The following is a 136,860-nucleotide window of genomic DNA, read 5'->3' on the forward strand; positions in this document are numbered from 1 at the left end:
GGGAAAGCGGCTGCACCTGCTTTAGAGGAACTATGGTAGGGCGGCCGGCGCCCGCCCCGCGCCACCGCGCCCGCGCCGCCGCCGCGCCGAGCCGGACCTGAGCGCGGCCACGGCCCGGCCGGCCCCGGCTGCCCGCGCCCCCCGCGCCCAGCCCCGCACGGCCCCGCTCCGCAGCGCGGCCCCGCCGCCGCACGGAGCCCACCCCGGCCATGCCGCGCCGCCTCTGAGCTCCGGCCCCGCCGCGCCCGCCCCGTCGAAGTTTGGGGAAGGTGCCGGTGCGGGGAGGGCTGTGCAGGGGTGGGGGGGGAAGGAGCGGCGCGGCTCATGCCCGCCCCGGAGCCCGGCGCTCGGCGCGACCAGGTGGGTGCGAGCGGCGCGGGAGGGTCCCCGCGCGTCCCCCCGCGGGTGTCCCCGGAGGAGGGGGGCGCGGGGCGGGACCCCCCGGCAGGTGCGGGGGGCGCGGGCCGGGTCCCCCGTGTGCTCCCCCTGCCCCCGGCGGGGCCGTGCCCCGCGCTCGGCCGCGCCGCGCTCGGAAGTTTTGTTACGGCTCCCGGACAAAGGGAGCGGGGCCGGCGCTGGGGGAGCCGGGGGTGCGGGCGGGCCGGGGCTCGGCGGGGCGCGGGGGGCACGGAGGGGTCGGGGATCGGGGCGCTCCGGGGTGCGGGGTTCCTCGGGGGGGCGCGGGGGGTCCCCGCTCTCCGTGCGCCCCGAGCAGCGCGGGGGTCCCGGTGCGTGCGGGGTGCGCGGCTCCGGGCGGGCGCGGGGGTCGCCGCCGCCGCCCCTGAGGCGTTTGGGCGGCCGGCGGAGGGGAGGGGGGGTCGCAGCCCCCTCGGCGAGGGGGGGTCGGGCCCCGGGAAAGTTGCGCTGCCGCCGGCACAGCCGCGCTGCCGGTGCCGGATCCGGACCCGCCTCCGCTCCGGCGCTTTGGGGGTCCCGCACCCCCCGAGGGGGCAGCGCACCGGGGGGGGGAGCCCGGCCGCCCCTGCCCTGCAGCCGCCCCAGCGCTCCCTTTGTTGGTGCTTCCCATTTCCTCCCCATCTTTTCCTTTCTCTCCGGCAGTTTTGGTTTAATTCCGGCTGCTGGAGGGCTTGGGTGGGTTTTTTCCCCCCACTTCCCCCCCCCCCCCCCCCATCGCATTTTAACTCAGCCTCGACCCGCCGCTCCTCGGGCCCGGGGTTGTGATTCCCTCCTTGGAGAGAAATCCGTAAGTCTGCCCCAAGTTTTGCAATTCCTGGGAGAAGCAGCCGCCGCCGTCCCCGACAACCTGCAGCCAGCCCGGCCGTCGCTCCCGCAGCGCCCTGGGAAAATCCACCCGCCGTGTCCAAAATCCTAACCCAGACTGCAAGGTGAGGGAGAGGAGGACAAGGCACGGCTTCGGATGGAGCTGGAGAATATTCCCGAGAAACCCCCGCAGGTTTGGATTCCGGAGGGGCTGACGGCAGCCGGCTGCCCCGCGGCTCACCCGTGCCTGGGTTTCACCCGGTTGTAAAGTTTGCGGGGGTTCCGTGCGCCTTTGTTTGGACGGGGAGAGAGGTTGGGGGGGCTTTCCCAAGGATTTGGGGGGGGTCTCTCTAACCCGGTGCCGCGGGAGCTCTCGGCGGGGACGCTGCCGGCAGCGGCTGCTGGTGGTGCCGGCAGTGATAACGTGTTCGGGAAGAGTTTTTATTACGGAGCATCGTCTTCTGGGAGTCCCGAAATTCCCGGGCAAATAGCGCGTGGAGGCTCACCCGGAGCCCTGGATCAGCCTCCGACAACATCCCCTTCCCACCCCGGTGTCCGCCGTCGTTGAGATGCTCTCCTGGCGCTGGCAAAGTTCGGGGATTTCTATTCTTCCCGGCTCCCTCTCCCCGCTCCGTGGGATAAACAAACGCGCCTCTGTCTGCTCTCCCCTCTCCCCCTCTCCGGGAGAAAAGGGCACTTCGGGAAGTGCCGCGGATGGCTCTGGATATTTCTTTGGGTGTAGGAAATCTGGTTTGAGTTGGCGGGCGCGTTCGGAGGTGTGGATGGGCGAGAACAAGTGGAGCGTAATTGGGTTTTCTTTTTCCATCCGGGAGCGATGCTGGTTTCCCTTTGCCCGTTTAAAACACAAACAAGCCAAGGGCCGCGTGTCTCTCCCTCCCTTCCTCCCTCCCTCCCTCCCTCCTGTGCACTTTTTAATACAAATGAAAAATGTGTGGAGGAGAAAGCGGGAATAATTCACAGGCGCTGCAAACCCCACTTCCCCGGGAGTCGTGGTCGGGAAGTGCCCGCTCGGAAAACTTGCACTGAGATTTATTTCTTTTTTATTTTTGCTGCTGCTGCTCTTAATATAGTCCTGGAGGAATTCGTGTCCGAATTCCTGCCTGGGATCGCTCCTCAGCTTCAGGCAGCTCTTCCCTCCCCATCAGTTGATACCCCAAGATTTTCCTTTTCCCACCCTCCACCCCAACTTCCATCGGATTAAGACCTCACTCCTCTGCGAGTGTCGTAAAGCTGTGGGGCAGACAATAAAATTGTTATTAGTTTCTGTATTAAAAGGTTGGGTTGGTTTTTAACCCAAACCAGAAGGAGGATTTACTTTTACAAATTTCTGCTGGTGTGTTAAAAATTTACGCGGGGAATATGTTCCGTGGAGAGCAGGGATTTGACGTTAAATCAACCCAACATGTGTCTCACGCGGGCGGCGTGACCGGGTCCCGGGTGTCGGCGGGGACGTGTTCCCTTTCATGCCTCCCCATATCCTCAATTTAAACACAGCAAAGTCTCAGGGTTTTCCAAAATAAAACTCTAAATTAAGGATTTTCAATTTTTTTTTTTGTTTTTTAATTGCCACCCCACCTTAAAGCCCATCAGAAATAAATGCACCAAGCTGCAGGAGCGGGTGGATGGAGGAAATGATCAGGTTTGGAAAAATTACTCCGTTCTCTCCCTTCTTATTTAATTTTTTTCTCCTTCAGGTTGCTTAAATTGAACTGGGAAAGGGGAAAACGTGGGGGAGAAGGGGCAGAATTCCCTGTGCCAAGCCAGGGAGCTTTGTCAGGGCTGCAGAGCCCTCGGAGGCTCCGGCTTCTCCTGCCCTTTGTGGTGTGGGATTGGGGGCTGTGGAGAAGATCCCGGAGCCCTCCTGCTCCTTCTGCTCCCAAATAATGCTGTGAGCTGCCTCTTTGAGCTGCTCCCCGTTTATTTTGATTCGTAATTTTAATTTATTATTTGTTCAGGGGGGGTTTTTTGTGGGTCTCCCCCATCCCAAAGCCCCTTTTTAATGGGGTTCTCAGTGTGGGCACAGGGGTGCGTCCGTTCCCGGCCGGATCGAGCAGCGCTCCGGGGATAAAATCTAAAATCCAAAGTGGCACCGCTGCGAAGCACGAAGTTGGATTTGATGGGGGGGTTGGAAAAAGTGCAGGAGAACGGGATCGGTGTGGAAAATCCCCCCCCTAAGCCCTGCACCCCAGGATGCGTCGCCCAGCGGGGTCAGGGAAGGAGGAGGCGAGGGGTGGGCGAGGGGGGAAAGGCTGAGCAAACGGAGCGAGGTGGAATAAAACGGATTAAAGTTGCTGCTGGGAGAGGTGGGGAAGGGGCTGGAGAAAAGATAATGTCCAAAATATCTGTAAAAGCCATGTCCAGCCCCGCTGTCCTCCCTGGAAAGCGGGCGGCCGAAGCTTTTACATCCCCTTTGGAAAGGGAAGAGCGGAGAGCGTTCGGAAAACACCACCACCACCACCACCAAAAAACCAGGGCAGTGTATAAAATCAAGTGACACTAAAATATCTCCTCGGGCCCTCGGCCTTTCTCTCCTAATAACCCGGCAGGAATGCGAGTGCACTCAGTTGTGAAGTTGCTGCCCGGAGAGCCCGGCAGCTTTTCTTTTCCGCCGCTGGCTCGGGGGATGCTTTGAGTCTGCTGATGTTTGTGTCTCGCTGTGGGGCTGGGGAGGGGCTCCGGCTTTCAGGGTTTTCTCTCCTTTGATTTTATTTTTTTTTTTTCACCCCCCCCCGCCCCCCAACCCTTTTTCTCTTTTCTTGTCGGTCTGGCGGGGAGCGGGGCTGGAGGGGGGGAGTTGTGGGGCTGGGATCGCCTTTGTGGCAGCAAGGTGGGGGGCAAGGGGAATGGGCTCATTCTTCCCACCGGAGAGAGGCGGGAGGAGAAGCCCGGAGGTCCCCGGGTTTATAACTCATACACATTTATGGCTCCTTGCCTTTCCCGCTCTGTGGTGGGGTTTGGGAGCCTGAAGGTTTTGGGAAAATTCTCTTTATTTCGGCAAGGGGTGGGGGTTTTTTTCCCCCCTTCATCCCTGTGGGCTTGAAGCCCAGCAGAACGCTGGGATGTGGCTGGCAGGTGGTTTTGGGGTCTCCAGGGGATGTTCCCCACTTCTGAATGCAGGGGGGGGGCTCCCACCTCCTCCTCCAGGGCCACCGTGGGTTTATCCTCCGCTCCCGAAGTGAGCCCGCTGCCGCCTCGGCGTCACCTGCCACTTCTGGAAGTGGGGACTTGAAATTTCCTGTCCCTTCCTCTTCGGTTTCCAGCTCCTCCAGCACGGATTCCGCTGGGTGGGGGGCTCGGTGCTGCTCCGTGGGCATCTTCCCACAGAGGGATGAGCTCCGTTAGTGGGAAAGAGAAGGAAAAAGGGAGTAAATAAAACCACTCAGAGCTTGGAATTTCCATGAGTTTGCCTCGGAAGGTATAAAAATCCTCCGTGAGCCACTCCTAGATGCACCTGATTGAAACTCAGGGGGAGCAGCTGGCTCAGAAATAACCCCGGGAGCTGGGACAGGGCCCTGCACGGAGCTGGTGACCCTTGGGGTGGCCCCACTGTCCCCTGAATGGCCGTGGGGCTGTGACCAGCAGCGCTGGCTCCTGGGCCAGCTCAGAGCAAGGACTTGCACCCATTTTATCTCTTCCAAAACCTCCCTGTGCTGCACCTTTTCAAGTCAAACAGAACTTGTAGATCAAGATGGGGCTGGGCAGAGCTTGAAAAACTTCCTAATCTTTTTTTTTTTTCTCCTCCCCCCCCCTCCAAGTGTTTGGTAGATAAAATCCAGCCAAGACGCTGCTTGAGAGGTTTGTTTTGGTTTTTTTAACAAACTTTTCCTAATTTAACCGGCTCTTGGCATGGCCCAGGCGAGGCTCCAGCACGAAACGTGTTGTGGTGATCCAGCTGCCCGTGACAAAAATGGGTTTGGGAGTGGAATGGCATCAGGGAAAACAGAGAGAGGAGAGGCAGGAGAAGCAGAGGAGGAGGCGAGGAGAAGTCCAAAGCCACGATTTATTTCACAGGGATCCTGCTAGAGCAGGGATGAGCCGGAGGGAAGGGGAGGGAAGTCATCAAGGGATTCCTCTGCCGTGGGCACGGGGTTGGCACCGGGATGCACAGGGAAGGGTGCCTGGTATGAGTCGGGATCCTTTCTGCTGGGATTTTTTTTATTTTAAGGAAAAGCCAGGCTGTGCTTGCAGCCTCTTGTGCCGAGTGCTCGCTGGGGTGGAGCGACGCGGTGCCGGCGGTGCCAGCCCCGGGTGACACTTCCCGAGGGCTCCCGTGCCCTGGCAGGTTGGCAGCAGCCGTTGGCAGCGTGTTCCGGCGGAAGCTGTGCCTCCTCCCGGGCTGTGCAGCCAGGCTGGCAGAGAAAACAGGGATTTTTCCAAGGAGAATAGGGAGCGGAGGGTGGATGTGGAGGAAATCTCACCTTGCTCTGCTCAGGGCTCCGCGCTGGGTTTATCGGAGGCAGAAGTCGGGGCAATAAAATGATTTGGTGGAAGATTCCTTTCAAAACTGTGGAAAGGTGCAAAAGGATTTTGGAGATGATAGAGGAGGAGAAAAATCCCACGGCGGGGGATGATTTGGAGGTGAATTGGAAGTGGTTTTTTTCTGCCTCATTGGGAAAACTCCTCCGGTGTGACCGGAGCTGGAATGGGCGGACGGGGCTGGGGAGCACCGGGATGGCCCCAGCAGGAGGAGGAGGAGGAGGAGGAAAAGGAAGAGGAGGAAGCCACGGTGGGATGGGTTTGTGCTCCGGGTGCTGTGCAGGTTGTGTTTGGCAGCTCCGGAGCTCAGGGAGATGCTGCTCCCGTTTCCACAGCCGTGGATCCGTGGCTGGGATGAGCTGCTCGCCCGGAGCAGGTGCTGATGGAACAATCCTTGGAACACCCCTGTGCCAGGTCGCTGCAGAGCTGGGGTTATCCACAGGGATCTCCCTGCTCCGAGGCTGATAAGGGCACAAAAACAGTGCCATTCGAGGTTCCTGGCTGAGCATCCCACTGCCAGCTTCCCTCGGGATCGGTCAGCTCTGATCCCAAACCCTTCCCTTGCTTTCTCCAAGTCCTGGTTTATTCTACAACCTGTAGATTTTGGGTGAGTGATTTTCTTTTTGCTGCTTCTTGTGAGGCTGGGAGCTGGGGGCCAGCTGACACAGGATGGGATGGGGCCACCTGGGGAGAAGCTGTCATGGACTGGGAAAAGATGCCTTGGGAAAGAGGGACAGTGAGGAGGGCTCGAGGCTGGTGGCTTAATGCAGAATGCAAGGCCAGAATTGTGCTGTGGAGCGAGGGATGAGCTGCGATCCCGTGTTCCCAGGAGTTCCCTCCATCTGGAGACCCCTTGGATTCGGATTCCTGCCTCTCCCGGGTGTCTGCCGTGCCCAGGAGTGGGGATGTGACTCCCAGTGCCCTTCTGCCAGTGCTCCGTGGCCCAGGAACAGCTCCTGGAGCTGGCACTGAGCTCACGGCTCCGCTGGTGCCTCCCATCCGTGCTGGGATCTCAGCACATCCCTTGGGATGGGGGTTCCAGCTCGGCGGATCCTGCTTTGCCCACAAGGTCCTGGAGCTGCCAGGAGGATGCTCCCAGAGCAGGAGTGTCCCCACACCGTGCAGGGACCTGGGGCTTCCTCAGCTCCTGGATTCCTCAGCTCCAGCTCCCAGGGGAAGGAAATGCCTGGCAGGGATGGCCGGGAATGGCAGGGGACATCCCAGGATGGGGGAAAGGTGCCCCACTGCAGCCTCGGGAAAAGGCTTTGGGGCTCGGGGTGGTCACGAGGGGCTCGGAGGAGCCACCCGGGGTGAAGGGAGAACTTGTGGCAGGGAATACCTGGCAGAGCTGAAGTTCCTTGTTGAGGATCCGGAGTTTTGGGCTGAACTGGGCCAGGATCTGGGTGGGAATATTCGGTAGAGACCTTGTGCTGGAGAGGGAGAGGAGCTCTCCTGTGTCCTGGGGCCTTGTGTCCCCTCTGGGTGCCGCTTGTCCCAGCGGCGAGGGAGCTGAGGAGGAGCTCTGTGCCCCTAGGAGGGTTCCTGGCACCCAGCAGGCTGGTCCTTCCTCTGGGATGCTGCCAGACCTGGCAGCGGGAGGGAAATTCCCTGGAGCGTGGGGTAGCTTGGATCGGGAAGAGAAACACGGCATCGCCGGGCCTGATAAAAACACGAGAAGAGCAAATAAAGGCATGGGGAGAAGCGTCCCGTAAGTTTTGAGGCAGGAAATGTGGATTTTGGGAATGTGCTGGGCCGGGCAGAGCTGCAAAGCCCCAGAGTTTTGCCGAGATGGATTCAGGTGGGGTTTATGAAGTCTCCAGCTTTGTCTTTCTCTGGGATTGTTTCCCGAGAATTTACGTTTCTCCTTTACACCCCAGCCTGCTTTCCCTGCAGCTTCCTGGATGGACTTTTATCCACAGGGTCCTGCTGGGATGGGGTTGGGTTTGTGGGCAGGGCAGCGCCTCCCCCATCCCATCCCATCCCATCCCATCCCATCCCATCCCATCCCATCCCATCCCATCCCGCCCGAGCAGGGTTTGGGGAGCCAGGCTGCCACAGAGGTTCCCCATTAATAAATTAAACCTCAAAACTGACAGGAATTCCTCATTTGGGAAACAAAAGGGGCCCTTGTCACCTGCTGGGTGGGTAAAGCTGCGGCTGGGGGATGAGGAGGAGAAGGAGGAGGAGGAGGAGGGTGATGCTCCTGCTCATCCCATCACTCCCAGTTTGTCTCAGCCTCTTGGACCCCGGGGTTTGGGGCGCTCATCCTCAATTGTGCCCCTCCAGCGGGATCCATTCCTGTCCCTCTGACCCCAAAGCACTCGGGGTTTGTAGGGTGCTGCTTGCACAGGGGTCTGGGTTTGGCAGCAGAGCCCTTGCTCCCCCATGGAGGTGGAGAGGAAGAACTGGGGAAAATCTCTGTAATTCTGGCTTTTTGTGCTTTTTGGGGACTTTTGTGCTTTTTGAGCCCTCAATGTGCTCCCGAGAGGAACAGGAGAAGGGAAATGTCCAAAAATCCATCCTGTGAGGGGTGGGAGCACGAGCGTGCCAGAGAAACCCTGGCAGGGGGTTTCTGGCTGAGCTCCGCTCCCGTGGTACGGCACAACATTGACTGCATCCCCTTTTCCCACGACAGCAGTGAGATTTGGGCTGCAATTGGGGTTGACTTTCCCCAAGTCAAACCCAAAAGTGCTGGGAGCTGCAGGGTCCAGCCCGGCTCCTTCCCACGGGATGGATCCCAGGGCTGGGCTCTGCATCCTCAGGGATGCTGGGGACCCTCCGGATGCGGCAGCAGGTTGGGATCAGCACGGCCCTGGCTGAGTAATTCCCACTTCTCCTGTAAAGCCAGGTTCGTTTCTCAAAGGATACATGGCAGGGCCTGTTCCCAAATCCCTTGCAGTCTTTCCCTGGATGCCAGTGGGCTCCCACTGAACAAAGGCCGTTTTCCCTGGGAAGTGGAGCCGCTGCTCCGACTCTGGGTCAGACTTTGGAGCTGTCGGAGCAGCCCCGTCCATGGATCAAACCCTGCTCAGCCCTGCATTCACAGGTTTTCCACCAGCACTGCAGGCTGTGTCTGGGAAGGAGGAATGCCGGAGTGATCCCGCTGGGTTATGGGGCTGGGGGGTTTAAAACACTCCCTGCTGAAGAGTCTGCTCCCTTTGGGAGTGCAGTGGGATGGGCTTTGGCAGGTGAGGGGGTCGTTTGGGGGGTGCTGCTGGCTCTGGGGAGGGTCGGTGCCATCGGTCCCTCGTGTCCCCGCCGTGCTGGAGCAGGGGATGCATCAGGAGCGTCGGTGCTGCTGAATTCCCAGCTGTAAATTTGGGATGGAGCTGCAGGAGGAGACAGGGCCGTGCCCGTCCCTCTGGGAAAAGGATGGAGGGACAGCCCCGTGTCCCCTCAGAGGGGACATGTCCTTGCACTGCAGTGCTGGTGCTTCCCAAGCGCTGTTGCAGACACAAACACTCTGGGAATCGCTCTGGGAATGAGCACGAATTGCTGGGCTTGTCTGGGGGTTTAAAATAACAACTGGGGGTTGAAAACTTCTGGCAGCGGGCAGGGCTGTGCTGGGGCTGGAGAGGACGTGGGGGACACATGGGGATGTGGCTCATGTCCCGGAGGGATTTGGTGTCCCCAGCTGTGTCCTCTTCCCATCTTGTCTGATGCTCTGTGCCGGTGCCGTGTCCTTCCCTCACCACGATGTGGGACAGCTGGGTTGGTGCCCTGCCTGGTGTGGCCAGTGCCAGAACCGTGTCCTACAGTGGGTGATCGCCACCCAGGGACAGTCTGGGGACAGGGAGAGGGTTCTGTGTGTTCCCATCTCACAGGAGATGTGGGAAGAGGATGTGACCGGATTGTGGAGGAGCTGGGGGCTGTGTTGTGGCTGCCGTGGGCCAAAGGTGGCACCCAGAGGGTGGGCACCCAGCCTGAGGCGGGCACCCTCACCTGGGACCCCAAGCCAGAGCCCTGGGCTGGGGATTTTGGGGATCTTCCCTAAAAAAGCAGCATCCAGCTGTCCGCTGGTGAGTCCTGCCCGGGCAGGGGACACGTCAGGAGCCAGGTGGGCACCAGGGACCTTGAGCTCCTCCCTGCCCCAGCACCCAGAGGTGCTCACAGGATGCCAGGACTGCAGGGGAGGGTGACAGGAATTGGTGAATCATTAATTAATATTTTAAAGGATGAGGGTTATTTTTAGGAGGTATGGGGGGAGCCCAATTCCTGGGAATAATCCCTGGGATTTGCATGGCGCTGTGTGTCCCGGGGGGCACCTTCCTTCCACCGAGCTGGAGCAGCAGCAGCCACCGGGGTGCTGCTCCTGGGCTCCGGGGCTTCCTGGATTTGGCCTTCAGGATCGTGCTGTTCCCAGGAGGAAGCATTGCCTGGGATGAGCAGGGATTCAGAACATCGACTCAGTTCCCCCTTCCCTAGTTCTGTCCCAATCCACGAAGCAGGGATGTGCTGGGTTTGGGAAGGTGCCGTGTCCCGCTCTCGCTGAGCTGTGGGGATGTCGGAGCCTGGATGGATCAGCAGGACCTGGGAATGCCGAGCGTGACCCCGGGGCGATGCTGCGGGACCAGATCCCTTCCCTGTGTCTCCAGCCTGGCATCCGGAGGGACGCTGAAGCCACGGAAGAGCTTTGCTGCCATCCCTGCGGGATGCATCCGCAGCCGGGGGCGCGCTGGGCCAGGCAGCACCTCCCGCATTCCCCTTGGAAGAGTCCCAGAGGGGGATGGATGTTCCTGGGAAGAGGACGCGGTGCTGGACGAGGCTCATCCAGGTGACACAGAGAAGGAGCACAGGGGACCCCGGTGACCTTTTGGCTTCAGCACAGGCTGGGAAGCACTTCCCGCTTCCGAGGGATGCTCCTGCCTCTCCTGCTCTCTTCCCAAGCACCTCAGATATTAAATGCACCACCCCACTCCCCTCCATGGGCACCCAGCAGCGTTCCCAGGGCAGGATCCCAGCACAGCCCTGCCGAACACGCCGCTTCCCAGCTTTGAGGAAAACGCTGGAGAAATCTCCGGGGTTATTCCCAGCCGAGCTGTCGGGAGCCGTGTTCGTCTGCGGGGCTGCCTTTGCTCCGTGGGGGTGGCAGGTGCCCAGAGAAACCGGGAGATGCCGAGTCTGTCCATGGAGAAGCCAAGCTGTGCAGGAATAAAACCAGGGAAGCTGTTTGGAAGCGCGGAGCCGAGCTCCGGCAGCGCTGCGAGACGGAGCCGGCCTTGGGTCACGCTGCCTCCGATCGGGATGCAAAGAAAAATGGACTTCAGACCGGGAGTTTGAAAATGCCCAAGGATAGTTCTCCCCCCCACTGCCTTTTTTCTTCTCCCTCCTCGTGAGCAGCATAATTTCTGGATGGAAACCAGGCCTCTTCCTGCATGGAAACGGGATTTGCCGTGGATGCGGCGGGGAGCGCATTAACCAGAGTCTGCTCTGGATGAATTTTTGCACAGATGTGACGGAGTCTGGGAAAACTTGTGGCATCCCGAGTCCCTCCCTCCTGCTCCATAGGTACCTTGCCTGTTTTTTCCTCCCCTCTGGATTATTTGAAGGCCAGGAGAGACTTTGAGCAGCTTCCAGTCTGACTTGCCTCGAACTCGGCTGGAAAATTTCGCTCCGGGTGGGACGTGGGAGGCCGAGTCCCAGCCCTGGCATCGCTCCTCATCCCGCTCCAGAGTGTCTCACACCTGCTCCAGGGAATTTTCTTCCTCCCTGGCTCCATCCTTGCCCTTTGCAGCCTCTCCCGAGGGGATGGGGCAGGGGGAGCTCCTGGGGTTTGGGGTTTATTTTGATTTCAGAGCTTCCCTCATTTTCCAGGAGCTTTCGCCCTTCCCAGGGATTGAGTCGGGGCATTTTCCAGTGTCCCTGCTCTTCCTCACTCAGCCAGGGCGGTTTCCTTTGTGCCTCCATCCAAGAGGAAGATCCCTCCTCTTCCTCAGGTGCCCCAGGCAAGTGTGGGACCATCCTGGCTGCGTGCGGGAGGCACGGAGGAGATTTTGACTGGAGCGTTCCGTGAGCTCCGGGTGGGATGAGGGCTCTGGTGCCGGTGGGATGCTCCAGCAGGAATTCCAGGTGGGATTTGCACCAGAGGGATGTGTCCCCACTGCGTGAGTGTCCAAACCAGTGTGAGCCAGGCACTGGGCGTGTGGGAGAGGCTTGAAGGGAGCTGGGATTTATGGGGAGATGCCCGGAAAACCTTTGGAAAGCGCTGCCGGGGTGATGCCCTGTTGGTTGCAGCTGCATTCCGTCCCACACCGGCGATGGGAGCGGCTGGTAATTATTTTAACAGGATTTTGGGGGAATATTGTGCTGAAAACCTCATCCCAAATCCTAAAACCCTCATCCCGTGTGGAAGCGCAGAGCGATGGACGGGAATTGTGCCTGGTGGGAATCTCACCTTATCCCGTGGGGTTTGTATTTTGTTTCCCTGGGAGTTTGGAGGTTTTGGGTTGGTTTTTTTTTAAATTTTGTTCCCTCTGAAATTTTTTTCCCCACCCTCTTCATTATCATTTCTGTTAATTAGATTGTGCTGGGAAATGGTCTCTATTCAAAAGCAAAACGCTCCGAGATGGCTTTTTCCAAGTGCTGCTGCATTCCGGGGCTGGGAGAAGGAGTCGGAGGGAGGGGGGGGGAGAGCGAGGATGCTTGAAAGAAATATAATTTTTTTAAAAAATAATTTCTTCATAAAGCTCTTTAAAAAGAAAACCCCAGGCCCCCTTCCCCCACCACGGCCACCTCCCCTCTTTCCCACCCCCCCTAATTAAACGATTTGAATTTCCACGTTAACCGCTTGGTGCTTCCTCGGCGCCTCAGATGATTAGAAAGGGATATTCATTTATGCCTTTTAAACGCCGCCCCGATTAAAATCAGAGAGATTTTTTCCTTCATCAAAATCTAACATCCTTGAAAAATTAATTTGATGCCTCTTGTTATCAATTAATTGAATCTCGTTGGGAGAGAGGCTCGTGCGGCGGGTGGTTGGAGCCGGCCCTTCTGTTCTTAGTTGCTTTCCCCCCTCTCCGCTCCTTTCCGCTGCTTCCAAACACTGGGACATTGTAAAACTCGGCCTTTTCTTTCTTTTTTTTTTTTTTTTAATTTTAAATATATTATTTTTACTCATCTCATAAAATAAAATAAATGAATAAAACTTGCTCTCTCTCTCTCTCTCCCCGCCCTCCTCCTCCATTCCCCCTGAGTTCCTCTCGGATGAAAGACCCTTTTTTCCCTTCCTTTCTCTCATCCCTCTTTCCTATAACTTCCGAGCAAGGGGGAGAGAAAGAAAAAGTTGGGGCTTTCAGCAATTTCTCGGCGGCCAAGGTCCATCCTTCTTCCTTTCTTTAACGGGGGATATTGGATATTTCATTCGAATCTCCCTTTTTTCAATTAAAAGTGCCCCATTCCTTCTTTTCCAGCCGCTCCATTCTCCTGCTCTGCCTCGGCAGCCGGAGAAGCGATTTTGCTTTCTTTAATATTTCAGCTCTTCCCCTGAGACGGGCTGCCTGCCTTATTTATTTTTTTTTTTTAATAGACTTTTTCTCCCTCTATTAAACTTTTCCAATCTTCGTCCCTTTATTTTTTTTTCCCTTCCCACCTCTTTAAACAAAAAAAAAAAAGAGGAAAAAAGAAAAACAGAGAGGAAAAGTTATGAGATGGGAAGAACTGGGTCATTCAGGAAGTTATTGAAAGAACTTCAAAATTAGGCTTCACTTTCACTCTCCTTGGAGTGATTCTGCCTTTGGATCCAATCTCTTCCCTGGTGGCTCTGTTGTGGATGTCCCGTTGAGAATTTGGGGTTGGAGGTATTGGGGGATAACCCAAGTGAGAGCAGAGAGGTGGTTTTGGTTGTCTTTGAGGGAAGGATCTGGGATGGGGATGTAGGTGGGGGTGTCCCATCCGAGGAATCCTCATGGATGGGGAGGGGATGTGTCCCCCCAGTCCGGTGCCCTGCGGGGTGATTTGGTGTCAGGACCCCGCTGTCACATCCCCCTGTGCCCTGCACTGTCCCCTCACTTCTTGTGCCAAGCTGGATTTGGGATCCTACAGGTGAGAGGCTCTTCCAGCCCTACCCATCCTCACTGAGGCGCCTCTCCTGCTCCTGTGTGGGGTCACCGAGGGTTTTGGGGGCTGGGGAGAGGGTGACCCTGATCCATGTGCACAGAGGGTGTGTTTTGGGACGTTTGGCCTTTAAATTCTCATTTGGATCGTGTTGGGCAGAAGGAAAGCAAGTTTTTAGGGGGATGAGAAATTAGGGGATGCAGGGCTGAACCTGGCACTGCGGTGGCTGGTGTAGCTCCATGGGGGCTTCCTGGATTTTGGGCTGTGCCCCCAGCCTTGCTCCCAGTGGATTTGGGTACCAGGCCTGCATCCCAAACTGGTGGGACAGAGGTGCCAGGCCTGCATCCCAAACTGATGGGACACAGGAACTGGATCTGCATCCCAGCCTGACGGGACATGGGTACCAAACCTGCATCCCAGCCTAAGAGGACAGGGGTGCTGGACCTGCATCCCAGCCTAAGGGATACCAGACCTGCATCCCGACCTGATGGGACACAGGTACCAGACCTGCATCCCGCCCCACCAGGATGCTCCAGCTCCTCAGCACTGATCCCTGGTGGGTGCAGAGCCCACCAGCTCCCACCGAGGGGCTGCCCCGCTCAGGGTGCCCCGGGTCCCCACGTGTGGTGGCTCCGGAGCATCGAGGTGGGAGCCCCGTGCTCGACGTCACTATTTAATTAGACGTCCCTGATTAACAAAACTTGGCGTTCGGCTTCCTCCTGCCCTCATCTTTCCTGGCTCCGAATCAATGGCTTTGATATGCTAATTAGGGAGTAATTTAATTTCAAAAGGCCGCAATTAACAAGGGTGTTGTGGACATGCTGTAGTTAAGCGGCGTAATCTAATTTGCATTAGTAACAAGCAGGGACTAATTAGAAGCTTAATTAGACACTTAGACGGCTCTTGTGTTTACTTTCTTAATGAGATGGAGTGGGGTTCCTTTTTTTTTAATCTTTTCAAGAGCACAGCGAGGGGAAGCCGGGATGGAGCAGGATGGAGCAGCAGCCCCGGTGCCCGGCACGTGCTCCGGGACGGAGCCACAGCCCCGCTGTCCCAGCACCGGCCTGGCCACATCCAGCCAGTCCCACACCCCCTCTGGGAGGGGTTTTGTGTTCCTGAAGCTTGGCAGGGAATGGGAGAGGTGCCAGGCGGGCATTGGTGTCTCTGGGAATGCCCTGTGTGGGCTGGGCATTCCTGGGTGGGATCTGCTGTGGGGTTGGCTGCAGTTGGGGCAGCTCCGCAGAGCAAAGGATGCTCCGAGGGTGAAAGGTTTTGGAGAGGCAGGTGGGGCTCGCCAGGAGCATGGGAACAATCCCAGATTGGAGTCCTTACACTTCCAGGTGCTCTCCAGCTCTTTGAGTGAGCTGATCCAAGGATTCCCAATTTTTTTCGGGAGGAGAACCTCTCTGTGGCCATCCCTGCCTGGTTTCCGTGGAGCAGCAAAGGCTCTCTGCTGCCTGCCAGTCCCTGGTACCCACGAGCATGGCTGGGCTGGGCTGGCACCGAGGCAGGTGAGGAGAGCTGAGGGTGAAGGTGAAGCGCCGGAGGTTGGCTCTTCCCAAAGAAGTTGCTGGGAGCGAGATGAAAGTGGGAGATGAAAGTGCCCAGAGGTGAGATCCCATTAAAGCAGTGCCTGAGCTTAGCCGGTCCCTGGTTCCTTAAATATCTTCTAATTTACGGTAATGCTCCAGATTCGTTTCAGCTCCCCCAGACTTTTATTTTAATCCCCTCTCCACATTTCCATGTGTTTATGTGTTAATTAAAGGGTAAAAAGCCACTCTCAGAGCAATCCCGAGCTGCTGCTTCTCTTCCAGCCGAAGCCTTTTAGGATTAACAGCCACTTCCTAAAGCCTGGCGGTGCTGGAGCAGGACGGGCGGGTTGCTCAACTTTCCGTAGCTGGGAGCAGATCCAGTGCCTGGCATCCAGCTTTCCCGAGTCCTCTTCTCCTTCCAGCTGTGCAGAGGAGCATCCTGCAGATTTCCAAGGGCTTTGAGGGATTTGCCGGGTCCGTGCTCCTGCAGGATCCACTGGTACCCACGGGAGAGGCCGCCTGCTCCCCTCGGCATCCTGGCGAGGCTGGAGCTGGGAGGAAGGCTCTGGAATATTGCTTTGGGACTGGGATGTGGTGGGAAGGGTGGAAACGGCCTCTGGAAAGTCTCAGTGTCAGTTTGTGTGTCAGTGTGTCGTGTCACCTGTGCTGTCCCAGCTCGTGGAGATGTGGCCAGGAGAGTTTTCCCAGCGGTGTTTCCCACTGGTTTTCCTCCTCCCTCCCTCTTGGGTGATAGTTTGGAGCTCTTGGAGTTTGTGGCTGGGGAAACCCGCGGTGGTCGGGGGTGGGGACTCGAGGACAGGGACAGCAGGGTGGAGGTGACACTGGGCCATGAAGGGCAGCCCAAAGTTGCGGAGCTGCCAAGGATTGCGGTGCCGAGGATGATGAGAAATAGGGAAAGCTGCTGAAATCGGTGTGGGGGCAGTGGCTTCTGAGGAGCTCGTGGTGTGGCTGTGGCTGCTCCAGCAGCTCCTGGGGGCTGAGAAGTGCCATTTAATTTCTGTGTCCATGGAATCAGGCGGAGCAGTGGCGTTGCTCCGGATGGGTCCGGATGGCCCAAAATTCCTTGGGAGCTTTTTTTTGGGGCGACATCACTGCTTCATCTGCTATTCCTGCTCCTAAAATCCCACATCCTTTGCTTTGAGTCCATGGGTTTGGTCACCTCCAGGTCCATCCTTCCCTTCCGGAAGGCTCCGTGGCAGTGCCAGGCTCCATGGCACGGCACACACCTGGCGTTCCCACGGGAATCGTGGCGCACACGGTGGGAGCCTCGTCCCGCAGCCCCAGCGCCCGCTCCAGCCCCTCCCTCCCAGGGAAGCTCCGGGCATCCATCAGCCTGTTAATTGCGCTAATTAGAGAGTGCGGAGGTGTTAATTGGAAAACCCTGGGATCGTGCCTGTTTGCGGGAGGGATGGGCGTCAATAAAGCGGGATTGATGACTGGGATGGCGCGTGCTCCGCGCAGGTTAGCGGCGAGTTGGGGGATGTCAAGGAAATGTTACTGCTCAGATGAAGCAATTGTTAATTAAAAGCCACGGTAATTAATACACCCTCGTTGCCATATGGTCCCACCGAAGGCAGGGGGGGATTCGTTGCTCCGTTTGTAATTCTCCGTTTCCTTCCCCTTTGTCCTACGGAAGGTGGTTGGATAAAAGGGGGGAACAAAAAAGGCGGAGTGGTGGTTCAGTGGCGGAGCTCGGGAGTCTGAAATGGTAATTAATGGTAATTAACGATCCATTTGTGCAGCTTCTGTTGCTGTTGCCGTTGGAGGGGGCTCCTCCCTCCCCTTTTAACCAAACCCACCCTTTCCCGCTGCATGTGGGTGTCGTTGGATCTTCCCGCTGACTGACTGGACTCCGTCCCTGCCTCTCTGCCTGGGGGAAGGTCTGATCCTGATGAGCCCCTCTGGATGCGGCATCCGGAGAATCCCTGGAATATTGGCCGTGTTTGAACTGCGGGAGATGAGCAGCAGGAGCCGGCATGCTGCGGATCCCTCCCGGCTGTGTGCAGGGCTGCACGTGTGCTCCGGCATCGCTCAGGCGGGTTCTGCTCTTCCCAGTCATCCCGGATCCGTCCTGGCTGGAAAAGCACTTGTTCCTAATTTAAATCCACTTTATAACCTCGCAGACACCGGCTTCGTTTTTATTTTATTTTTTTTTCCTTTTTTTTTTTCTTTCTTTAAGGTTTTGTAAAACTTTTTATAGGAATGGAAATATTTCCATTATTATGATGATGACTTTCTTTTATGACTTCCCTCGCAGAGTTGTTGGGATCCCAGACACTCCAGCATCCCAGAGGGGTTTGGGAACGGGAAGTCGAGTTTTACAGGACTTGGAGAGGGAACTCAGCTGGCCTGGTGTCCCCAGCTCCGGGAATCACCCGGGCTGCAGGAATCTGCTCCAGCATCCCGCCTCTGGCAGGGGCTGGAACCACCAGAGTGAGCCCACGGCTCCTCCACCAGCAGAGATTTCCTCCTAATTCCCAATAGTTAAACTCCAGTTTATGCCTGAAGCCAGGAAAGTTTTAGATCCTTTCCAAAGCCTTTTTTTTTCTCTTTTCTTTTCTTTTTTTTTTTTTTTTTGCCTTTTTTAATACTTCCCGTTGTAACTCTGGATATTCCTGTTCTCCGTGTAAAAGTCAAATCCCTGCTTGAATCCTGACGAGTTTCTGGCCCTGGTGATGCCGTTCGAATGTCAGACATGGAGCGTTCCCTGTGGGGCCTGGTGGATTTCAGAGGGAAAACGGGAATAGGAACAGCAATAATTTCATATTTCCGAACTCGAAATCCTTGAAATTCAAAGCGGGGAAGGAAAAAATGTAGTTTTAAGGCAAAGGTGAGGGATTTATTCCAGATTTTTGCTCCTAACGCAGCATCCTGTGAGCATCCCATCCTTGGGAAGCTGCTCCAACCACGCCGTGCTCCAACCCAACCCAAATCCCAGTAATCCCCTTAACCTTGAGCTGTCCCACAGCCACCAGTGTGTCACCCCCAGAGCCCTGGGACAGTGGGAGGGAGCCAGGAGCTCCCCTTGGGAATGGATGTCACTCATGTCCCCTGCGGAAATGACTTTTGAAATGCAGATAATCTCCAACATGCAAATGAGCAGCTCGCTGCTCCCTGTTTAATATGAATGATCAGCCCCTGAATAGCGATTATTACACGCCACATTTCAGCAATTATGTTGTTCCTGGTTTGTCTCGCTGGCTTTTGGGGTGTGGAGGGGGGAAATAGGGAAAAAAAGAGGGAGGAAAAAAGAAAAGGGAGGTGGTATTTTTTCATCCCATCCCTCTGTTTTCGTTCCCGTCTTGTCGTGAACTCTGCGAGCGGCGGTGGGTGAGCGCTGAGCCCGTGCTGGTGGGATGGAGGGGTGTGGAATGGGATAAAACTGCTTTCCATGGAGGGAAACGTGTTGGGAAGGAGGGAGAGACCCTCGCTGCAGGTTGGATCCCGCGCTGCCACTGTTCTGTGTCGGGGCTGGATGTGGCAGAGACCAGCGCTGGGTGTGGTGGTGCTGTTCCTCCAATGCCAGCCCAGATCCAGGAGTTTCTCCCAGGAAAAGGGACCTTCAGCTTCACCACCACCAACCTGCCCACTGAGCAAAAACTGGGAGAAAAGGGAGGATTTTCCAACCCGTGTGCGCCGTGCTCTCGTTTCCACATCGCCGCTCTGCCGTAGCTTTGGGTTTCCTCAGCCTGGCACCAAACCTTCTGCCAGCTGGTTTTTCCTGCTGGGAAGTGGTGGTTTGCTGGCAGATGAAGGACATGGAGGAAATGTTTGGACTTTGTTGGGATTTTCAGGGTGGAATCTGTGGTGCAGGTTCTCTGTGCTTGGTGTGCAGCGAGTTTGGCTGTGCTGTCTCCAGCCTCTCACCGTGAAATATTTTGGGATTTGGGGGAAATAAACGGATTCCTGAGGCTCTGCACCTTGCACCATGCTCAGAGAAAGCTGGAATCATGGGTTTTCTAAGGAATGAGTTGCACTCGCTTTGCCCAGCGATGTGCAGTGTGTTTGAAACAGCTTCACTTTTATTTTTGGGGGTAAACTGAACGCAGCTAAAACCAGCCAGGGTTTGACATCCCATCCCCGCGGGATCCCGCCGGGATCAGGCACAGCCAGGGACCTCAGCCCCCGTTCTCAGGCTCTCCTCTCCCCTCTTTAGGTCCTGCTAGCGAGTCATGATGGTTGAATCTGCCTCGGAGACGATCCGCTCCACACCCTCGGCGCAGAACGGGGTGAGCAGCCTCAGCAATCAGCCCGATGGCGGCGGCGGCAGCGGGGGCGGCCCCGGGGGCGGCGGCCGTGACGGAGCCGCCGGAGCCGAGGCCAACGGAGAGATGAGCCCTGTGGAGCTCCTGCACTTCCAGCAGCAGCAGGTAGGATGGACACCCCGCTCCTTCTCACCTGTGTTACACCAGGCAACGGGGTCCTTCGAGGATGTGGTGTGGGGGTGACACCCGGTTTTGCCCCATTTTGTCCTCTGGAGTTGGGTTCCACCAGGTTGAGCCGTGCCTGGTTGAGCTGGGCTGCAGGTGCTGCCCCAAAAACCAGGGCTCTGTCCTTGTCCCACATCCCTTGGGAAGCAGAGCTTCCACCCATCCCTGCAGCTCACGGGCTGCTGCCCTGGAGTTCGCTGGTTTTGGGGGCAGGTCCTGCCTGCTCTGCTCCCCCATCAATCTGAGGGGCTGAGACACCAAAAATCTTGGCTGGAACACCAGGAGCAGGTGCTCCCTGAGAGGATTGGCTTGTCCAGGAGCTGCTTTCCCATTCCTTGAGACTCCTGGAGGTTGAACCTCACACGCATGGCCCAGGACACGTGTGACAGTGACATGTGTGTGCCCCTCAGGGAGCCCCTGCCACACGCGTCCCCTCCCAGCCCTGGGGACGTGCCTGCAGGTTACCTTTCCAAACAAACTTTGGCAAAAAACCATCAATTTCCCTGCTCGGCTACTAAATAAGGCAATGATCCCTCGCCTCGTACGGAGATCGCCTCCCTGAGCCATAAATTCCAGCGTGAAAGCTGTAAAAAATTGCTGTGTCTGATACTTTAGTAGGGAGTGCTGTAAATCCATTACCTGGATCACGGCCGTTCCGCACGCCGCTAAGCCGCTGTTCCCCGGATCCGGAGGGTAATCATGCGTGTAATGCCGCTGCCGGTGCCCCTCCGAGGAGCTGCCTGCTCTCCCTCCTGGAATTCCACTGGATAACAGGAGATCCGTGTTCCCCCCGCCACCAGCCAAATCGTGGCTGTGAAACGGGGGATCTCCTCCAGAAAATCAGGGATAAAGCGGCTTTTCCAGTGTTGGCTCATCCCTGGTGAATCCTGATGTTTCATTTTACCCCTTGGCATTTCTCCTGGTGGGGCTCCCCTGGCGAGCTGGCTGGTACATGGAGTTATTAAAGCAGAGGGTTTGGTGAGCTTCCAAAAAAACTAAGTGACACCTCCAGCGACCTGGGGAAGGGGGAGGATCTATCCCGAGGATTATCCATCTTCCTGCTCCAGGGAGCAGGCTGAGCAGCAGCTGGGGTCAGGAATAAATGTCCCCACAGCGGGAGTTTTGGACAATTAGGTGCTTGATGGAGGCTTTGCTCCATCCCTGGGAGCAGCCAGCGTTGTCCCTGGGTTCTCGGACCGCTGGGCTCTTCCCGTGTGCTCACTCCCTCATCCCGGAATATCAGCACTCAATCCTGATTCTCGTTGAACTTTATGAAATCCCCCCCGGAAAAACTGGGAAGCCTGCAGGGGTGGGAGCCCACGTCTCATCCTGGTGGGCCTAAAGCTCCGTGTCCGTGGGGATTTGCGTGGGAGCTGCAGCTCCCGGGAGTTCGTGCTCCCGTTTTCGGCTGGATTTGACCTTTTCCAGTGCCTGTGACCTTCCAAGGGTGAACCCAGACAGGTCTTTGCAGGGAATTTTTGGGTTATAGCTCCTCTCCGAGGGTGCTTCCCTAAGACACCTGGGATCTTGAGGGGACGGGGGTCCTGTGGGGTGCTCAGGAACCCTCTTTTGGGGTGTCCCTGGAGCAAGGGGATGTGGGTGTGTGGCAGCAGCAGCCTGGATTGCTGAGACAGGATCTCCCAGCTCTGCTCCACTCCAGAGCGTAACATTCCCTCACCAACCTCATCCATCCCAATCCATGCCACTCCCGAGCATCCCGGAAGGGAGAGCCTGGAATGGGAGAGCCTGGAAAGGGGAGAGCCTGGAAAGGGAGAGCCTGGAATGGAGAGCCTGGAAAGGGAGAGCCTGGAAAGGGAGAGCCTGGAAGGGGAGAGCCTGGAAAGGGGAGAGCAGGCAGCCGGTGGGGTGGGGAAAGGGCATCCCCCTCTCCTCCTTCCCTGCCTCCCTCCTTCCCTCCCTCCCTCCCTCTCCCGCAGCCCGGGGGGCTGGCGCTGGCGCTGGGGTTAAATCCCTGGATTTCAATGCTTGGGATGGGGCTGAAAAGCCTCAATAGCGCGCGCCCGCTTTGTGCCGGGGCTGGCGGAGGGGAGAGGTCGCCCGGGGGCACCGGGGGGCAGCCCCCGGCCCGGGACCCCCCCCTCGCCGTTGCTGTGGGAACGTGGAGGGACCTCCGGCACTGCTGGGCTCCAAAGGGATCCGCCAGCCCCCTCCTGCCAGGCTGGATCCTCCCGGAATTCCCAGTGGAGGAAGGAAATGGGGGCAGCGGGGTGATGGGGGTGGCACATCCCTCTGGTTTTTTAGGGGAGTGGGAATCGTGCAGCTGCTCAGCTGGGATTTGGGGTTTTCCAGGGTTTTTTTTTTTGCTGAATTCCTCCAATAAATTCCAGTTCCCAGCCTGGAGCTGGGGTTTAAATCCATGGGGTGCAGAGAGATGGGGTCTTTGGGGTTGCTGCATCTTTGGGAATGGAGGAAAAGAATGGAAAGAGATCCTTGCAAGCATGGCAGGAGTTTCACATGGAGAACCCAAATCCAGGGATGTCCTGGGAGCATCAAGGGGACAACCCCAGAGTCTGGCATGCCACAGTAGCTCCTTCCAACTCTGAATCCATGGAAAATGAACCATCTGGAAAATCCAGCTGCTCTGGCGTTGTTTGGGATTGTTTTATGGTGCAAAAAACACCTAAAAAATCGCAGTGTGCTGCAGACAGACGTCAAAGAAATGGGGAGGAATAAACAAAAACAAGGCTTGGTTTTGAGAAGGAGCAAACAGGACTTTTTTGGGAGTTGGGGAAGGGTGTGGAGGGGGGAGGAGAGGCACTTTGCTGCCCTGGGAGAGATACCATTCCATAAAACATGTGATCACATCTCAAATATATTGTGTAATCCTCTATTATTAGGGTATTTAAGATAAAAACGAGGCCAGAGCACTTAAGTGAAACTCATCTCTCTCTTCACTTCCCTGATTCATATTTAATATTTCACTGAGGACAAATGCAGGAGCCTTTTTTCCTTTTTTTCCCCGCCTTTTTATCCCCCCTTTCTTCCCCCTTTCTTCCCCCTTTCTTCCCCCTTTCTTCCCCCCTTTCTTCCCCCCTTTCTTCCCCCCTTTCTTCCCCCTTTTCCTCCCCCTTTTCCTCCCCCTTTTCCTCCCCCTTTTCCCCCCCTTTTCCCCCTTTTCCTCCCCCTTTTCCTCCCCCTTTTCCTCCCCCTTTTCCCCCCCTTTCCTCCCCCTTTCCTCCCCCTTTCCTCCCCCTTTTCCCCCCTTTCTTCCTCCTTTTTCCCCCCTTTTCCTCCCCCTTTCCTCCCCATTTTCTCCTCATTTCCCCCCCTTCCCCCCCTTTCCCCCCTTTTCCCCCCTTTTCCCTCCTTTTTTCCCCCCCTTTCCTCCCCTTTCCTCCCCTTTCTTCCCCCTTTCCCCCCCTTTTTCCCCCTCTTCCCCCCCCTTCCCCCCCTTTTTCACCCCCCCTTTTTCGCCCCCCCTTTTCCCCCTTTTTCCCCCTTTTCCCCCTTTTTCCCCTCTTTCCATGGCATAGGATTGTCAGGAGCACATTCCTTGTGCCCTTAATTAGTGGGGCTGGGTTGAACCCGGTGAGGATTGAGGAGTCAGGAGCAGAGGAATGAACTCCAGGAGCATTGGAGCAGGGCAGGAACAGCTGGGGCTGGGACACAGACACCGAGCTGGGTGTAAAAAGGCCTTTTTTTTCCATTTTCCTGGGAGGAATTGTGTCATTTTTTTGTTCCTTTTGGACCTCTTGGAGCCATTTGGTTCTGGTTAAGCGAGGCCAGGGCTGGACTGGTGGAAGTGCTCCTCAATATGGCATCATTTACTGTTAATATCCAGCTAAAAATATCCCTGTGTGTTGTTTTAATGGCTCTAATTCTGGAATGTGACGATGTCATTTTTATGAGGTTAGTGTAAAAAATCTTTTTTTTCTTTTTTTTTAACCATTTTTTTTCAGCCCTTCCCAACCTCTTTCCACCCTCCAAAAGGATCGGAAGGAAAAAGGAAGATAAAAATTCCCTTACTCCCTCTTTCCATGCAAAGTTCTTGCTTTCATGTAATTTTGGAGGTGGTTTTTTTACTCTTTTTGGAAGGTAAAACCTCATGCAAAGCTCTGATCCAGGTGGAAAATCCCTCAGCTGATTTTGGGCAGCTCTCCCCAGCTGGAGCATCCAGGCTGGAATTAAAAACTCCATCCTCATAAAGTGAAATACCTGCTAAATGAGGCACTTCCAAATACCCCAGGCAACATCTTCCTTTGCCCTGGGATTATTTTGGGTTGATTTTTGGGGGGGGACGCTGTGGCTTCTGCTTTTAGGATCATGGATGTCTCCAAACTTTTTTTTTATTTATTTGGAGCTTTCTTCCCAATCAGGAGGCCTCGGAGAGGCTCTGCTGGGGCAGGTTTGGAGGAGGAAAAGGCAGGGATGAGGGATTAATCCACATTAATCCAAGGTGTGTCAGCCACCCTGCATGGGGTGGGAGCTGCCCTCTCCTCTCCCTGGGCTCTTCCAGAGCTGGAGCCAGGTGGGATCTGGCGTTCCCTGTGGGAGAAAGGGGAGTTTGTGATGTTTTTCATGGGGAAGGCAGCCAAAATCTGCCTTTTCTGGGGTCTGGAGGAGCCTCCAGCACATCCAGGGATGGATGTGTGGAGCCCCACAGGCCGGAGGGGGAAAAGAATCAGGATAATCCCCAGGCAGGCTGGGTGGAAGCTGGGAAAAGGGGCTGCTCCCCTGCTGGAGGATGAGATGTCTGGAGCTGGGGGTGATCCAGAGAACTGGAGGGATTTGGGATCTGAGGGGAGGGATGAGCATCTCTGGGGGTATCCCAGGAGCAGGGTGCTGTGGGAGCAGGTCCTGGCAGGGTGGGATTCATCCCAGCATGGTTGGGTTGTTCATTGCCCCCTCCCCAGCCCAACAGACCCCTTCCAGCCTCTCCCACCTGTCCCTGCAATCCCAGGTGTGTTCCACGGCCCTGCACATCCCAAGGCACTCCTGGGCCTCCCCCAGCCGTGTCCAGGTCCCGTCCTCTTCCTCTTCCTGGAATTTGCTGCTCCTGGGGAGGGCAGATCTGCACCCCAGCAGCTCTGGCTGTGGCTGCAGACTTTTTCTGGGATCATTTGGTGATCAGAGGGAGCCATCCAGGAGTTTGAATTTGTTCCCGATTCCAGGTGATGTGCTGATGGCTCCTGGATAACACCAGGCAGCAGGATAGGAGTTGATTTTTATTTTTAAATAACTTTTTCTCTGGTTCACAGAGGTAAAAGCCCATCCATTCCCACAGGAAAACTCTTCCTTCTGCTTTCCCACCTCCTCAGCCCCAAGGAGAGGCTGTGAGTGACACTTTCCTATGGAAAAGCTTCATCCCCCTGCCCTGTTTGGGCAACAAATGCAGCTGACGAGCGACTCTACATCCCGAGATTCCATCCTGGCTGCTCCACATGGCCTGCACAGCCCCACAACAGGTTCCTATCCCTGTTTGCAGGCTGAGCCCAGCTCGGGCTGGAGTGGGAATCGCTGCCAGGCACTGGGAAGAGAGGGAGGGAGGGAGGGGACAGTTCCAGGGCGCTGCTGGAGAGGCCCCTGTGTGCAATTGTGAGGCCATGTCGGGTTTTTTTCCTGTAAATCTTTGTAATTTCGTGCTTCAGAGCACACCAAAGTGAGGGAGCCAGCGGGGAGTGAATTAAATTCCCCCCTGAGAGGTGGCGCGGTGGGGCCGAGCCGGGCGGGCGCTGGGGGCTCGCTGGCACCCCGGGCCAGCCAGGCCTTGGCTTTGGGAAGAGAAATTCCAGGAGAAGTCCTGTGCAGCACTTTTTGTGCGCTGGAATTCTGTTCCTGAGGCTTTTCCCCTTGTGTTTTCCATCTCTGCTCTGCTGATTTTTACCGGGCTGGGGCAGGGGCCTGCCCTCGCCAGGTCTCCTCTGCTAGTTGGTCCTTGCAAACACGGCAGGAATTGCACATGGAGAAGCCAAATCCGTGGAAAACTCTGCTAAAAGGCACTTGGAAAAGCAGCTCAAGCTCAGGGATTTGCTGTGTGGATGTGGGATGCAGCCCAGTGCTCCAGTACCCATCCCGGGAGTGCCTCGGGCCTGGTGCTGAGCCGCCACCGAGTGGATTCCTCCAGCTTGGCTTTTAACTGGAATTACTGTTTTCATTTCTAAAAGTAATTAAAATATCAGACCTTGAGCTGTCATAACTGTCACAGGGTTTTTGTGCTCGCATTACCGATGCACATCTATCCCTGGTAATAACAGGGAAATAAAATGCCTGTGGAGAAACGCCGGGGCTGAGGCGGCTCCGGGATCCGGACCACGGGATTGTTCCAGCAGTGATTCCTGGTGGTGAATTGCTGTGTTTGTCCTCAAGGATCTCAGTTTTTAATTGTTTGGATAAATTGTTTGGAGTTTGGGAGTTATTGGTTGGGTGGGTTTGGGGGTGCTCGGTGGCCATGGGGTAGCTCTGGGTGCACAATCCTGGGATGCAGCAGCCTCCCTGTGCTGGGGGCAATCCTGGGATGCAGCTCTGGTAATTCAGCACAGGAATAGGGAATTAGGATCCATTTGCTTATAAAATTCCTCAGGTTTTGATTTTCTTGGGGCTGTCTGGTTCATGTGATGGTGACAAACACAGCCGAGGGTGCCCGGTGCTGTGTCTGGGATGTTGGGTTTGGGCCCTCTGCTATGAATTTACAATTTTTTAATAAAGTAAGGCTGGCTCTGTTAAACCCTTTGCTCTCAGCCTCCAGCTGGAAATCCTCTCCCATTTTCCAAGTGCCCTGGAAGTGCCTGTCCACCTGCACAGAGCAGGTCAGGTGGATTTTCCACCACAACAAAGCTGTGGCACAACCGGGGCATCCTCTGCTTTTCTTGTGCTCTTCCCAAGAATTCCCTGTGCAGAGGAGCACAGAGGAAACCTAAAATAAGATCTAAAATGCAGGGAATGACTTTTCATGGATGCTTGTTTAGAAAAATGCCAGAAAGAAACCCAGAAAGAAGGAAAAGAATCCTTTAAAAGCAGAAATAAGGAGCAAACAGGTCTGGGAGCACTGGGTTGTTTTCCTTAGAGCTTTATTCCTCTCCTGGCTCCCAAGCTCCTTTTCTCAGCTCACACTTGCTCCTCTCTCCTCCTCATCTCTTCACAGGATTTTCCTTAATTCCCCCCGTTTTCTCCAGCTGTCCCCAGTGCTGGGCATGGCTCTCTTGTGCCTGTGTGTTTCACAAGTGCATTTTATCCATTCCTACTTTTTTCGGTGATTCCCAGTGAAACACCTTCATCTCTGTAAAAAACTTGAAGGAACTCATCACTTTTTCTAGGCAAACACCCCTAAAAACAATCGGCTTTCATGGTGGTCGCTTGTGTGAGGTGCTGAGCACCTCCTGGATCACCATCAAATCCATCTGGACACGTTCCTGGATTGATTCCGGGTGGGATCCTGCACTTGGCTCCACCCAAACCTGGCTGGTGACTGGAACTATCTGCTGCTCCAGTGCCACAATCCAATTAATAAAATTAAACACCCACAGTGGCTTTGGGCACAAGGGACAGCAGCAGCAGCAGGAACCTGGTGGTGGCTCTGGAATGAATCAACCAGAAGCCGGAGCTTTGGGTGGCTGTGCCAGGGCTGGGGTTTGGGAATGACCCTTGTGCCACCGGAATCCTGGACCTGGTGGGGATTTTTGGAAGAGGACAGGATTGTCCCCATGGGGGCTGGGAGAGTGGTGGTCACTAATGGGATCTACTGATCAAACTGGTGTGGCAGGGGGAGCATTGGGGAGCACCACCCCCTTTGTGCATCAAACCCATCCTGTGAATGAAATCCATGGAGGAGCTGGAGGAGGAGGAGAAGGAGGAGCAGGAGGAGGAGGAGGAGGGTGGCCTTCCTCATGCCCACCCTGTGTCTCTCTTGCAGGCTCTCCAGGTGGCTCGGCAGTTCCTGCTGCAGCAGGCCACGGGGCTCAGCTCCCCCAGCAGCAACGAGGGCAAGCAGCCAGCGGTGCAGGTGAGCCCCGAGGACGTGCGAGTGTCCCCTGTCACCCCCTCCCCAGGAAGGGCTGGGCCGCAGCTGTGGGACAGTGCAAACCCCTGTCACCTCCATGGTTGGAGCACTCCAGGAGTTAAATGCTTTGGAAAGCTCCAGAGGTTTCTTTCTTGGGAGGATTTTTTTGTGTGTGGGAAAGGGGAAAGGGTTGGGATGGGGAGGTCACTGTGTGTCACCACGTTTTGGGACAGGAAGACACAGAGTTTCCCAAGGTTGGAGCATCCCAGGATGGATGGTGGGTGCTGTGAGGGTGGCACAGGGCTGGAAAAGGGAAAAAATCCTCTGGGACTGGAGTCAAGGCGGGTCCTCCAGAATGGGACAGAGGCCCAGCTGGGATGGGGATTTGTGGCACTGGCATGAGGCCAGGGTTCGGGTGGGCACATCCTGCTCCTGTAGGGAAGGGAACCTCCTCTTTGCACCCCTCCTGTGCCAAAGGAAAGGGGCAGAAAATGGGCAGGAGAGGGGTGAAACCGGGAGAGAGGAGGAGGCAGGGAGAAGTAAAGCCCAGGCAATGGGAAGTGACAATTTAAATAGCTGTGCGGAGGGGCTCTCCCTTCGGGCTAATTAAATTTATCGGAGAACAGCAGGTTACCTTATTAGAGCCACGTGGGTTTAATTAACAAAGGAAAGTAATTAGCACAAGCACTCTCGGAGCTGGAGGTCCTGCCTATGCCAGGCTGAGCCGGGTGGCAGCGGGTGGGCAGCGGGAGCCGGGCTGGGATGGGCAATCCTGGGATCCTCTCCTGGCTTGGAGATCCAGGGCATGGCTGAGCCATCCAACAGCAAATGCCAGGGATCAGGAGAGCCCAGAACCCCCCGGGCTGGGAAGCAGCAGCTGGGAGGGAACAGTGGGAATTAGTCAGGGCTCCTACGGCACAAACAGGCGGCTTTTTCCAGCGGTGCCGGCAGGAAGGAAATGCAGTCACTGCATGGAAAATGTCTGCAGAGGACAAAGGCGGCGAGGGTGAAGTCAGATTCCGGTAACCGGCGCCTCGCTCCCCTCCGTGGGTGTGTGTCCCTGCACTCCTCCTCCTCCTCCTCCTGCTTATCCCTCCTGGCTCTCCCTGGTATTCCCGGCTGGATGCAGCCGAACATCCCGTCCTCCCCTTCCCTGCTGCTCCCCAGCCTCCCCTCCCTGCCTGCCCATCTGGCCAGCGGCTTTTGCCGGAGCAAACTGGATCTCCTTCCTCTCTCTCTCTCTCTCTCTCTCTCTCCCTCCCTCCCCTCCTCCCTTTTTTCTCTCTCCGTGTTGCAAAAAAGACTTGTGAAAGTTGTAGACGTGAGTCAGAAATAGCTCATAACTCAGCAGCGCCCGGCAATTCCTCCCCCCGCGGCCCCGCCGGCAGCTGGAGCGGGATCTGACCGAGGGGAGATAGGGGATTAAGCAGACTCCTTTGAAAGGAAGTTTATCTAAGGCACAGTGGTGTGGATGAGACTGGCCAGGACGGCTGCAGGAGGAGGAGGAGGAGGAAGGCTGAGTCCCAGCGCAGCCCTCCTTGGCTGGGGAGGCAGCAGGAATGGAAATGGTTGGGAATTGGGGTGTCCTTGGGGTGCCAGCCTGGGTCCCTGCCTGTGGATGTGCGGCCCCTCCCAGCTGGGGAATGGATTTCCACATCCATGGGGATTTTGTCTCTGGGAGGCTCCTGGCCCCCAACCCCACAGGAATGAGCAGGAGGGTCCCGGTGTTGGCAGGGAGAAGGAGACCCCCTGTGCTTGCTTACACTGTGCACTGTCCTTGTCACCCCACTGATGGGGACAGGACATTTTTGGGGCACGAAGCCAGCAGGAATATTAATGACATTCCCGACGGCCTGTGCTTCAAGACAACCAGGGAGCTGCTGGGCTCAGCAGCAACTTGGATTGGGGTTTTTTTTGGAGTAGGGATCCTCTTCCCACAGATGCCTGGAGGTGTGTGTGGAGAGTCTCACGTTGTCACTCCAGTTACAGCTGCAGGAAAGGGAAAAACCCAAACCCCCCACTTTCGGGTGTTCTAAAACATTTAAAAATAGGTTTATTTCTTTACAACTTTAAAACTCTGGGAAACTTGGTGGGGCACTGACAAAATGTTGCTTTTGGGGGCTTTTGGTGTTGATGGTTCACAGGGCATTGCCATCCTGGGATGGTGGGAGCAGCAGATCCCACTGGGATCCTGCTGGGATCCAGCAAAGCCCACGGAAGGAGGTGTTGGGAAGGCAGCACCCTGACTTGTCAGTGCTGGCTTGGAGGCACCTGGGAAGGACAGGGTGCCTTCTTTGGGTGCCCTCTTTGGGTGCCCTCTTTGGGTGCCCTCTTTGGGTGCCCTCTTTGGGTGCCTTCTTTGGGTGCCCTTGGATCCCTTGTTGGGATCAACTGGCTGGAAGGGGAGAGGGGCAGGAGGGCGCCCGGGGAAGGGAGGAGAGGAGTTTGGAGCAAACTGCGGGAAATTGCTTTTCTTTTGTCTGCTGCAGCGGGGAGGGCAGCGGAGCGGAAAAGTGTATTTTGTTGATTTGAAACTTGAGTGAAATGGGTAATGAAGACAGATCAATACCAGCCCTTCTGCGTTCCCTCTCTGGGAAAAGAAATCCAGCAGCCCATCCGTCTGGGCTCGCGCCGACGTTTTTCCATCTGAACTTGGAGCATCCCTGTCCATCCCCCTGCTCCTTCCCAAAGCCCCCAGTGCTGGGCATGGCTCTCTTGTGCCTGTGTGTTTCACAAGTGCATTTTATCCATTCCTACTGGGTTTTCCCTCTTTTTCTGTGATTCCCAGTGAAGCACCTTCATCCCCGTAAAAAACTTGAAGGAACTCATCACTTTTTCTAGGCAAACACCCCTAAAAACAATCGGCTTTCATGGTGGTCGCTTGTGTGAGGTGCTGAGCACCTCCTGGATCACCATCAAATCCATCTGGACACGTTCCTGGATTGATTCCGGGTGGGATCCTGCACTTGGCTCCACCCAAACCTGGCTGGTGACTGGAACTATCTGCTGCTCCAGTGCCACAATCCAATTAATAAAATTAAACACCCACGGTGGCTTTGGGCACAAGGGACAGCAGCAGGAACTGCCCTTAAAACAGCTCTGCCAGCCCAGAGGCACTGCCACCGTGCCACTCTGGGATTGGCATTTTGGGTTACAGAGGGGCAAAGTCACTTCAATCCCTGCAGATTCATCGGTGTGAGAGCTGTGCCAGCACCCCATGCCCATGAGGGCACGTGGGCACCCTGCCCGGGTGGTGCTGGGGGACAGGGGCTCTCTGAGGAGGGGTCTCAGCACTGTCACCTCTGCTGCCACTGCCCCCAAGCAGTGACTGGAGCCCAGCCAGGTGTGACTGGGGCCTCCCCAGCGGGAAGGCTGTGCTAATGAGGATGCACTAATGAGGATGCACTAACGAGGGTACACGTTGGGCTGAACATGCTGGGGATTGATTCCTCCTTTTCTTTACGTGAAGCTGAACATCAGGGCCTGGTGTCCTCCATGCTGGTGTCCCCTCACCTGCCCACCCTGCTGCCACCCCACCCAGGGCACTCAAGCTTTTGGTGCTGGGGCTGTTCAGAGTGTTCCTAAAATTGCTCCTAAAAGCACCCACAGCCTCAAAAGCCAGCCTGGCACGTGGGGCTGAGCTTCATTTCTCCTCTGATCCTGAGTAGATTTTAGTGCATTGTCCCATCCCTCCCCGGTGAGGTCCAGAGGGGGCACAGCAGCGTTTGGGTGGCCCTGTGCCACCCCTCGGGGTTTATAAGCCATGGCTGGGGTCACCTCGGTGTCAGTGGCATCACTGCCTGGCACGGGGAGCACTCCCAGGCTGTCTGAGCCAGCTGGATCTTGGAGCTCACCCAGGGATGCTGAGTGCAGGAAGGGAGGCTGGGATGTGCCTGGGGGGCTGGAGTTGCTCTTCTCCTTCGAGGATTGGGTGCTCTGGGGTGGGGTTTGCTCATCCCCTGCCCCTAAAACAGCACAACTGAAGCTGCTCTCGGTGGTTGTTTCCCCCTTTCTATTCCCAGCCTCCTCGGTTTGTTTCTGTTGGGTTTGGATTTGAAAAGAGTGGTTAATTAGGAAAAACAGCACAAACGTGGGTTTTGATGTTTCTAATTGGGAGTTAAACCCCAGGATTGGATCAGAGCACTGATGGGCAGCCCGGAGCACCCTCTGGAGAGAGAGGGGCGCTTCATCCCGCTGATCCCAGAGCCCGCAGAGATGGGGGGATGAGTTCTGGGCTGTGTGGCTGAGGCGTGGACCAGGAGCTGCCCCTTCCCATAGCGGCGGTGACGTGCGGCCCTTGGGGACGCGGTGGCTCCTGCGGTGACCTCCCGGCCTGGGTGACGGCACGGCAGGAGGTGACAGCCGGAGCAGGGATGTTTGGAGGCTGACGGAGGATGTCCCCAGGCCGTGCCAAGCCAGCTGTCCCCGGGGTCAGGAGGGCACCATCCCTCTGACGACAACCCCGCAGCGCTGCGAGCCAAGGCCACCAGGCCGCGGCTTTCCCCGCGCCGCCCCACGCCTGGGAGTTCAATCTGCTTCCCGTAAAAACAACCCCAAAAAAAAAATCCAGGAAAAATTTCTCAAGAGCCTCGCTCTCCATCCTGCCTCGTTCCACACAGCCAAGTCCTGCTTCCCTCAGCCAGCTTTGGCTCAGGGAGGGAATATTCCCTGGAATACCTGCCTGCTTTTCCACCCACCGCCTGCTGCTCCCGCCCCGTCCTTTGGCACGCAGGGATTGCAGCCGGGCCCGACTGGAAAAGCAGCCCCTGGAGATGCCGCTGGCCGGCCAGAGCAGCGCCGGGTGTTTCTGGGAGCAGCCGGAGCTGTTAGTAAGCAGTTTCTGTGGGGTGGCAGCCGGCCAAGGCGTGAGTCAAACCCTTCCTGACTCGGTGTCTTGCAGATGCCAGCTCGTGACGCGTCGGGCTGGTCCCCAGCCGCTGCTGCTGCTGCTGCTGCTGCTCTGGGGCTGCTGCCGGGACCTGCTTCCCGAGGGATGTGCTGGCTGAGAGGACATTTCCCGGCTGCTCCGGTGCCTGGGGTTGGCGGCAGCTGGGTGACACTCACCCCTCACTGCCCCTGTGCTGCTCTGGTGCTATGGGGTGACACTCACCCCTCACTGCCCCTGTGCTGCTCTGTGTGCAGGGGTGACACTCACCCCTCACTGCCCCTGTGCTGCTCTGTGTGTGGGGGTGACACTCACCCCTCACTGCCCCTGTGCTGCTCTGTGTGCAGGGGTGACACTCACCCCTCACAGCCCCTGTGCTGCTCTGTGTGCAGGGGTGACACTCACCCCTCACAGCCCCTGTGCTGCTCTGTGTGCAGGGGTGACACTCACCCCTCACTGCCCCTGTGCTGCTCTGTGTGCAGGGGTGACACTCACCCCTCACAGCCCCTGTGCTGCTCTGTGTGCAGGGGTGACACTCACCCCTCACAGCCCCTGTGCTGCTCTGTGTGTGGGGGTGACACTCACCCCTCACAGCCCCTGTGCTGCTCTGGTGCCATGGGGTGACACTCACCCCTCACAGCCCCTGTGCTGCTCTGCCCAGCACCGTTCAGCTCTCACGTTGTTGACCACTGGCATCCCAGATTTTGAGGCAGTTGCTGCCCGATCCCGCTGTTATCCAGGGATGCCAGGCTGGCCTTGCTCCCTGCACACCGCTGCTCTGGCTGCTGGTGTGGGGTGTCCCAAGGCCTTGCTGTGCTGTCACCCTCCTGGGGTGTGCCCCTGTGGGGCTTTTAGCAGGTCGAGATGGACATTTCCAACCCCATTTCCATCCCCATTTTGTTTTCTCGGAGCAGCAGCTCTCCCTGTCCCCAACAGAGGCAGCTGGCACTGTCACCAGAGCTCGGGACAGAGAACCCCCAGCACTGGGGTTTGCTGGCCCCCACTGGGGTCAAGGCAATGCTGGAACATTCCCGGCACCGGGGTGTGGGATGAACGGGAGCAAAGCCGACTGGAAGTGGGAATTTCCTCTTTTACTGAAAGTTCCTGCTTTCCCTGGAAACCTTAACTGGGAGAGGAGCATTTTCCATGCCGTGGGGAAATTTTTCACGGGAATCAAGGAAGCAGCAGAGCCCGGGTGCCCCTCTCAAGTTCACCCCATTCCCACCTCACCCCCACACAGATCCACCACCATTTCTCCGTGTCAGCTCCACATCCGAGCGCTGGAGGGTGGGGGGGGGAGAAAAAAAAAGCCATTTAATGCAGACAAAGGTTGTATGAAAATATAATTCTGCTTTTGTTAGCAGCCATCAAACTCTAAAAAGCGTCACTTTTGTTTTCTTGTAACATTGTGAAAACCTCGTGTCGGATCGAGAGCTGGGGCCCTCTCGACTAATCGCCTCTCCTTTGTGTTTTTAGATTATAGGGGCAATTAGTGTTGTCAAAACCTCTGGCAATTCTCTTTGCTCTTGACAGGGTGTCAGTCCGCTGGGCGAGAAATGGAAGGTGTTATAACTCTCCGGTAATTAGGATGCCTCCGATTTGAAAATGCCAGCAAACGCGTTCGAGGGGCCGCGGGAGGGGGTGGGGAGCCCGCCCGGGCTATGGGGGATGTGGAGGAGCAATTAATTAGGGGCTCTCATTCCGAGCACGCTGCCGGCTGATGAATTGGCAGAGGGAAATTAGCAGCGCTCCTGGGCGCACACCTCGCTCTCCTCGCCAGCTTCCCCTCCTGCCCAGATGTTCACCCAGGGCTTGGCACAGCTGGCTGCGAGCACCTGGGTGCCCAACCAGCCGCTCCTCCCTGGGTGCTGGTGCCACGGGGGCTCTCTGGTGGGTGCTGGAGCCTTGCAGGGCGCTGGGGCTCATTCCTGAGCTCCAGCCCTTGGGTGGGAACTCGGAGGAATTAATCAATAACTCCGCCACGGAGGTGGCTGGAGGGGGAAACGTCGGTGACAAACAGAGCTGGCCCCGTGTCCGACACCTCCCTGCAGCAGAATGCCTGAGTAAATAGATAAGGCTCTGCAATCTGCCTTGAAGGTCAGCTGGACACGCACCACGGACGGGAGGGACTGCACAGGGCCGCCCTGTGGTCCCGTCCTCACTGGAGCGGCTGGAAGGGGTCCAGACTGGGCAGTCTGAGCATGACTGGGGGCATGGGGGGGCTGGCAGGAACCAGACTCTCAGTGGGACTTTGCTGGGTTTCTCTGCTCTTTGAGTTCCTGAGATCCTGGGATGAGGAGTTGTTTAGTTTGGATCAGAACCGGGTCCTTGGCTTGCAGCTGGAGCCCACCTTGTGCTCTGCCTCATCCCACACGCCAGGGAGCTGTTCCCTCTTCCTGGGATCCCCTGGAAGATTCTGTGGCTGCTGGTGGCTCCTGCCCAGCAATTCTTACTTGCTTTTCCAGGAAAAGGGAGCATCCAGGAGGGTCATTAAATTCCAGCATGGCCCTAACTCTGCCCAGAGCCTCAGGAAGAGCTTTGGGTTGGTGGGATCGGTGAAAAGCTGGCACAAGGCAGCTCTTGATGGCTCCATCCGGGCATTGCTCCACCTGGGCAGGACCCAGCAGGGCTGGGATCCATCACTGACACCTTCCCCGGAGCTGTGCCGGGAGTGTGGATCCATGTTTTGATAACCAAAGGCAGGGGCTGGCAGGTTCCCTCGGCCCTCCCTCCTCTTGGCACGGGAGTGACGGGAGTTACTGGTGTCAGCTGGAGGTAAAGCTTTGATGTGTCTGTGGAGAACCCCGTAACCTCTTCCTCGGTGCTCTGCTCTGCGGAGTTATTTGGGTGATTGGTATCTTCCCACTTCCCTGGTGTTTCCCTCCACCCTTCCCATGCTCCCAGCAGGGGAGGGAGCTGTGGTTTGATGTCCTGTTCCCCCAGTAAGCTGCATTTAAAGGAGAGCCCTCAGCTTGGAGGGGAGCTCATGGTTCAGGAAGCTTCATCCTGGTGCCAGCGGCACCGTGGGGCATCTCCCTGCCATTGCCACGTCCCAGGGAACGGACCTGGGCTTCATCCAAAGGTGACACAGGGATGGGGGATGTGGAGATGCTCTGGGAGAGGCGCTGTTGGTGTTTGGGGCGAGTTCTGCAGGTCGGGGCTGGCAGTGGTGATGTGTCCTTGCTGCCGCAGGTCCCCGTGTCCGTGGCCATGATGTCCCCGCAGATGATCACGCCACAGCAGATGCAGCAGATCCTCTCCCCGCCCCAGCTCCAGGCCCTCCTGCAGCAGCAGCAGGCGATAATGCTGCAACAGGTAACGCTGCACCGGGGCTGGATCCGCCCAGGGAATTCCCGCTGGGGTCTGGGAATGCTGGAATTTGTTGGAGGCAGAAAAATGGGTTCTTTCCTCCTTCTGCTCTCCACATATTTCCTTTGGGATTCCCAGCACGTCCAGGGATGAAAAGAGCTGCAGGTGCTGACAGTGCTGATGCTGCCACCCTGAGCCGGGGTTTTAAAATCCAGAAAATTCCTCCTCAAGGACTGATTTGGGGCTGCCCAGCTCCTGGGAAAAGCCGGTATGGGGATGGATGCTCCTGGCTCGATGTGCCCTGAGCAGAGCCCCCGTGGCCACTGCTGGGCTTTGGGCAGGTGCCTGTGCCCAGCTCCAGAGCTGAGGTTTGTTTCTCATGGCCCTGCTTGGCTTTCCCAGATATTTTAGTCGGATGGGGAGGGAAGAAAAAGGAGAAGGAAAAAAAAAAAGGAGATTTCCACTCCGAAACAAAATAGGTCTGCTTGGGTAAACAGCTTCCACCGGCTGGGAGAGAGGGAGAAACCCCACAAGCATCCTCCACACCCTTCCTCCTGCCTCCAGTACCTGTTTACTCCAAACAGGCTGATAAGGATTCAAGGTTGGCCCCAGGGAAAGAACAAAGGGTAAACACTACCCTGGGTGGGTCCTTCCACAAGCCTCTTTGGAGCCGGATAAAGAAACACGTTTGACTGCAAATTAAACAACCCAGGCCGGAATAGCTCACATTCTCCACCGGCAGCAAACCAAACATCACACCTCTCACCCCTGACCCAATGTTCCTGCTCCCAGCCCGGCCACGCCGCTGCGCCCTGGCTCGGGCTGGCTCGGGGGTAAACACCCAGCCCCTCCAAACCTGTTCTCCGACACAAACAGCGACTCGCTGCTGGCAGCCCCGAGCTGATAAAGGCTTCCCGGCATCCACAGGGACATTCCTGAGCCCCTTCGAGGCTGGGAGGGGGCTGGGGGGTCTCGCTGACCTCCCCGTGCCTTTTCCCCGCTCCCTGCATGCAGCAAATCCATCACCCACAGTTTATTTAGGGGCCAGGGCGAGAGCTGGCGGCGATGCTGGCAGGTCCCAACACTGCTTGTGGACACTGGGACCCTCTCCAGTGGCTCCTCGAGGGTTTATCCCTCTTTTGTGGCCCAGCAAAGGCCTCTGCTTTGATTTGAGGGGCTGTTTTGCCTGCAGGGCTGAACCCCAGCTCTCACAGACCAGCGGTTGTGGCTGCTCCTGGCCCTTCCCAGCTGGGACCTCCCTGGCTCTCACAGTGCTTGCCAGGGGTGTTTTGGGGTCCCACCATGCCAAAACTGGGGTTTCCCCACCCTGAAATGCTCTGGGATGTGCCAGAGCACCCCAGCCTGCTTTTCTCTCAAGGGGCAGCGGGTTGGCATTAAAATAAACAGCAGGGTGGGCATTGGTGGTGTTTGGGGGGTTCAAGGGCCATGGGGATCCAGAGCCCTTGGGAATGGGGTTCCTCTGCTGCTCTGGCTCCTCCGGTGGGTCCTTTCCATCCCATCCTGCACCAGGTGATACAGGGAGCCTGCCCTGGTGACACAGTGCCAGGAGCTGGCATGGCTGTGGCAGAGCCTCGGTGCTGGGCACGGGGTGGTGAGGTGGGATCGAGGTGGTTCCACTGCTGATCCCGTTGCTCTCTCCCCTTCCCAGCTGCAGGAATACTACAAGAAGCAACAGGAGCAGCTTCACCTGCAGCTGTTGACCCAGCAGCAAGCCGGAAAGCAGCAACCCAAAGAGGTGAGCTCACCTGGAGGGCGCCGGGCCAGCAGAGCTGGTAGGAAATTAAAGGGGAACCAGCACCCCAGGGAGCCCACAGGGATGGGACACGGGGACATCCTGCTCTGGGGGTGCCAGGGTGGCCAGTCCAGTCACTGGGAGTTGTTGTTCTTCCTCCTTTTCCTCCTCCTCTTCCTCCTTCTCTGTGATCTGCTGCATCCAGGGGATGTGGTGTGTGGGGTACCAGCACTGGAGGGGCCACCAGACCCTCTCTGGTGACAGGGACAGGTCACAGCCCCCCAGCACAGAGCGAGGGCTCCCCAAATCCCCCCGTGGCGAGATCAGAGGAGGTGCAGCTGAGCCCTTGCCCTGCCAGGCTCTCAGCTTGGGCAGCCCAGTCCTTGCTGTGCCCTGGCGAGTGGGCAGGGCTGGTCAGGTGGCAACCAAAGCCGGGCTTTTCCTGCCAGGAACGGCGGCTCTCCAACACACAGGGAATGTGGGAAACAGCAGTGATCCCAGCACAGGGCTTTTCCAGCACGAGACTCTGAGGTGGGCAGGGCTCTCAGACCCCCAGGACCATGCTGGCAGCACTGGGCCCTGTGCTGGGCAGGTGGGTGCCTGGTGGAGACACATTTTATGCCCTTGTGATGGCACCAATCCTGTATAACCCCCTTTACACCGAGGGTTTGCCCCTGAGGGCACAGTGATGCCCCCCGAGGGGTTGTGGCTGTGTTTTGGGGACGTGCTGCTAACACAGAGGCTGGGGACAGAGCCCAGCCAGCAGAGCACCACTCCCTTCCTTTTCCTTGGATATTTTCACCCCTCTTTTTTCCCCAAATGCTGCACATGGGGTGTTTTTGCAGAATCCACGTCCAGCATCACTGCCCCTCCACTGAGTGGAGGGCTCCCAGTGATGAGGGATGTGCTCCTGGGCCACTCACTCCACATCCCTGGTGCAAGCAGAGGTGCAGGGGCTGTTCATGGCCATCACCCCTCCCAAAATCCAGCGCCCTGATGTACACCCAGCACTTAAAACTCAGCTGTCTGGCAGAGAGGGAAGATTTTAAGCCCAGACTGTGCGTTGGGGTGGCACGGGGGGCACCCGATGGCAAAGCCATGTCTGCATCAGGGGACCAGGGTGGCTGTGGTGGCTCAGGGTCACCTGCTCCAGCCTCAGCCAGGGTCTTGCTGTGGGATGTTGGTGCGTTTACAGGGTCAGGTTTATCGGAGCCATCTCCAGGAGCTGCTGGAGCTCTGGGAAATGGGGGAGGCAGAGATGTGAACTTCCTCAAGGACTTTCCTGCTGGCCCCGGAGATGTTCTCTCGCAGCACCGAGCAGGGATATAATTAAGCTCTAACAAAGCGCTTGCTTAGTGGGCTCCACTTTAAAAAGCTTGTGTTAACTTTTAATTAAATGGTACAGAGGAGACGGGAAATTTATCCAACAAGAAAGAGAAAAGAGGGAAGGGGTGTTGGATGCTGCTGGAGGGGTGTGTGTCCAGCTTTCCAGCTGGGAAAAGCACTGAGGAGGTCCCAGCAAGGGGATGTCAGTGTTTCCCCTCCTCAAATTCCTCAGATGGGCTTTGGTTTCACCTCAAAAATTTGGGTAGCCGGTGTTCCTAAAGTCTGTGTTCGCCTTTGCCTGCTGGGAATGGCGATGCTGTGGCTTCCTTGAAGTTCAGGGAAGAGCTGGAGTGTCTGGGATGCCTCCACAGAGCTGCCCTTCATGGAAACCCATGGCCAGATTTAATTCCAGCCCCGCTGCAGGATTTGTAAACCCAGCACCTTCTGCTTCCCCTCTGCCCAGTTCCGAGGGCTGCTCTCGGTGCTGCTGTGAGTCAGCAGCTCGGAGCAGGACCCACAGGTGGGAACGGCACTGGGAAGGAGCCAGGAGGAGGGGCAGCATCTCCGGGAGGAGCAGCTCCGATCTCCCCCGGAGCAGGGGCAGCATCTCCGGGAGGAGCAGTTCCGATCTCCCTGGGAGCAGGGGCAGCATCTCCGGGAGGAGCAGCTCCGATCCCCCCGGGAAGAGGGGCAGAATCTCTGGGAGGAGCAGCTCCGATCTCTCCGGGAGCAGGGGCAGCATCTCCAGGAGGAGCAGCTCCGATCCCCCTGGGAAAAGGGGCAGAATCTCTGGGAGGAAGGGCTCCCATCTCCCCGGGAGCAGGGGCAGCATCTCCAGGAGGAGCAGCTCCGATCCCCCTGGGAAAAGGGGCAGAATCTCTGGGAGGAAGGGCTGCCATCTCCCCGGGAACAGGGGCAGCATCTCTGGCAGGAAAGGCTCTGATCTGCCCCGGAGCAGGGGCAGCATCTCCGGGAGGAGCAGCTCCGATCTCCCTGGGAGCAGCACAGCTGCTGGAGAAGGGCAGGACAGAAAAGAGGATGGAAATGTGTGGGAAGAGCCCGTCAGCAGCGTCCTGTCCCTAAGGATGTGGGGATGCTCCGTGTCCATGGGTGCTGCACCACGCTGGGGGCATGAGGAAGGGGCAGAGCAAGGCAGCTGATCCATGAATCCATGCATCCCGCCAGGATGGGGCTGAGCTGTGGCACATCCCAGACCATCCTGGAGCGTTTTCCTGTGCTGGGGTGTGAGGGTGAGCCCCCAGCCTCCAGCAGTACCCTGGATGTGAGGGAAACAAGGAGCTGTGGTGCAGCCCGTCGCTGTGGTGTCTCCCATCCCGCTCTTCCCAGGACACTTGGCTCCTCCAAGCCCAGTGCAAGCAGCATCGGGGTGCAGAGACCCCAGTATCCCCTGGGAGGCTCTCTGTGTGTCCCCAAAGCTGCTGAGGGCGGGGGTTGTCCCTCTCCTAAGGCAGACAGGGCGGGGAGGGGGGGGCTGCTGGCGCCTAACCCCGGTGTCAGCTTAATGAAGTGCCGCTGTCAGTCCCGCGTGTCACGGCGCAAACTCCTCCTGATGTGCTCATAAATCAAAGTGACGGCGCCTCTTGCCCCGGTAGCTGCACCCACTCAGCTGCGTCTAATGCACGGCGATGCTGCAGACCCCCAGCCCCACACCGGGAATGGGCTGGGAATGGGCTGGGAATGAGCTGGGAATGAGCTGGGGGAGCCAAGCACAGGATTCGGCCCCAACACAGAGCCAGCTCCTCTGGGAGTGGCTTTTCCAACAGGAACGGGGTTTCTGGGGATCATTGGGGTGTGAGAATTTTGGGAAGGCTGGGGCTGTCATCCAGGCTCTCCCCACCCTGGTTGCTCCAGGGAAACCTTGGCTTGGAGCCCGTGGGCTGGTGGATGGCTCTGCACCTCTTTGCCCATCACTCAGGGGTTTTGAGGTCCGTGGTGCCACAGTTGTTCCCTAGGGATGGCAGATTGGCTCCCCCACAGGATCAGGCCTGGGTTTGGCCTGGGTTTGAGTTCCTGGGGCTGGTTCTCCAGTTCCTGGTCTGGGGAAGCTGGAGGGACATGGATTTGAGGCATGTGGAGGTGCAGGTTTAATCTATCACCAGGTTCAACACCGTCTCTGCCAGAGCCACGTGTGGGTCAGAGCTGCCCGGGGGGCTCTGGGGGTCTGACTCCGGCCAGGCCAGGTCAGGAGAGTCCAGCTGGGCTGTGGAATGCAGGCAACGTGCCCGGGGATCCTCCTGACTTCATCCACTCCCAGTTCCTCAGCCTGGAAGTGATGTGGAGGAGGCTGTGTTGGAGCAGAGCTCGGGCTTGTCCCAGAGCCCTTGGGGAGGGTGGTGGTGGAGCCGGGAAGAGGAGCATCCCATCCCATCCCATTCCATCCCATCCCATCCCATCCCATCCCATCCCATTCCATCCCATCCCATCCCATCCCATCCCATTCCATCCCATCCCATCCCATCCCATCCCATCCCATCCCAACCCATCCCATCCCATTCCATCCCATCCCAACCCATCCCATCCCATCCCATCCCATCCCATCCCATCCCATTCCACCCCATCCCTTCCCATCCCATCCCATCCCTTCCCATCCCAGCTGCTGTTTCTAACCAGGGTGAGGACGGTGTGTCCATCCCACAGGGTGGCAGAGCTTCCCCTCGTGGGAGGGGACACCCTGGGGGACAGAGAAGCTGCTGTTAAAGCCCTCGGGCTGCAGCCTGGTCCTGCCCTTTGCCCTCCATCCTGCTGATCCCACGGCCCGGAGCCCTCGTGGCTCAGGAGTCAGGGTGAGCGCAGGGATTTCTCTTCACTGAGCAGGAATTGCTTTGATTTGTGCCTTGATCTTTAAGCCTCAGAGGTGCAGGGCTAAGACAGAGCCAGGGAGGATCCAGATCTGACTCTAGGGGGGCAATTCCACTGTAGCCAAGAGGCAGAGAGGACAGGGAGAGTCCACACATCCCTGTGAGGCTGAGAAACTGGAATTAAACTCTGTGCCCTAGACAGGACTCATGGTCGTGCCTGATGTTGCAGAGAGGGATTTGGAGCCCATCCTCACCCTCTGATTCACAAAGCCAAGACTGAGCATCAACAGCATCCTCAGGGATCCACCTGCATCCAGTGGGACCCCGAGTGCTGGCCTCAAACTCAGTCATGGACTGGGGTTGCCACAGAGAGTCTGTCTGCTGCTCCCTGTTGATGCAGCCTCGGGGATCGCCAGTTCCCTGGAATTCCCAGTGCCTGGGGGACCTGAATCCCCACGATGCTCACAAAACAAGGACATCCCGATTGCAGAGCTCTTGTGCTCCTCAGCGAGGACACGGCCATGGAAACACTCGTCTGGGGGGCTGCAGAGTGCAGCGAGGGGGGGATGTGCCCCAGCAGGGCCCAGCCCGGCTCCTCGCTCCCCGCCGGCACCGTCTGCCCAAACGGGGGGGTTCGGGGGGGTTCACGGGGTCAGGGAGCCGCCTGCCCCACTAATGAGGCCGGGCAGCCCCGGGGCAGCTCCCCTCTCCCGGCCGGCTCGGATTAGCAGCTGCCTGTCCCCAGCCCTAATTGAATTCTCTCCCCTTCACTTAATTCTCATGGATTTCTCGGCGCCTCCCCAGGGACCCATCCTGCCTAACTAGTTTAGGGCCAGCGATGCTGGTCAGAGCCTGGCCAGCTCCGGGGGGTGGGGGGAGAGTCACCTACTTGGGGGGTGCCTGTGGCCAGGGTGGGGACAGGAGTGCTGGCACTGGGCACCCCCTCCCTGGCACCAGTTTCAGCCCCGCACCAAGAAGAGGCTCATACTGGTCATTTTTGACAAACAGGGATCATTTTCTTCCTTAACAGAGGGTTCTGTGCCTGTTGCCTGCTGGGAACCCCCTTTTTGTACACCGACCCCACAGCTGAGCCTTCCCCGTTGGACCCCCCAGCCGGGCTTTGCAGGTTTCTCCTGGCACAGCTCCGAGCAAGCCCCCAGCTCCTCTCTCTCCCTTTCCTTCCAGCGCTTTATTTTTCCCTTCCCCTTTTCCCTTTCCTTCTCCTCCTCTTCCGATAGATCAAAGCCTCCGTCCGGCTCAGCCGGGAGCCGAGCAGGCCCCGCAGCGGGATGGAGGCACCGCCAGGCGCGGTGTCCCCGCCGCTGCCACCCCTCGCTGCCAGCGCCCCTCGCCGCAGCCTCCAACCCCCGCCTGCCTTGCCAGGCCGGGCATAAAGCTTGGATTTGTCCCTCCTTTTGTCTCGGCAGCCGTTGGGGAACAAGCAGCTGGCCTTCCAGCAGCAGCTCCTGCAGATGCAGCAGCTCCAGCAGCAGCACCTGTTAAACCTGCAGCGCCAGGGCCTGGTGAGCCTCCCGCCGGGGCAGGGCACCGTGCCCCTGCAGACCCTGCCCCAAGGTAAGGGGCCCGGCCTGGGGGGGTTCCTGGGCTGCAGCTTGCCCGGCTCTGGGTGAGGGGGGCTGGGGAGGGGCTGTGGTGTTGGGTTTCGTGATGCCCCCAAAGTTTGGGGGGTGGTGGTGGCAGCGGTTGGAGATGTGCGGGGTTGGGCTCCGGGTTCCTGTGGCACCTGTGGCAGAGGGGTGCAGGGTTGGGGCAGCTCTTCCTCTGGCAGAAGGGTGCCAGGATTTGGGGCACCTCCTCCTCTCTCAGAAGGGTGCCGGGATTTGGGAATCCAGGCTCTCCTCCCTTCTGGGAACAGCTCTGTGAGTGCTGCAGGTGCCTTGTTTTGGGTTTCCCAATGGGGCCGTGCAGCCTCCCCTTGCTGTACCCAGCTCCAGGTGATGCTTTCCCAGTGGTGGGTGAGATTTGGGGAGTCAGGGAGCAGGGAGGGTGCCCTGGGTGCTGCCCCACGTCCCTGCTGATGCTGGTCACTCTCCTGTGCCGCAGCTGTTTGCCCCTCGGACCTCCAGCAGCTCTGGAAGGAGGTCACGGCCGCCCAGCCCGTCGAGGACAGCATTAAGCAGGAAGGTCTTGACCTCACCACCAACACCTCCAACTCTACCTCGTTTTCGGCCGCCAAGGTCTCGCCTCCCATTTCCCATCACCCTCTGCCCAATGGACAGAGCACCATGCACACGCCGAGAAGGGACAGGTAGAGCCGGGTCGGGCCCTGGCACTTTGTGTTTTTATTCCTGGGCAGGTGGAAGGGGCCGGGATCCATCGCCCATAGGGCTGGGAGGGGTGAGGGGTTTCTGCCCACCCCGCAAATGAGGCCTGGCGCTGTTTTGCTGCATCCAGAGGACAGGGAACCATCGCTGTGGGGTCTCCCATGGGTGCCCCAGGGCTGTCCCCATGCCTGGGAATGCTGGAGCATCCCGGCTGCCCCATCTGAAGGCCCCTTTGCCTCCTGTGCAGCTCTTCCCACGAAGAGACCCCCGGCTCCCACCCGCTCTACGGCCACGGAGAGTGCAAGTGGCCTGGCTGCGAAACCCTCTGTGAGGACTTGGGGCAGTTTGTCAAGTAAGTGTCACCTTTCTGGGGGAGCTTTTTCTGTCTCAAGCTGGGACAGAACGGAGCTGGTGGAGGGGAAGATCCTGAGAATTGGTTTGGCCACCCCAAAGTGTCTGACCAGAGTTGGGTGACCCCATGGAGAAGGAGAACACACAGCAGGGGTTGCTGCTGGTGTTGTCCCATCCTTGGAAGCGTCCAAGGCCAGGCTGGCTTGGAGTGCAAGGCGACCCTGCCCACAGCAAAGGTGGAAGGGGGTGAGCTTTCTGAGCATTTCCAAGGCAAACCATGGGATGAGTGGATGATCTGGAGGAGGCCAGAGCCCGGGCAGGCGCTGGCAGCAGGCGAGGGGGGCTGGCAGTGCTGGTGGGGGGCGCGGGGGGAGGCAGCAGATGGCAGATGGCACCGCTGACACCGCTTGTGGGCTCCGGCGCTGACTGATTAACTCTGCTGTCGGAGAGCCCTCTGCTAGCGTCAGGGTCAAACAAATTGTTTTCACGCTTCGTCAGAGGTTTACTTAATTAGTTCATTTGCAATTAGATCTCTTTGTAGCCGGGATTTTTAGCAAAGACATCAGAAGGAGCTGACGGGCTGGCGGGCTTCTTCCCCCGCCTCTCCGGCTGTCTGCTCGGCGAGCGCCGCGCTCCGCGGCGGGCGGGTTTTGGGGTTTTCCAAACTCATCCTCTGTCCTCTGCCACACTCTCAGGGCTGGCTCCAGCGGGAACAGCCCTTGGACTGTGCCAGCTCATTCATTCCCAGGGAAGGAGTTGGGCAGAGGCCTTGCCCGGGAGGATGAGGAGATGCGAAGGCAGCCCAGGGATGAGTGAGAGGATGATTCAGCCTCCTGTGTCCTCCTTGCTCTGCCTCTGAGTCATGGGGTGAACCCAGATAAGGCATCTCCTCCCGCCTGGCAGGGCATGTTGGAGTGGCACAGGGCAGATGAGCCAGCTCCGGGTTGGGAGCTGGAGCTGGAGCTGGCAGGGAATGCCCAGGGCTGGGTCACGGGGCTGGCAGAGCCCTGCTGTGCCAGCCTGCATCCCTGTGTCCCACCTTCCTGCCCCCCTAGGCACAAGGGCAGCCTTCCCCAGGGTTTCTGTCCCCTCCCTGCCCACGTGGGTACGGGTCAGGGTGTGGGACAGACAGACAGAAAACTTCCAGCTGCCAAAGGCCAAGTCCAGCTGGAGCCTAGACCCTGCCTTGAGTCTGGGCACCAGCCTGGAGCCTCCTCTGAGCAGCCCCTCCGAGGAGCAGCTCGGGTGGTCTGTGCTGGGCTGGGAGGGGGCAGCGTGGCCTTGGAGCCGTGGTTGATCAGGATGAGGGTCAGTGGGAAATGGCCTCATTCCCGCTTGGCTCCGGTAGCTGTTTTTCCCTGGAGAAGCAGCCGTGCTCTGGCTGTGCCGTGCAGGGAGAGGAGCAGGGCTGGGGCTCTGGGGCGTTGCTCACGGATGGGTTTGGCAGCTGGGCCCGGTTCCCTGACTTGTCTGTGCAAGCTGGGGCTGGAAGGCTCTTGCAGGCGGCCGGGTGAGACTCCTGCCTTTTCCGCATCCGGAGCCAGCCTGGAGAGCGGCTCCTGAGGCGCCTGCTCCGGGGGTGTCTCTGTCTTAGTCCTGGGGAACACCTGGCACACGGCCCCTGGGACCCCCCAGCGTCACCTTTTGGGGTATTCCAAGGGTGGAACTGCCCAGAATTCCCTCCAACCCATCCTGCTCCTCCAGTGAGACACCCCCCCCGAGTTTGTGCCCACCCCAGCAAGGACATGGCCTGGCCTTGTGACATCCTCGGGGCTGGCTGTGCCCCCAGGCTGCTGCTCTGCTGGCTTTGGGGGCGAGGTGATGCCAGGATGTCCCTGGCTCTGCAGCAAGTGACAACCGTGTCACCAGGAGCCCTTCCCCTCCCTGAGGAGGAGGGAGGGCAGCAAGGACCAAAGGTCCTGGTGCTTCCTAAATATAAACACGAGGCAGGGAGGTGGCAGGATGGGGAACAGCCTGGAAATGCCACCCTCTGCCCTCGGGGCTTTCCTTGGAGGGTGCCAGTCACCCTCCCATAATGCTGCCTTTGTCCTGGAACCTGCTCCTCAGGTCCTCCTGGCACCTCCTGCTCCAGGACAATCCATGGGCTTTCCCTCAGCCAGAGGCTGCTCCTAAACACCCCGGGGCTGCCACGGGTAGGGCTGAGTGTCTCAGCTGCCCTCCAGCCGGGGTTTGGGGTGGTGGCACAGCCTGGTTTGCTCAGTCATCTCCGTGCCTCAGTTTCCCTCTTGCTCCTCCTGCTTTGGGCAGCGGTGCTGCAGCATCCCTGAGCAATTTGCAGGTCAGGGCTGCTCCCAGATGTGGTCCCAGCAGAGGGGCTGAGTGTCTCAGTCACCCTCCAGCTGGGGTTTGGGGTGGTGGCACAGCCCGGTTCGCTCAGTCATCTCCGTGCCTCAGTTTCCCTTGTGCTCACCCCGCTTTGGGCAGCAGGGCCGGAGCATTCCTGAGCAATTTGCAGGTCGGGACTGATCCCAGGTGTGGCCCCAGCGGAGGGGGCCGAGGTTTGGGCATGCCCAGGCCTAACCAAGCCTCCGTGCTCTCCTCCCCAGACACCTCAACACAGAACATGCACTTGATGACCGAAGCACGGCCCAGTGTCGAGTCCAGATGCAAGTGGTACAGCAGCTGGAGATACAGGTGGGTGTGTCACCCCAGCCCCCATGGACACGGGGACAAAAAGCCACCTCGTTGTCACTCTGTGTCTTGGCTGCTCCCCTCAGGAGAGGGCGACAGGGTTGGGGACTGTAACCATCCCCCTGGGGACTCGTTTTGAACACCCTTCCCAATAGGAATCCTGCATCCAGGTGGAAATCAAGCCCTCAAACGAGTTCCCCTTTCATCCCAAAGCGTCCCTGTGGGTGAAAGGAGATGCCACAGATGTGGAAGGCCAGAGCTGCCGGCAGGGTTTGTCCCCACAGGGGGGACATGGGCTGTGCCACCTCGCTGGGAGCCCCAGGGCTGCTTGGAAACCAGGCCACTTATTTTTTGGTGGCTGAGTGTGGTCTTCGGAGCCCAACTTTGGGGCGCTATTTTTGGCAAGGCGGTTCTTTAAATAGTGCTTTTCCCAGCCTTTCCAAGCCCCCAGCGTGCTGTGCAGAATTCAGTTAATGGAGAAGGGAGAGGGAAAAAAGGGGAGGAAATGGGAGGGAGCAGGGGGTCACTCCCTGAGACCCCCGTGGTGTGACAGAGCCTGGGGCTGGCAGGGGCTCAGGGTGGCGTGTGCCCGTGGCTGTGTGTGACACCACAGGGGACACTGGCCCAGGGCGCAGCGGGATGAAGGGTGCAGCACCCTTGGGACCCCCCACTCAGAATTAGGGGGCTCGCAGGGGCCGTGGGATGGGGGGTGACACAGCCAAACCGGGGTGGGTGGCGAGGCTGCATCCTTCCGGGTGATCCATCCCGCTCCCCATCCCTGTCAAAGCCAGAGGTTGAAAGCAATTCCTGGGGCTTAAAGAGGGGAGGGAAAAGAAGAGGGGAGGAGGGAAAAAAATAAAAAAACCCCAAAGCTGAAGGGCGAGAGCAGAGCTGTGTGTGCAGAGAGGAACCTGCCACGGAGCCACCAATTAGAAAGTTTGGAGCGCGGAGCTCCCGCTGTGCCGGCGAGGAGCGTCTGCATCACGAGGGGAGAGCTGTCAGCTCTAATGAGCTCCGCGGCAGCCGGAACTGCTCCAAACTTGCGGCAAACTCCGCTCTGCCTCCTGCTTTTAACCCCTTCCTCGCCCGCCCGGGGAGGGGGCTTGGCTGGTGCGCGGGGACCCCCCGAGTTTGAGGGGTGCGGGTGGAAAGGGAAGGTGACGGGAAGGGAGCGGAGTGTCAGATCCCATCGGCTCCGCCGGGCTCAAAGTCTCTCCTGGTGCCACAGTGAATATTTCACCCTTGCCCGCACTCCCGGGGAGTAAACAGGAGGCAGGGAGCAATTACAGCGATGTGGGAATGCGGGTGGATGGAGGGAGGGATGGACGGGGAGCAGGAGGAGAGTAAAGGGGACAGGGACAGTGACAGCAGGCACTGGGCACGGGGACAGGAGCACCCAGGAGGCAGAGCCAGGGCTGTGGTGGGTGGCCCTGCAGGTGGGTGGCAGCCTGGAGGCTCTGGGAATGGCTCCGTGGATTTTTCCCCTGAGTGCACACACGGAGCTGGAGCGGCCCCTGCGCCCCCCAGGGTGGGTGCAGCACCCCCCACACAGGGGCACTGCCCCGCTGGGGCTCTCGGGAGCCAGCATCGGGCAGGAGGTGGCACCTGAGGGTTGCTGCCTGTCCAGACCAGGGCTGGGGGCTCGTGGCAGCTCCTCCAGGCTGTGGGCACCTCCATGGTGACTTTGGCACGGTCTGACCATCCCCTCCTGCTTCGTGCCTCCCTCAGCTGGCCAAGGAGAGCGAGCGTCTCCAGGCAATGATGGCCCATCTTCACATGAGACCTTCAGAGCCAAAGCCTTTCAGCCAGCCTGTAAGCGTGAGTCCCTTCCTGCCCTCTATGTCCCCTCCCCGCTGGCTGCTGTCCCCTCCCTGCCCTCTGCTCGGTCACCTGGATGGGCTCTGTGGGATGGACATGCCCTGGCCACCCTCTGGCACAGCCTGGTCCCTCGTGCCATGAGCAGGAGGGAAATGCAGCTGCTCCGCCAGCTCCGACATGGAGTGGGTGCATCCCATCCCATGGGTTCATCCCATCCCACTGTTGCGCCCCCATTCCACGGGTACATCCCCCTCCCATGGGTTCATCCCACAGGGGCATCCCCATCCCACACGTTCATCCCCATCCCATGGGTTCATCCCCATCCATGGGTTCATCCCCATCCCACTGTTGCACCCCCATTCTGTGGGTGCATCCCCATCCCATGGGTCCATCCCACGGGTCCATCCCATGGGTTCATCCCCATCCCACACGTTCATCCCCATCCCATGGGTTCATCCCATGGGTCCATCCCATGGGTGCATCCCCATCCAACACGTTCATCTCCATCCCATGGCTTCATCCCCATCCCATACATTCATTCCCATCCCATGGATTCATCCCCATCCCATACATTCATTCCCATCCCATGGATTCATCCCCATCCCATACATTCATCCCCATCCCATGGGTTCATCCCTATCCCACACGTTCATCCCCATCCCAAGGGTTCATCCCATGGGTTCTTCCCACAGGTTCATCCCCATCCCACAGTTACATCCCCACCCCTGGCTGCATCCCACCCTTTCCAAGCCCACCAATTCCCCCCCGCCAGCCCGTCCCCGCCTGCTCCAGGGATGTTCCCAGCACTCTCCCAGCCTTCCCAACCCCTCCCTCCCCGCCTGTCCATGCAGCTGAACCTGGTCTCCAGCGCCACCCTCTCCAAGAGCACTTCCGACACGTTTCCCGACGGTTTACCTCATCCCCCCACCTCGGCCACGGCGCCCATCACCCCCCTGCGGCAGGGCCCCTCCGTCATCAGCTCTTCCACTTTACACAACGTGGGGCCCATCCGCAGGAGGAACTCGGAGAAGTTCTGCACCCCAATCTCTTCAGGTGAGCTCCGGGGTGGGGCTCAGTGCCCTCCACGGGGTGCAGAGTGAGGGGCAGAGCGGGTCCCTTCACTCCAGGGCCTCTCCCCGGTTGTTGTCCCCCTGCAGAGCTTGCACAGAATCACGAGTTTTACAAAAACGCCGACGTCCGGCCGCCCTTCACGTACGCCTCGCTCATCCGGCAGGTGAGGGGCTCCCTGAGCCAGGGGGTGCAGCTCTGCACCCCAAAACCCTCCCTGAGCACCCCCCACCTGCTGAACCCCCATCTCTGCCCCATGGGATGGGTGTCAAACCCCTCCAGTGACGGCCTTGTCCCCTCTCTGCCTGCTCAGGCCATCCTGGAGACCCCCGACAGGCAGCTAACGTTGAATGAAATCTATAACTGGTTCACGCGGATGTTCGCCTACTTCCGGAGGAACACGGCCACCTGGAAGGTGAGAGCAGCCCTGCCTGGCACTCTGGGGTCACCCCATCCCACCCTGGCTCACCCCATCCCACCCTGAGCTCACCCCATCCCACCCTGGCTCACCCCATTCCCCCCAGGCCTCACCTCAACCCACCCTGGGCTCATCCCAACTCACCCTGGGCTCACCCCATCCCACCCTGGCTCACCCCATTCCCCCCAGGCCTCACCTCAACCCACCCTGGGCTCATCCCAACTCACCCTGGGCTCACCCCATCCCACCCTGGCTCACCCCATTCCCCCCAGGCCTCATCCCCAACCCACCCTGGGCTCACCCCATCCCACCTTGGGCTCACCCCATCCCACCCTGGGCTCACCCCATCCCACCCTGGCTCACCCTATTCCCCCCAGGCCTCACCCCAACTCCCCTGGGCTCACCCCATCCCACCCTGAGCTCACCCCAACCCACCCGGGCCCGGCTGCTGCAGGAGATGCTCCTGTACTGAAGGACCATTTCATTGCCCACCTCTAAAATGGTGCAGGAAGTGATTTTCGGACCAAAACCCATTTTTCTGCCCCCCAAAACACCTTGCTGGGCTGTGGGGATGTATCACCCCTGCAGTAGGATACAGCAAAGAGCTGTGTTGTAAAATCCTGGGATTTTCTCTGGAGAAGAAGGGCAGAGGCAGGAGGGAGAGACTGGAAATAGCAAATAACGTTAATGATAACCTGGGGGCAGGCGACGCTGTGGTGGCTGGGTCTCGGTGGTGGCTGGGAATGCAGGTCCTGATCCACAGGGAGGGATGGAGAGGGGGGTGCCAGGGGGATCATCAGCAAGGGGAACCCCTCTGCCAGCCCCCAACAGCTGCCTGTGCCCTTCAGGTCCCTCCACCCATCTCACAGGCAGATTTTGTCACTGAGGAGGTTCTGTCACCAGCCTGGGCTGGTGAATTTTGGAATTCCCCAGAATTTGGAGTGAATTTTGGGGCAGCACATGAGTGCTGGGGGCTGCTCCCCCTTTGATTTTTAGAAATCAGAGCTGGGAAAAAGCCAGCTCAGAGGAGCAGGAGGGGTGTGGAAGGAGCAGTTCTGTGATTCTGAGATTCACTTCTTGCCTCGACCAGGAAAGATTGATTTATTTATTGTTTCCTGCTGCACGTATTTACTGAGAGGGCAGCTCAGCTCCCTCCTGCTCGGGGCAGCCAGGAGTGAAGTGGCACAGGGAGACCTGTTAGTTTAAATAAAAATAATTAAAATCAGCCAGGTGCAAGTGAGATGGAGCTTTTGGAGAGGGTTGAGGAGGAGGAATCTGTTCTCCAGGAGCCCAGAGCCCCCATGTGTCACTGCTGCAGAGCCAGGCTTTGCTTCCACAGGAAACGTTTGGGTTATCCCTAAACTTTTGGGTGGATATCGGGCATTTTGGCTCCCTGGGCAAAGCCCTGGAATGGGGACAGGGTGGCAGCAATGGGGCAGAGCCCACTGTGGCCATCACTGGTCCCCGGGCCCTCATTTCCCCCACTGCAATGAGATCATGGCTGGTGAAAATGCCTTTTTTCTGCCTTTTTATTGCTGAAAGGAATAAATATTTTGGGGTTTTTTTGCAGTTTCCACACACGCCATGTTAGCAAGGGCAGAGTTGGAGAAGGGCATCCCCCAGTTTTCTGCTTCCCTTTTCTTTTATTCTTTATTTTTTCCTGTTCTACCCCAAAAAAGGGATGGCAGGGGATTAAAAAGAGCTGGAGTAGAGGGGGATAATTCCCTTCACAACTTCTGGTGTCCAAAGCCAGGCTTCTTCTTAAAGAGGGGGATACACAGGAGAAAATAACCTATTTCCTCTCCTTGAAAACCACTTTTCTGGGTTTTTTCCCTCAATTCCTGTAGCCTCCCCCCCCCCGGGATGGGACAGGAATGCTGGGGACCAAAGTGGGGAACCCACGGGGAGACCCCAGCAGGACCCAGGGAGTGGGTGGAGGGTGCAGAGCAAACATCATTAGAGGAGAGAGATGAGAAGCAAACAGAGCAGCTGGGCCTGGCTCTGAACAAACACTGGCTGGAAACACAAAAGCCACCTCAGGCTGAGAGGGGGGACGCGTCCCCTACGCCATCAGGGGGTCCCAAATCGGGGGCTGGCCTGGGACCTCCACACCCAGCACAGGGAAGGGGCATCCCAGGCTCCAGGGATGCAGGATCGCATCCTGCCCACTGCCAGGATTTCTTTTGTCCCCACCTGAGCCTTTCCAGGCCCATCCCTGCCGGTGCCTCAGAGCAGGGGGGTGTCACCGGGCGGGGGGGAAGAGGGGGCATGGACGCTGTGGGCAGGGAAGGTTCCGGCTTTGCCACACTCGTGGCTGCAGCCAGGGCTTTGTTTGGACGAAAGGAAGGAGGGAGTGTGGGCAGGAGCCGGCCTGGTGAGGGAGGGACGTGCTGGGTGTGCTCACAGGGGACAGGGGGTCAAGGGCAGTGGCAGCACCCAGCCCTGGGGTGAGGGCAGAGTGGGGGACGAGGCCATGTCATGCTCCCTGGGAGCCTCTTGGAATGCCAGGTCCCTGGAATTCTGTGAGGTGCAGCGTGACCCCGCTCCCTGGGTTTGGGCCCAAGGGGTGCCACGGGCCCTGTGCCAGGGCATGGCCCAAATGGAGCATGTCCCTTTGGGTGACAGTGGCAGTGGCACCAGGCTGGGACCCAGGGCCTGGCTTCAACCACACCAAGTGTCCCCTGAGGAGCTAGGGCAGCTGAATGGGGGTCCTGCTGTGACCCAGGGGTTCCCCCCAAAAAATCCCATCAAGCAGCGCCAACCGGGCCCAAATCTCCCTCCCCAGGGACCCTGGGAGCTGTTTACAGAGTGTCCCCTTAGGGCTGGCTCTGCCAAAGGGTGACGGGAGCCTGTCCCCGCTGCTTGGCACCCTGGCACCCTGGCACCATGGCATGGCTGGAGGAGAGACGGATGGATGGATGGATGGAGGGATGGATGGATGGATGGATGGATGGATGGATGGATGGATGGATGGAAGAATGGATGGATGGATGGATGGATGGAGGAATGGATGGATGGATGGATGGATGGATGGATAGATAGAGGGATGGAGGGATGGATGGATGGATGGATGGAGGGATGGATGGAGGAATGGATGGATGGAGGGATGGATGGATGGAGGGATGGATGGAGGGATGGATGGATGGAGGGATGGATGGAGGGATGGATGGATGGATGGAGGGATGGATGGATGGATGGATGGAGGGATGGATGGATGGATGGATGGATGGATGGATGGATGGATGGATGGAGGGATGGATGGATGGAGGGATGGATGGATGGAGGGATGGATGGAGGGATGGATGGATGGATGGATGGATGGATGGATGGATGGATGGAGGGATGGAGGGATGGATGGAGGGATGGATGGAGGGATGGATGGATGGATGGAGGGATGGATGGAGGGATGGATGGAGGGATGGATGGAGGGATGGATGGATGGAGGGATGGATGGAGGGATGGATGGAGGGATGGATGGATGGAGGGATGGATGGAGGGATGGATGGAGGGATGGATGGATGGAGGGATGGATGGATGGATGGATGGATGGATGGAGGGATGGATGGATGGAGGGATGGATGGAGGGATGGATGGATGGATGGATGGAGGGATGGATGGAGGGATGGATGGATGGATGGATGGATGGATGGATGGATGGATGGATGGAGGGATGGATGGATGGAGGGATGGATGGAGGGATGGATGGGTGGAGGGATGGAGGGATGGATGGAGGGATGGAGGGATGGATGGATGGATGGATGGAGGGATGGAGGGATGGAGGGATGGAGGGCTGATGGATGGATGGATGGAGGGATGACGAGGGAAGAGCCCAGCTTTGTTTGTTTTTCCCCTCAGATCCCAAGCCCGAGGGGCGATGCTGGTGCCATTTGCTGAGATTCTGGCCACTCTGGCACTTGGTGGCGGGGGGGGGGGCTCAGTCCTTGTGTCTCCTTTTGCCCTGTTGTGCTGGCCAGGCTCCTTTGTTTATACAGCCCCCGTTCGACCTTTTAAATTGCTGTTAATGTTTTAGCGTAACGAATTAGTCTCTCATCACGAATCAGGACTTGAAAGAAAAAAAAAGGAGAGAAAAAAAAAACCCTCCGAGGCCAACTTCCTGAAATTGGGGTCATTCTCATTTGCAAGGCAGAGAATCTGAGAACCTTAATGCAAGGAAATTTATTCAAAGGCAGAGCCCCGGCGTGATTAGGCCCTTTGTAATTATAGCTCGGAGAGATTCCACTCCAGCCTCCTGCCTCCCTCATGGATTAGCAAGTGAGTCGGAAAAATACACAGGATTTAATTAGAGGCAAATTAAAATTGGTAATGAAATAGGGGCAGTAGCAAATGGCAGGGAGTTGGAAGGGGAAAAGGGAGCTGGTATCTCTCGGGGCTGCGCTGGCTGCCTACGTGTGCGTCTCTTTATTTTACATTTAGAAATGTAAAGATGGTCGATGTAAAGAAAGGGAGGGAAAGGACCAAAACGGGAGGGGGGAAAAAAGAAAGGGAAAGAGGAGCTGGCTGTGCTGAGCATCAGCAGAGCTGCAGTGGAGCTGGTGTCCCTTGTCCCACCCTGTCCCCACCTTCCTCAGCGTCAGGCCCAGGTCCTCCAAGCGGGGTCGTGTCCCACGTGCAGTTTGGGGTGGTGACCGCTCAACGCCCTCGGTGCCAACGGGGGGAGGGAGCGCTCGGGTGGCTTTGGGGAGCATTTGGGTGGCAGGACACCCCCACAGGAGCTGTGGGGCTGGGCAGGGAGGAGGATGGCGAGGAGGTGGAGGGTCTGGACAGCGGGATAGGGTTCTTGGCACTGAGCCCATGCCCTGTGCGCCCGCAGAACGCCGTCCGCCACAACCTGAGCCTGCACAAGTGCTTCGTGCGTGTGGAGAACGTCAAGGGAGCCGTGTGGACCGTGGATGAGCACGAGTACCAAAAGCGAAGGCCACCAAAGATGACAGGGTGGGTGCTCCTTCCCCATGGGACACAGCCCAGGAGCTGCCACCGCCGCGGTCCCCGGGCCGGGAGTGCTCAGCCCTGCATCCCTCTGCTCTCTCTCTTCCTGCAGGAGTCCGACCTTAGTCAAAAATATGATTTCAGGACTCGGTTACGGAGCACTTAATGCAAGTTACCAGGTAAGGACCAGCCCTGTCCCTGACAGGGACATGGGGACGCTAAACCCTCCACAGTGCCCTTCTCTGCTGCAGTCTTAGATTTCATCAGGAGCTGTAGTGAGGGATGAGGGGGATGGGTTTAAGCTGAAAGAGGGGAAATTGAGGTTTGGTACATGGAAGAGATCATTGCCTGTGAGGGTGGGGAGGCCCTGGCACAGATTTCCCAGAGCAGCTGTGGTTGCTTCATCCCTGCGAGTGTCCGAGGCCAGGCTGGACAGGGCTTAGAGCCACCTGAGATAGTGGAAGGTGTCCCTGGCATGGCAGGAGGGTGGGATGAGATGATGAAATGATCTTTAAGAACCTTCCAACCCAAATTCCGTGACCTTCCGTGCTCCCTACTGCAGGCTGCGCTGGCGGAGAGCAGCTTCCCCCTGCTCAACAGCCCCACCATGATCAACACCAGCTCGGCCAGTGCCATGCTGCACGTGGGCCACGACGACGTCAGCAGCACCGTGGAGCAGGTCAACAGCAACGGCAGCAACAGCCCCCGCCTGTCCCCACAGCAGTACAGGTCAGCCTGGCCTGGGGCAGGGCGAGGGGCAGCGCTGGCAGGGGGCACAGGGGTGCTGGAGGGGTTGGTGTGGAGCGGCACATTGGGCACTGGGAGCTGCTTGTGGGCTCCTGTGCCCAGGGTGAGGCGGGTTTTGGCTCTCATTCCCAGAGTGAGGGGAGGTTCTGGACCAAGAATTTCAGGGAGTGTTGGGTGGTGGGATCAGCTTCCTGAGGCTGAAGGCTCTCCCTCCCCACAGCCACCGGGAGCTGCTTGTGGGCTCTCATCCCCAGGGTGAGGGGGGTTTTGGCTCCTGTCCCCCAGACAAGGGGGGTTCTGGACCAAAAATTTCAGGGAGTTTTGGGTGGTGGGACCCACTCCCCGAGGCTGAAGGCTCCCCCTCCCCACAGCCACCCCGTGCACGTGAAGGAGGAGCCAGCCGAGGCGGAGGACGACAGCAGGCCCGTGTCGCTGATGGCCACCACCAACCAGAATGTGACGATCCCCGACGACAGGGACCTGGAGGAGGAGCTGCCAGTGGAAGACTTGTCCTAAGGACTCCTTCCTCCTCCCCCACCGAGGGGCAAACCCTTCCCACCCTCCCGGATGGAGACCAAGTGACGCTCCCACCTCCCCAAGGTGACCTTGGCGTTAACCCTGTTCTTTCAAGGCACTTCCACAAAGCAAAAGGGTTTCCTTGGGACAACAACGACGACGACAACGACACCGACCTGTTGCTGCTGGCGTGTCCCTCACGCTGCCACTGCCCGGGGACGGAGCGGCCCCGCCACGACACGAGAAGCAAAACCCCACGAGCTGGACTTCTCCTCCCCTCCTGCCCTGGTTAGTGACTGGTGAACGAGGATGGTAGGTTGTTCCTGTCCGAAATGGTCCCTCCTTCCTTCCCGCAGGGAAGGCACCTCCGTCCCCTCTTCCCCCACGGTGCCCGAGCCCCGGCGAGCGCTGGCAGGACCCCGCTGTCACCTCTGCGTGCCCTGGTGGGTTTTGCACTAAGGAGGGATCGTGGACCCTGCCCACGTGCTGCCTCCACCCAGCTTTGGGGGAAGAAACAGCAGAAATGGGGCTGAATCCTCTGCTGGATGTCAGGCTTGTCACGGAGCTGGGGAAGGACACGAAGCAGCGCAGCGGTGGGACGGTGTCCCCTTGTCACCTCTGGCAAGCAGAGCGGCCTCCCAGCTTGCCCAGCCTCCCTGACCCCAGCTGGTGAGGGGCTGCTGGCCCGAGCAATGCTGACCATCCATCCCCAGAGTGCTGACCATCCATCCCCAGCAGCGCTGGCAGTGAGGACGCAGCTCCCTCCTTCCTGCTGGACGTCGGCCGCAGCGGTGCCACCTCCCAGCCAGCCAGGATGGCCACTGGTCCCATTTCACTTCAGGAAAAGGCTCCCTGTGCCTCCCATTCCACCCTAAAAGCCGGGGCAGGGTCTTGGTGGGGCAGAGGGGCAACATTCCCACGGCCAAGCACCTGCAGGGGACCTGGGGGTCATCAAAGCTGGCCCTGGAGGGTCCCCATGGTGGCCAAACCTGGCCGTGCCCCCAGGCCGAGCCTGCTGCTGCTGCTGCTGCTGCTGCTGGTGGTGGTGGGGGAGGAATTCTGCTTTTCATCTTTTCTTTTCCTCATCCTTTTGTTCGCGTCCAGATGGGAAGATACCAAAAGATTTCTAGAGACAGAAGGGCCGTAGTTCAGGTGAACAGATGGTATTCATGCCAAAAAAAAAAGAGAAAAAAAATATTAATAATAACAACGAGAACAACACAACCAAACACCCCTCTTCTCCCTGCTCTTTCTTTCTGGGGTGGTGATGTGGGTACCCAGTGCCAGGCTCCTCCTGGGAGGCAGGGTGGCATTGCCAGTGTCCCATGGTGGCTTTGGGGAATATCACCTTCCCTCTGGAGCATCACCTTCCCTGGGAATTGTCCCCTTCGCCAGGAATCATCCCCTTCCCTGGCACAGCCGGGCTGGCACTGGCTGTCCTGGCACCCAATGGGGTCATGAGGGACCTGGAGCTGCTCTGGTTTTTAAGGCCAGCTCTGGGCTCTCCAAAGTGACCCCGAGGGCTCCTCTGTCCCTCTCTGTCCCCATCATCCCTGGTGAGACATTCCCGGGGGGTTGTGTCACCGCTGGCACCACGGGAGCCGCGTTTTGGGCTGAAAATGCCACACACAGCGGTGGGACAGGGGAAGGTGTTTTTCTGTCCCCATGTGTCACCTCTGTGACCTCCCCGAGGGGCTCCTGGTGCTGTGGGGTGAGCGTGGACTCCCCTCATCCTTTCCCTGTCTGGTGCATCCTCGGTGCCCAGGTGGCTGCAGGGACTGGGGGGGGACCGTACGCCACCCCTGTGCCACCCCTGTGCCAGCCCTGTGCCACCCCTGTGTCACCCCTGTGTCCTTCGGGGCGTCCCCCGGGGGTGACAGATCCCGGTGGGGCCGTGCCCGGGGCTCTCCGGGCTGCAGCGGGGCCTTTCCCGTGCCCGAATCCCGGGATTTTCCCTGCTCCCCCCGACACCCCTCTAGGTGTCACCCGCGCCCGCGGCTCGCGGTGCCGAGCGCCGGGACATTCCCGGCCCCTTCCCGGCCCCTTCCCGGCCCCTTCCCGGCCCCTTCGCGGCTTCTGCCGGGCACCGAAGACCCTGCCCGGGCCGGGGGGCACCAGCCGAGCCCCGCTTTTGCTGTGCGCGTCCCAATCCCCCCCGTCCTGCCAAGGAGCTGGGAGGCGCCGTGGGTTTTCCTCATCTACCTTATTCTTTCCTTTTTCTTTATTTTTCCCTTTTTTCTTTTTTTTTCTTTTTCCTTTCCCCTTTTTTCCCTTTTTTTCCCATTTTTCCCCCTCTTTCCTTTTTTCTTTTTTCTTTTTATCTTCTTCTTTTATCTTTTTTCTTTTTTCTTTCTTCCTTTTTCTTTTTCTTTTTTCTTTTCTTTTTTCCTTTTTCCTTTTTCTTTTTTCCTTTTTCTTTTTTCTTTTTTCTTTTTTCCTTTTCCTTTTTCTTTTTTCTTTTTTCCTTTTTCTTTTTCCCTTTTTCTTTTTCCCTTTTTCTTTTTCTTTTTTCTTTTTTCTTTTTTCCTTTTTATTTTTTTTCTTTTTTCCTTTTCTTTTTTTCCTTTTTTCTTTTCTTTTTTCTTCTTTTTTCTTTTTTCCCCTATTTTTACTTTTTCCCTTTTCCCTCTTTTTCCTATTTCTCCCCAATTTTTCCCTTTTCCCCCCCCTTCTCCCCTTTTCCCTTTTTCTTTATTCCCCTTCCCCCCTCTTTCCTTTTTTCTTTTTTTTTTTATTTTTCCTGGCTTTTTTTTTTCTTTCCCCCAATTTTTTCCATTTTTCCCCCCTTCTTTCCCTTTTTTCACCACTCTTTAATTTAAATCATTTTTGGAACAAGTTTACAGCTGCCATGGGGGCGTTGCTGGGAGTGGCATCACCTCTTGCTGCTTTATTCCCAGGAAGGAGCGGGAAGGGATGCACGGGCTGGACTTTGGGATGCTCGGCCACCCCTCACCCTTCACAGGGAATCTCTGCCTCCATCCAGGCCTTTGGGATTTTGGGAATTTTTTGTCCCTCTTTGCCAGCCCCTCACTGATTTTTGGGAGGGGGGGTTCAGTAGCTGCTCCCCCTTTTTCCCCTTCCTTGTTCTTTCCCCTCACCTTCCTCTTCCCTTTTTTTTCCCACTTCCTTGGGGTGGGAGGATTTTTTTGAAGCTTTCCCAGAGGTACAAGCACCCCCAAAATGCATCCCAGTGCCTCCAGATCCTCATGGATTCAGCCAAAATCCCCCTGCACCACCATCACCCCCAAACCCTCGAGGACCACCCGGCTCCTTCCCTTCCGCTCCGAGAATTCCCGATGGTCCTTGGCCACCATCCCGGCTCCCAGAGCACTCTCTATATATTATATATATAAAAAATAAATATATAAATATAAAGGAGGGAGGGTTTTCCCTTAAAACACAATGCACAGGATTGGAAAAGTCTTTGGAAAAGCCCAATGGCTCCAGGTGATGCCTTTCCCTCCCTTCCCCCGGGAATTCCACGATTCCAAAGGGGAACGTGCCCGGTTTGATACTCAGGGGTAAATTTAATTCCTTCTCTTACCCCCACCCAGCCCAGCCACCTCTGCAGGGTCCCAGCTGAGCCCAGGTACCGCGTGTCCCCCCCTGCCCCCACCCCTCCCACCCCTCCGCTTCATTTTGGCTTGGAATTTTCCGGAATTCTGCGAGTTTTACCTCAAACGCTGCGGGAGGGAGGGCCAAGGACCAAACACGTGGCAGAATTGTGTGTCTGTATATATTGAGATATGGATATTCTGGCTTTCAACCCACCGACACCAACTGTTGTTTTTTGGGGGGTGGGGGGGGTTTATTTTGTATTTTTGTGGTTCATTTCCTGTTTCTCTCCACCCCTGGGGCACTCCTGCGAGGGGGGAGAGCTGTGGGCACCTAAAGGCGTTTCTCTGGTATCTCCCACTGAAGGAATTCCTCATTTTTCCATGGTTTTTTGGTTTTTTTGGGTTTTTTTTAATTCCTCAATGATTTCTTTTCCCCAAACAGGGGGAGGGGGTCAGAACCCAGTGCTGGCAGAGAGGGGCTGCCGCAGAGGGGACGGGAGAGCAGCAGCTGAACCTGCATCAAACCAAAGGGTTTCTTTGCTTTGTTTACACCCCTGGCCAACCTCACGCCCCGCAGGATCTCCCTGGATCTAGGTTTTTGTCCTGGAAGCGTTGGGAAAAGTCGGGACAGGCCAGAGCCGGGGGCTGGCAGGGATGGAGCCGCGACAAATCGGGGAACATCCCCCGCCGGGAAGCGCCAGCTCTGCCACGAGCTTTTCCCGGTTTTGCCGTGGTTTATCCCCATCCTCCGTGGCGCTGGGTGGGAAGGGGATGCTGGGGAGGTGGGGTGAGCTCCGAGAGGGGGCGGAGGGGAGGGCGGATGTGTAAAAAGTGACCCCTTCCCTCCCTCCCTGCCTCCCCGGCTGCCTCCCCGGCTCGTCGTGCTGTATAAAGGAAATCGCCTGGCTGTGTATTTGTACTCCGAGCTCCGTGTGTCTGCGTGGGCAGACGGTAAACCCTTGTACAGTAGGTCTAGCTGCATGTACTCTGTATGGACAATGGCATTATAAAATGCAATAAAAGAAATTACCTATCGTGCTGCCGGCCTGGCTGCTTGCTTAAGGTTCTTGTGGGGGAGGGGGGGGAAATAATAAAAAAAAAAAAAAATCGGTGTTTTTTCCAGAATAATGGAATTATTGAGCTCTGAGATCGGTGAGTGATCCTCACCTTGAAAAACTCCAGGGATGGGGGCTCCACCACCTCCCTGGGCAGCCCTTCCCCAAATCCTGGCCTCTCTGAAAGTGAGGAAATCTCCCTGGAAATCCTGGCAGGAGCAGTGGCCAGCCCGGGAAGGAGAGGAGGGAAAGCGGCTTCATCTGCCCGGTCAGCGGTGGGGGGAGTTGAGGGCTGCAGCAGCTCTGGGGGGTTGGGTTCCCAAATCTCCCCCCACCCAGCTCTGGGGGTTTGGGTTCCCGAATCTCCCCCCACCCAGCTCTGGGGGGTTGGGTTCCCAAATCTCCCCCCACCCGGCTCCTTCCAGCCCTAAAATGTTTACTGGGAGGACTGGTGGGAATTCCTGTTTCTCTGGTGGACTCCTGCAGCTGGGATGGGATGGGATGGGATGGGATGGGATGGGATGGGGGTGGGATGGGATGAGATGGGATGGGGTGGGATGGGGGTGGGATGGGATGGGATGGGATGGGATGGGATGGGATGGGATGGGATGGGGGTGGGATGGGATGGGATGGGATGGGATGGGATGGGATGGGATGGGGGTGGGATGGGATGGGATGGGATGGGGGTGGGATGGGATGGGATGGGATGGGATGGGATGGGGATGGGATGGGATGGGATGGGATGGGATGGGATGGGATGGGGGTGGGATGGGGCAACAGCAGCCCCTGGAAAAGCACAGCAGCAGCTCAGACAGGAGGGCCTCTCCCCTCCCTCACCCAACAGCTCCTGTTTGATCCTTTGGAGATGGAATTCATTCTCCTACCGGCCGGAGCGAAGGTGAGCTGCCGGAGATCCTGCAGCAGGAATTCCTGCCCGTACAAATGAAAAATAACCATTATTAATAATTATTAACATGTTTAACACATCCATGCCCACGTCCTTCAGAGGCCCCTTAACCCAGCAGCAGCAGCAGAATTCCAAGGATCGTTCGGAATCACTCGCTGCTCGTTGGGGCTCCCAAGGCAGGGCCAGGTTTGCAGCCTCTGCTCCTTAAAAACAACAAAAAACAAGGGAGGTTTTGGCATTTCCCTCGGGGAATTGACTTCCCAGGGTATCCAGGCTTCGCCATCAGGGACTTTGGGTCGTTGCCTTGTCCTTTTCCTGAATGTCCTCACTCCAAGCCCTGGCCAGAGCCGCAGCAACAAAGGAGGGACAGGGATGAGATTCCAGATCCCAGCCCCCCGAAACGGCTGCTCCTGCCGGCACAAACAGAGCCTCACATCCCCTCTCCCTCCACTGCTCCACCCCGGCCAAACTCCCTCCATCTTTTTTCCAGTGGCCCTTTTTCCAGAGCTCTGAGCCGTGGTGGCTCCCTGGGGTGCACTGGAGGTGCCTCTGCAGCCCCTCAACGCCCACCTGGGGGGCTGAGCTCACACCCGTGGGTGCCCCAGCGTGGGGGACCAGCTCCCCATCCCTCCCAGTGTCCCAGTTCCCTCCCAGTGTCCCCATCCTCCCCCAGTGTCCCCATCCTCCCCCAGTGTCCCCATCCCCTCCCAGTGTCCCCCCCTCCCTGAGTGTCCCCATCCTCCCCCAGTGCTCTGTCCCCTCCCAGTGTCCCCATCCCCTCCCAGTGTCCCAGTCCCATCCCAGTGTCCCCATCCTCCCCCAGTGTCCCCATCCTCCCCCAGTGTCCCCATCCTCCCCCAGTATCCCCATCCCTTCCCAGTGTCCCTGTCCTCCCCCGGTGTCCCCATCCCTTCCCAGTATCCCCATCCCTTCCCAGTATCCCCATCCCTCCCAGTGTCCCCATCCCCTCCCAGTGTCCCCCCCTCCCTGAGTGTCCCCATCCTCCCCCAGTGCTCTGTCCCATCCCAGTGTCCCCATCCCTTCCCAGTGTCCCCATCCCTTCCCAGTGTCCCCATCCCCTCCCAGTGTCCCCATTCCTTCCCAGTGTCCCCATCCTTCCGCAGCTCCCTGGGGAGGGTGTGGGGGTCGTGACCAGGAGCATCTCTGGCTCTGATGGATTTAACACTTGGAGCTTTTCACTTTTAAACCAGAAACTTCTTTTTCCTTGTTTTTTTCCCTTGTTTTTTTTTCCTTGGCATGGACATGAAAGCTCTCCCAGTCTGATTGCTAAACCAGTCCGTGGATCTGAGGGGACACTGGGACCAATCACCCCCTCCCAGTGCAGAACAAATCCTTGCACCCAACAAATGCTGACAGGAGGCACCGACCCCTCTCCTCCTCTTCCCTCCTGCTGCTCCAGAGCTGTTCCCACATGGATCCCTCCCTTCCCTCCAGCTGGGCCGATGCTTTGCCCCAAATCCAAGGAATTTTTGCTCACCTCCATGCTTTGCCCCAAATCCATGGAATTTTTGTTCACCCTGATGCTTTATCCCAAACCCATGGGATTTTCGCACACCCCTGAAGCACAACTGGGGGAAGTCACTGCCTTGGATAACCCAGAGCCAGCACAGCTTCCAAATAGCTCCAAAGAGCCAAAAAAAAAGGAGGGACAGCTTTGGGTTTTTTGGGTTTGGGGTTTTTTAAATGAGAATTGAGAAATTGGAATATCGGGGTCAGGAAGGGAAGTGGCCAAAGGGCTCTTGCTCTGAGATCTGGGCCCTCCCTGAGTCTCTGGTGTCTTGGGGGGATCCCTGTGGCTGCATCCCCTGGGTCAGTGCTGAGAAGGGACCCCAAAACGCTCTGGCCACTCCCTCCTGGGCCACCAGTGGGGTTGCTGTGAGCCCCCTGCTCTGGGGGCTCAAAAAATGGGGGGGAAGAAGAATTGTGGCTTTAATAAGTGGGAAGGAAAGGACCAGGAATGGTGGGACCAGCCCTGGATGGGTGGGAGCTCCCATTTCTGCCACCCCAACCTCTCCAAAAGCTCATCCTCGTCTGTGCAGAAACCTGGGACATCAACCTGGGACAGGAGGGAGGACAAAGGGGACTTTGTTGCTGAGTGTGGGGCAGGATCCGGCTGCCCGTGGTGCTCCGGGGTGTTGAGAGTCCTGGAGCAGCTCCGACCAGGGGAGCTTTGCTGACCCTGCCCAGGAGAACCCCAAAGCAGCTGAGGGGGCACCTCTCCGTCGCTGGCTGCTCCTCAAGGTGCTTTGTCCAGCTCCAGCCCCTGCGAAGGACGCGCAGTCCCTGCCCCGTGAACCCCCAGCAGCTCCGAACCCCCCAGCTGCGGTGCCCAGCGTGGGTGGCAGTGGTGGGGCTGCCACGATGCCCCTGTGCCTCTGCCCCCAAACCAACCCACAGCCCCCCAGGACGGGGCACAGGGCAGAGGGAACGGGGGAAATCTTGGGGAAGTCTTTAATTTTTCCAGCTTCCCAAGATGAATGTTCACGGGGGCCCCCCTTTTTTTTTTTTATATTAAATGTTCATTTCCTTCTTTTTATTTTACTTTTTGCTGTTTTTTTTTTTTTATTATTATTATTTACAGAAATAGCTCGTGACTCATCAGAAATCTTTCAGCAGCACATGTAGAACAGTGGGGTCATTCACTGCAGCCCCGACGAGGCCGGCAGAGCCTCCTCCCCCCAACAGAAGGCTTTGAGGAGGTTATTTTGTTCCGAGACTGCGTGTGTGCACAGGGACAGGGGAATTCTGCTCCACGGATCAGGGGGTGATGGCTCAGACCCCAAAAAAAACAGGGCTGGGGCTGCACAGCCTCGCTCTGTGCCGGGCCCCGGCCCCATCCACGGCGGGTTAACCACGCTCTGTGGCTCCGGGGTTGTTTCGTTCCTTGTTTTCCAGGATCACACGCATTTTCTCTTATTTATTTATTTTATTTTCAAAGCCCTCGCTGAGGGACGGATGCCGGGAATGTTGCAAAACCCTCTTTGAACCGAAAAGTCGAGGTTTTAGTGCTAAATCCTCGCCGGAGACAGGAAGGTCAAGGAGGTTTAAATCTTCAACGCCTCCAGTCTGGGGGACGGGAGCTATGGGGGATCCACAAACCTGGGGGGTTGGGGTGTAGGTTTGGGGGTTTTGGGGTGTAAATCTGGGAGTTTAGGGATGCAGATCTGGGGGTTTAGGGGTGTAGATCTGGGGGGTTTGGGGTGCAGATCCAGAGGTTTTGAGGTGTAAATATTGGGGAGTTTGGGTGTAGATTTGGGGGTTTTGGGGTGTAAATCTGGGGGTTGTAGGGTGCAGATCTGCAGGTTTTGGGGTGTAAATCTGGGGGTTTTCGGGTGCAGATCCAGAGGTTTTGGGGTGTAAATATTGGGGAGTTTGGGTGTAGATTTGGGGGTTTTGGGGTGTAAATCTGGGGGTTTTGGGGTGCAGACCTGGAGGTTTTGGGGTGTAAATATTGGGGGTTTTGGGTGTAGATTTGGGGGGTTTGGGGTGTAAATCTGGGGCTTGTGGAGTGTAAATCTGGGGGTTTTGGGGTGCAGATCTGGGGGTTTTGGGGTGCAGATCTGGGGGTTTTGGGGTGCAGATCCAAGGGTTTTGGGGTGCAGATCCAGGGGTTATGGGGTGCAGATTCAGAGCAGATGGAGCCCAGCCCCTGCTCCCCCCGAGCAGCAGCCAGGAGCTGGGAGAGCTGGGCTGGGTTTACTTTGGCGGCGGCGGAGCCGGGAGCGGCGCTGGGTGCCAGAGTTTGTGAATGTGGGTCAGCGCAGTCACACACCTACAGGAACGGCCTTGTTTTCCCAAATGCAGCCAGATCCCACAGCCTTCCTCGGAGCGCAGCCGGCCCGGGCGTAGCGCAGGATTAGGCTGGGTGGAATCGCTGCAGGATTTTTTGGACACTGTGGGGTGGCCCCCACCCCTCCCACCCACCCCAACCCCTGCTCAGGCTGCTCCTTTCCATCGTCCTTTCTTTACAGAGGATGATATTTTGGGGGGAAAAGGATCCTTATTTTTATGGGCAACATGCAACCCCCTGGACACACCGAGGGTTTTCCTGCTCCATCCCTGGAGCTTTCCAGTGCCAGGACAGGGCCGGATTTCCCCCCAGACCACCCTGCCCAGGGCCCAGCAGCCCCCAGGGAGGTCGGGCAGTGGTTGCTGGTCCATCACGGTCAGGCAGCAGCAATGCCAAGCAGCAGCACGGGTTTGCTCCAGGGTGTCCCAGTCGGGTGGTCCGTGGCACAGGGATGGCCCGTGGCACAGGGATGGTCCCTGGCACAAAGATGGCCCGTGGCACAGGGATGGCCTGTGGCACAGGGATGGCCCGTGGCACGGGGATGGCCCGTGGCAGTGGGGTGGCCCGTGGCACAGAAACGGCCCATGGCACAGAAACGGCCCATGGCACAGGGATGGTCCCTGGCACAGGGATGGCCCATGGCAGTGGGGTGGCCCATGGCACAGGGATGGCCCATGGCAGTAGGGTGGCCCATGGCACAGGGATGGCCCATGGCACAGGGATGGCCCATGGCACAGGGATGGTCCCTGGCACAGGGATGGCCCATGGCAGTGGGGTGGCCCATGGCACAGGGATGGCCCATGGCACAGGGATGGTCCCTGGCACAGGGATGGCCCATGGCACAGGGATGGCCCGTGGCACAGGGATGGTCCCTGGCACAGGGATGGCCCATGGCACAGTTATGGCCAGTGGCACAGGTGTCACCACGGTCCCTGGGCTGTTGTGGGTAAAGCACTGCTGCTCTCTGGCCCCAAAATCCCTGTAAAAACACTTTCCTGCCTGGCAGAGCTCCCACGGTGCCAGGGGCTGCCATGTTCCCCCTCCAAGTTGGGTTGCACAGATCCCGGACCCCCAAAGCTGTGACTCAGCTTCCCGAATACTCCTCAGGTTTTTTCCGGGTTATCAGGCCGAGGAGTCAGTGCACAGGAAGAGGGATGTTCATCCCCACCCACCCCTGACCCGAGCACCGGCACCCGCACTCCCGGCTCCCTTCTCCCCCCACCAGCAGAGCATCCCCTGCCCGAGGAGGCCGCGCTCCAGCTCCAGGCAATCCCGGGATCCCTGATCTCCCTTTGTCCACATCCCTCGGGGCTGCCCGGCGGCCGAGGGTGCGTCTGCCCGGGCAGGGCCGGGCCCGCCGGTGTCCGGGCAGGCAAAGCGGGCGGAATGTGCGGCGGCAGCGCGTGGGGCTGGCACGGCCCCGCTGCGCTCCCGGCGTGATTCAGCCGCTGCCTCAGCGGTGCCGGCACACCCCGGCTGCATCGCCAGCTCCGTGCCTGGGCGCTGCCCTAAGGAGCCCTGCGGACAGCTGGCAGAGTCCCGCTGGAAGCACGGAGGGAGGGGAGTCATCCAACCGCGGCTGCCGGTGGGGAGGCTTTCCCAAGGATTTGCACCGCGGTGCCGATGCTTTACCGTGACAGCTCTGCCTTCAGGATGGAGCTTCCAGAAAAATCCCGAGCAGTCAGATCCCTCCAGTCCCGCTTCGTGCCCCAGGATGCCTCATTCCCACTTCCCGACCCATTTCCTTTCCATGGGGCGTCTCAGCACCTTCCCCTTGTCCCTCGCCCCGTTGAGCTGCCCTGCTGCCAGCGGAGCGCTGCTGGCGGTGATGGCAGCGGGGCTGTGGCACCACCAGGGCTGTGGCACCACCAGGGCTGTGAGGAGCCACCAGGGCTCTCCCTCGGGTCCAGCCCCGCTCTGGCAACGCGGAGCCGAAGCTCCGGATTGCAAAATCCAGCGGCTGCCCAGACTCCCCCGTGTCTGGGGGCGGTGGCCGAGGGCAGGGCGGGCTGGCCCCGGTGACCCCCGGCCCGGCACAGCGGGGAGGGCAGGGGACAGGGCCACAGGGCGACAATCCCCGCTGCTGCCGGCTGGGCCGGCTCCAGCCTCGTGCTCCGGCCTCTCCCTGCGGTGCTTTGCAGAGCTGGGCTCTTAAACACAGGAAAACACAGGAAAACGCAGCAGTGGGATTAAAAACAACTCTCCGAAACATCCCACCGGGTCCTCGTGACGCTCAGCACGGGGACGAATCCTCGTGGGGCCCTGCGAGGACGCGGCGCCGGAGCAAACCGGGACCTCTGGGTTGGCGCACTCGGGATGTGCTGCTGCTGCTTGAACCTGGATTTCACAGCGCTCTCAGGGCTGCTGGTGGCGGTGACGCCGTCACCTCTGATTCCAGCAGCTCCGGGCATCGCCCCAGGGAGCCGAACCCCATTTTCCAGTTGGGGAAACTGAGGCGGGGAGGGGTGGGGAAGGCGGAGGCGTTCCCTGGACACGCCAGGGAGTCGGGGACTAAAGTTTTGCTTTCCTGCCTGGGAAAGAGGACAGACTGCAGCACCCACCCGAGGGGCACAAACACCCACCCAAGGGGCTCAAACACCCACCCGAGGGGCTCAAACACCCACCCGAGGGGCTCAAACACCACCCGAGGGGCACAAACACCACCCAAGGGGCTCAAACACCCACCCGAGGGGTCCAATCATCACCCGAGGGGCTCAAACACCACCCGAGGGGCACGAACACCACCCGAGGGGCCCGAGCACAGCTCAGCCCCGCTGCTCCCCCCTCGATTTTCCTCAAGGGGACCCAGCCCCGCGCCGAGAGCGCGGCAGAGCTGTGAAATCCCAAATCCGAGGCTGGCCCCGGGAGCCACCTCCGCCTGCCCCGCGCCTCTCCCCTCTCCCGGCGCCGCTCCAGCCTCCAGCAGAAGCTCCCGGAGCGCTGCGGGCGCGGGTGGCCGCGTTTGCTCTCCCAGCCTCTTTTTTTTGTTGTTGTTTAATTTTAATTTTTCTTTTTTTTTTTTTTTTTTTTTTTTTGAATTGAATTGGGAAAGAAAAAAAAAAAAATCCCAAGCCCAGCCCAGAGGCAGCCCCGCGCCCCGGCCGGCCCCCATCGCCGGGGCCGGGGGATGCGGGGCGGGCGCGGGGGCGGGCGCGGCGCCCCGCGGGGCCCCAGGTGAGCGCGGCGGGACGGGCCCCGCTCTGAGCCCGCACCGAGCCCGCACCGAGCCCCGCGCTGAGCCCGAACTGAGCCCTCACCGAGCCCCGCACCGATGTCCCGGCCCGGCAGCCCCCGGCCGAGCCGCCCGGAGCAGCCCCGAGACGAGGCGGTCCCGATGCCAGGTACGGGAGGTTCTGCCCTGAGGGGGACACGGAGGGGGGAGAGGGGTGCGCAGGGTGGGGGACACCGGGGGTGAGTGTGGGGAGCGCGGCTGGAGGGGGGTGAATGTGTGTGTGTGTGCACGGGGGGGTCTGTGCACGGGTGGGGGGCTATGGGATCGCAGGGAAGGCTGTGGGATCTCAGGGGAGGCTGTGGGATCGCAGGGAAGGCTGTGGGATCGCAGGGAAGGCTGTGGGATCGCGGGGAAGGCTGTGGGATCGCAGGGAAGGCTGTGGGATCGCAGGGAAGACTATGGGATCGCAGGGAAGGCTGTGGGATCGCAGGGAAGGCTGTGGGATCGCGGGGAAGGCTGTGGGATCACGGGGAAGGCTGTGGGATGGCAGGGAAGGCTGTGGGATCTCAGGGAAGGCTATGGGATCGCAGAGAAGGCTGTGGGATCGCAGGGAAGGCTGTGGGATCGCGGGGAAGGCTGTGGGATCGCAGGGAAGGCTGTGGGATCACGGGGAAGGCTGTGGGATGGCAGGGAAGGCTGTGGGATCTCAGAGAAGGCTATGGGATCTCAGGGAAGGCTGTGGGATCGCAGGGAAGGCTGTGGGATCACGGGGAAGGCTGTGGGATCACGGGGAAGGCTGAGGGATCACGGGGAAGGCTGAGGGATCGCAGAGAAGGCTGTGGGATCACGGGGAAGGCTGTGGGATCGCAGGGGAGGCTATGGGATCACGGGGAAGGCTGTGGGATCACAGGGAAGGCTGTGGGATCACGGGGAAGGCTGTGGGATCACGGGGAAGGCTGAGGGATCACGGGGAAGGCTGAGGGATCGCAGAGAAGGCTGTGGGATCACGGGGAAGGCTGAGGGATCGCAGGGAAGGCTATGGGATCACGGGGAAGGCTGTGGGATCACAGGGAAGGCTGTGGGATCACGGCTGGGGTGTGTGCGCGAGTGGGGGGTGTGTGCAGGGGGTGTGTAAATAAATGTCTGTGCGTGTGTGCAGGGCTGGGGGGCCGCGGCTGGGGGGTGCATTTATGGGGGATTGGTTCAAAGTTTGGGGGGTGTGGGGTGCCCCATGTGGGAATGCCCTGCCGGACACGCTGAGTGTGCACAGGAAGGGGAAGGAGGAGAGTGAGTGTGAGTGTGTGAGTGTGAGTGCACGGCTGGGGGGCTGTGGGTGGGTAGCAGGGGGGTGTGTGGCTGGGGAGGGGGTGCAAGCAGGTTTGGGGTGGAGGGGAGGAGAGGATGTATGGCTGAGTGTTTGTGGGTGTGTTGGTGCAGGGCTGGGAATCTCTGAGCGTGTGTTGGTGTCCCTGGCAGTGTCTGTGGGTGTGTTTGGGTGTGTTTGTGAGTGTTGGTGCAGGATTGTGAACATCTGAGCGTGTCTTGGTGCCCCTGGCAGTGTTTTCCTGTCTCTGTGTTTGTGTGTGAGCTCAGCAGCTGCCGGGAGCCCGCCGGGATTTTGCATCCCAAACTCTCCAGCAGTTTCTGTCCCGGAGCCAAGCCCAGGGAGCAGCTGGGTGGGGGGGGGGGGTGAATTAAACCCCCCAAAAAATAGGGGTGAGGGGCTGGGGGCTGCTCTGCAGCCCTGGGTGGGTTACAGGGACCAGGCCGCAGAGAAGCGGATGGAAAAGTTTGGGGAATTCTCATTTTTTCCACGGGGCAGAGCTGAGCCCCTCGCAGCCCCTCTGGTGGCTCTGCCTGGGTCGGTGGCCCCTGGTGCTGTCCCTGCCGAGCTTCACGTGCAGAAACTGCATTAAAAATCCCACGGAGAGATTAAAAACCAGCAGAGCAGGAGGCTGGAGGAACACACCGCGGTGTGTCTGTCAGACCAGACACAAAAGGGGCCAAATCCACCCCAAAAGCTCCGAAAGCGGCTGCCGGGCTGAGCGGAGCCGCGGGAGCTCCGGGATCCGGCACAGCTGGACCGGCCCCCTGTTGGCTTTGGCCCGGAGCACGGCCGGGCCCGGGCTTTGGAGAATACATCCTCTTGTTCTCTTCCCCCTGCTCTTCCAGCTGGATGCCGCCGGCTCCGCTTCCCGGCTGAGCTCTGCTCCGAGCTCAGCCACGTCCCGGGGCCCAGGCAGCTGCGGGGGGCTGATTTCCCTGGATTTCCTTCCCTTTCCAGGTGGGAAATGGTGAGCACGGTGCAAAGAGCTTTTGCACGGGGCTTGTCCCCAGCCTGGCTCGGAGGAGGGCTGTGCACGGCTCCTGCACCAGCGGCTGGGGGGGATTTTAAAAAGTAACTTTAAGAGCTGTTCCGTATTTTGGGGGAAACGGCCTTGGAGCTTTTCGACCTTCCCTGTGGCCGCACAGGAGCTGTGGGTGGGTAGAGAGTGGTTCAGCTCCCAGTTGTGCTGGTGGCCTGAGTGGGAGCACTGGGGCCTGGCTGAGGTGCTTGGGGACATCTGTGAGTGCCCAATTTGGTGTGTCCCTGTTGGAGGAGCATCCGTGAGTGCCCAGTTCGGTGTTCCCATCTTGGGCTGGCATCCATCAGTGCCCAGTTCGGTGTTCCCATCTTGGGCTGGCATCCATCAGTGCCCAGTTCGGTGTTCCCATCTTGGAGTGGCACCCATCAGTGCCCAGTTCGGTGTTCCCATCTTGGACTGGCATCCGTGAGTGCCCAGTTCAGTGTTCCCATCTTGGACTGGCATCCATGAGTGCCCAGTTCGGTGTTCCCATCTTGGACTGGCATCCGTGAGTGCCCAGTTCAGTGTTCCCATCTTGGAGTGGCACCCATCAGTGCCCAGTTCGGTGTTCCCAACTTGGACTGGCACCCATCAGTGCCCAGTTCGGTGTTCCCATCTTGGACTGGCACCCATCAGTGCCCAGTTCAGTGTTCCGATCTTGGAGTGGCACCCATCAGTGCCCAGTTCGGTGCTCCCATCTTGAGGGAGTCTCACCTCCATCCCAAACCATCCCAAATCCCCCCTCCTCTTCCTCAGCTCCTCCGGAGGGGTCCCCAAGGTGTGACCCCGAGCAGAGCTGGACCAAATTTGCCTCCTTCAGACTCCTCCTTTGCAGTGTGGGGAGCACAACGGGGTTTCCTTAATTCCCACCTGCCCAGGCTCCAGAGGCCGAATTCCATCCCTGTCCCTCCTCAGGGAGCAGCTCTGTGCTGCCACATCCCAAACCCTCGCTCCCATCTCTCTTTCCTCCCTCTTCGTGGGATTTCGGTGAGGGATGAGCAGCCAGGCCCCTCCGTGTTTGTCCCTGTGACATTCGGCTGCCGAGCCCTGGTGGCTTGGGCAGGGGCCAGCGGCTCTGTCACGCACCGCCGGGCCTGGGAATTTTCTCTCCATTCCCTTTCCCAAGTTTTACAAACCAGAGTGGCTCGTCTGGAGACACCCAGGCTGGGGAATAAACAGGGAAACCGAGGTGCCGGCGTGGTTTGGCCGAGCTCAGCGTGGGGTGGGCAGCTCAGGTGGGGTTTGCAGGGCTCGCTGCTGTTTCCCAGCTGGAGACGGAGCTTTTTTCCCGGAGTTTGTTCCCTGGCACCTCTGGTGATGGGTCGGGTGCCATCACAGCCTCCTCCCACCCAGCAGGGACAGGGACATGGCAAACCAAGGCCCCGAAATAGCCACAGGTAGTTGGCAGAGAGAAGAGGCCGCTGTCTGCCTGGGTAGGGAGGGGAGGAGTGATTATTTTTCGGAGGAATTAGCAGAAAACAGGAGGAAAACAGAGTTTCACTGAGGGACAGCGGGAAGCAGGAGAGGCTCTTTCCTCCTCCTCCTCCTCCTCCATGTGAAGATGATGGAGACAAATCCACCTCCAGCAGCAAAAAAACCTCCTTGGCTTTGGCTCTGCTCATTCCCACCTCCCTTTTCCCTTCCCATTTGCTGTGTAGGGCCACCCTCGTGTCCCCCTCCGTGTCTCCAATCCCTGCCTGTGTCCCAGCTCGGCAGCTCAGAGTTTGGGATGCTCGTGCACATTTGTCCTTAATTCTTTCTGCCTGTTCCCAAGGATTTTGCCCCGAGGTGTGAGAGGAGGCGGAAAAAGCTGTTGCGTGCTCAGCCCCAAGCACGCAGCCTCCAGATCCAAAATGCCACTGGAGGCCTGCACGGGGTGCCCCAAGCAGGGGATTCTCAGCAGGAATCAGTGTCACCCCGCTCAGGAACCCTTTACTGGCACTGTCCTGCTCTGGGATAGGGGTAGGAACAGAAAAAAAACCCATCCAAAATCAAAATAAAAGGGTTTTTTCTTGGTTCAGCACTGATTTAAGAGCAGGATTGCAGAGTTGCACGCAGCCACGCTCAAAGCGCAAAGAACCCCTCCCAAAAAAAAGCTCTGAAAGAAACAAAACCGTATTTTTTTTACCCCCACAGAAAGACATTTTGCACGGAAAGATCGATTTCTGTTTTTCTTTCCAAGTTTTTCCCTGTCAGCTCCTGAAAATGCTTCGCTCGTGTTTGTTCTTTGAACGACAGCAAAACTTGCAGAGGAAAAGAGAAGAAAAGCAAGCAAAAAAAAAAAAAAAAGGCAAGAAAAGCAGATTTCTGGCTTTTTTCAGTGTTTCTGGGTTTGAGCAAAACAAAGCCGGGCCTTGGGGCTGCATCGCCCCTGCTCCCGCTCCAGCTCCTGATTGAATTTCCTTGGAAAGCGCCTGCCTGGGAGCTGCAGAAACCCAAGCTCTCCTCAGGGTATTTGCTGGAGTTCTGGTGATTTTCCCCAGAACTTTTCCATGCCTGGAGTTCCCCCTCCTGTGGGATCAGCACCCCCTGGGATGGCCCCAATATCCCTTCCTACATCCCAGTTTTTGGAATTTTCTTTGGGATCCGTGCGTGGGAGAAACCCCAACCGACAGAGAGTGCGAGCAGCAGCAGCACTGGGAAGTTTTGGGCTCCATCCCCACCGGATGTTCCTTTTGGGAAAATCCCATTTTTGTGTCTCGGTTTCCTCACCAACCAAGGCAGTTTTCCAAGAAAATCCCTGGAGCTCAGGGAAGGTGTGATGGGCCCGGGTTTAAATCAGTGCCAGGCTGATCCTGGGATGAAAGGGGCTGGAGAAATGCAAATGATTCTCCTGCTTAATAACAGTGCCCGGCAGCTCCTGCTGATCTGCTCCTCAATTAACTTTTTTTTAAGGACTTAGGCTGGGAAGACACAAATTTTCCCTGGCAGGACCTGTGCTGGTTTAACCCCCAAGGTTACCCAATTACCGGCCTGGCTCGGGCTTTAATTACTCCCTCCATCATTTCCCCCAGCAGCTCCCTGCTCTGTAATTCCCAGAATCTCCTTGGATCTGATAGGCCTGGCCTTAGCAGCTTTCCAGGCCTCAGGGATAATTGCTTTTCCTTGAGGACACCCGGGATTTCCTCCTGTGTCCTTCCTCCAGGCTGGGCTCCCCTGATTTCCCAGATTTTCCATCCTTTGGGGAGTTATCCTGCCCCAGGTGCTCCTCAGACTCCAACTCAGTCCCAGCCTGGGTCTTTTCCCTGGTGTTTTCCCATCGTTTTTCCCCATTCCGTGTCCCCACAGTGTGTTTGGGGTGGTTTATGTTGGGTTTGGGATGAGGCCTGGCGCTGAGAGATGAAGGAAGAAACCCAGACCTTCCCAGGTTTGTGTGCTGGGAAGTTTTGTTGTCCCTGTTTTTCCAGTCCAGGCTTAAAGATCCCTCCTTCCCTTGCAGCTCCACACGGGGATGGTGCCTTAATATCTATAAAATGTAAATATATTTATGTTAAATCAGTTCTTGCTGCTAAAGGAATAATTCCTCCCAAACTGCTGCGATGTCAGAGGTGTTTCTTGCAGGGAATTTATATTTTCTCTTCCCTGAAATCCCTTGTAGGAGCAAGTCTTCCATGAATTTGGTTTGGCAGGAGCCAGTTGGAGCCATGAGGACCTTGGAGGGATGGGATTTGTAGGGACACCGACCTGGAGTCGGGGTTTGGTCACTGAGGTCAAACTCCAAACAGGGGTGGACTGGATGGACGCTGCTCCTGGCCTGTCTGGCCCCAAAATTCCTCCCTCCCTTCCCACCCAAAATCTATAAATAACAAATAACAACAACTCCCGGCCTGCTGAGCTATTTGGGGGTTTTGTGGGTTTTTTTTTGCTTTGTTTTGCTTTTTTTTTTTTTTTTTTTGCATTTAAGAAGTATCTTCTCATAGAAACCTCTGGTGTTCTGGACTGGATTCCTCATTGTCCCAGAACTGTTTATCCAAAGCTTTGCCCAGGTGAGCAGAGAGACACTGGGCCAAAGGTTTGCTGGGTGGGAAGCAAAGCTGTGCTGGATCTGTCCTGGCCATGCTTTGGGCATCTCTCCTCCCCTTCCCACCCTCCTTTTCCTTTCCCTATCCCAGAATCTGAGGCGGCCTCGGTGCATTCATTTCAGACTGAGTGTAAAGAAGGAGATTGGGATTTTTCCCGGGATTTTGCTTCCCTCTGCTCCCTCCTGGGAAGGATTAGCTTCAGTGCCATCTCTTCTGCACCGGAAACCTGAAATGTCCCTGGAATGGGGCAGGCAGGCACCTGATCAGGCCAGGAAATCCAGGAGAGGTTTCAGACTCGTTTTATCTGCTTGAAAAAAGGATCAGAGAGCTCCCAACCCAAACAGCACCGAGCTGCTGGGTTGTTGTTCATGGCAACTGCATCCAGGATTTCCTGCTCCCTGTCCAGCCATTCCCAAGGGATTAAAGGCAGGGAAAAGGGGGCTCTCCTGAGTGTCTCCACGCTGGCAGGAGTGGCATCCTGTGGTGTTGGGTTTGGATGCTCCCCAAAAGCTCAGATGTGGATCCAGATGTGCTGAGACCCCTTCTCCCTCCTTTTTGGTCAACACCAAACCCCAACCTGCCAAAGGGATGGGATTTGTTCCCACATTCCCAGTCCCAGCCTGCTGAAGGGATGGGATTTGTTCCCACATTCCCAGTTCCAGCCTGATGAAGGGATGGGATTTGTCCCCACATTCCCAGTCCCAGCCTGCTGAAGGGATGGGATTTGTCCCCACATTCCCAGTCCCAGCCTGCTGAAGGGATGGGATTTGTCCCCACATTCCCAGTCCCAGCCTGCTGAAGGGATGGGATTTGTCCCCACATTCCCAGTCCCAGCCTGCTGAAGGGATGGGATTTGTCCCCACATTCCCAGTCCCAGCCTGCTGAAGGGATGGGATTTGTTCCCACATTCCAGTCCCAACCCACCAACGGGATGGGATTTGTTCCCATATTCCCAGTCCAGCCTCTCTTTAGCTCCATGTTGGAGAAGTTTTCCTTCCCGTGCTGTCCCTCCCTGGGACTGGGAATGGGGCCGTGTCCATCCATCTCCCGCCACCAGATTCCTTCCCTCAGAGCCAAAGGCATTCGGGAGGAAGAGGGACAGGGAAATGAGATCCCAGGAGCCGGGCGGATCCTCAGCCACATCCCAGGAATGCTGAGCAGGAGCCACGGGACACCCTGGGTGGGTTTGACTCCAAACCACAGCTCCAGCTTTGCGTCTTCCCACATCCTCTGGGGGTCTGGGCACCACAACCGGCTGGGAGAAGGGAATCCACAGGTTTTTGGGAGCTGGGGGCTGCTGGGGCTCTGCTGCCTGTGGTGTGGCTCGTGGTTGTGCTGCTGGAGAAGCTCATCCCGGGATGCTGACGGGCTGCTCCTGCCTTTTGCTTGTCGGGATCTTTGGGAATGCTTAGCTCAGCCCATCAGGAATTCCGGGTGCTTCCAGCTCGGAGCACAGAGCACTTTTCCCCGTGAGCAGAACCAGCCCCAGGAGCTCTGGCAGACTCAGGGCCTTGCTGCATTCCCAGAGGGATGGGACATTGGACTTTGCAGGAATTTTACAGGATCCTCGGTTGCAGCCATGAAACCTTCCAGCTTCTTTGCACCTTTCCTCTCCCCTCTCCTATTTTCCCACCTCCTTGATGGACTTTGGAGCTCACTGATGTCTCGGGGCTTCCGTGACGGATGGATTTGGACTTTGGGACTGGGGAGAATAATCAGAAAACCGGATCCATGTGCGTGTCCTGGGCTTGGCAAAGGAAAGCAGCTCCACATCTATCACTTGCCCAATCTCTGGTACCTTAGGGCAGTGCTGGGATTTATTGAAGCTGAAATTATTATTTTTAAATGCCTCGTTACCTCTTTTCCCAAAAACCAGGGATCTGAGCTGCTCTCCCTGTGCCACGGCACCTCCACATCCCCCTTGTGCTGCTCCTGGGGGGGGCAGAGACTTGGACTCTCATCCCAGGCTCTGGGGAGGATTTGCCCTGGCCAGGAAGGGTCTGGGGGTGCAGGATCAGGGAAAAAGGGAGAGATGTCCCATCGCAAGGGCTGGCTCTCCTTAGCGTTTTTCCCGGGCTCGTGGTTGGTTTTAAAGCTGATGGATTCAGGTCAAGCCTGGTCTCGTTCTGGGGGCAGCAGGGGAGGGAAGGAGCCAGTCCTGCCCTGCTGGCAGCAGGGAGAGGGGATCCAGAGGGGCCTCAGCTTGGCAGGGCACCCCTGGAGCAGGGGTTGGGGGGATTTAAAGGAGGAGAGGGAGCCAGGAGCTGTGGGATGAGCCTGTGCCAGTGCTGGAAGTGCCTGTTCACCTCTCCCTGTGCCAGCAGAGCTGATGCCTCTTGTTGGGGGGAATTTGGGAGCTGCTGCCCACCCAGAGCCTGAGCACTTCCCGGGGCATTCCCTCTGCACTTCCCTGTGGATCAGGGGTGGGAGCCTGCGGGGTCTGTGCTCAGCCCACACGTGTCCAGCTTCTCCCAGACCTTCCCTGGGGTCAGGCTGTGACCATGAGGGTGGACACGGCCCTTTTCCATCCCATTCCCGGGGGAAATGGTGCTCTTGGGGAGCAGCATCATCCGCACATTCCCTGCGGCCCTGCAGCAGCAGGGATGTGAGGCAGCGCAAGGCAGGGAAGGACCAGCTGACCCAAACTTCATTCCTGCCTATTTTTGTCCCTCTCCTGGCCAGCTTGTTCCCGGGGGAGTTAATTTAATTGCCACCTTCCTCCCTGCGTGGCTGTGGTTGTGTGCGAGCCCTTGTGCAAGGTAATTACAAGTGCGAAGCGGACACGGCAGGAATGAGCCTGGGCTCCTTCCCGGTTGGAGCAGCACCCTGGATATCCCTGTGGATCCACCCAGCCAGGGCTGCTGCTGTCCCACGGAGCTCCAGGCCTCATCAGACTGCCCCTTGTCCCCAGGAGCAGGCACAGAGGAGGCAAGGGATGTGCTGGAGACACGGAGTGGTCGTGGCAGGGATCTGCTGGAGCTCTCCCTGTGCCAGCCCGTCTCCTGCTGCTGCACCTGATTTTCCAGCTCTTTTTCCCAATTGCTGACCCGCAGGGAAGGGGATCTGGCGGTGATGGGGCTGTTCTGGGGAGCCCTGGGGGTTTTTAAGCCCTGAACACACTTTGGGCACCTCACAGCCGAAACCAGAGCAGCTCCCGGGCTCTGCTGGTTCTCAGTGGCTCCAATGCCTTCCCAGGGACTCTGCGGGAGCTTCACCGTCTGTGCCCTGCCCGGGACACCTCTGGCTTCACTCAGAGCTCCTCAACCATTGGGATTTCATGTCTGGCTTTGGATCAGGGCTGACTCCAGGCTGGGACATGACAGAGGCTGTGGGTGCAGCAGCGTGTGGGTGTTACTCACCCCCACACCCGTGGGGAGATGACAGGCTGCTCTCCTCACCTCTCCATTTCGCTCTGGGCTTTCCAGAGGCTTGGGAATGGCTTTTCTTCCATCTGGGGCTCACGTGCTCATGCTCCATTGGGATTCAGAGCCAACGCTGCTGTAGCAAAATTCAGCTGGAGCTGCTGGATTTGCCTTGGTTGAACCCCAAAATCGCCTCACCTGCGAGAGCTGTGAGCAGGGCTCTGTGCTGGGATGAGTTTTCCTTCCCACAAAACCCCCTGTCTCAGGAGCGCCAGCACCCCAGGCTGGACCTGCACCCTGGGGAGGGCAGAGAGGGCGGTCCTGTAGGGAAACTGAGGCACGTGGATGATTTTGGAGCTGGGAGCAGAGCAGCTTCACTCCAGCCCGGCTGCAGCCCCTCTGCAGCATTTCCAGGCTCCAGCAGATCCCGGGGCGCAGCTGGAACCCCTCACTTCCCTCGTTATGCTCCTTTTAATTATCCATAATTGCCCTCCTTCCTCTTCGGCTCTGGTGTGCAGGACCCTGGTTTTATCGAGGATAATGAAGTGTCCCAAGCCCCTTTCCCCCTTCCCTTCCCTTCCCCTCCCCTCCCTGCCGGCATTCAGGACCTCCTGTTACAGCCAGGGCAATTATGGCTCGCTGCTCTCCCTCCCTCTGCCCAGCCTATAATTTAGTTTTATATAAAGCACGCTCCAGCCCCTGTTGTGCAAGACGTTGCTATTCCGGGGGATGGGCAGAGGGATGGGGCGGCCGGGAGGGGGCTCGGGGTGGGTGGGAGAGAGTGGCGTTGCACCGAGCCTCCCCCCCCTCCCCCGACACGCCCTGGGCACCCCACATTCCCCGTGGGATGGAGCAGCCAGCTCCCAGCAGTGCCGAAGGTGGTCCTGCCTTCTCCCGGCTTTCTGCGAGGGGCGGTTTGGCACCGGGATTTCTCCCATGGGGAAGAACTCAGCTCCTTTCAGGTTTTTGCCGCCCCATCGAGGGGTCCTGCAGGGGTTACTCCTGCTCCGGAGTGCGGGAGGATGAGGGAAGGTGGCAGCCAGCTCCCGCAGGGAAGACAGTGGCCCTTTCATGGGAAGGGGGATGAAAAATCCAGCTTGAGCTGCGGAGTGTAACCAGATCCCTTGGCTCTTTTGGAGAAGGAATGTGAGAGCTTGGAAGGGTTTTTGGGATGGTGCTGCCGAGCCGCTGGCGCTGCAGCGGGGTGAGCAGCTGCGGGGTGATGCCGTCCCGAGCAGCCCCAAATCCCGCGTGGTGCTCCAGCTCTTCCCCCTTCCTGTGTGCGGCAGGGATGTGGCTTGGGAATCAGAGCCCAGACGCCCTGACCAGTGCCATGGGCAGTGTCTGGGGCCGGGCTGGGGGTTTGGGTGGCCCCGGGGGGCTCGGCTCTAACCCCGTTTCTCTTGCAGAGGTGGCCGAGCCCTCGCGCCCTCCCCCGAGGCCGATCCCAGCGGTGCCACCGGCGGAGCCCCGGCCTCCCGCCCGCCCCGCGGTGCCGAAGAAGGAGAAACCCCCGGAAGATGACAAGTCCCCAAAAGTGCTGACGAAAAGCCCCCGGGCCGAGCTCTGCGGCGCTCCCGAAGCTGTGACATGTGAGTGTTTCCCTCGGTGGCAGCTCCGGACACCGCCGGGGGCCCGTGCCTTGGGCTGCTGCCACCTCATCAGCAGCGGGGCTCATTAAAAAGCGGGGCAGAGGTGGGAACTGTCTCCTCCTCGCTTTGTTCCTCCCCACATCAAAGCTCAAACCGAGCCTGAGTCACCTGGAGAGGCGAAAGCGAAGGGCGGCACCCGGCATGGCTCTCGCTGCCCTCCGAGGCGGAGCCGGGGCTGCTTTGGGAAGCGTTGGGGTCCTCTGGGATGCCGTGGTGGGAAGAGGGATGAGCCCTCGGGGAAGAAGCTGGGTGGAGCATCCCCCAAAACCCCAGTGGGAGAGAGGAGAGCCCCAGAGACCGTTTTCGAGGGCACAGCCCCGGGATGTCTCCGTGGGCACAGCCCTGGGGTACCTCAGTGGGCACAGCCCCGGGATGTCTCCGTGGGCACAGCCCCGGGATGTCTCCGTGGGCACAGCCCCGGGATGTCTCCATGGCACAGCCCCGGGATGTCTCCATGGCACAGCCCCGGGATGTCTCCGTGGGCACAGCCCCGGGATGTCTCAGTGGGCACAGCCCCGGGATGTCTCCATGGCACAGCCCCGGGATGTCTCCATGGCACAGCCCCGGGATGTCTCCGTGGCACAGCCCCGGGATGTCTCAGTGGGCACAGCCCCGGGATGTCTCCATGGCACAGCCCCGGGATGTCTCCATGGCACAGCCCCGGGATGTCTCCCTGGGCACAGCTCCTGGGGCGGGAGCGCAGCAGGCACTTGCTGGAGCAAAGGGAGACGCTTCGCGCTGGGACAGCTCTTGCCTTGGCGAGTCCGGGGCAAGGGTGAGGCTGGTGCCAAGCCTGGCTGAGCCGGGCTGTCCGCACAGAGGAGTTGGTTTTGCCGCAGGCGGTGGCGGGGCCAGGCAGCACCTCCCAAAATCTGCTGCCGTGAGAAACGCCGGGGTGGGGTAGGCGCAGGGTGCGGGCCGGGGTGCCCTCGCTCCGTTCCCCGTTGCAGGGGTGGGGGAGCGGAGCTGGCAGACGCGGGAGGCTCTCCTGGAGCCGTCCATCCTTTCCCTGGCCCCCAGCCCGGATCCCAGGGTTTCTCTCCCAGGCTGCCATTCCCCTTCTGCTGGATGCTGGCGCGCAGCTTCCCCTTCCAAGGGGCGCGAAGTGGATGGAAGGTTCCCCGCGGGATGAGGGCGGGTGGGAACGGAGCTGCGCGCTCCGGAGGGTGGGCAGGGGAGGGGAGAGGACGGCGAAATGCGGGCGCTGGAGCGGGGAGAGCGCACGTTTCCTGCGGCAGAGCCCGAGACTTGCGCAGCATCTGGGAGCTGGGCCGGCTGCCCAAAGACATTCTGCACGTCTGACTCACACCGCAGCCGCTGCACGGCCCCCTCCCCAGCCCAGCCCAGTCCCCCGGCCGCCCCCCACGGGCCTCGGGGCTGGGAGGGACGTGGGCACCCTCCTGCTGGGTGCTGGATGAAGAGACCTTCCCTTCTCTCCCTGGGAAATGAGGAGCGTCCCCTCTGGTATCCCCCACTCCTCCCAGTGCTGCTCTTGGGGGGGGGTCACCATTGGGTTTTGGGGGTTATTCCTCCTTTGGCAGGACCCGGGGAGCACAGTTAGGCTCTCCCATGGGATGGTGGCATTCCCGTGCCAGTCTGGCTCATGGCAAGCTCAGGAGGGACAGGGCAGAAGGGGCTGTCGGGTGCCGGGTCATGTCTGTGTCCAGCAGTGCCAGGATTGCCCCCCCCCCCCGAAGGCTCAGCTCTGGTGCTTGAATCCATTTTTCCAGCATTCTGGAACACTGGGATTGCGGGTTTGGGATTCTGGGTGTTGAGTTTCAGGTAGGAGCAGCAGACCCAGGTGGCCACTCCAAGCCCTGGCAGTGGCTCGGGGGGGTCACAGCAGGGAGACCCCGGTGATGCTGCCCTGGGACAGCCTGAGGGGATCCAGGAGTATGGCCTCGGTGGGAAACCCAAAGGGAATATCCAGGAGGTTTTTGGTCATTGAAGAGCTGTAGACAGGCAGTTTTCCCCGAAATCCTGGGATTTTAGGGCTGCTCCCCCTACTCCTGCCCGGAGATACTGAGGAGCTGGAGGTGCCTCTTTTAGAAGAGCTTTGGCCTTGTGTCCTAAAGGCTGTCCTAAAAAAATGGGAGCTATTTTCCCTGACTTTGAGCAGGGGGATTCCTGGCTGCCTCTGGCTGCCCCTCACCGGAGCCAGAGCGTGATTTTGATTTACAAACAGTTTAATCTGAGGAATGCGGCGAAATGGGGAGCGCCAAGTGCATCCTGCTGCAATCCCAGAGAATCCAGCTGCCGTCCGAGGCTGCTGAGCTGCTGCTGTGTCCCTCTTGACTCAGCCCCTGTGGGCTCAGCCCCTTCCTGTCACAGCTCTGGGCAGCCCTGGTCACTGTGGGCATCCTCGGTGCCATCTCAGTGCACACATGAGGCTGGAGAGGGCACCGGGCAAGGGTACACAGAAAGCCAACACTCCATGAGGTTTTTTAGGGAGGGGAGACAATTCCTGTTTTATCCAAGACCTGTTTTCTGTTTCCCCAGTCTCCCATCCCTCCTGCCTCCAGCCCACTTTTCCCGCTCAGCTCTGGTTATTTTAAGTTCCCTTCCCAGCGGGTGTCAAAGACCAAGCTCCCAGTTTAACCTCCCTCGGCGGCCCGAGCCGAGCTCAGCCTGGTAAAACCAAGCACTGGGACCATCCACTTGTGTCTTTCACCTTCCACCTATTTTATTTTCGCCTTCCATCTATTTTATTTTCGTGGATTCAAGACAGGGACCGTCTGTGCCCGCTCCACCCCCGTGTCCCCCCATGCCCTGCACAGAAAGTAGCTCCTGTTCCCTGGTGCCTTTGCCCTCGAGCCTCTCTCCTGAATCATCCCTTGTTTACTGCCACGGCAGAGGAAAAGCAAAGTTTGGCCGAAGCACCACCAGACAGGATTTTATTTGTGGCATTGCTGGGGAGGGTGATGGGTGCTGGGACTGGGAACCAGCACAAAAATGGGTGCCCCCATTCCTTGTGCTGGTTCCCAGTCCTCTCCCAGAGCACCACAGCTGGGGACGGCAGGAGCACGGGGCTGAGCCACCCCTCTGGCTCTGGCAGCATCCTGGCAGGACATGGGGCTGCGGCGGGAGAGGCTGCAGGGAGGCACAGACACAGCAGAGTTATTTTCCTCCTCCTGCAGAGAAGTTCAGCCAGAGGTTGTGGAGACCTTAAGGAAGTGGCCGGTTCCCGCAGGGCCGGGGAGAGGAGCAGGCTGGCTCCGCAGCGGTGCCTCATCTCCTCTGGCTTTACAGAGGGCGGTGGGGACATCCAGGAGCTCTGTCTGGCAGCCTCGGTGGGTTCATCCCTGCTGGCTGTGCCGGGAGATCTCCTCCTTCAGGTCCTCTGGTGATTTGCAGCAGTTTCAGCACGTCCTTCACCACAAATCTTCATTTCTTGGGGTTTTTTCATCCCTTCCTCTCACCGGAGCCTTTGCCTCCTTCCCTTCACCATCCCTTTTCCTTCCTTTGTCCTTCCTTCCTCCAGCCACCTTTTCCACATCTCCAGTTCCATCTCCATCCTCTTGGACCATCCATCCATCAGCATCACCTCCCGGTCACCCCGTGTCCAGCTGGGGACCGGATTCCCGTGTTTCTCTGGGGTCTGGGCACGCGTTTCTCCCGGCGGAGAGGGCGGGGGGGTAACGTGCTGCTCTCTCCTCTTCAGGCCAGCCCCAGGTGCGAACACCCCCGCAGCCCCCCGGGCCCTGCACCCACCTGCTGCACAACGGCGCCGGGCGGGGGCCGGAGCCGGGCGGTGCCAACGGGGAGGCGGGGAACGGGATGTGCCGGGCCGTGCCCAGCTCGCAGAAGCCGCACCGAAAGCTGCAGTCGCACCACTCCATCAACAGCCAGAGCAGCAAGAAGAGCAAGGGCAGCTCCAAGTCGGCCTCTTCTCACATCCCCATTGAGGCGCAGGAAGGTACCAGCTGTCCTCTCTCCTGGTCTCCTCGGGCCCCTCATCCCTTGGGATCTCATCCTCCGAGCCCAGCGGGACCCCTGGGCCCTCCTGGCAGCCTCTGCAGGGCGAGTGCTGAGCGGGGCCATCTCCTGTCCTCCAGAATTGGTCTCTCTTGAGGCCTGGGTGTTGAGGGAGACTCCCTGGGGCAGTGCCTGCCTCCCGACCCCTTTTCCCATCCCTTCCGCGAATTCCTGAGGGAGGATTTCCATCCTCGCGGCGCTCCCCCAGCACCCACCTGTGCCGGGCGCTGTCTCACCCCTGCGTTCCTCCCCAGACTGCTGCGTCCACTGCATCCTCTCCTGCCTCTTCTGCGAGTTCCTGACCCTCTGCAACATCGTGCTGGACTGTGCCACCTGCGGCTCCTGCACCTCCGAGGACTCCTGCATCTGCTGCTGCTGCTGCAACTCGGGCGAGTGCGCGGACTGCGACCTGCCCTGCGACATGGACTGCGGCATCATCGACGCCTGCTGCGAGTCCGCCGACTGCCTGGAGATCTGCATGGAGTGCTGCGGGCTCTGCTTCTCCTCCTGAGGGCCCCTCTGGGCCGGGGGACCCGCGCTGGGACCCCCCAGGCTCTCCCGCAGCGGGCGAGGCTCCGGCCGGTCCCGTCGGGAAACGCCAAAACCTCGAGGAGGAGGAGAGCGAATCCCTCGCTGCGAAACCTCGTCCTTGGAGCCGGAGCCGGATCCTGCCTGGGAAAGGGGGAGCCCAGACGGCCGTGGGGGGCTCTGGCAGTGTCCTGTCCCGCTCTACCTCTGCCCGCACCGGGGCACCGCGGGAGCCTCCTGCTGCCTGAGCCGAGAGCAGGAGCGCCCGTCCCGCAGAGCCACCCCGGGGCCCGGCGTTGGGGACAGCCCGTGCCCCTGGCACCGCCCCAGGACAGCGCTCCGGGGGGGTTACAGGGGGTGGCACGGAGCATCCCCCTGCCAGGACACCTCCAGGGACACCTCCAGGGACATCTCCAAGGCCGGGTGACCCCCGCGCACTGGGAGATGCTGGAGCCTCCCGCCCGGCTGTGGAGTCCCGTGCTGGGGGACGCGTCCTGCCAGGCCCCCCTCCCCTCGGTGCTGAGCCCGGCAGCCAAGTGCAATACCCGCAGCCTCCCCCCTCCCGGGAAGAAGCTTTTCCTGCAGCCGGAGCTGCGCCGAACTGCCACCGACCCCCGCGTGTCCCCCGTGTGTCCCAGGCGTGGCGGGGCAGGGTGGCTCGGTTGGTGCCAAATGACCCCCAGCAGTTGTTGGCCCCCGTGCCACCATCCCGGGGACAGGGCTGGTGGCTGGGTGGGGGTGGCAGACACCCCGCTGATGGGCTGGGGAGACGGGGAGGGAAGTGTCACGGTATTTTATAAGTTTTTTGTTCCTTTTTATTGTAAATAAAGGTCTTTCTTCATTTGCGACCCACGGCTGCCGCAGCACGTGCTCTGCCGGGCACTCCCTGGGGACAGAGGCTCCGTGTCCCCTGTCCCTGCAGCCCATCCTGCTCCCAGCTGGCTTTGGGGACATGGGACAGGTCAGTGACAGCCCCAGCGTGCTCCTGTTTGCTCCTTGTGCTGGGAAGGAGAGTACAAGAGGACTCTCTGTCCTTTGCTCCAGGGAACAGGTTGAGGTCCTGGAGTGCCCTGGGACAAACCCTGTCCCCATTGTCCCACCACCCTTGGGGTGTCATCTGCTCCCGGGCTGCTTCACCAACCCCAGGGCACAAATTCCCCACAGGAGAAAATAAATTACATGAATTCCCAGCAGAAGGGCTGCGGCTGCTGAGGTTGCAGCCCCTGGAATTTGGGTGCCTTTGGCCACTCCTGCTGCCACCCACAGCCCCCCAGCCCCGTTTGGGACCCCCAACCGTGCCAGGCCATGCCACGAGGGTCAGGGACCACGGCCCCACAGCGGGGTCCTGCTGCCCCTGGAAAGGCTCAGCTGGCCCAGCTCAGCTGCTGCCTGGGCTGAAGTTGAACGAGGAGGGAAAAACGCTTAAAAACCGAGGCCAAATGGGTCAGTTGGTCACGGCGACAAGGGCTGGTTTGGGATCTGGGCTCGCTGCCCTCCGGCGCTGCCGCTCAGCCGGGAATCCTATTTTTAGTGCTGAGCCAGAGGCGGCCGGAGCCCGGCACGGTGCAAGTGCACGGAGGGACCGAGGATGGTGCGGGCAGCCTTCCTCCACCCCACACACCCCAGGGAGGACTCGGGGCACTGGGTTGGGGTTTTACCCCTTCCTAAAGCAGCGAGAGCCGGGTGTGGGATGCACATCCCTGCCCACCCCGGGACAAACGGGATCGGGGCCCCATCCGGCACTCGCAGGGTCGGTCGGAGCTTTTCCACAGCCTCTGGCTGAGGCTCTGCTCCAAACCTTCGCATCCTTGGCACGGAGGCCCGGAGGCGCTGGCCTTCCCCAGGCTGGCCTCGCTGCTGCTGCTAATTAGGGAGGCTGGAGCTGGCAGGGCTGCTCCCACCAGCCGGAGCTGCTTAATAGGGAACAGATTCCCCCAGTGCGGGAGGACCCTGCGGGCTGGCTGGGCCCTGCGTGGGTGAGTCCGGTGTGGGGTGGGGGTCACACACGCCCCAAGCCCCCTCTCCCGCTCCTCCTCAGTCCTCCAGCCCTTTTAATTCTCACCCCGAGGGAGCAGGTCCCCATCCAGAGCAGGAGGTGGGGAGCAGGGATGGGATCCTCACGTGTTCTCCTCGACGGATGTGATGTTCACGCCAGTGGATGGACTTTAGTGACAGCTGCCTCTGGAAAAATGCAAATAAAAGAGCAATAACCAGCACAGGGCCACCCAAACCTCTACCCTCCGCAATCCCACCCTCACCGAGTGGTTCCCACCCTCAGCACCGGTTCCTCAGGGCTGGAAGGGGCAAAGAGGGATTTATTGCAGCCCTGACCCCAAACTTGAGGCACATCCATTGCCCTGAGCAGTGCTGGCTGCTCTGCTCACACCCCAGGCGTGCCTGAAAATCCCAGGGGTGGCTCTGGGATGTGGGATTGATGGATCAGGGTGGGGAATGACGAACCAGAGCAACTCAAGTCCCTGGAAAGGCTTGAAACCCCAAGTTAAATCCTTCCTCTGGATGCAAGTTGGCGCTGGCCGTCCAGGTTGCAAAATACTGGGCAAGGCAAGAGTTAAACCCTCCTGCCTGGGAATTAATTAACAACAGATGTGCTCGGTTTTAACTAATTACTCTCCTGCCAGCACTTGGTTTTTATGGTTTTCTCAGAGTTGGAGCATCATGCCCCCACAGATGTTGACCCTGCTGGGCTTTCCTGGGCACCCTGGGCTTCCCTGCCCGCCTTCCCCAGCCAGGCTGGCCCTGAGTTTGATGTTTTAAGTGAAGTAATTTGGTGAAATTAGCTAAAATCCATTAAAACTCCTAAATTAGCATTGCTGGGGTTTTGGTGCACGGTGCCCCCAGTGCTCTCCGGGGTGGGCAGTGCCTGATCCCAGCTGGCCGTGGGGGTTTCCTTTTCCTACAATCCCTGCTGGTGACTGAGAATTCCTGGGACATTGGAGGTCTTAATGATGGGAGTTTTCTAATTTGCTGATGGGTTCCAGGGGCTGCTCCCGTGCTGAGCCTGCCGTGGGTGCAGCCAGAGCAGAGCAACACGGACAGCGGGAGGCTTGGAATCTCTGCAGGCAGCTGTGGAACCCCTCGGATCCAGAGCTGGCTCACCCCACTGCCCTGAGCTCTCCGGACACCCCGTTTTTCCATGGATGGAGCAGCTCGGGATAAGCCCCACATTTGGCTGCTCCTGTGGTGGGGGAGGGCTGTCAGCAGCCCGGGCTATTTCTGTCCTCGATCATGATCAATAAAGCGGGAGAGGGTTTTTATTTTCCACTCCAAATACTTTCTCCATCCTGTTTCCTCCCAGTTCACACGGCGGACTGGGGAGCGCTCCAGCAAGGAGGCCCACGGAGCATTTTCCTCCTCCTCCTCCTCCTCCTCCTCATTCCAGCACAACCCCCACTCCTGCTCTGTGCCACCCCAAAACTCCCTCGCAATTCCCTGCAACCCCAGGGGCAGGTTCAGCTGGAAGACGGGAGCAAGGCCTCGCACACGTGCGTGCGCACACACACTCGCACATAAAAGTAAACACTTCCAGAGCCAGAAGGGCAAAAAAAACTTAAAATAAACCCAAATCTTTGGAAGGCAGAGCTGCTCATGTAATCCCAGGTTCTGCCGGGATGGGGGACGGGGCCGAGGCCGAGGGGAGACGACTGCAGTCTATTAAACTTCCTTTGAGAACCTGCCAGACTGACAACAGCTGGAAGGAATTAACATTTCAGGTCCACCAGCTCCTCTCCTCGCTTTCACCCTTCCCCAAAACCCAGCTTGAGGCCAGAGGCCCGGCAGCATCACTTTTTCCCACTCCCTGGTGTCCCACAGTGTCTGGCTGGAGCTGATTCCTTTAATCCCGAACCTGCCAGAAGCGTGAGCATCCGCTGAATGAAAAACCCGGTGCCTGTGCTGGCACCAGCCCCCGCTCTGGGTCCCGTGCGTCCTACGGGGCTGGCACCGAGGTGTGGTGACAGTGGCCCTGCCAGAGGTGGCTTGGGGCCATCTGGCACCTCTCAGCCTCCTGCAAAAGGAGGGACGGCACTGCCAAGGAAGGGAAAACACCCAGGGAGGGCAGGAAAGGGGCAGGGAAGGGGCAGGAAAAGAGCAGGGAAGGGGCAGGGAAGGGGCAGGAAAGGGGCAGGGAAGGGGAAGAAAAGGGGCAGGGAAGGGGCAGGAAAAGAGCAGGGAAGGGGCAGGGAAGGGGCAGGAAAGGGGCAGAGAAGGGGCAAGGAAGTGGCAGGGAAAGGGGCAGGGAAAGGGAAGGAAAGGGGCAGGGAAGGGGCAGGAAAAGGGCAGAGAAGGGGCAGGAAAAGGGCAGGGAAGGGGCAGGGAAGGGGCAGAGAAGGGGCAGGGAAGGGGCAGGGAAGGGGCAGGAAAAGGGCAGAGGGGGCAGGAAAAGGGCAGGGAAGGGGCAGGGAAGGGTCAGGAAAAGGGCAGGGAAAGGGAAGGAAAGGGGCAGGGAAGGGGCAGGAAAAGGGCAGAGAAGGGGCAGGAAAAGGGCAGAGAAGGGGCAGGAAAAGGGCAGGGAAGGGGCAGGGAAGGGGCAGAGAAGGGGCAAGGAAGGGGCAGGGAAGGGGCAAGGAAGGGGCACGGAAGGGGCAGAGAAGGGGCACGGAAGGGGCAGGAAAAGGGCAGGAAAGGGGCAGGAAAGGGGCACGGAAGGAGCAGGAAAGGGGCAAAGAAAGGGCAGGAAAAGGTCAGGAAAGGGTCAGGGAAGGGTTTTTGTCCCTGTTTGCCGTCACTTTCGGGGGACACTTTAGGACCTGTCCCCAACACGGGGGTGCTGTCCCTTGGCTCCGCGTGCCGGGAACTTGGCAGGATTTGGCTGAGGGGAGCAGGGTGGGACGGCTCTGGAGTGTCCCACCAGCAGAGACCCCCCCAAAATTCCCAAATCCCGAGGGGAGGGGGTGCCGGAGCTGTCTGAGCTCAGCCGGAGCTGGCAGATTCCAGAGGGTTCGGCTGCCCAAAGGCGCCGAGCCCGGAGGCTGCAACCCAAAGGAGAGCAGAGATCCCCACGTTCGGCGTTGCTACCAAGCTGGAGGAGGAAAATTCAGGAATTATCCCATTAACCCTCTCCTGGTGCCTGGGAGAAGCCCAGGGAGCCGCTCACCCTCAGGCTGGAGAAGGGTTGGCAATGCCAAGGGGCACAAGGAGGAAAATCGGGATGTGCTGGAGCCACGGAGCCGCGGGGGTGTAAATAAATATTCCTGAGCACAAAAATCCAGGGATTTCATGCCAAAGGGAGGTTGAAACGCACGGATCCCATCCTGCTCCGGCGGGGATTCCCATCATCCAGGAATATCCTGGAGCTCGGCACCAGCCAAGCTGGTGGCAGCAGGGACCAGGTGGGCAATGGATGAGTTTTCCAGAGGTCGGGAAAACCAGAGGGAGAAACGGGAACTCCAGAGGGGTTGGCGGAGGGCTCGCTGTGTGGTCCGGCTGCCCAGGGAATTCCCGGCTTGGGAATTCCAGGTTGTGGCCCAGCAGCACCAGTAACGCCCACTGGGCTCCCAGTTCCAAGCCCCGCTCTGGGTGCTGGGTCCCGCCTGAGCCGGGAATCACCAGTGAGAAAATCCACCAACCCCATTTTTGTGTTTATTAAGGAATTTCTTGATTCATTAAGGAATTTCTCCGTTTATTAAGGAATCTCTTGGTTTATTAAGGAATCTCTCGGTTTATTAAGGAATCTCTCGGTTTATTAAGGAATTTCTCCATTTATTAAGGAATTTCTCGGTTTATTGAGCCATTTTTACACCTTAACACCCCCCTGATTTTATCCTGGGGGTCGATCCGAACCCCCTGAGCTCCAGCACCTCCTTTTTCCCTGCTGGAAAATCCTCCAGCTGCAGCGGGGTGGCTTTGGAGCATCCCCCTGTCCCCACTGACGGCCAGTGCCTTTTCCAGTTTTTTCCAGAGCCTTTCCCAGCTTTTCAGAGCTTTTCCAGCTTTTCAGAGCCTTTTCCAGCTTTTCCAAAGCCTTTTCCAGCTTTCAAGACCCTTTCCAGCTTTTTCAGAGCCTTTTCCAGCTTTTCCAAAGCCTTTTCCAGCTTTTCCGGAGCCTTTTCCACCTTTCCAAAGCCTTTCCCAGCTTTTCCAGAGCTTTTCCCAGCTTTTCCAGAGCCTTTCCCAGCTTTTCTGGAGCCTTTCCCAGCTTTTCAGAGCCTTTCCCAGCTTTTCCAAAGCCTTTTCCCAGCTTTCAGAGCCTTTCCCAGCTTTCCCGGAGCCTTTCCCAGCTTTCCCGAGCCTTTCCCAGCTTTTCAGAGCTTTTCCAGCTTTTCAGAGCCTTTTCCAGCTTTTCCAAAGCCTTTTCCAGCTTTCAAAACCCTTTCCAGCTTTTCCAGAGCCTTTCCCAGCTTTTCCGGAGCTTTTCTCAGCTTTTCCAGAGCCTTTTTCCAGCTTTTCAGAGCCTTTCCCAGCTTTCCAGACCCTTTCCCAGCTTTTCCAAAGCCTTTCCCAGCTTTCCAGAGCCTTTCCCAGCTTTTCCGGAGCCTTTCCCAGCTTTTCCAAAGCCTTTTCCCAGCTTTCCAGAGCCTTTCCCAGCTTTTCCGGAGCCTTTTCCAGGCAGCTCCTCAGGAAGAGGTGCCTCCCAAACCCAAAGAGCGATTTCCTGCCGCGGTTGTTTTCTTTCGGAAACTGGAGCGGGGCTGGAATTCGGGAATATCTGGGAGCCGGGGGTGCCAACATTTGAGAGCCATTACGGGGAATATTCTGGGGGGAGGGAAGGTCGGCCCTGCCTTTAACCCCCCCGCGGGTTCAGTGAGTGACGGGGTGAGGAAGGAAATCTTCTGCTAAAAAGATGGGGCTTCGTTTTAAAAAGGTGATCTTAAAAGGCGGTATTCAAACGTTAAATAAAAATATTAAATCGAAATATGACGGTAAATATTTTCTGTGAAATGTAGTATAGAAAACATACTCTAGGAAATATATTCTAGGAAATATATTCTAGAAAATATATTCCATAAAACGTATTCTAGCAAATATAGGATAGAAAATACATTCCAGCAAAACAAACCTTAGATTAAAAGATATCTTCTAAAAGTTACATCAAATATAATCCGCAATATATAATATAGAATTTCTTTCTAGAAGTCTAATCATATCTATAAAAATATAAAAGATATAAAAATGTGCACAGACACGTGTGTATATACCCACACACCTGCATATATCGGGAGACGTACATATATTTTTCTGCATTTATTATTCTGCATATATATGTATTTATTTATTTATATATGTATATATTTTGCACAAATACAGATTTTTCTATACTCACCCAGTGGTATTTTATATATATATATTTATATATGTATATATTTTTATATATTATATATTTATATATTTATGTATTTATGTATTTATACATTTATATATTTATATATGTATATATTTATATATGTATATATGTATATATTTTTATATATTATATATTTATATATTTATGTATTTATGTATTTATACATTTATATATTTATATATGTATATATATTTTTATATTTATATATTTATGTATTTACGTATTTATATAGATGTGTATGTATATATATATGTATAAAATATGTATATACATATATACATATACATATACATATAAAATATAAAGACAAATATAAATAAAAAATAAAAAAAAAAAAAAAAACTAAAAATAAAAATAAAAAAAAAAAATAAAATAAAAAACAAAAACAAAAACAAAAACAAAAATAAAAACAAAAATAAAAATAAAGATAAAAATAAAAATAAAAATAAAAATAAAAAATAATAATAAAAATAAAAAATAATAATAAAAATAAATGTATATATATATAAAAAATGCCACTGGGTGAGTATAGAAAATTCTATATTCACATGTAGATATAGGGTTGCAATTGATGATTTTCCAGCTCTTTTCCACCTTTAACGATTGGCCAAATTCTAAGATATTTGCCACAAATGAATCCATTCCTCACCCGCCCCAGCGCCGTTTCCTGCGTTCCTGCACTGGGTAGAGATTTGTACACCGAGATTTCCGCAAATCCCCCTCTTCTGTCCAAGTTTGTCTGTATATTCTGTGTATTCTATGTCCCGGTGGCAATATATAAAAATAGGAAGTTTTTTACATCTATAAATATATAGATAAATAAATCTAGAGATGGCTCGATACATCGATATATACAATTATATCGATACATTCACCCGTATTTATGTACGGTTGAACTTGATGATCCTGAAAGTCTTTTCCAACCGTGGTGATTTGATGAATTTAATCATTGCGTGACATTTTGCACAAATTGATTTTATTTTATTTTATTTTATTTTATTTTATTTTGGTTTATTTTATTTTTATTTTATTTTATTTTATTTTATTTTATTTTGGTTTTTTTTATTTTATTTTATTTTGGTTTATTTTATTTTATTTTTATTTTATTTTATTTTATTTTATTTTTATTTTATTTTATTTTATTTTATTTTATTTATTTTATTTTATTTTATTTTATTTATTTTTTTTATTTTATTTTTATTTCATTTTTATTTCATTTTAATTTTATTTTATTCTCGCCCCAGTGCCACTTTATCTATGCTATATATGATAAGTATTATATATTACATATATATGTATATGTATGTATATATATGTATATGCGTATATATATTTCTATATATATAATATCTATTTTATATAATATATATCACATATAAAATAGATATGTATGTGATATACGTTTTATATCTAATATGTATTATATATGTGATATATACGATAAACTCTATATATTTATATATAATTATCTATTAATTTCTACATTATTTATAACGATATTGTTTGAGGTTTTAATATTTTTTCTGTTTTTCTGTTTATATATTTGTATATTTATGTCTTTATATCTTTATATATTTATGTCTTTATATATTTATGTCTTTATATATTTATATGTTTATATATTTATATATTTATATAAAAAATATACTTATACATTTTATTTATTTTCTATTTTTATTTTTTATTTTTATTCTTATTTTTATTCTTATTCTTATTCTTATTTTTATTTTCTATTTATTTTTATTCTTATTTTTATTTTTATTTTCTATTTTTATTTTTATTTTTATTCCTGGTTTTATTCCTATTTTCATTCCTATTTTTATTTTTATTTTTATTCTTATTCTTATTCTTATTTTTATTTTTATTTTTATTTCTTTCGCCCAGCTCCCTGTTTCCCCTCCCTGGCCCTCGGCAGTCCCTGGTTCCCTCCATCCCCTGTGGGATCCCTTTCCCTGTTGATGTGCGGGTTTTCCCTCGGCACTGGAATGCCCGGAAATTTCCATGGAATTTCCCTGCCAGGCTGGGCCTCCTGCCCCATTCCAGGCCGGGCAATCCGGGAGCTGCGCTTTGGGATTTGCTGGGGCGCTCCCGGCCCATTCCCAGCCCAACCCCTCTGATTTGTGCCTGGGCCCATTCCCAAGGAAGGATTTTGAATTTCGGGCTCTCTAAAGAGCCTCATCCCCCCAATGCCACCAATCCCCCCTGTCCCTGCCTGCGCTGCCTTTTCCCACCTTGCTGCTCCCTGATTTGGGGTTTGCCTGAGGATTTGGGAAGGAATTCCCGGGAATTCCCACCGTGCAGCCCCACTTTTATCCCGGCTGCGCTGCTCCAGCCCCTTTTATCCCGCTTGGAGCTTCCCAACCCTTCCAGATTTTGGGAACAAGCGGCTCCCGGAGGAGCCATTCCCCAAATCTCTCCCAAATCCCAAACCAGGGCTTGTCCATGAATCCATGGATCCCAGCCGCGGCATTCCCGGAGCGCAGCCCCGCTGCCTCCAACACCTTCACCCTTCCAGGCGCGAAGTCCTTGGGATGCTCCCACCTGGCTCATCCCAAATTCCTGGGATTCCGGGCAGCTTTATTCCAGGCAGGATGCTGCCCTCTAGTGAAGCCACCCACCACCAGTTCGCCCAGTCCCCACCAGCGCGCTCGGACTGGGCCCAGTTGCCCGAGGGATGCTCGGAAAAATCCAAGGAAAGAATCAAGGAAAAAAAAAAAAATTAAAAAAAAAAAATCAAGGGAAAAAATCAAGGAAAATCAAGGAAAAAATCAAGGAAAATCAAGGAAAAAATCAAGAAAAGTCAAGGAAAAAAATCAAGAAAAGTCAAGGAAAAAATCAAGGAAAAAATCAAGTAAAAAATCAAGAAAAGTCAAGGAAAAAATCAAGGAACGTCAAGGAAAAAATCAAGGAAAAAATCAAGGAAAAAATCAAGAAAAGTCAAGGAAAAAATCAAGGAAAAAATCAAGGAAAAATCAAGGAAAAATTCAAGAAAAGTTAAGGAAAAAATCAAGGAAAAATCAAGGAAAAGCAAGGAAAAATCAAGAAAAGTTAAGGAAAAAATCAAGGAAAAATCAAGGAAAAAATCAAGAAAAATCAAGGAAAAAATTAAGGAAAAATCGAGGAAAATCGAGGAAAAAATCAAGAAAAGTCGAGGAAAAAATCAAGGAAAAATCAAGAAAAATCAAGACACGAGGGTCAGGATTTTATTCCAAAATTCTCAGCGGCTGCACCTCCTCTGGGGATACCCACAGCACGAGCAAAGATTTTACCCTGCTCGATCTGAAGCAGTTTTTAGCCTAAAAAACTCCAAATGAATGATTTTAAGAGAGTTTGAAGAGATGGCAGAGGCTGAAACGGGGGCAGTGAGACCCCAAACTGCGCTTCCCGGGGGTTTCAGGGGGGCTGAGCAGCCTTGCAGCTCTTCTGCAGCTGCAAAACCTTTTCAGCCTTACTTTTAAGTGATTAATTTGTCATTTTTTAAGTGAAAATTTAATTCTCTGGACACTCAGTGCCAGCCGGGGAGGATGGAGGACGTGGGGGGCTGCGCTTGTGGTGCCCACGTTGTTCAGGTGGGCAGGGGACAGAAAAACTCCTCATAAACCTCCAAAAACCCCCCGGAATTCCTAATCCATGGCAGGAAAATAATCGCTGCGCTCGATTTTTGGCGAATTCCTTCTGCTTTTAGCCCAAACGAGGTGCTGGGAGTGGCAGCTTCACCGAGCTGAGCTGGCACCTTCCGTCCACACAAATATTCCAGAAATCCTGAGGCTTTTAGGGAGAGAATAAATAAAAGTTGGCTGTTCATTGGTCCCAGCCTCGAGGACTCCCCGCAGTGTGGAGGAACGAATGAAAGTAGTAAGAAAAATGGGGGGAAAAATTAAAAAACCCCAAAAATCCATCAGGTTCTTCTTTGGCCACCATCCCTGAACATCGAAGAAAAAAACCTTGTCCCTTTGTCCCCTCCCTCAGCCTCTACAGATGCAAAAATCTAATTAAAATTTAGCAGAAGAGAGGGGAGAACAGAAAAAAAAGAAAAAACCAAACCCCACGACACGGGGTTTTTAGCTTTAAAAAAAAAGAAAGGAGATCCCTAACAAAGGCCGTAATATTAGCAGGGCTGATTCGTCAGCTGCTACCTGATAATCTCGAGTTGAGCGAGCTTTATTAACGCTGGAAGCCTCGGCTCTTTGTTAATTACGGGCTTTGCTAATGATTTGGAATATTGGCCGGTTCTGGGGGATGTTGATGAATAGAGACCTCGCCAAGATTTATTCCTAATTATCTCATTTGTCTCCCTCCATTACTTTTTATGGCGGAAATTTATGGAGCTATTACCGGGGACCTCGCCGCGGCTCCGAGATGATTTGGGAGAAGAGAGATGTTTAATAATAATAACAATAATAATAATAATAAAAAGTCAGATTAATAGGAAAGCGATTCCGGGGATGCAGGAGGTGGGGGCTGCTCCTGGGCGACCCCAGGGATGGGTCCTGGGAAGGAGAAATGTCCTTGCTCGGCAGCCCAGGGGTGGCTGGGCGCTGGAAAAGTTGGGAAGTTCCTCCTGGCACCTGTAAGAGTTGGGGAACTCCTTTAGATGGAGAAATCCAGCAGGGTTTTCCCAGCAGTTTTCCCCATCCAGGGCTCCTCCCGAGCCTCCAAATGATGCTCCCGAGCCTCTGGGATGCTCCAGATGGATCCTGATCCACCCCAAAGCTGAAGTTTGGGAACCCAAAAGCGCCCCAGGGACATTCCTTTAACCCAGCGCTGCCATTTCCATGCTCATCCCAATGAAATAATCCAAGGGTGGAGTATCTGACACCTCCGGATGAGCATTCCGGGATTTCCTGTGTCCCCACGAGGGGTCCTGGTGGCCGTGGCAGTGACGAGTCCCATCCGCCACATCCCAAAAATCCAAAGGGTTTCCCAGCAAACCAACCCTTTGCTCCCACCCCATCCCGGGGCTGAGCCCCCCAGCCTTTAATTACCCTGCGAAAAGCAATTATTTTTCTTCTCAGCTGTGCTGGGGACTCCTCCTCTCCCAGAGCCTCCCAGTAAACATCGCCTCAGTCCTATCAAACGTGCCACACAAAGGCGAGCCGGGGCTGCAGCTTATCTCCGTGGAGTGTTATTCCCGCATCTTCCAGCGTCTAAACCCACTCTGGTCCCGATAAGAGGCCTCACACAAAAGATCAAAAGCAGCCAGACTCTCCTGGAGAGGAGGGGTTTGCTTTTTTTTTTTTTATTATCATGATTTATTTTTTTTATTTTCTTATTCTTTCCCATTTTCGTTTTTATTCTAAATTCGCGGATCCAGAAGGAGAAGCTGCGTTCCCACCCAGGAATGCAGATTCAAATAATTACCCGCAGCTGGTTTCATTAGCCGAGAGGGGGAAAATCCAAATCCAAACAAGCATTAGGGATTTGGGGAACCTCAGATTGTGGGGGGGACAGGGACAGGAGTGTCCCAACACATCCCAGGGCTGGGACAAGCGCCAGCACAGGCGGGTGACAGAGAAATCCGAGGAAGCTGAGGGAGCTGCTTCCTCCTCCAGGCTGGTGATGGATATTCCTGGTTGGAAACACCGCCGGGATTGGGATTGGAGTTGGGATTGATGGGGCAGGCATGGCCCTGGGGACATCCAGCTCTGCAGAATCCTGGGAATTTCCACCGAAATCCACTCTCCTGGCACGCTGAGGACACAACAAACCTGGGACCAAGACCAGGCTCAGATCCCCCATCCCCTTTTCCCATCATACCAACAGCACCATTTGAGGATTGAGATGGGGATCAGGATCAGGATCAGGATCAGGACGAGGATCAGGATGAGGATCAGGATCAGGATCAGGCTCAGCACGGGAGTGAAGCACCCCCTTCCCACCCGAGCTGCAGCCCGTCAACACAGATGGCAAAATCCAAATGTTATGATAAGGTATTTCTCCCAAATTTCCATCTTAATAGAATTACGAGCCTGTAATTACCCTACAAGCCTGAAAACCTGCCGGAATCCCAATTAGGAATCTGAGGACGTAATTGGCCCCTAATTAGAAAGATTTGTCAAATGAGCACAATTTTCTCACCTCTTCTTTTCTTTTTTTTTAAATTTTTTTCTTCTCCCCCCTTTTCTTTTCCTCCTCTTTTTCCCCTGCTGAAAATACAGATATTTCCTTTCCCCCTTCACCTCTTTCCCCATAAACACAGGGCTGCAATCCCAGCTGCACATCCCGCTCCTCCAGGCTCTCGGGAAAGACCGGCTCAGCAGCAGGTGTTGGGCCACTGGTTTTTTTTTTTTTTCAATTTCCTGGAAAACGGCGCAATTAAAAAATAATAAAAAATACTTAAAGAAGAAAGAGTAGAGGGAGAAACCTGGAAAACTCCAGCTTTGGGGTTTGGATGTTGCAAGGATGGGCAGCGTGGGCTGGCTGGGGTGGGGAGGGGGATGCTGGAGCAGATTTTGGGGTGGGAGACGTGGAGGAGGTGGACAAACAGCATCACCCCATGGCTGCCATTCCCAGTGGGAACGGAAGGTTTTGGGAAGCAGGGACTGGGATGGAGCATCCCTGGTCCCTCATGGCAGTGGCACAGCTGGAGCTGGGTGATTCTTCTCCCAAAATCCAGGTTTGGAGGTTAAACACGGTGCCAGGCTAATGCTGCCACAGAGCCAGGCTGATCCACAATCCTGGAATCCCGCGGTGCCCACAGAGGGGTGGAATCCACCCCAGCAGCAAAGCCAGGGTGCCCAGGCAGGTGAGAGCACCCAGTCACCCCAGTGTGCCCAGTTTGGGGTGGGATTGACCCTCACCCCCGCAAGGAAGCGGCCAAATGAAAGCCTGAGGAGGTTCTGGGCTCATCCTGAAGGAGCTGGAACGGGGATGACTCCAGAGGAGGATTTTCCTTCGTCAGCAACCCCAAGGAGTGCTCCCACTCCCCCCACAGGTGTGCCTGCCCCCATCCCCATCCCAAATCCCACCTGGAGCCCCACACCATCCTGTGCCATGTGCTGGCAGCACAGCACAACCCCACCCCTCTTCCTCTTCTTCCTCCTCCTCCCACCAGAGCCTCGTCAGTCAAAAGCGACAACAGGAGGGGAGGGATGGGAGGGCTGGGGGGGGGGGGGCATAGGGGGAAGCCTGGTTTTCCTAATTAACAATTAGCACAGAGTGTGCTGCTAATTATGTGGTTCCATGTAATTAAGAAGCTAATTAGTGCAGCGTCAATTAAGATTTAATTAGTACTCTTGTCAAAAATACTTGAAAGCGCCGTTTGTATGCGAGTACTTCAATATTTCAATGGTCACGATCCCGGGGAGCGCCCGCTGCCAGCCCCGCTCCGGAGCCTGGGAACAGCGATCCCGACTTTATTGATATTGTCCCTTAAAACCCTGCCACGTGTGGCCTGGCACAGACACCTGGGTTGGTTCTGCAGGCAGCTGGGGACGGGGTGGGGGCGTTGGTATCCGCAGGGATGCGCCAGGTGGGTGTGGAGCATCCCTTACCTGTGCAAGCAGCACCTGCGGGAGCCCGGTGCTTGGAGCGTGAGGCTGGCAGGGATTTCTGCACCTCTCAGCAGCTCTGGGCAATCCAAGCCCATGCCCAGGGAGATTCCTCGCTTCCCAAAGCCAAGATGTAATGCCCACAACAGGGATGTTTTGGACATCCAGGCGCTGTTGTCCTTAAAATCATTCCTGCTGCTTCCAAAGGTGACAACAGCAAATCAGTCTGGGAAAGAGGGGAGCAGCTGGACCACACTGCCCGTCCCCACAAGGACACCTCAGGAGAGCTCCACGGGGCTGTGCCCAAAGCTGCTGCTCCTCCAAGCTCCAGGCACAAAGGTGGGACCACAAAAGTCCCCAAAAATCCTTGGGAACCAAAGGCAGAGCAAGGAGGAGGCGTGGAAGGAGGATGGGAATAACATCCACCCCAACACCCACAGCAGTGCTGGGAAAAGCCTCTCCCGGTCTCTGCCTGGCCCTGCCCGTGCTCCTCGGGATCACCCAGGAATTCCTCACGTCGGGAGTGGTGTGGAGGAGGCAGGAGGAGGAAAGGAAGAAATACGTGGAGGGCTCTGGAGGCTTCACGAGACACATAAACACAAACTCACCTCCACAGAGGCGCCGCGGGAACCTCGGCAGTTTGTAAATCATTCCCTGCGAGCCCGGAGACGACGGAGCAGAGCCAGAGGTCGGGATTTTTCAGCTGGAAGGCGCGGGGCTGTTCGCAGGGAGAGAGCTTGGATGTGCCATGGGAGAGGCCGGGCTGGGACACGGCTTCCCGAGCTCCACATTCCCTGGGAGTCATTCCATGGTGGCTCCAGGAGCTGCTGTTGTGTTCTTGCCGCCTGTCCTTGCCCCAGGAAGTGATCCAGGTGTAAATCCAGGAACACATTCCTGCAAAGCCAGTGTCGGAAAACCCGCCTGGCTCGCTCAGGGAGCTCTTTGCCACATATTTGGGGTATAAATTCATTTTATTCGGGTTCTTGGCTTGGGTTGGGACCAGGTTGTTGCCCCAAGAAGTCCCAGAGAATATCCAAGCTGGAGCCCTGCCCTTATAGGCATCCAAAATCCCCACAAACATCTTCAGCACTTTCACCAACCATCCCAACCCTTCCCGAGCAAAAACTGACAAGAAATGGACAACTCAAGCATGGACTGGGAGGTCTCTGGCCTCAGGGAAGTTTGGGAAGCTCCATCCCTCAGGGATGCTCCATCCCCCAGGGATTCTGCATCACCCCAGGGTGCTCCACCAGGCTCCAGGCTGGTCCCTTGGCCTGGCACAGAGCTGCTTCCTGGGGATAAGGACAAAGGGGCAGACTTTCCCATCCCAACACGAGGAGCTGCTTGGGAGCTGCCGTTTTTTGGGATCATTTTGCAGCCAAGCTCCCTGAGAGTGCATTTGGGACTCGGCACCACATCCCAAGCGAGGTCCTGCTTACAAACTGCTTTTCTGAAGGTTTTTATCTGCCCCAGGACCACGGACCACGTTCCATGGACCACCTCATTCCCAAACCTCCACGAGGCCAGGAACTTCCCAGCCCATGCTCGAGTTGTTCATTTCTCAGCAGTTCTTGCTCGGGATGTGGTGCCGAGTGGTGCGTGGCAGAGGGGGACCTGTGGGGTCACCAGCTGGCTTTAGAGGGGAGAAAGGAGATGAGGGATGGAGCAGCTCATCCTAAACAGCCCCAGCCATCCCACTGGAACCAAATCCGACAAAGGCACCTCTCTGGAGTCACACGGGAGGGGATGAGGAGCCCGGGAAGCACAGAGGACACCCAGGAGGGGCTGGGATTTTTTATCCCCTTTCCCTTCCCTCCATCCCCTGCCTTGCATGGAGCAGCTCAGCCTCAGCCATCAGCCATCCCACTGGAGCCAAACCCTGCCAAGCCACGGCTTTGGAATTGCACAGGAGGGCACCCAGGAGGGGCACATCCACTCCTTGCATGGAGCAGCTCATCCCGAACAGCCACAACCATCCTGCTGAAACTGAGCCTGGCAAAGGCACCGCTCTGGAGTCACACAGGAGGGGACGGAGACTCCAGGGAGCACAGAGGATGCCCAGGAGGGGCTGAGATTTTTTATCCCCTTTCCCTTCTCTCCATCCCCTGCCTTGCATGGAGCAGCTCAGCCATCAGCCATCCCACTGGAGCCAAATCCAGCAAAGCCACCGCTCTGGAATTGCACAGGAGGGCACAGGGAGTCCGGGGAGCACAGAGGACACCCAGGAGGGGCTGGGATTTTTTTTCCCCCTTTACCTTTTCCCTCCCTGCCTTGGATGGAGCAGCTCAGCCTGAGCAGCCACAACCATCACACCGGGAACCCAGCAAAGGCCCCGCTCTGGAGCCGCACAGGAGGGGGAAGAGGAGTCCGGGGAGCACAGAGGGCGCCCAGGAGGGGCTGGGATTTTTTTTCCCCGTTTTCCCTTCTCCCTCCCCCCCTGCCTTGGCCGCGGCTGAGCCGCTGCTCTCCCACAACGGCTGCCAAAATACAGCGAGACAGGGTATAATTACAGACACTTACTGCGGCCATTACACCACCAGCACGGGCTGCGCAAAGTGACACACGACCCGTCAACTCCTTATTCACGCCATTAAGGGGACTCATTAGCATCTTCGCTCAGAAGCAAAATTACCCTCACTGCTCATTTCAAGATGTCATAAATTTTAATTTAGGACCCAAAGATAGCACAATGGGAGCGGAGCTGGCGCTCTCCCGGCAGCCGCTGGCTGGCTGAGGGAGGTGGAGGTGGTGGGAGGGAGGGAGGGAGGGAAGGAGGGAGGGAGGTGGTGGGGTTGGAGGGGGAGGAAAGAGGAATGAAAGGGTTGGTTTGATAAAAGATGGTGGGGTTTTAAGGAGAGATGGGGAAGGAGGGAAGAGGAGATGTGCCCAAGGGCCTGGGAAGTTCTCCATCCTCTTGGAAGCAGTGGAGGAGGAGGGATGAACGCTGAGGGATGAAGGCTGAGGGATGAACGCTGAGGGATGAACACCTCCAGGGAGCAGCGGGAGAACAGGGGCAGTGCCGAGTTTGGAGCCACCAGCACAGCACCACAACCCGGCCCTTCTAAACCCCCTTCCTCGGGAGGCTGCCCCTGGATCCCTGGCAGTGCCCAAGGCCAGGCTGGACGGGGCTTGGAACAACCTGGGATAGTGGGAGGTGTCCCTGCCCATGGCAGGGGGTGGGATGGGATGAGGTCTCTTCAAACCCAAGCAATCCAATGATTCCATGACCCAGCAGCATCACCCAGGGCTGGATTTTTTGGGAAGATCGAGGAAGTGCATCAGAAGCCCAGGGCTGTGATGATGCTGCAGCAGCAGAGAGCAAACCCCTGCAGGAAGATGCTCTCCGTGCCCGTGACACATTTTGGTTTAGAGCCCATCAACGGGAGGCACAAACCATCCCTGGCAATCCCAGTCCCAGGAATTCCAGCTCGTGGCCCAGCAGCACCAGTTACACCCACTGGGCTCCCAGTTCCCAGCCCCACTCTGCGTGCTGGGTCCTGCCTGAACTGGGAATCACCACTGATAAAATCCATCAACTCAATTTTTGTGTTTATGAAGAAATTTCTTGTTTTTTTGAGGAATTTCTTGGTTTATTGAGAAATTTATCCCATCACACTGCCCTGGATGTTCCCACTCCTCGGTGAGAGCAGCACTGGGAGCCCCAGAGCACTGGGGCACCACCAGGACATCCAGCTTTGGATCTGTCCCCGTTGCTGGACTGGGATCTCTGCAGCCGGGAGCTCAGCAGAGGGGTGGGGATGTGCTGTAATTCCCACCAGGAATAAAGAAAGCTGATTTTATTTTAGCATAAAAGCAGCTCCTGGAACGGCAGAGCAACTCCTGCAAAAGCCTTTTCCAGCCCATCTCTTCTCCAGCCAAGCCCTGAGAACCTCCCTGGTGGGTTTTGGGGGGCCCAGCCCATCCCAGCACACCCCAAGGAAGGAGAGAGGAGCTCCCCCCGATCTCCCCCTTCCCTGCAAACTCTGCCAGCAGCAGAGGCAATTACAAACCTCTTAAACTTTACCAGCTACCAGGGTCGTGATTAATGAGTTCAAATGTCCACGTCTCTAAAAAACAGGGCGGGGGGGAAGGAATTAGAAGCAAAGCAGCTCCAATTACAGGCAGCCGAGGGACTCTGGCCCACTCCCGTGCCATAAGAACATATATCCAGAAAGGTTATGTTAATTTTTAATGTACGAGGCCGTAATTAATTTCTGGGGCTGGCTGGATTAGCAGAGAGTGTAAATTCCAGCCTCGGCTTGGGCTGCAGATAAACCAACACCGCTGAGGGCTGGGGCCTCAAGGCTCTCCCCAGGCTGGAGCAAAGCCAAGGCCACGGCTTTTGGTGGCTCCTGGGGACTCTGTGTCCTCCCAGCCGGCCACGACCCCCTCTGCCAGCCCTGGTGGCAGCAGGGATGGAGTTGCCGCAGAGGTTCCGCCCACCCCCGCACCACGTCCGGCCTCGGGGATGCTGAAGCATCCGGAGCTGCTTTGGAAAGGTGAAAACTCGGAATAATCCCTCCAGAAGGCTTTGGAGAGGCTGGAAGGGAAGGGTCTGGGCCCGGCAGGCAGGGATCATGTGGCCTGGAAGTGCAGTGAGTTTTTAAAGGGAAGAAAAGGCTCCATTATTCTCCCATTAAAGTCTCCCCCTCTCTCCCTTCCCTCTGTCAGTCTCTCCTTCGCTCGCTGACTTCCCCCAGCCTCTCCGAAGACAGATCGTTCCCTTAATCATTCTGGAAAAGAACCCCAAGCTGATATAATATTATAATTAATTAATTCACTAAAAAGGTATTAAATTTCTTTTCCCCCCTGTGGATATTATCTGAATTCATTGACCTTTAGAAAAATCACCCTCTAATTGTAACCAGGTTCAAGTGCATTTCCAGCCTGTCCCTTTTACATTAATAATATCTTCCAGGACTCCACTATGCTGCTTAAATATTGTATAAATTTCACTGCCCCCTCAAAAAAAGGAGTGAGAGAAAGGCATGAAATGAAAACTCGGAGCTGATTAAACCAGCTCCGGAGCGTGGGGGGAAAGAGAAGGGGAAAAGAACTCCGCGGTGGCGTGGGAGATGGACAAACGCACAGCAGGGCCCTGAAGGGGCTCGGGAGGAGGAATCCCGCATTCCCAAGGAGGAAAATCCCGGGATGGGGATGCAGGGTGGCTCCCAGCACAGTGCCAGGCTTCGGGGTGCAGCCTGCTGGGAGAAGGGGTCTCTGCATGTCCATCACAACCTCTTTGGGGTGTCCCTGTGGCACGACGGGCAGGAGAGAAGTGAATTCCCAACGGGATTTCCAAACACCAGGACAATCGAGGCACTGCTCCCCTCAGCCTGGCTCTCCGTGGGTGCCCAGCACCCCAAAGCTGCCCCGCTGTGCCCTGGGGTTCTGCTGCTGCTCCGGCCGCTCCTGCTGCCCGTTGTCCCCTCTCCTGGTGGCAGGGACGGAGCTCTGTGCTCTGATCCCGGCACAGCTGCGCTCAAACGAGCAGCCAGGAGCTGCTCCAGCACCCAGGGCTGTAAATCCAGCGGCAGGCACGGAAAATCCAGATGGGCTGGGAGTCTGTGGGGCCAAGGCTGCCCTGGCAGACATCCCAGCCCTGCCAGGGCCGGTGGAGTGGGGCCGTTTGGCTCCGGAGGTGGCTTGGGGGTGAAAATTCCTGCAGATCTACAGGGGAGGTAGAACCGAGCCTCTCCCAGCACCCCAAAAACCATCTGAGGTGGCTCTGACATGCACAGCCAGCCACGAGGGATTTTTTTTCCCAGGTTTTGCTCCCTGGGGGATATTTGCATCCCATGGAAAAGAGGCTGCACCCCAGGAAAGGGCCGGGTCACATCCCTGCATCACCCTCGGCATCCTCACCTGGACAGTGAGGAAACTGAGGCAGGAACTGTCCACCTGCGCCTCATTTCCCACTCCCAGGGATTTTTTCCAGCACATCCATTGCCCTCTTCCCAACTCCACCATCCTTCATCCCCCAGTTCTGTGGTTTAGAGCGCACAGCCACTTCCAGAAATCCTCAATTAAACCAGGAGCGAGGGCTCCCCAGGCAATCCAAAGGGCTCCCCAATCGCAGAGCCTTAAAAAGCTGCCGATGGAAAAGCAGCAGGCCAAACACATCCAGGGAGAGACCCTTCCCAGCCAGAGACTCACCCAGGGACCCACCGAGCCCCTTCTCTTCGGAATCAATTTCTGGACAGGCATCAGAGGTTTTCCAGCCTCTCCCTCTTTATTACAAAGGTTTCCTCGCAAGGAGCTGCTCTGGTTTCTGGGAGCCAAGGCAGCTGCGTGGCTGCTCCCCCACCTGAAAAAGCCACCCCTTCCTCCTGACCTCATCCCAAGCGTTGCCACAACAACCCTGGGAGAGACGGCGGCGGGGCCGAGGGTTTGGGCTTCAGGTGAGGAAGGAGCAGCAGGAGCAGCTGAAGCGCTCAGATCGCAGAGGGGGCTCGGACAGAGCCAGCAAGGAAATGGAGGGAGATGGGGGGAGAGGGAAAACTCAGCCTGAGGCAGGGAACGGCTTCCAGATCACGGGGCTGGGCTGACCCGTGCCAGGGGTGCCACAGGGCCATGTGGGGATGAGTTCAGGGAGCCCAGGATTTGGGGTGAAACCCCTTGATTTTCCCACTCCTCTTGCTGCTGCTCTCCTGCTCAGATACCCAGGGCTTGGCCCAGCACCTCCGGAGGTGCTGAGGGAGTGAATCCACTTGGCTCGTGCTCATTCCTTCTTCCTTCGGGATCAAGCCCATCCTCTGTTACATTAAAGATTATTTTTCTCTCCCCAAGAAAACTTTCTGCAGAAAACTCTCCGGGATTTTGAGAAACAACTCGAAATGAGGATTTGTGAGGGGGCTGGAGAAACAACTTGCCACGAGCACTTGTGAGGGGGTTGGAGACACATCCAAAGGCCGGTGCAGGGACACCTTCCACTATCCCAGGCTGCTCCAAGCCCTGTCCAGCCTTGGACACTGCCAGGGATCCAGGGGCAGCCACAGCTGCTCTGGGCACCCTGTGTCAGGGTCTCCCCACCCTCACAGACAGCAATTCCTTCCCAATCTCCCATCCAGCCCTGCCCTCTGGCACTGGGAAGCCATTCCCTGTGTCCTGTCCCTCCATCCCTTGTCCCCAGTCCCTCTCCCGCTCTCCTGGAGCCCCTTTAGGCCCTGGAAGGGGCTCTGAGCTCTCCCTGTGTCCTTTTCTTCTCCAGGTGAGCACCCCCAGCTCTCCCAGCCTGGCTCCAGAGGAGCTTCAGCCCTCGGAGCATCCTTGGTGCCTCCTCCGGATTTGCTCCAGCAGCTCCGCATCCTTGTGCTGTCGGACCCAAAGCTGGAGGCAGCTCTGCGGGTGGGGTCCCACCTGAGCGGGGCTGCGGATGGACGGACGGACGGACGGACGGATGGATGGATGGATTTGGGGGCTGAGAGCCCAGATCGCCGTGTCCAGGACCCGGAGCACCGCAGAGCCCCGGGGGAGCTCCCCGCTCCCGTTCCCGTTCCCGGGAGCCGGCGGGGCTCGGGCCGCGCCTCCCGCCCAGCCCCGGCTCCTCCGCAACCTTCGGGCTCTCTCTTGTGGCTGCTCAGCCCCGCTGCAGCCTCGCCGCTCCCGTCCCGACCCTCCCGGAGCCCGCGGCCACCGCGCCCGGCCCCGTGTCCCCCGCTCGCGATGTCCCCATCCTTCCTCTTCCCATGGGATCAGCCCCAGCGCTGGGAAAAGCACCACGGGCGGCGTGGGACCGGCGCTGGGACAGCGGCCGGGACCCTCCCGCTGCGGTGGCTCTCGTGCTGTGCCCATCCCGCGGCTCTGTCCCTCCGTCCCAGTCCGTCCCAGTCCGTCCCAGTCCGTCCCCGCAGGCAGAGCCCGGCACTAACCCATCACCCCCAGCCAGCGCTCCCTCCCTTTTCTCTCCCACTCGCAGCCTTGACACCGTTTTTTTTCCGTGGGTGGCTCCCAGACTGTAATTAAGAGCCTCCTCTCCCGTCTCCACGGCCGCTGTGGAAGCCAAGGAAACCCCCTTTCGTCCTCTCTCTCCTTTATAATTTTATTTTTCCCCCCGCCCTCCCCTCTCCCTCCGGCGCATAAAGCGATGACAGTGCTCCGAGCCGGGGTCTTTTGCATTTCTGAGTTGGTTCTGTTAATTGGAAGGAGGGTTAAGAATCTGCAAGGTCGTTTCAATCTCCATCTGACCTTCAGAGTAATCCTCTATGCCAACACCAGAGCATGTCATTAAAATGAGGCCCCTCTTCCATATCCCGGCATCCCTTTATTCTCTCCTTGTGCACATTAATTGCTCATAAGTTGATTTGATCTCCCTATTCTGCAAGAAGTAAATTGCCCTCTTATTTCGCCATTTTCATCCTGTTTTCTTAATTAGGCCCTTAAAAATCTCTAGGGCCTCAGCCGGGCCGCAGGCCTCATCCTGGGAATAAATTTTGATCTCAGCCTGATAAAGAGTGAGCAAACCCCGAGCTGGAACAATGTCGTGGGCTCCCCTCCCTCCCTGCACGCTATTCTCCTGACATGAAAAGGCTATCAGTTTTTCTCTGTGTTAATATAGGAAATAATTCACACTTCAGGCGTTGTTCTCTATTTAGTGTTCACACTCCCCTGATAAATCAAATCAGGGATTTTTTTTTTTTTTTTTGTCATTTTTTTTCCCCCTCTGAAGTGTCTGGAACCACTCGCTCCTTCTCTCCCCCCCCCCTCCACCACCACCACCTTCGGCCTCTTCTCGCTCTTTTTTCCCCCCTCCTTCTCCTTTTAATAAAGTTTCCAAGATTAGCCCCTGTGATTTTTCCAGCATGGGAAGTCTGTTTTAAGGTGGATTTTCTTGCTTGCTTTCCCCTCCTGGGTGTGTTTAACACCAGCACCGAGGGGAGTGGGAACCTGGCACGTGGCTGAGGGGCTGCAGACGAGGTGTGGGATGAGTTTTGCCAGGCACAGGCTCAGCAGGATACTTTATAAGTAGATTTTTCCTCTTGCAATGGGCAGGAGAGTCCCCAAAACCTGCCTGGACCAGCCCCCAGAGGGGTTTTGCAGCACCCTGAGGTGATGCAGATCCAGTCCTCCACCCAGGACAAAGAAGAAGCTGCCACGCTCCAGGATGTTGTAAATAAATATATTTTTAATGATTCTTCTTCCATCCCAGTTCATTCTTTTTATACATTTATTTATAAAACAGTAGTAAAATTTTTTAATCAGAGCACAGTGCATTAAAAAAAAAACAAAACAAAACAAAAAAACCCAAAAAAAAACAACAAAAAAAAAGAAAAACAAACAAAACTCCCAAAAAGATTTAAAAAAAATAGTAATTATAATCCACAACTGTTTACTCACAGCCAGGGGAGACATCTCGTGCTGAGCAGTGGCCAGGCCTTGCCCACAGGTGCCCAAGGGCATCCTAAAGCCACAATAATCTCAATTTCCTGTGGGATTTCGTGTGCCTGCCCCTTCTGGAGGGCACAGAGCCGTGGCTCTCCCACACCCACAGGTCCCCAGCTCGGCCAGGGCTGACCCTGGCAGGGACAATTCTCTTTCCAGGCACTGATGGCAGCACACAAAGGGTGCCAAGGCCTCCTGTGAACACCCCCAGCCCCTCCAGCTCAGAGCCCAGAGCCCCTCTCTGCTCACCCAGTGTCCCCTCGGGTCCCTTCCCACTCCCTGCCCTGCTCCAGGGCCACTCCAACTCCTCCTCCCTCTTCCTCCCCACCTTCCTCACTTCCCCGCACCCTCACGTCCCACAGACCCCTCTCTAGGGCTGTCCCCCACTTCCAACCCCAAATCCAGCCACCACGGGGCATCTTTGTCCTCTCCAGGTCATCCAGGTCCAGGACAGGGGGCACCCAGTGACCCCCAGCCCCACACGGGCACCCCCAGCCCCACACGGGCACCCCCAGCCCGGGGGGGGGGGACGATGGCCAAGGGGTCTCCTCTCCCCAGCTCCCCTCCTCTCCCTCAATAAATCCATGGAGTGTTTTCCCTGGGAACAGCCCTTCCCTGCCCTTCCCAGCTCGCCCCCAGCCTCCAGCTGGGATGGAGGAGTCGGGACATGAGGCAGAGACCCAAAGCAGCTCCCCAGTACAGACCAGTCCTGGCTGGGGAACGAGCTGGTGACACCGGGAAGAGAAACAAGCCCCGAATTCCAAGCAGGTCAGGTTTGGCAGCTGGCACAAACCATCCTCCGGTCAGAGCCCGGACCTGCACGCCCACACGGGGCAGGACTCTCAAGAAGTACCCCCAAAAAGCCAAGTGTAAAAACCCTTTTATCCTTCCAGGAAGGAGCCGGGGCTCGGTGCCACGGGACAGGGACACTGCGGGGACACCTCGAGGAGGCTCAGGGTCACCTGGCACCTTTGCCCAGAGGTTTTGGGGTGGTGGGTGCTGCCCCACAAGGTGGGGGGTGCAGCAGGGGGTTGGTGGAGCATCAAACCCCCCCCAAACCCAGGTGTTGTGGGTGCCTTCAACACCCACCTGCAGACAGCACCCCCGGTGCCGTATTAACGAACGTGCACCAATTAACGCCTTGTCACCCTTCTGCAACCCTGGAGGCAGCGGGTGCTCCCAGGAAGGAGGAACTGGATGGACTGGGAAGCATCCAGGGGCTGGGGATGACTCCGTGGGGATGAAGGATCCCAGAGCAAGACGCCAAACCAGACACAAAGCTCGCAGCATCGTCCCTCTGCTCCCGGGGGCTCGAGGCTCCGAGGCACCACCCCAGGGGAAGGGGGTGAGGCCAGGAGGGTTCTGCTGAAAGGCGAAGCAGCCGAGATCTCGCTGCCAGGCTGTGGAATCTCGCAGTCAGGCCAACGCCACAGCAAAGCCAGGAAGGTCCATTCCCGCTCCTGGCAAAAAGAAGCTGCGAAAGACACGGCGGCACCTGGCGGGCCCGACCCGAGCCCCCGTTGCATAGAGAAATTACTCCTGGGAAGATTCAAGTGCATGGCAGGACGGGCTCCTGCTGCTGGGAGTGTCCTGGGACTTGCCCACCCAAAGCTGGCGCTGCAGCCCTCGCCCCAGCAGCTCCCCATCACAGCATGTCTGCGTCCTCCATGCTGAAGCTGCTCCGGCGACTGCTGGCCTTGGAGGCCTCCGGGGACATGGCCGAGAACAAGGGGTCAGAGGCCAGGGGCAGCATCGTGTCCTGCATCAGCATCAAGTCCAGCTCCTTCTTGGATAGGGATGGGAAGGAAGCGCTGTGGCCGGGCTCCAGGCTGTCCGGGAAGCCCTGGGAGCCGTCATCGAAGCTCAGGCTGTGGGTAAAGTCCAGCTGGTGATAGGGAGACTGCGGCGGCGCGGGCAGCGCCGGCTGCGGCTGCGATTCGGGGTCTGGGGGTGCCAGCAGTGGCTCCAGGGTGCCCTCGTCCCCGCTGGCTTCTTGCTTGACCACCTGCTGAGCCAGCTCGGCCACGTTGACGCCCGAAGGCGAGGAGGTGGGCAGCCCGTGGACGCGTGCCTGCATCTCCAGCTCCTGCCAAGGGGACACAGCGGGGCTTTGGTGGGGGTGTCACACTCGGGGACACGGCACGGGGACATTTATGGAGGCGGCAGGGACTGAGAAGCTCCCAGGGAAGCAGCCCATGGAAGATGCACGGTGATCCATGCAAAGCTCAGCACGCTCCGACACCAGGTTTGCCTCAAGACTTTGCTCCTGGTCGCTTCCCAGCCAAAAAAGGCAGGAGACCCCCCTGGCCATGCCCTCGGTGGGACAGGAGTGAGGGGCTGGTGGGGCTGGGGTGGAGCAGAGGGAGGGCAGAGCTCAGGGAAGCTCACCTGGATGCGGAGCAGCAGCTGCTTGTTGGTCATCTCCAGGCGCCGCGAGTGATTCTCCAGGTCCCGGGACCTCTGCAGGTCCTTCTGCATCCTCTTGATGTAATCCACAGACGCCTTCAGGATTGTCCCTTTGTTCCAGCGCACATCCCTGTCACCCGGGATGGGAAAAGAGATGGACCTGGATGCCAGCAGCATGGCCCCTCACCCCTGCTCCACCAAAAAGCCCCCAGTGATCCCAGTGATCCCAGCCCAGCAGGAGCCAGGGATACGTACAGGTCGTTCGCCTTGGGGATCAGCATTCCCAGCTCCTTGATGCGGTCGTTGATGTTGAACCTTCGCCGCCTCTCGACTGCGGGTGAGAGGAGAGGGGTGGAAGTGAGGGGGCAGCAGGAGCAGGGGAGGCTGCGTGTCACACGTGTCCCTCATGTCCCACATCCCACTGTCGTGCCCCAGCCAGACCCTGAGGAACTGGGGAGCTCAGGATGAGGAACCTCAGGAGCCACCCCTGCTCCACCCCTGGCCCAGCAGGTCTGAGCTCCCCCCAGGAGGACAGCGAGGTGGCTCCTGTACCCCACTTTGCCAGGAAGGAGGGGCTCAGGGGGTCTTTCCTGAGGGTCAGCTGGGATGAGAAGGGGGACACAGCTCAGAGAAAGCAGGAACGAGGATGAAGAGTGATGGGAAAATGGCTGTGGGGTCAGGAGAGGGGAAGGCAGAGCTGAACTCACTCAGGTTGTGATTGTCTTTCTTCTGGCGCTCTTTGGCCAGGGCTCGGCTCTCGGCATCTGCAAGAGACCCCACGATGTCACCGCGAGGGGACGAGGCTGCACCTCACCCCACGAGCATCCCGGGCTGGCACTGGAACCCCCGTACCCCCGTGGGGACAGGGCAGCCCCAGTTTTGTCACTTGCTGTCACCCCGCCCGCTCTGGGGCCGGGACGCACCTGTGAGTTCTCTCTTCTGGGTGAGGTCGGCGGGACAGGAGCTGCTGGTGACACCAACGAGCGACGCCGTCACCTGGGGGTCCCCACTGTAGACATTCATGTGACTGCTGGACATGGGCAGCTGGAAAGCAGAGGGACAGCTGGGTCAGCTGCAGGCAGGGCTGGGGACCGGGATCCAGCCCAGCTGGGATGGGAGTGCACAGCCTGGGCAGGTGGAATTGTCTTCCCAGCTCCTTAAAGCAGCTTTCATCAAAGAAAACAGGACTTCAAAGGGCACAGCTGATCCCCTCCCATGGCCAACATCTAAAATAGGGCAGATGAATCACATCTGAGAAGGGCTGGGCAGGATGAATCCCACTGGGAGGCCCAAGCTGCCACATGGATCTGACCCGGGACACGGTGCTGCTCTGGGGGAGCTCCTGCCAGAGGGAAACCTCTGCCGGCTCTGCCATCTCCCCACCCCTGGTCCCTCCCTGTGCCTCTCTCCCGCCTCTCCAGCTTTTTAAAAGGGTTCCCAGTTGTCCTCAAGGGGGAAAAACGCTGGAGGATTGATTCTTGTGGGTGTTGCTGCCTCCAGGGACAGGATTGGCTTGGGTGCCACCAAGGGGATGCGGGGGTGTGGCAGAAGGTCCCCTCTGTGCCACCTCCATCCCTGCACGGACAGGGCTGTGGGACCCCCCAGGTCCGGTCCCTTCCTGTCACCCCTCACTCACCGTGTTGGGCATGTGGACTTCGGGGTTCATGTAGCCCAAAACATCATCCAGGCGCATGATGTCATCGATGACCTCATCAAACTGAAAGGGAAAAGGACAATTGGGCTCCTCTGCCCTTCCCAGCACCTGGTGTGTCCCCAGCAGCCCGGTGACACCCCCTCACCTCCCGCTCGGGGTTGGAGCCGATGTTGAGCATGGCCATGGGGCTGTTGGGAGCGCTGTTGCCCGCCGAGGAGGACAGGACGTGGCCGGGCCGGACGCCGGGGGACGCGGCCGGGGGTGGCTTGGGAGAGTGGCTGGCAGGGCTGACGTGGGCAGCGAACTTGTTCCCGTAGGTTTCGGAGAGATAAGCCTGGACCTTCTTGTCCCGAGACTTCTGCAGGTGGTAGGTGGTGGGGTTCTCCAGGTAGGACTGGACCTGCGGGGACAAAACCCATCAGGGACCCCGCGGGCTGTCCCACACCCGGGCAGGGGGGACACCACGGTACCTTGAGGACCTCTCCGGGCACGGGCGGAGGGGACTGGAAGTGGACGGGGGTGTTGATGGCGGGGCTGGAGGCCACAGGCATGCGCTGCTGCTGCATGTAGTTCATCATCATCTGCTGCTGCACCCGCTCCCGCTCCGCTTCCTGCTGCGCCTGCTGCTTCATCAGCTCCATCCGCAGCCCGATGCGCGACGCCATGGTGAGACACCGGGCCAGGAGCCACGAGCCCGCCTGGCACCGAGGGCACCCTGCGAGGAGGACACGGCACGTCACCGACAGCCTTGCCCAGCGGGGAAACTGAGGCACGAGGAAGGAGGAGAAATCCCAGAGCGCCCACGCTGGATGGTGACTGATCCAGGAGGATCATCCCAGCGCTGGCGCTGCTGTCCCAGAGCAGGAGGACCAGGTCCCAGCACCCAGCCTGGCTGTAGGAGCCCCCACCAGCTGCCTCCTTACAGAAAACAGGGATGGGAAAGTCAAAAGCACCCCAGGGAAGCTCCTGAGAAGGGCGACAGCTGAGAATGAGGATGAGGAAGGGTGGCCGGAGCTGAGATTGACAAGGAGAGTGAGGGAAATGAGGGCCTGGCAGGAAGGACGAGCCGGGAACCGCGATGGAGCAGCCAGGACCCCGCACCGTACACTCACCCCGGAGCCACTTCCCAAACACCGCAGCGACGGCAGAACCCACAGCGAGCCCGGCAGCGAAAGGGAAAGAGAAAGCGAGGGAAGAGCAGGAAGAAAAGGCCGGCGGGTGCCAGGAGCCGGGGACAGCTTTAACCCCCAGCCCGGCCGTGCCCGAGCCCGGCTCCGGCGCGGGGCGAACAAGGCGGGCTCTGTGCGGGGCCGGCACGCGAGCGCGGGGACGGGGGGGACCGCAGCGGCCCCCGGCCGGCACAGACCGGCCCTTGTTCCCCCGGACAAAGGGGACGGCGGCCCGCGGAGGGCGGAGGATGCCGGGGCACGGGGAGCCGCCCCAGCCACCGCCGCCAGGGCTTTCCACGGGGCCGCTTTCCCGCGCGGGGCCGGGATGCGGGAGGTGCCTTAAGGGATGCGGGTCTGGAGCGCGGCATCGCAGGGAAGCGGAGCACGAGAGGCAAAGGAAAAGCTGCGAGGGGAAGAGGCAGGAGGGGAAAACCAGGCAGGTTTTGCTGTTTAAATGCGAGGTGGGATCAGAGACGGGTGGCGGCCACGCAGAGCCGGTGCCACGCGCTACCCGGAGGGGAAATTAAATCAAGGCAGCACGGACGGCAACGCGATTACACAGCTCAAGAGCAGCTATTGAGCGGCGAGGGGAAGGGAATTAATTAGCCATGGTGGCCTGTCCGAAGGGGGATGGGAGCCCGGAGCCTGGGCCAGCGATCCACCGGAGCTTCGTTAAGGGGGATGTGCAAACAGCCCGAGAGGAGGGCACGGGGGGTGGTGCCGGGATGAGAAACAGCAGAACTCTGGAAAAGACCCCGGTGAGAGCCCACAGAGGATGGAACAAGGCTGAACTAAGGGGGAAACCCAGAGCTGATGCCCACGGGGGATGTACAACCCCAAACACGAAGGGAAGGGCGAGAGGCTTTTCTCAGGAAGGGCTGGCACTCGTGGGAGCTCGAGGATGTCACGGGAAGGGTGCCGAGGCACAGCCGCCCACAACACAGAACCCACTGAGCCCTGCTGGCCCCGGTGCCACCACCCAGCCTGGCTGCAGGATCTCCCCTTATAGAAACCAGGAGTGGGAGAGCCAAAAGCTCCCCAAGAAGAGCTGCAGAAGATGAGGAGGAAGATGGGGAAGGGTGGCGAGAGCTGGGCTTGGTGAGGAGAGGGGGGAAATTAGGTCAGGTTTAAAATAACCCCTTTGGTTCTGCTTGGCTTCCCCCCCACCCCCCAAAATGCTGAGCAGCTTCTGCTTTCGCTCTGAGTCAGCCCCAGCAGGAGGGCGGCAGCGGGACAGGATGGGGACCCGGGGCCCACGTCCCACCCTGGGGACACATCCCAGCCTCCCCTGGTCCATCTCCAGAAGAGCAATGGAATGGCAGCTCCATCCTGTTATTCCTGTGAGGGCACCCAGAGGTTCTCCCACTGAGCCGGATCCCAGCACCAGTGGGAGCCCCAAACTGGTCCCTACTGGAAGGAGATACTGGCGAGGCTCATCCTGGTGCACAGGGAGGCCCAGCAGTGGTGGGAGGCCCAGGGTGGGAGATGGAGCAGCTGGGAAGGGGATGGAGGGGCTGGAGGGTGGCTGAAAGGGAGGGAAAAGCTGGATGATCCCAGCCCCTCTCCACACTCCAAATCCACTTTTCCTGTCTGGAGAAACGCAGGACACGGGGCTGTCCAGGCTCCAGCCGTGCTCCATCAGCACCCCCCAACCCCACAGCGGGGCCGGAGCCAGGGAATGCATCTCCCTCCCAAATATCTCTGCCGCTACTCAGCACCACGGTTATTTCTGGCCCTTCCTTGCTCTCTCTCTGGGGGTGTTATTTCAGCAAGAACCCAGCGTCCCGGGATGGCACTCGGGGGTGGCTCCAGCTGGAGGATCCCCAGAGCTGCCCCAACCCTCTCTCAGCCCTCTCAGGACTTCGCACAGCCCCGAGCTGACCCTCAGCCCTGCGGTGACAGTGACAGCCGGTGGTGGCATGGGGGCGGCTGCTCAGCAACCGCTGGGACGTGCTGGAGGGACATCGGGTGCTGGAGGGACATCGGGTGCTGGAGGGACATCGGGTGCTGCCCCGCAACGCCGGGGGCCGGGCTGGTGACAGACCCACTGCCCGAGCTGGCAGGGGGCCCCCAGGGCCACCTGAAGGGACACAACACCTGGAGAAGCCACAGCAACGTGCCCAGGCTCAGGTGTGGGTGAGAAATCCAAGCTGCCGGCAGGCGTTTTCCAGATTTAGCCCCGGGGATCGCGTTACCCTCCCAGGGGAGGTGGCACCGTCCTGTCCGCCTGGCACGGCCACAGCACCCCCTGCGAGTGCCACACGCCTCCTTCTGCCACCCCTCTGAGCAGGGGGAGCGATGCCCTGCCGGGCTGAGAACCCCCAAACTCACGGCGCCAGGCAGCGCTGCCCAGCCCCGCTCCCTCCCGTGTTTTATTTGCCGGTCGATCGTGGCCGTTTATGAGCGGAAAAATCAATCAGCAAAAAATCAATCAGCAGCTCCAGGAGGGAGCGGGGACCCCCGGGGGAAGGAGGGGGGACAGGGCAGGCACCATCCACCCACCCAAACCCCGCTCTGGGCTGGCAGCTGAGGGGCAGTGGAAAGGAAAAGGAGAAGAAAGAAGTGAAAACAGCTTCGCTGCTCGCCACGGGCCGGCCCAGCCTTCCCTTCCTTCCTTCCTTCCTCGTTTCTCGTTTTCAAACGCCGGGGGGTGGGGACGGACACGGGGGTGGCAGGGAGGGAGCACAGGGGACCCCAGCCCGGGCAGGCACAGCTGGGTCCAGACAGCCCCGAGCCCAGGGTTTGCTCCAGGAGCACCCGATGTCACCCAGCTGCCACCCCACAAAGCCACCCCACGTGTGTGGGGACAGGGGGACAGTGAGGCAGGGGTTACCTGGGTGCAGAACAGAGGGGCTGGGGAACCCTGCAGGTGCCAGGGCCAGCAGGTCACAGCTCCTCCGTGCTCCGGGCCAGCCCCGTGTTCCTCATTTTCAGTGGCCACGTGGGGAGCGGGGAGGGAGGGAAGTTGCAAAAAAAACCCCCTCCAAACCTGCTTGTTTTTGTCACAGGAGTGAGCAACAGGGCTGAGAAAAAGCGTGGAAAAATTGATGCAGCCACTGCCACCGGGGCACAGGAGCCAGGGCTGGGTCTGTCCCAAGGGCGGGCAAAAGCTGTCCCTTGTCACTCCAGGGGATGTGGCACGCAGGGATCCCTCACCCCCCGTGTGCCCAGAGTGGGTGCAGAGTAAGAACCTGGATTACAGGTGGAAAAGAGGCTGGAAAAGATGAAGTTTAGGGAAGATGTCAAGAAAGATGGAGAGGGCCTGGAGCACCAGCACACAGGGCAGGGAGAGATGGGATATTGGGATAAAATTCCTCTCTGTGAGGGTGGGGAGGGGCTGGCACAGGGTGCACAGAGAAGCTGTGGCTTCCCCTGCATCCCTGGAAGTGTCCAAAGCCAGGCTGGAGCAGCCTGGGACAGTGGAAGGCGTCCCTGCCCATGGAACATGCGGAGCTTTAAGGTCCCCAAGCATTCTGTGATTAATTACACAGCCCAGCAGCACGGGGCAGTCCCTCCAGCACTCCCAGTGGGTCCCCAGCAGGATGGCAGTGCCACAAGAAGGACACGCTGCTGGGCACACCCCAAGGCTGCTCTGCACCAGAGGATCTGCTCTGATCCTCTGCTCCCTCCACGGAGAGGGAGATCCAGGCCAGAACGCAGCTGGACCCACCTGTCCCTGCCCAGCTGGGCCCAGCCTCGTGGCCACCCCTGGGGCACTCACCCAGACTTGGCAAGGCCACCACGGGGGTGACTGATGCCATGACAGGGCACCCGCAGTGCCAGGGCTCAGCGAGAATCCTTCATCTTCCCGGGAAGGATTTGGGGTGGGCAGCCCCAGGAAGGAGCTGCAGGATGGGGGTCTCAGGAAGGATTTGGGGTGGGCAGCGCCAGGAAGGAGATGCAGGATGGGGGTCTCAGGAAGAATTTGGGGTGGGCAGCGCCAGGAAGGAGCTGCAGGATGGGGGTCTCAGGAAGGATTTGGGGTGGGCAGCACCAGGAGGAGCTGTGGGACAGGGGTCTCAGGAAGGATTTGGGGTGGGCAGCCCCAGGAAGGAGCTGCGGGACAGGGGTCTCAGGAAAGGACTCCTCCCCACAAACAGGGACATCAGGCAGTAGGGCCATCCTCAGAAACCCTCATCCAACACCAACGCTGACCATGAGGTCAGACCGGACACTCCAGAGATCCCATCCAGTCTCTGCAATGAGGAAAACAGGAGGAGAACCCCATTTCCAACCCCAGCGAGCAGCAGTGCCCTCCCCACCACCCACCCAGGAGCCGTATGGGGCAGCTGGATGGGACTGAGCTCCTGGGATCGCTGGGAACCATCCCAGCCCCATCCAGAGGCTCCTTCCCTGCGCTCAGAGCACGCAGCCCTGAAAGGGAGAAGGAGCAGGCAAAGGAGGGGCTTGGCAGAGCCACGCCGGGGTCAGTTGACAGCAGCAGCGAGAGCCTGAGTCACCGGGACTGTTTTTAGCCCCGGCATCTCAGCAACGTGGAGCGGGACGTTGTTAACAGGCGCTGGGTCAGAGGCCAAATGTTTTCCCTGCCCTGAGTTAAACACCGCGCCTGGAAAAGGCCGAGGGATCCGGCACGGGAAAAACATTACCGGGGCTGGCCCAAAACACCCAGGTAAGCCTGGCCCGCCCAGAAGGGGTCAGGGAATCGGTGGAGGGAGAAGCATCGGTTCCCGGTGCCACGCAGGGCTGCGTGTCCTTTGTCACGGCGTCGCTGAGTAAATGGGGTGCAGAAAAAGCGCCCTGGTTCTGGGGGTGCCAAGGCAAGGCCAGGAGAACCATTATGGGGTTAATGATACACACACAGCCTTGCTCCGGTGTCTCTCCACCCCAAAAGTTCTCTCTTCCACCCCAAAAAACCCACCCAGCTGAGGGATGGCTGCAGATCACGCTCACAGCTGGAGGTTGGCAACTCCAGGCCAGAGTTTGGGTGCAGGGAGAGGCAGGGAGACCCCCGGGACCCCAAAACAGAGGGGCTGGACCCTCTAAAGCTGAGCAGGAGCTGCAGAGGCCTGATTGAAACATCACTGTCCGACTGACCGCGCTGGGAATTCACAGCCCCTGCCCCCTGCGCGGCCTCCCCCCCCTCCCCCGGCGGCAGCAATTAAAAATAAAAGTGCGAACGGGCAGGAGGATGGGCTGAGCCGCCAGCCCGGGCGCGGTGATTAATCAGCGCCCTATCGCGGGGACACAGGAGGGGACCGCGGTGACCTTGGAGGGGACGGGCAGGCTCCAGGTCCTGCTCCACATCCCGCTCGCTCCCTTCGGGAAAGGAGAGAGCCGGCAGCGCAGCCCCGAAGGAAAAGCCCGGCTCGGGGTCACTTGCGGGAGGTTTGGGTGTCGGCTTTTTTAAATAACCGCGTACACCAGCACCCAGGGGAACCGGCGGGACAGCACATCCCGGCCCCCAGCTGGGATCCACGGAGCTGCGACAGCACCGCCACACACTCCAATATGCTAGAAACCATCCCAAAAAGTGGGGATGCTCGGCAAAACCAGCGCAGGAGCTCCGCGCGCCCCAAGCTCGCGGTGCCACCTGCCACCAGCACCAGGTGCAAGGTGACAGCGGCCACTCCGTGCCCCGGCACTCCCAGCGCCGCCTCCATCCCTCCTCCCTCCCTCCCTGCGAGCTCCATGCTGCTGGAAGGAGGTAATATTTATAAATACGCCGCGTCCAGCCCCCAGCGCCCAGCCCGGAGGCTCGGTGGAGGCAGAGCCCGTGCAACCATCCCAGGGCCGGCAGCCCCAGGAATAAAGAAAGTGGGGACAGCCCATGGGCTCCCAAAGCAGCCCAGCGCTCGCCATCCCCCCCCCCCGGCAGCACCTCTCGTGCCCGGCCAGCGCCGCTTACCCGCTCGGGAGAGATTTGTGCCGTCCCCTCCTTTCTGCCAGGCTCAGCCCGGCACTTTCCTGCTCCGTGAAGGTCAAACTGCTCTCTCGGGAGCCCCCGCTGCCAACCCAGCCCCGGGCCTGGCACGGTGCCGGCGCCACCGGGGCTGGTCCTGGCCACGGGCGCTGCCGCCTCTCCCGGGCACGTTGCGCCGGTTGGACCCGTGGAGGAGCCCAGAGGTTTTTCCCATCAAGCTGGGATTTCTCCTTCGCTTGGCCCAGGACCCGAAATACTCAGCCAAACCCGCTGGCACCTACTCCCTCCTCCCCTAGGAGCAGGAAAACGCTCCCCGTGTGTGCCAAGGTGGCTGCAGCCCCCTCCTCATCTCCTCCAAAAAATCCCCACCCCGTGCGGCTCCTCCAAAATCCCGAGGACTCCGCCTGGGCAGGAGCCAGCGCTGCTGCCCTCGCTTGTCCCCGAGGCTCCAAGAACTCCCCTGGCCGTCCCCACACTGCTGGGAGTTTCAGGTTTATCCGGAATTTGCACCCATTTAAGCAAAGGAGGGGACCGAGGCTCAGCGCAGGGCGTGGGGAGTTTGTTTGGAGCTGAACGCACTCGGAGGAAAGGTGACAAAACCCCGGGGGCGATTCATTAGAAGAGGCTTTAAAGATAAGGTGGCACAACCTGTGGGCACCGGAGATGTGGCACCGGGACACCCTGAGCCCTTCCCAGGTGATCGCACGCAACGCCCGCTGCAAATCATCCCACGGTGCCCATCCCAAAGCTCCTGCTCCAGCTCTGCAGGACTGACCTCCCCAAAACACCCCCCAAAACCTCCCCTGGGTCTCCAGAGGTGGAGCATCCCCCATTCCCGGTTTTCTCAGCCTTCCTGGAAGGCGAGGAGCAGGAGCCAGGGCCTCCCGGATTCCTGGGCTGACCATGTCAGGGGACCCCGTGCACGCAAATCCGCTCGGAAAACCGGCTCCAACCAAAAGCCAGGTGCCAGGAGGAGGGACACGAACTCGGAATGGATTAGGGAAGAGCCATCGGGGCTTTTACTGGGCATGCCAGCGAGAGGAAAAAAATCCCTGAGCACACAATCCCTGTGTGGTCAGGAAGAGATCACCCCCTCTTCTACCCTTCCAAGTGTCACAGCGCCGGTGACAACGACCACGGCTCGTCCTGGGAATCACCGGTGTGATCCCGGCTGCATCCACACCGGGATCACGCAGCTTGGCAAAGCTCATGGAGGTGGTGGCACCACGGGAAGGCCACCGCAGGGCGGTGACAGCACACCTGGCACCTCCGAGCACTCTCTGCTCTTTTATGGGGGAGTCAAACACCCAGCGCTGGCTCCTTGGGATCCTCCTGGGATCCCTGGGAACCTCCCAGAGCAAACAGGGGGTCTGGGAAGTTGTCACGGAACAGCCACCACAAGCACGGTTGCCACGATGCTGCCACAGGGACGTGTGGTGGCACTGCCAGGCCGCAGCCCCACGCCCAGGATGCCGCTGCTTCCCCCTGTCCACTTCCTCTTTGTCCGGGATACGGGATAACCCCACACAGGGCAGTTACAAAACAGCTCCCTTGGGGCGAGTCCAGCTTGAGGTGCCCTCTAAAACCACCCCAAAAACTCCAGCTGTCCCCAGGGGTGGAGCACAGAGGGGACAGGGATGTGGCAGCTCCGTCCCTCCTGTCTGCATCCCAAGAAAGGAGGGAGAAACAGCAATCCAGGGATGAGATCCCATCACATCAGACCCCCAGCTCCCCACTGCGACACAGGAGGATCCATGGCGAGCCAGAGGATGTTTTCACCCTCAGCACGGTGGATGTTTTTGAGGGGAACACCCCCAGCATGGCCTCCCCAGCCCCATTTCCCTGTTTGTTGTGCTGCTCGGGCCACCCCACCCTCGGCCCTGGGAATGTGCCCCCTGCTCCGATGATCCATCACATTATCCCAAGGGGCTCTTCCCGTTCCCCACAGCACTTCCAGGCAAACAGGGAACTGTAAGCGGGGCAGGGCAGGGCAGGGCAGGGCAGACCAGGAACACACACGTGCCGCGAACTGGGAGCCGTGGAGCGTGGAAAAAGCAATAAAAGGCCTGGCTGGAATCACAGCTCCATCCCAAACACCCGGATGCTGGATGGCCCCGCTGCAGCCAGCTCCACCCCGGCGCAGTTTCCGACTGATAAGGGCGGGCAGGCCAGGCCGGCATCCCTCGGAAAACACGCAGGGCCAGCATCCCTCGGGAAGCAAACCCAGAATCCCTCAGGAAGCGAACCCAGCATCCCTGGGAAAACACCGGGCTCCCCTCCACGGGTCACCACATGCTGGCCTGACCCACGGCCACCATCCCCACCCAAATCTGGGTGTGTTCCCAACTCCGGCCACCCCGATCCCCAAATTCCCACCGCTCCCCAGCACGGTTTTCCGCGCTGGATCCTTCCAGCAGCAGGTGAGCGAGCTCAGGCTGGGAGAAACCAGCCCCACTCCCAGCTCCGGCCGGAGCAGCCGTGCATGAAGCCAAGCAAACATGGCAGGGAAGTACAGAGGAAGGGGGGGGGAAAGAAAAAATAACCCCCCCAATCCGTCCCTTCGCTGCCTGCCGGACTCTGTTATATAAAAAACACCAACTCCCCCCGTGCCCCAAGGGCCGGGAACGCGCAGGAGCGCCGGGATTCCTGGAAGCGGGCCCTGCTTTCCCCCGGACTTGCACCGGCTTATTTATTTATCTTAGAGGAGCACAATAACCACCAGATTCTCTTCGTGTTTCTATTTTTTTTTTTTTTTTCGTTTTTTGGGTTTTTTTTTTTTTAAGGAAATTTCCCCCATCATCTGACTCCCCGAAGCTCTGGGGGCTACGTAATCCTTTCCTGCCTCGCAATTAATTCATGAATATAATTAATCGGCCTCTGGAGGCTTGGGGCAGCCCCCTCTATGCCTCCCTAAATTCCCCGGGAGGGAGGGGACACACTGTGTGTCCTCTTGGTGACCCCCGAAAAGCCGTGTGACACGAGGTAGCCCAACTTTTCCCATCCTTTCAGACCCCAAAAGGGGTCCCACTTTGCGTTCCCCAAACCGGGGGGTGCCCGGGACCCCCCGAGCGCACCCCGGCTGTCCTGCAGCATCCGTGCCTCAGTTTCCCCACGCGCGGAGCACCGGGTTCGGGGGGGGTTCCCGATGGGAAAGGCGACCAGGGCAGGTCCCCTCGGGCTGCCGGGGGTCTCGCAGCCCCCAGGACCGCCGGGTTTTGGGAGGGGGCACCGGGATGAGCTGCCGGAGACCCCCAAAACCCCCGCAGTGCCAGGAGCAGCCGGGCTGGAGCTTCCCGGGGGCCGCTGCCGGGGGCGAGGAGAGGCACGGGGAGCGCGGGGGGGGGGGGGGGGGGGGTATTATTTACAGCAAAATAAGGGGGAAAAGAGCAACTACGAGTTCAAAGCGGCCCGGGATGGCGCAGGAGGGGGGGAGAGCACCCCAACACCCCCATAACACCCCCACAAGGTGGGCTCCGAGCTGCACGGCTGCTGAGCCCCCCTCCCCGGGGACCCCCGGGACCCCTTGCCCCTGCACTCACCCGTGGGGAGCGGTGAAGGAAACGAAGTGGTTCGGCTCCGCTCGGCTGCGCTCGGGTCTGCTCGGCCTCGCTCGGCTGCTCTCGGCCCGGCTCGGTTCGGCTCCTCGGCTCCGTTCAGTTCAGTTCGGCCCCGCTCGCGCCGGTTCGGCTGCGCTCGGTTGGGCTCCTCGGCTCAGTTCGGCTCCACTCGGCTCTGCTCGCCCCGGCTCAGTTCGTCTTCTCGGCCCGGTTCGGCGGCGCTCGGGCCGGTTCGGCGGCGCTAGGCGCGGTTCGGTCGGGCTGCTCGGCTCGGCTCGGCTCGGCGCAGTCCGGCCCGGTTCGGCCCGGCTCGGCCCCGTGCCGAGGGAGGGCAGCAGCAGCGCCCGCCCGGCCCGGCGCGGCCCGTTCCGCTGCCCTCGCTCCGCTCCGCCGGCCCCGGGCACGCCGGGAGCTGCAGTCCGCGCCTGCCGGGACTTGTAGTCCCCGCCCGGGCCACCGCGGGAGTTTGGGCTTGGTGCTTTCCTTCCTTGAAATGAGGGGGGTTCCTCCCCAAAATACTTTTTCTTCTCCCCGAAAGTGCGGGTTTCCACCCCAAAAACGGGTCAGGAGAGGAGGGATGGGGTGGGAGGTGAAGGCAGCGCTGTGATCGGGTTGTGCAGTCCCGTGAACCAGGATCCTGCATCCCTTTTCATCAGGAACACACGGGGACCATGAAGCTCCTTGTGCCAGGATCCCGCATCCCTTCGGGCCGGGGTCGTGCATCCCTTGCACCAGGAACACACGGGGATCATGCAGCTCCTCGCTCCAGGATTTTCCCGCTCCTTGCACCAGGATTGTGCAGCTGGTTGTGGCCGTGGAGGACGAGCAGTGACCTGCAAGGAGCTGCTCGAGGCACGGGGGGCTTTGCCCCCTCCCTATGGGACCCTCGGGGTCCGGGGGGTGCCAGGGAAGCTGTGCCAGGAGATTTGGGATGAGAGGAATGGGGAACAGGCGGCTGCAGCAGGAGGGGGCGGTGGGGACCCTGGCCAGCTGCAGACAGGGCACTCCCTGGCACCTCGAGTCCCCAGGTGACCCTGCCACCTCCTGCCTGTGGCCACAGGATGGGGTTTTGGTGGCCAGGATCATCCTGCTGGCAGATTTGGCTGGAAACAGCAGGTTTTTGGGGTGGTCACGTGCCACGGGTAATGTCCTGCATCTCCTAAGCATCACCCACACTGAACAGCCTCTGGTCATCCCTGGGCGCCCTGCACTGTCCCAATCCATCTGACACCACATCCAGCAGCTCCTCTTGGGAGCATCCACACATCCCAAGCCTCGGGCACCTCAAATCCCTCTTCCCCGCCCTCCTTGGAGGCTGCAGCCATGAGTTTTAGCCCTGGAGAACAAACCCAGGGTGTTTTCCTCAGCTGGAGCGTCTTTGCACGACACTTTAATCCCCGATTTAATCCCTGATTTATTTGCAAACACACATGGGCAAGTCCCCCTTGGAAAAAAAAAACCCCAAGGGACCTGGAGCTGTTCAGCAGCTCCTCGTTCCACACATCCAGCTCCAAACTGGCTCCTGAAGCCTCCAGCCAGGGCTCAGCCCTGGAATCCTCAACCTGAGCGCAGCCTGAAATTCTCCCACTCATCCCAGTTTCCCAGCAAGCTCCAGCAGGGATCTGGCTCCCATTAAAAATAAAAATAAAAGCCCCCAAATTTGTCGTTGCCTCAATCCAGAAGCTCAGCCAGTGCCTGGAAGCCTCGAGCGCGAGTTGGGTTCCCAATCCTTTATCCACAACTCATCAGCACGCCTGGATCCCAGGAGGAGAAGGTGTTCCAAGGGATAAAATCCCCCGTGGATGATGCTCAGCACCCCTAAGCTGCCGTGGCAAAGCCCACTCTGTTGTTGGCCGTGTCGAAGATGGAATAATACTGCCGGAGGAAGAGATTCCCGAGGATCCAGAGGGGCTGGCCGCTGGCAGAGGACACGTAGGTGCTCTCCACCCCCACGGTGCAAATGCTGTCATTCTGGGGGGAAAAAGAGCCAATTCCAGCACAGTTCCCGAGCCAATTCCCTCCCCACGGCCACAGGCAGGCAGAGGAATCTCCGTGAAATGCGGTGTTGGGAAGAAACTCTGATTTTCTCCTGGGCAGAACTGGAAATTCCCACTGGGATGAGGAAATCCCACCTACCTGTAGGACGTAGGCAGCGGGAGGCAGCGGTAACCAGGCTCCACCGATGGCAAAGTAGAGGGTGGGCATTTCTGGGACAGAGCTGCAGTCAACCAGGAACTGCAGGAGAGGCAGAAAGGGGTCAGGACACCCAGGACTGGCACTGGCCATTGTCCAGTGGTCACCACAGCCACGCTCCCGAAGGGTCAGCACAGCTCTGACAGTGCCAGACCTGCATTTACCGAATTATTCCATTTTTACCCCACAGCAGGGCTGCTCCAGGTGGGATATTTTGCTCCTTTGGGGATTCTGGGACACTTCACAGCTCAGCACCATCCCCATCCTGCCCACCTACCCCGTAATCACTCTGCTCTGCGCCCAGAGCCTGCAGCAGGGCTGGCAGGAACTGCCCTGGGATGGTCAGCAGGAACGTCCCAGTGTCCACAATCCCGTGACAGCCTCGGCTGCACCAACCAGTGACCGACAGCCCGATGGAGAACCTGGGGAAGCAGCAGGAAAAGGGTTGGGAGAGGTTTCCCACCCCAAACCCGCTGCGAGCCGTGGCGCAGCTCTTACCCCTCAATGCTGATCTTCCAGTACAATTCCTGGACCACGGGAGCCCATAAAACCTCCCCGGAGAACAGCTGGAGGTCAACCCCTCCCAGGATGACTTCCCCACCGTAATTATATGTCGGGTTGCTGGAAAGACACAAAATCAGCCCCTAAATCAGACCAAAATCTGAATTTGTGCTCTGTAGAAAGCGGTGGAGCACAAAGGGGTGTGGGGAGAAGGTGTGGATGGAAGGAAGGATGGATCCAGGCCATGTCTGTGGAAAAAGGAGCTGCTGCCTGAGGGTCTCACCGGGAGAAGTAGAAGCTGAAGAGGGGTTTGCTGAGCTGGTCCTGCTGCAGCAAGTTCTGCAGGAAGGTGGGGAAGCCGCTGATGGCAACACCGGGGTAAGCCATGCCCAAAATCCCGTCAAAGCCCAGGTAGTAGAAGGGTCTGCTGGGCTCATCCAGGCTCAGGCCGAACTCCTGGTTCCTGAGGATGATGTTCTGGATCTGGAGGGAGAGGGAAGATGCTGGGAGATGTCGGGGTTCGGTCGCAAGATTAAATCTGCACTGGGAGAGGCTGAGCTCTTCCCCGTCACCCATGGGGTCGGGAGCAGCCTGACTCCCAGTTTTGTCCCCTCACCCTTTTTATTCCAGCAAAATACCCACAAACCCTGTTTTGCCTCTTAAATCGGTTTAAAATCCCATTTTCAGTGCGTGCAAGTCTCGCACAGAACATTCCTTATCACCCCGGAAGGACAAAGCTCAGATGTACACAAAGCAAATCCTTGCGGCCAAAGATATCCCTCCCTTATCCCAGATCAGGGCTGGAAAGCCCAGAGGACCGGGAATGAGTTTGTTTGCAGATCCCAGTGTCGGAGTGAATTCATGCTGACACACCTTAAACTAATCAGGAACCAATCCCCAGAATAAAAAGGTACTTTTAAGGTACTCCCTGAGTTTTAAACTGAGCTTTTAACCCAACTGCACTGGTTTTTCCCTGAAGTGTCCGTGCACCAGCCCCTCAGGGGTCACTTACTGTCACAGTGTCACACCCCAGCACCACGGCCACGTCCCCAAACCCGTAGCTCAGGGTGTAGCTCACATCAGTGCCCAGGAAGGTGGAGGACAGGCTGTGGTTGAACCTGGCGTGGTCCCCTGCAGGGACAGAAGGTGACAGCCCCCAGGTGACAGCCCTGTCCCCGCAGAGACAGGCTTCACAGGGGAAGGGCCATAAAACCGCTTTGGTGGCCCCAAACCCCCTCGGGTGGCGCTGGTTTCTCTGTCACAGCTCCCACGGGGGTCCCCCCAGGGGTGCTCACCGCAGGCTGGGCTCTGGCAGTAGGTGGAGGGCACCCACAGGTTGGCAGAGCCGGTGTCAAAGATCACCAGGAAATTCTGGGGAGGGGTCCCGATGCCGATCTCCCCGAAGTAGAAGGTCTGTGAACAAGAACCTGGGTGGGTTTCTGTTCCTGCCTTTTTGAAGGAGGTTTCTGAACCCCAAACTGCTGCTCATGGTCCTGGAGGGCACCAGAGCACAGGGAGGGACAATGATTTGCCCTGGACACGGAGCAGGAATGGTGGATCTGCCCTGGAACCATGAGCTCTGCTTTTTCGGAGAAGGGATTTCCCTGTCCCAACTCCAGTTGATGCCTCCTGCCCTCCCAGCACCACCCAGCCCTCAGGGCCAGCCTAAACGCCCAAAAAAAACCCTTCCCAAGGCCCTGAACTGGGGAGTGGGAGGGAGCTGAGCCCCCACAGCAGCCAGCAAAGCCAAGAAGGGCTCCCCAAAAAGCCGAGGCGGCTCAGAGGGGAAGGCAAAGCTTCAGCACTCACATCCAGGTGGTTCAGCAGAGGTTCGTAAGCCACGGCCCCTCCGAGCTGGTATTTCCTCCCCGGGTCCCCTCGCAGGTTGTTCAGGAACCCCTCGGGCAGCCCCTTCTCTCTCATCACCTCCTGCACGGACCTGCCCCTCCTCAGGGGGATCCTGCGGGGTGCAGAGATCCAGCTGTGCACCCCCTGTGCCGGGGGAGAGCCCCTCTCCTCGCCACACCCCTCATCCTCGCCACACCCCCTCATCCTCGCCCCCATCCCATCCCATCCCATCCCATCCCATCCCAGACCCCTCCTCCTCAGCCCCAGACCCCTCACCCCCGCCCCCATCCCATCCCAGACCCCTCATCCTCAGTCCCAGATGCCTCATCCTCACCCCCATCCCATCCCAGACCCCTCATCCTCACCCCCAGACCCCTCATCCTCAGTCCCAGATGCCTCATCCTCACCCCCATCCTGCCCCAGACCCCTCACCCCCAGACCCCTCATCCTCAGTCCCAGACCCCTCATCCTCACCCCCATCCCAGACCCCTCATCCTCACCCCCATCCTGTCCCAGATCCCTCATCCTCACTCCCAGACCCTCACCCTCACCCCCAGACCCCTCATCCTCACCCTCACCCCAATCTTGCCCCCAGACCCCTCACCCCCAGACCCCTCACCCCACCCTGCTCCAGACCCACCTGAGCATCCCCTCCCCGAGCGGGAGGCACAGCAGGGCCAGCGCCAGCCCCCACATGTCCCCGGTGGTGGCGGTGGCTCAGTGGCCGCTCCGGGACAGGGACAAGGTGGGAATGGGCAGAGCCGTGCCCAGCTGCTTCCTCCTTCCCCCGGTGTCTGCTCCCACCCTCCTCTTCGTCACCACATCCACCTTGAATTCCCTCCTGACCCGGCTCTCGGGGCAGCGCCGCCGATACCGAGACCAAATACGGGACATCTGATAAAAAACAAAACGCGGTCGTTATCGCCGAGTTCAAGGCTTTTTATCCCGCCTTCAGCCCAGCTCCAGCTTTCCGGAAAACAAAGGCAAAACCACACACCCTTCCCAGCAAATGGGAATTCCTGCTGCTGACGTTCTGGGAATGAGCCGTGTTTGGGGTGCCCGCAGCCCTGCTGGCTGCTTCCGTCCAAGTTTTTGGGGATGGAATGATGCTCGGAATCTTCAGAAGCTCGGGAAGTTCCCTCCCCCCTCCTCCACACCCCCCCCCTCCCCCCCCCCCCCCCCCCCCCCAGATTTCCCTGCCTTGGCCTGGACAGATCCTGCAGGGAGCAAAGGGGAGAGCAAAGAGCGGCAGGGCCGTGGTCAGCCTCTGCCTGTGGCCTCCTGCCACCGCCAGCCCGTTTCCAGCAGAAAGTTCTCATTCCAGAGGGAGGAGGATGAGGATGAGGATGAGGAGGAGGAGGAGGAGGAGGAGGAGGAGGAGGAGGAGGAGGAGGAGGAGGAGGATGAGGAGGAGGATGAGGAGGAGGAGGATGAGGAGGAGAAATGCCCTTCCCTGCTGCCCGCGCCCACCCAATCTGTGTCTCAGCGCGCTCAGCCTGTGTCAATATTTCGACACCAAGCTCGGAGCGCTTCCTGTCCTTCCCCCGGGAAGCGACAGAGCTGTGAACGCACCTGAGAACGAGCCCCGGTGATAAAGAACTTCGAAGAAACGACCCTGGCTGCCGGGAAAGAGTGGGGTCACCCAACCTTCCCCCGCCCAGGGTGTTCCCCATCCCCTTCGGCCAATTCCTGATATTCCAGCGCAGTTTTCCCAGGCTGAACAGCCCCGCTCCAGGGTTGAGGGGTCACTCGGGTGTCGTGACTCACCTCACAGCCTCAGAGAAACCACAGGGCTCTGTCAAACCTTTTCCAGCTGCAAGGAAGGTCCGGGGCTTCCCCGCTGAGGTTTCCCAAGGGTTGCAGGTGGGCGCTGCCCATCCCTGGGGCTTTATCCCAGGGCCTGGAGCTTATCCCAGCACTTACCTTGCTGGAGGAAGGGACTGTGAGCCATGGAACCCCTCAGGCTGCTCCCAACAAACCCAGGAGCTCAGAGACCGTTTGGGATGTTGTGGTTTATTTGTTACAGGAGGCGGTGAGGACACACTGACACAGAAATCCCAAGGGATGGGGGCTCATGTGGGCATGGAAATGTCCCTGGGAACGCTGTGGCGCTCCAGCCGTGTTGGCAGAGCTGTGCCGGGCCAGGAGAGGGGCTGGAATTTGCTGCCTCGTCCCTCTAGGCTGACAGGGCGAAGCCCACGCGGTTGTTGGCCAGGTCGAAGATGGTGTAATATTCCTTGAGGAAAATGTCTCCCAGGATCCAGAGGGGCTGCCCGTCCAGGGAGGGCAGGTAGGTGACCTCGATGCCCAGGGTGCAGTAGCCTTTGCTCTGTAGGAGGGGAAGAACGGGGGGCCAGAGCCTCGAACGGGCACAGGGAGAGCATCGCTGCCGGCAGGGAGCTCCAGGTTCCTCCCGGTGCCTCGGGAATTCAGCAGGATGGAGCCCACGGGGAATTGTCAGGGTGGAGCCCCCGGGGAATTGTCAGGATGGAGCCCCCAGGGAATTGTCAGGGTGGAGCCCCCAGGGAATTGTCAGGGTGGAGCCCCCGGGGAATTGTCAGGATGGAGCCCCCAGGGAATTGTCGGGGTGGAGCCCCCAGGGAATTGTCACGGTGGAGCCCACGGGGAATTGTCAGGGTGGAGCCCACGGGGAATTCAGCAGGATGGAGCCCCCGGGGAATTGTCAGGATGGAGCCCTCAGGGAATTCAGCAGGATGGAGCCCATGGGGAATTGTCGGGGTGGAGCCCCCAGGGAATTGTCAGGATGGAGCCCCCAGGGAATTGTCAGGGTGGAGCCCACGGGGAATTCAGCAGGATGGAGCCCCCGGGGAATTGTCAGGATGGAGCCCCCAGGGAATTGTCGGGGTGGAGCCCCCAGGGAATTGTCACGGTGGAGCCCACGGGGAATTCAGCAGGATGGAGCCCATGGGGAATTGTCAGGATGGAGCCCCCAGGGAATTCAGCAGGATGGAGCCCCCAGGGAATTGTCAGGGTGGAGCCCCCAGGGAATTCAGCAGGATGGAGCCCCCAGGGAATTCTCAGGGTGGAGCCCCCAGGGAATTCCCAGGGTGGATCCCCCAGGGTGTTGTCAGGGTGGATCCCATACGCACATTCAGGACGTAGGTGGAGGGGGAGAGCGGGAGCTGAGCGCCGCCGATGACGAAGGTGATGGGGGGCATGTCCTGGGTCCCGTTGCAGTCCACTGCATACTGCGGGGACAGGGACAGAGGAGGTGACAGCACGGAGAGGACGGAGGCCATCGTGTGCCAGGGTGACAAACACTCCATCCCCTGGCGGTGCCACGCCGTGGAATCATGGAATGGTTTGGGTTGGAAGGGAATTCAAGCTCATCCCATCCCACCCCTGCCATGGCAGGGACACCTTCCACTATCCCAGGTTGCTCCAAGCCCCGTCCAACCTGGCCTTGGACACTTCCAGGGATCCGGGGGCAGCCACAGCTTCTCTGGGAATTCCATCACAGGGAAGAATTCCCTCCCTATATCAAACCTCAGTTTCCTCTCCTTCCATCTGAACCCATTCCCCCTTGTCCAAGGATCCCCCTTGTCACTCCAGGCCCTTGTCCCAAGTCTCCCTCTGGCTTCCCTGTAGCTCCCTCAGATTCTGGAAGGGGCTGTGAGGTCTCCACACAAATTTCTCTTCCCCAGGCTGAACACCCCCACCTTTCTCAGTCCCCTCATCCTCACTGTCACTTGTTCTGCAGCTGCCACCTGAGTTTTGTGGGACCCGGTTGAGCCCAGGGCTCTGATTCCCACGCAAGGCTCCCCAGTGCTCCACACCCCCCAAAATCCCCGTGCACTCACCCCAAAGCTGGTCTCCTGGGCTCCCAGGGTCTCCAGGATGCTCTCTATGTACTCCTGGGGCACCGTCACCAGGAATGTCCCCGTGTCCACGATGGCCTGGCAGCCCTGGCTGCACCAGCCGCTCACTGACTGCTCGATGGCAAAGCTGGGAGGAGAACGGGGACAAGGACGTGGCTTTGGGCACCCACTGGCCCCTAAATCAGACACCTCGAGCTCTGCAAAGCTGCAGCTGAGCCAGGGGGGTGATGGCCGGAGGTACAAACACCACTCACTTCTCAAGTGCCACCTGCCAGTAGAGCTCCTGTGTCACCGGCGCCCACGTGATGTTCCCCTGGAAGAGCCGAGGGTCGATGCCCCCGAGGATGAGCTCTCCCCCGTACTCATAGGTGGGCTGGCTGCAAAAAAGCAGAGTCACGGCAGCAGGGATGGGGAAATCCGTGTGATAAACGTGGGCTAGAGAGGGATAAATCCCTAAGGAACCCTCCTGGGGACAGGCAGGGCACACCAGGGTGTGCAGAGCGCCCTGAAAGGTTTTTACCGTGAGAAGTAAAAGCTGAAGACGGGCTCAGCGAGCTGGTTCTGCTCCAGCATCCCCTCCAGAGCCGTGGCCATCCCTCCCACTGCCAGCGAGGGGTACGCCATTCCCAGGATCCCATCGAAATCCGCGAAGTAGAAAGGCTGGGTGGGCTCGTCCTGGCTGAGCCCGAACTCCTGGCTGGCGACGGTGATGCTCTGGATCTGCAGGGGAAGGGGACCCGGGGTCAGCCGGGCAAACCCCAGGGGTGGCTGCTGCTCCGAAAGCACTGCAGGGTCCCAGCTGGTGCCAACAGCACCAGGCAGTGGGGAAAATCGGGAAAAACCCCCAGGAATTGGGTTAAAACCCAGCCAAAGCCCAGCTGTGTGGCTGAGGGTGGCAATAAATGCTTCATATCGGTTCTGCCCAGGGTTTGTCCAAGCCTTGGCTACATAGGACATGAGATCGGCCCTTAGGCTGCTCCCGGGCTCATTCCATGGGTACATCCAGCCAGGACACAGCAGCGGGAGGGCAGGGATGGCACGGGGAGCGCTCACCCTGAGCGTGTCGTAGCCCAGCACGAGGGTGACGGAGCCGCTGCCGTAGGACACGGTGCAGGACTGGCCACTGGGGGTGAAGGTGGCGGAGTCACGGGGCTTGAACTTGGCGTGGTTGACTGGGGGAGAGAGAGAAGAAGGGAAAAGCCCTGGGCATGTGCTGCAGTGGGATTTCACTGCCGGCTGCTCCGCTGGGATCATCCCCAGGGACAGGCTGCTCCTCTACCCCGTAGTTCTCTCTCAGGATTTGGGGTTTGCAGCCCAGTTTTGCCTGGATCCCTCTCCAGGGATCACAAGCACAACAGCAAAGCCCTCACGGTGAAATCCCCATCACTCTTCCACCGTGAGGGATGAGCTCTGCTGGCAGCGGGACATCAGCTCCGCAATTCCCGGTTTTCCTCTTCCCTCTGCCTGGCTACAGATAGCCAGGGAGCAGCCTGAGATTCCCGGGATGGCCGTGGGGATTTGGCCATCCCTGAAGCAGGCAGAGGGCTCTGTGCTTCCCAAGGAAGGCACCAGCTATCCCAGATCAGCATCCCGGGGTCATTTGTGGTCTGGCATCATGATGTCCCCAACAGGGGAAGAACAGGGACAAGGAAAAGGCACCCACTGGCACCTAAACCCATCTTGGCTTGGTCAGTCTGGGATGCTCTGAAACGCATCGAGCCCTGCAGTGCTGGGATAATAGCTGGTACTAATTAGCACTAATTACTCCTAGGAGCAGTAGTAGGTCTGCTCACAGCATCTGGGGGTACTCACAGCAGGCAGGACTCTTGCAGTCCGTGGAGGGCACCCACAGGTTGGAGGAGCCGGTGTCGAAGAGCACCAAAAACTTCTGGGGGGGTTCCCCGATGCTGATCTCCCCGAAGTAGGAGGACTGCAAAAAACAGGGAATCTCCACTGGCCACGGACAGACCAGGCTTCCCCCTGGCATCCCAGTGCCAGGCTCACTCTCAGACCCAACCACACAGGAGCACACCGAGCTCTCATCCTGCATTTTCTCCCCCCCAAAAATGAAATATTAAATAATTACTGTAGGTTTGTTTTCTACAGAAAAGCCTCGCTCTTTGTGGCTGGGGGAGACCTTCCTTAAAGTTCCAAACAGAAGCTTAAAAGAGTGGGGGGGGGAAAAAAAGAGGAATTTCTCATTTCCTGGAGGCTCAGGAGTGTCCAGATTGCTCTGGAAGGAGCCAGGAAGGAGGGAGGACAGGCAGTGACGGGGAGCGTGGGGCACTCACGTCCAAGTGGTTGGTTATGGGCTCGCTGACCACAGAGCCCTGGCTGGGCTGGTATTTCTTCACGGGATCATATTTAATGTGCTTCAGGAAATCAGCCAGCACCCCCGCTGCCCTCATCTTGTCCCGGATGGACTGGCCTTTCTTCAGGCTGATCCTGCACAAAGGGAGAGAAAACCCAAATGAGCAGAGCAGAAATTAAGAAGATTTGGGCATTTTCAAAGGCTCAGTTCTCTGGGCTCCTTTGAGCCATGGCAGGAGCTCTCCATGCCCCAGATCCCAGGAGCTGCTCTCCAGGTCCCAGGAGCTCTCCACAGCCCCAGGAGCTGCTCTCCATATCCCAGGAGCTGCCCTCCAGGTCCTCAGGAGCTGCTCCCATGTCCCAGGAGCTGCTCCCGTGTCTCCAGGAGCTCCTCTCCAGGTCCCAGGAGCTCTCCATGTCCCAGGAGCTGCTCCCCGTGTCCCCAGGAGCTGCTCTCCATGTCTCCAGGAGCTGCTCCCCGCGTCCCCAGAGCTGCTCTCCAGGTCCCCGGAGCTGCTCTCTGTGTCCCCAGGAGCTGCTCTCCATATCCCAGGAGCTGCTCCTCAGGTCCCAGGAGCTGCTCCCCATGTCCCAGGAGCCACTCCCCATGTCCCAGGAGCTCTCCATGTCCCCCGAGCTGCTCCCCAGGTCCCAGGAGCCACTCCCCATGTCCCAAGAGCTGCTTCCCATGTCCCCAGGAGCTGCTTCCCATGTCCCCAGGAGCTGCTCCCGTGTCTCCAGGATCTCTCCATGTCCCCAGGAGCTGCTCCCGTGTCTCCAGGAGCTGCTCTCCATGTCCCAGGATCTCTCCATGTCCCCAGGAGCTGCTCCCGTGTCTCCAGGAGCTGCTCTCCATGTCCCAGGATCTCTCCATGTCCCCAGGAGCTGCCCCGGGCTGTGCCCGCGCCGCGGAGGTGCCGCCCGCCGCTCTCCCCACGGCTCAGCATCCTCGAGCTCCGTTCCCCGCCCTCTCCCCGCTCCTCCCGCACAGCTCACCCACCTCACCGCCCCCTCCGCCAGCTGCAGACACGCCAGGACCACCAGGAGCCTATTCATGGTGCCGAGCAGCTCCACGGTCACCCCTCGGGAGGCGGCGGTAGCCGGGCAGGGCTGCCCGGGCTCTCGCTTTTATCCCGGGAGGCAGCGCCGGCCCTTATCTGCTGACCTCCGCTTTCCATTAGCACCTCTCGCAGCCCCGGCCTCAAGGGCTTCTTTGTGCCTCGGGCCACGAGGATCCTGCGGAATCGGCGTCCCGAGGGCAGAGCCGCGCACGGCCTCGGGGGCGAGATCAAAGGGGAGCGATCCGATAAGGGGTCAGCGCTTATCGGGGACGAGGGACCCGACGTCGTCACCGCGCTGGGCCGTGGCTGCGCTCGCCAAAACCTGCGCAAGCCTTGCCCCGGGACAAAGAGACTCGCGGCTCTTGGCGAGGGAGGGAAACGCTTTTGTCTGCCCTCCTTCCGCCGCTGCAGAGAGCGGGGATGGAGGCGGCCGGCGGAGAGGCTTTCCCGGGACACGCGGCGAGGAGATGGAGCCCGTCAGCTTCCTTCTCTGGTTTGCTCCAGGATGGTCCCCAGCTTCCTTCTCTGGTTTGCTCCAGGATCATCCCCAGCTTCCTTCTCTGGTTTTCTCCAAGGGGGTCCCCAGCTTCCTTCTCTGGTTTGCTCCAGGATGGTCCCCAGCTTCCTTCTCTGGTTTTCTCCAAGGGGGTCCCCAGCTTCCTTCTCTCGTTTCCTCCAGGATGGTCCCCAGCTTCCTTCTCTGGTTTGCTCCAAGGGGGTCCCCAGCTTCCTTCTCTGGTTTGCTCCAGGATCATCCCCAGCTCCCTTCTCTCGTTTCCTCCAAGGGGGTCCCCAGCTTCCTTCTCTCGTTTCCTCCAAGGGGGTCCCCAGCTTCCTTCTCTCGTTTCCTCCAGGATGGTCCCCAGCTTCCTTCTCTGGTTTCCTCCAAGGTGGTCCTCAGTGCTGTCCTGCCTTCTCCTCTTCATCAGCATCCCAGACCTTCACTCCAGGAGATGAGCTCGTTTCCATGTCCTACCTGCTCCTGCTTTCCCCATTTGGGCAGAAACCACCCATTTTTCCATTCATTTGTTTATTTTGTGGAGCACACGATTCCCTCCCCATCCCATATCCAAAGGCAGGTGCTGTAACCGCCAGGAAGGTGCAACCCACCCTCGGGGTTTAACCCACTCTCTGCATCCTCACACCAGCCCAGAAAGTCAGAAAATTCCTTGTTTGCTTTTTTCCCCCCGTGAAAACAAAGGACCCACAAACCCACACTTCCCAAATGGCCAACAAGCACCCAAACCAACCAGAACATTTTGAGTTATAACCCGAATATT

General features: G+C 58.0%; 4 protein-coding genes across 8 annotated transcripts; 2 read left to right on the forward strand and 2 right to left on the reverse strand.

Moving 5' to 3' along the window:
- The first annotated feature begins 223 nt into the window (after positions 1–223).
- On the forward strand, positions 224–57,803 carry FOXP4 (forkhead box P4). 3 transcript variants are annotated; one of them, XM_032133357.1, is made up of 17 exons: positions 224–360; positions 19,480–19,693; positions 27,624–27,713; positions 35,788–35,910; positions 37,574–37,660; positions 43,230–43,377; positions 43,867–44,071; positions 44,335–44,439; positions 47,006–47,093; positions 48,819–48,908; positions 49,760–49,961; positions 50,066–50,142; positions 50,290–50,391; positions 55,226–55,347; positions 55,454–55,520; positions 55,904–56,070; positions 56,460–57,803. In XM_032133357.1, the coding sequence occupies exons 2-17, from the start codon at positions 19,496–19,498 to the stop codon at positions 56,602–56,604; spliced, it is 2,016 nt and encodes a 671-aa protein (XP_031989248.1). In that variant the 5' UTR covers positions 224–360; positions 19,480–19,495; the 3' UTR covers positions 56,605–57,803. The 3 variants fall into 3 exon arrangements, with proteins under 3 accessions (XP_031989248.1, XP_031989249.1, XP_031989250.1); XM_032133358.1 differs by having other exon boundaries at positions 225–360; positions 48,819–48,902; XM_032133359.1 differs by lacking the exons at positions 224–360; positions 19,480–19,693; positions 27,624–27,713 and adding an exon at positions 28,631–28,760.
- An 11,280-nt stretch (positions 57,804–69,083) lies between these two features.
- Positions 69,084–85,838, forward strand: MDFI (MyoD family inhibitor). 2 transcript variants are annotated; one of them, XM_032133356.1, is made up of 4 exons: positions 69,084–69,275; positions 80,245–80,427; positions 84,149–84,403; positions 84,717–85,838. In XM_032133356.1, the coding sequence occupies exons 1-4, from the start codon at positions 69,206–69,208 to the stop codon at positions 84,971–84,973; spliced, it is 765 nt and encodes a 254-aa protein (XP_031989247.1). In that variant the 5' UTR covers positions 69,084–69,205; the 3' UTR covers positions 84,974–85,838. The 2 variants fall into 2 exon arrangements, with proteins under 2 accessions (XP_031989247.1, XP_031989245.1); XM_032133354.1 differs by lacking the exon at positions 69,084–69,275 and adding an exon at positions 79,624–79,797.
- Positions 85,839–109,222: 23,384 nt separating this feature from the next.
- On the reverse strand, positions 109,223–124,119 carry TFEB (transcription factor EB). Of its 2 annotated transcripts, none has more exons than XM_032133309.1 (9): positions 123,811–124,119; positions 113,692–113,936; positions 113,367–113,621; positions 113,204–113,284; positions 112,491–112,611; positions 112,275–112,331; positions 111,823–111,898; positions 111,550–111,697; positions 109,223–111,247 (listed from the first exon to the last, which is right to left on the reverse strand). In XM_032133309.1, the coding sequence occupies exons 2-9, from the start codon at positions 113,884–113,886 to the stop codon at positions 110,807–110,809; spliced, it is 1,374 nt and encodes a 457-aa protein (XP_031989200.1). In that variant the 5' UTR covers positions 113,887–113,936; positions 123,811–124,119; the 3' UTR covers positions 109,223–110,806. The 2 variants fall into 2 exon arrangements, with proteins under 2 accessions (XP_031989200.1, XP_031989199.1); XM_032133308.1 differs by lacking the exon at positions 123,811–124,119 and adding an exon at positions 114,334–114,526.
- A 722-nt stretch (positions 124,120–124,841) lies between these two features.
- On the reverse strand, positions 124,842–134,648 carry PGC (progastricsin). Its single transcript, XM_032133526.1, has 18 exons — positions 134,501–134,648; positions 134,022–134,139; positions 133,263–133,381; positions 132,730–132,929; positions 132,464–132,586; positions 132,192–132,336; positions 131,481–131,579; positions 130,557–130,699; positions 129,943–129,989; positions 129,011–129,086; positions 128,332–128,482; positions 127,818–127,935; positions 127,535–127,653; positions 126,806–127,005; positions 126,520–126,642; positions 126,299–126,443; positions 125,965–126,063; positions 124,842–125,799 (listed from the first exon to the last, which is right to left on the reverse strand). The coding sequence occupies exons 1-18, from the start codon at positions 134,615–134,617 to the stop codon at positions 125,647–125,649; spliced, it is 2,295 nt and encodes a 764-aa protein (XP_031989417.1). The 5' UTR covers positions 134,618–134,648; the 3' UTR covers positions 124,842–125,646.
- Between the last annotated feature and the right edge of the window lie 2,212 nt (positions 134,649–136,860).

The sequence above is a fragment of the Corvus moneduloides genome, chromosome 24 (assembly GCF_009650955.1).
Source record: "Corvus moneduloides isolate bCorMon1 chromosome 24, bCorMon1.pri, whole genome shotgun sequence".
NCBI classification, from domain to species: Eukaryota; Metazoa; Chordata; class Aves; order Passeriformes; family Corvidae; genus Corvus; species Corvus moneduloides.

Excerpts from the sequence above, each read along its gene's own strand:
- FOXP4 (XM_032133357.1), top strand. The coding sequence starts at position 19,496 with ATGATGGTTGAATCTGCCTCGGAGACGATCCGCTCCACACCCTCGGCG. Across the intron at positions 55,348-55,453 it reads AGGCCACCAAAGATGACAGG|GAGTCCGACCTTAGTCAAAA; the intron begins GTGGGTGCTCCT and ends CTCTTCCTGCAG. Across the intron at positions 55,521-55,903 it reads CACTTAATGCAAGTTACCAG|GCTGCGCTGGCGGAGAGCAG; the intron begins GTAAGGACCAGC and ends TCCCTACTGCAG.
- TFEB (XM_032133309.1), bottom strand. The coding sequence starts at position 113,886 with ATGGCGTCGCGCATCGGGCTGCGGATGGAGCTGATGAAGCAGCAGGCG. Across the intron at positions 113,285-113,366 it reads GCTCCAACCCCGAGCGGGAG|TTTGATGAGGTCATCGATGA; the intron begins GTGAGGGGGTGT and ends TTTCCCTTTCAG. Across the intron at positions 112,332-112,490 it reads CCAGAAGAGAGAACTCACAG|ATGCCGAGAGCCGAGCCCTG; the intron begins GTGCGTCCCGGC and ends GGTCTCTTGCAG.
- PGC (XM_032133526.1), bottom strand. The coding sequence starts at position 134,617 with ATGAGGGCAGCGGGGGTGCTGGCTGATTTCCTGAAGCACATTAAATAT. Across the intron at positions 127,654-127,817 it reads CTGCCAGAGCCCAGCCTGCG|GGGACCACGCCAGGTTCAAC; the intron begins GTGAGCACCCCT and ends CTGTCCCTGCAG. Across the intron at positions 126,444-126,519 it reads TGGAAGATCAGCATTGAGGG|GTTCTCCATCGGGCTGTCGG; the intron begins GTAAGAGCTGCG and ends CTGCTTCCCCAG.
- MDFI (XM_032133354.1), top strand. The coding sequence starts at position 79,683 with ATGGAGCAGCCAGCTCCCAGCAGTGCCGAAGGTGGTCCTGCCTTCTCC. Across the intron at positions 80,428-84,148 it reads CGCTCCCGAAGCTGTGACAT|GCCAGCCCCAGGTGCGAACA; the intron begins GTGAGTGTTTCC and ends TCTCCTCTTCAG. Across the intron at positions 84,404-84,716 it reads CCCCATTGAGGCGCAGGAAG|ACTGCTGCGTCCACTGCATC; the intron begins GTACCAGCTGTC and ends GTTCCTCCCCAG.